Source organism: Nicotiana sylvestris, chromosome 6, assembly GCF_000393655.2.
Source record: "Nicotiana sylvestris chromosome 6, ASM39365v2, whole genome shotgun sequence".
In the NCBI taxonomy this organism is placed as follows: Eukaryota; Viridiplantae; Streptophyta; class Magnoliopsida; order Solanales; family Solanaceae; genus Nicotiana; species Nicotiana sylvestris.
Genome location: NC_091062.1, coordinates 163,705,668 through 163,849,846, shown reverse-complemented (window position 1 = coordinate 163,849,846; position 144,179 = coordinate 163,705,668). Strand labels below are relative to the sequence as shown.

General features: G+C 39.9%; 4 protein-coding genes and 1 pseudogene across 4 annotated transcripts; 3 read left to right on the top strand and 2 right to left on the bottom strand.

The window, feature by feature from the left end:
- Window positions 1-26,471: 26,471 nt before the first annotated feature.
- On the bottom strand, window positions 26,472-27,317 carry LOC138871605 (uncharacterized). Its single transcript, XM_070149490.1, has one exon. It carries the CDS (start codon window positions 27,315-27,317, stop codon window positions 26,472-26,474), a length of 846 nt encoding a protein of 281 aa, XP_070005591.1.
- A 29,070-nt stretch (window positions 27,318-56,387) lies between these two features.
- Window positions 56,388-92,804, top strand: LOC138871604 (mitogen-activated protein kinase kinase kinase 20-like; annotated as a pseudogene).
- A 25,630-nt stretch (window positions 92,805-118,434) lies between these two features.
- LOC138871603 (uncharacterized) lies at window positions 118,435-118,830 on the top strand. Its single transcript, XM_070149489.1, has one exon. It carries the CDS (start codon window positions 118,435-118,437, stop codon window positions 118,828-118,830), a length of 396 nt encoding a protein of 131 aa, XP_070005590.1.
- A 14,645-nt stretch (window positions 118,831-133,475) lies between these two features.
- LOC104233837 (expansin-like B1) lies at window positions 133,476-135,513 on the top strand. The gene is made up of 4 exons (XM_070149488.1): window positions 133,476-133,746; window positions 134,398-134,507; window positions 134,637-134,937; window positions 135,263-135,513. Exons 1-4 carry the CDS (start codon window positions 133,476-133,478, stop codon window positions 135,511-135,513), a joined length of 933 nt encoding a protein of 310 aa, XP_070005589.1.
- Window positions 135,514-137,064: 1,551 nt separating this feature from the next.
- Window positions 137,065-144,055, bottom strand: LOC104233835 (histone-lysine N-methyltransferase, H3 lysine-9 specific SUVH6-like). Its single transcript, XM_009787289.2, has 3 exons — window positions 143,793-144,055; window positions 143,611-143,677; window positions 137,065-140,483 (listed from the first exon to the last, which is right to left on the bottom strand). The coding sequence occupies exon 3, from the start codon at window positions 140,418-140,420 to the stop codon at window positions 137,166-137,168; it is 3,255 nt and encodes a 1,084-aa protein (XP_009785591.1). The 5' UTR covers window positions 140,421-140,483; window positions 143,611-143,677; window positions 143,793-144,055; the 3' UTR covers window positions 137,065-137,165.
- Between the last annotated feature and the right edge of the window lie 124 nt (window positions 144,056-144,179).

Sequence of the window (144,179 nt, the reverse complement as noted above, 5' to 3'; positions counted from 1 at the left end):
TTCGAGGACTGAATTTATCGAAGCCCTTTATATTTTGCTTTTGTCGAGGGTAGCATGATTTAACTGGTTTTTTCAAAGTGTTTGAATGCCTTTAATTTATGATGGAAGTCGGACGTATCCGAGCCGCATTATTTTGGTCGTAGGATTTTTATATGACTGTAGTCTTTAATATGGCCATAGCCTTCAGGTATGTCACTTCGATTTGTTTCCCGATAACTTTCGAACTTGTCTGAAAAATTAGTCTCCAAGTATATTGGCCTTGGCCTTTGTTTCGAGGGGATGCCTCTTTGAGGTCTTATGAGTTCGAGTTTTTGATGACTCGGATGAGCTGACTGTCGATGATAGTCACTAAGTATTTTGGGGTTGTATTTGCATTTTGTCTCTTGAACTATTTCCCGTAGGATTATAAGTGTAGAGATCGTATAATAGTAGACTTTTTTCGAGACACAAAGTGTTTTTGATATAAACAGAATGCTTCTTCAGATAATTGATACATGCATACATGTTTTGCCATCGGGGCTCGACTATTCTATATGGACACGGTTCATCTGACTGTTTGGCCCATTACAAAGTTCTCTATCGAGGCCCTCTTAGGCGTGAAGTATTTTCTTAAAAAATATAACCTCTGAGGGTGATTCCCCCCAGTATTTGAGGTTGATTGAAAAGAAACCTTGGATACTGTTGAGTTTTCCTTAGGTAGCTGTCACACCTCCTTTTTACCTACACCCCGTAAAGGGTATAAATGAGTTTTTCCAATTAAAGGACAATCGGAACGAGATTTGTTATTTCAATTAAAATTCAGAGTCGCCACCTGGGATAATTTATGGTGTCCCAAGTCACCGATTGAATCCCGAATCGAGGAAAGTTGACTCTATTTACGGCATGCGAACACAGAAATTCGGGTAAGGAATTCTGTTAATCCGGGAGAAGGTGTTAGGCCTTCCCGAGTTCCGTGGTTCTAGCACGGTCGCTTTGATCATACTTGGCTTATTAAATTGTCTAATTATTCGTTTTAGAACCTATGTGCGCTTGCCCTCTTTTAACCGCTTTTAATCATTTGATCTATTCGTAATTAAAGAACTGAGTTACGCGTACGTATACTCCTTTCCTTGGCGCGTCAAAAATCATGTCATGCGAACGTGTACACAATTAATAACGCTTGTTCATTTACTTAAGAAAAATTTGGTTGAAGTTGTGCGAACGCATACCTCGAGTCTTTTAAAAGTTTAATTTGAAATTATGTTACGCGAACGTATACATAATCGCAATACTAATCTAAATCGGGCCTAAAGCAAACTACGAGTGTTTAACTTTGAAAGGGCCATGGAAATTTACTAAATGACACACCTCGATTTCTAAAGAAATTAAAAATATTAATTAGGCGAGGGCCACGAATCTAAGTCAGCTACTTCTAAAAGCTTCTTCTTTACTAAAGTTTACACTCCAATTGTTAATAAAATTCGTGTGTTAAAAGAAAACCATCAACGTAAATATGCAAACTTGCCATCCCAAACATTTGTCAAAGTACTTTCAAACAAAATAAGGATACCAAAAGGATAATGAAACAGCTAAGGGAAAAACTACCCCAAGAACAAGTCACGGGACCGACCAAAACAAGCATTTTTAACTAGAGAAAACAATATAAACCAAAGCACCTTTTAAACCATATCTGGAGAGAAATGAACTAATATATGAAGATAACAAACAAATATTTTCATTCTCTTTGAACTTTCGGCATTGAGGAGCGTCCATACGAGTTGCAGCCAACAAGTCTTAGACAAATGATTCGTATCAGTTTATGCTTGGTCTCAACATTCACACCTCTATCTTCAGTGAGTGGGCATTTCAATAACAAACAATTTAATTCAGAACTCTTGTGAACTTACTCAGTGCTCAATTAACAGTGCGATGCCAACCATGATGATATTTAGCCACTAACATGTTGCCGATTATATTATATGGTTAAACTTGAATCATTAAGAAAACAACTCCATCACATGACTTTGTCGTCTAATTTCTAATAAGATGGAAATCCAGTAAACTAACATGTCTAATTTCTCAATCACAACATTCTTTGACAAAGACACTAATCAGGACATTTAAAGCTACATGGTGATTATAAAACTAAAAGAAGAAGAGGTAAAGTCTATCAACAACATCATATTACTACAACAGTCCATATCCAGAACAACCAGAAAGGAGTAGAAGGAAATTAAGTTGAACTAAACAATTTCGAAGGTGCAAAACACGGAATAACAACCACATTATTGTAAATCTTCATTCAAGTGAGCCAATCTTCACATTCACCCATTTTTATACATTGGAAGATGAGATGTGTACCTGGAAATCACAACAGAAATGAAAGATGAGGGGTCAGCCAAGTAAAAACAGTAGCAGCAGGTGTTTCAGCACCAGGGTCAGCTCACTAAACAACTTCAGACCCGGAATGAGTAAGAATTGATCAACTTGGAAACAGTTTCAAACCAACAAAGCATTCAACAAAGCCTAGCAATCAAAATCGAACCAGAAATAAACCAAACAACCTTGAACACCAACTGATTCAACTCCTCTCGACCTTCAGTTGCTCAGAAACTAACATAGAGGAAATATCATAGGAATTTCTAGGAATTTCTCAATTGAACAGTAAAATTTTTGTATCCTTAGTTGCCTAGGATTTTCGGATTTTTTGCTCTTCAATTCTTGCCTTTAAAGGCAAGAATGATACCTCTTATAGGCCCAGCCAATAGGGAAGCCCCCAGAACTACTTATTTACCCTTTACCCCCTTTTAGTTCTTGTTTTAGCTTAAGGGTCTTTAATGTACAATCTAGAAATTCAGAATAGCGCAACCCCAGCTTCGTAGAAGCTTCCCTAGTCAGTTACACCTAGATTCCCTATGTCTTTTACCCAAACTAACCCTTAATTGCCCTGTTTTTACCCCTGAACCCCTGTATTTTGCCTTGAAGCCCAGCCAGACTTGAACATGGGCTATGAACCCCCGAACAGGCTCAATGATTAAATATACATGGGCTCAGACTTCAAACCAAATAGAATTCCTTTAACATGAGGTCTTAGACTGACCTCAGAGCCCAAAGATGAAACCCAAACGAATTCAGAAAACTTAAAAACCAAACAAATCAACTAATTAACGATCACAAACAGGCGGGGAACTAATTAAGCTCAGTGACCAAACCAAAAATTCTAACAGGACAGTAATAAATCAGAAAACAAATTAAAAGAGAGGAAAGGAACAGAGGTAACACATAGATGATTTTGAAAACAAAGATGAACGGGACTTACCAGCTAGACTTGAAATCAGAAACTGAGGCACTGATTCGACCCAACATAGTGGCAAACATTTGTTCTTGGTGAGGAACAAACGAATGTCACTATTTTGTGTCAAAACTGACTTGAAACAACCGGAAAATTCATGAAAATGCTTGCATGCATGATTCCGACCTTAGGCTCTCATGGCTCGATTCTTTGATTTGATATTCAAGGAGTTCCGGAGATGTTTGAAGAAATCTAAGTGAGGATTTGGGATGAGGGAGCGAGGACGGTCCTGGGGTGTTAATTTGGAGTTGAACAGAGGTGGCGCCGCCAGTGGAGAGAACAAGGGCGGCGCTAGGGTTTCGATCTTTGATCTGAAATTTGAGCACTTCTGAAAGGATTTGAGAGGAGTTGTTTGGGGATTTGGAATGGGGTGATGAAGGGGAATCAAGGGTGTAAATTTGGGGTCGATCGGAGCACCGCCGCCGGCGATTCCGGCGGGGATGATGAGAGTCTGATGAAAGAGATGAGAGAGGGGTAGGGGGAACGTTTGGACACTTAAATATCAGGTGATCCAAGCTTCAGGACCGTCCGATCAACAAACCTCGACGGTCCTGATCTGTCGCCAACGAAACGGGGTCGTTTTGATTAGGGGGGGGGGAAGACCAGACCGGGTTAAGGTGATTTGGGCCGAGTGAGGGGGTTTGGACGACTTGGGCCTGGGGAATTTCAAACACAGATGGCCCAAATCAGGGTCTTCCTTTCTTTTGATTTTTTTTAAATAATTTCTTTTAAAATCAAATTTAAAAATTAAAAATTAAAAATAAGACCTAAATTAATTCCTAACCAAATTATCCTATCAAATTGAATTAACTAACTCTAAATAATGCTCACCATCCCTAATTAAATGCCAAATTAAAGAAAACTAACAAAATTTCGAAAAATTAAAATTAAAATGCGAAAAATGAACTATTTTGTGATTTTCTCATTTTTATAAAACACTAAATTGTTAATTAGTTCAAAAATACAAAAATTAAATCCTAAATGCAAATGCAGCATATTTTGTATTTTTCATTAATTAAACAAAATAAGATGCACTGACAAAATGCAAATAATTAACAGAAACTGCCACGAAATCCACAAAATTGCAAACACTTGAAAGAAATTATTTTGTTTTGAATTTTTTGGAATAATTCATATAGGGCAAATATCACGTGCTCACAGCTGCCCCTCTTTGCCCGGAAACACGAAGAGTTTTCATGCAAAGATAAAGTGAGCGGATACGAGCAATTTTTGCTCGTTTGAATACTCCGTGGGAAGCATTTTTGAAAGATTTGACCGCACCCTGTTTCCGAGGTTGCCTACATATCCTTGGCTAAAAAGGAATCAGGTCAGTGTAGTTCGGGAATTTTTGGTAGCTAGGACTACCATGAAGCTGTGATTTCGCTGTTGCTGCTACTGCTTACTGAACCCCTTATTATACCATGTCAAAAATAAAAGAAGCTAGACTAGACTATGATCTATGCTTTACAAAAATCCTATCTATATCTTCAAACTTGCTCTTGTGGTTCTTGTTGCCTTGTTATCTTGTATTCTCTTGGTAAAATTCCTTTGTTGCCGTCTTGAATTGTAAACTGAGTTGCTTACCTTTCTCCAGGCGGGCTCCTGACTGCTGCATTTGAAAGTATTTCCTACTCTCCAGGCGGGCTCCTGACTGCTACATTTAAAAGTATTCCCTGCTCTCCAGGCGGGTTCCTGACTGCTTCATTTGAAAGTATTCCCTGCTCTCCAGGCGGGCTCCTGACTTTTAACTTGAAATGTATTCCCTTGTTCTCCAGGCGGGCTCCTGACTGATGCGCTTGAAAGTATTCCCTGCTCTCCAGGCGGGCTCCTGACTTCAACACAGACAAAACAAAGAATTTGAAAGCTAAAATTTAAATTGTACTCCCTTGTTCTCCAGGCAGGCTCCTGACTGCTATGCTTGAACGTATTCCCTGTTCTCCAGGCGGGCTCCTGACTGCTGACTTTGAAATGTATTCCCTGCTCTCCAGGCGGGCTCCTGACTGTTGACTTTGAAATGTATTCCCATGCTATCCAGGCGGGCTCCTGACTTCAGCAAAATAGACAAAAACAAAGAAAATTTTCTGCCCCAGTTTGGTGGCTTGGTACAGATGTCAGTGTGAAACTAAATCATATTACCAAGTATTACTAAGAATTTGAAATCTAGGTCCCATTATCCAGGAGGGTCCTGACAACTCTTAATTAAATGACAATTTGAAATCTAATTTATATCTTCTAAAGGTGTGACTTTTGCTAAATCTTGTTATCTAAGAGGGTCTTTAAACTACTCCCCATTATCCAGGAGGGTCCTGAAAATTAAAAGTCAAGCTTTATCTTAAGGGTGACAACTTTCATGGCTGAATTATACTACCCTACAACAGAACTTACGCTAAATGTTATTATCTAATCGAAATGTTAAAGCTAAGTCCCATTATTCAGGAGGGTCCTGGAAACTCCTAATTGAATCATATCTCGAACATGCAAACTTCTTAAGCTAACTTATATTCTTTTGGGATACATTTATGCTAGATTATGCTATTTTTGAACTTTAAACTAGGTCCCATTTTCCAGGAGGGTCCTGAAAGTTTACGGTCAAACCTGTTTTGATGCTTGCTCTTTCCCCTACGGGGAGTTTCTCCGAAACAAACGAATTTTCCTGCCCCTGTTTCAATCAAAGAAAATTTTGTCAGTTTAAAATGGTGGTTAGCTGATGGCATTCTTGCTGAAGATCTTTCCACTGCATTATTTTGCTTTGATTGGCTTCCCCAAACTGGCCCTGAAGCGCTTTGACTTTCTGGCTGACTTTCAAATCCCATAACCTTTGACGAACCGAGTGTTCTATACTCATGTTGTTGTTTCACACCTCTGACCCCTTTATCTGAACCTTTGCATCTCCCATGACATTACCAAACCATTCCCCCGATGAAACTTCTGGTGATCCCCTGTATCCCACCTTACATCATGTTGTCTTTGGTACGCTGACCAAACCATGCTTTGCAATTTTGGGAGTTGGTAGTGAGCTTTGAAATTCTTTTTCACTTGCTTTGAACAAGACTGACATTAAAACATCTTAGACTAATAAACCCAAAAGAAAATGAAATGCAATGACTTTGCGGGTTAAGGATAAGAAGAATCCAAAACTAGATGACTGCTACAAGGAAAAAAAGAAAAAAGAAACTTATCTGAGTGGAACAGCTGGTACCAATGATCATGACATGCATTTCGGATTAAATCTGTCCAAACAATCAACTTTCAGTTGCCGTACTTTGTTGCCTCAGAATTTCCATGACCTGATTACTTTACCCAAACCTTGATCTTGTTCATCCTGCGGTGCCTTGAAATAGTTTTCCACCAACAGACCTTTCTCACTTGTTGACTTTTCAACTCCCTTTCGCCTCAAGGTGCCCGTGAGGGTTTTCACCAATAAGACTCTCTCATTTTAATTTCTCTCAACTCCCGTCGCCTTACGGTGCCTATGGAGGTTTTCACCAATAAGACTCTTTCATTTTATTTCTCTCAACTCTCGTCGCCTTACGGTGCCTGTGAAGGTTTTCACCAATAAGACTCTCTCATTTTATTTCTCTCAACTCCCGTCGCCTTACGGTGCCTGTGAAGGTTTTCACCAATAAGACTCTCTCATTTTTATTTTTCCTGCTTGAACCAGAGTGCTGCCCCTGACATGAATTACCTTTACATGCTTGACTTAGCATTTCTCAAAGATTGATCAGAAGGTCTTTCTTTGGACCGTAATGTGGGCTTTTGGACAGGGTTAGAAAGAAAGGGCATGAAGGGCTCAAAACAATTCAAATGGGTTAAAATTACAACTTTCGGAATCAGATTTCTCACAACAACCACGACTTCTGCGCCAGTTTCTTGCTTGGGGGCTTTTGAATGTTTATTTTGATGAGACCGAACCGTGAGGCTGCCTACATATCCTTAAAAGGAATCAGGTCGAACGTAGTTCATGTCATAGAAATTACTTTGTTGTTGTGATTTTTCCTTTTCTCTTTCTTCTCTTTTTTCTTTCTTTTGCTTTTCCCTCTTTTCTTTTATTGTTTTTCTTCTTCTTATCTCTTTTCTCTTTTTTTTTTCATTCTTTTCCTTCTCTTTCCTTTCTTTCTCTTTTTCTTTTCTTCCTTTTCTTATTTCTCACGCTTGTGTTTTTGATATTTCTATTGATTCCGAAAGGGGGTATGAAAGAAAAATAAATAAGGCTCAAAGGGGATGACGAGGGATAAAGTGTTTAGATAGAAGAACAAAATGCCTTCGTCATTTTAATCTTCAAAACATGCCAAATACAAACAAGTACAATCAAACAAAAAAATCATACATAGTATCTCTTGACTGCATCGGAATTGATAGCCATTTCTATACATTTCCCTTCTACATCTATCAAATATAACGCGCCATTGGACAACACTCTAGTTACGACAAATGGACCCTGCCAGTTTGGGGCGAACTTTCCTTTTGCTTCAGCCTGATGAGGCAAGATGCGTCTCAACACTAATTGACCCATTTCGAACTTCCGCGGACGTACCTTCTTGTTATATGCTCTCGCCATTCTCTGTTGGTTCAATTGGCCGTGACACACTACTGCCAATCTCTTTTCATCAATCAGACTTAATTGCTCCAAGCGGGTTTTGACCCATTCAACGTCATCAATTTTTGCCTCAGCGACAATTCGAAGGGATGAGATTTCAATTTCTACGGGTATTACTGCCTCCGTGCCATACACCAACGAATAAGGAGTGGCCCCTACTGAAGTACGGACAGTAGTGCGATATCCCAATAATGCAAACGTCAGCTTTTCATGCCACTGTCTAGAACCTTCCACCTTTTTTTGAAGTATCTTCTTTATATTCTTGTTGGCTGCCTCGACTGCTCCATTTGCCTTAGGGAGGTATGGGGTGGAATTGTGATGTATAATCTTAAACTGTTGACATGCCTCTGTCATCAGGTGACTGTTGAGATTAGCTCCATTGTCCGTGATGATTACCTTCGGAATCCCAAACCGACAGATGATATTTGAATGCACAAAATCGACCACTGCTTTCTTGGTCAGAAATTTAAAAGTTTTTGCTTCAAACCACTTGGTAAAATAATCAATGGCTACCAGAATAAATTTGTGTCCGTTTGATGCTGCTGGCTCGATTGGCCCAATGACATCCATGCCCCATACAACAAAGGGCCATGGTGTCGACATTGTATGCAATTCAGATGGTGGGGAATGAATCAAATCTCCGTGCACCTGACACTGATGACACTTGCGCACAAATCTGATGCAATCTCGATCCATAGTGAGCCAGTAATAACCTGCTCGGAGAATCTTCTTTGCCAGAACTTACCCACTCATATGCGGTCCACAAACTTCGGAGTGTACCTCAGTCATGATAGCTGTGGCCTGTCTAGCATCTATGTATCTTAGCAATCCCAGATCTAGAGTCCTTTTGTACAATACCCCTCCACTGAAGAAAAATCCACTTGGCAATCGTCGAACAGTTCTTTTCTGATCACCAGTGGCCTGTATCGGATATACCCCCATCCTGATGTATTCTTTGATATCATGGAACTATGGCTCCCCATCAAGTTCTTCTTCCACCATATTATAGTAAGCATGCTGATCACGGACCTGAATATGCAAAAGGGTCCACATAAGCCTTATCTGGATGATGTAACATTGATGCCAGAGTAGCCGAAGCATCGACAACTTCATTATGGATCCTTGGGATATGCCTGAATTCTATTGACTGAAACCGTTGACAAAGATCATGCAAACATCGTCTGTACGGTATTAGTTTCTAATCCCGTGTTTCCTATTCTCCCTGAATCTGGTGCACCAGAAGGTCCGAGTCACCCAAGACCAAGACTTCCTGGACACCCATATCCACAGCTAACCTCAAACCCAGAATTCATGCCTCGTACCCAGCCATATTATTAGTACAGTAAAAATGAAGCTGAGCCGTAACAGGGTAGTGCTGACCTGTTTCAGAAATAAGTACCGCTCCTATCCCCACGCCCTTCATGCTTGCAGCTCCATCAAAGAAAAGTTTCCATCCCGACTTCTCAACTTGCTCCAACTCATCAATGTACATCACCTCTTTATCGGGGAAATAAGTTTTCAAAGGTTCATAATCTTCATCAACTGGGTTCTCGGCCAAATGGTCTGCCAAGGCCTGTGCTTTCATTGCAGTTCGAGTCACGTAGACAATGTCAAACTATGTGAGCAGGATCTTCCACTTTGCAAGCCTCCATGTGGGCATAGGCTTCTGAAAGATATACTTCAATGGATCCAAGCGAGATATGAGATAGGTAGTATAAGATGACAAATAATGTTTCAGCTTCTCTGCCACCCAAGTTAGGGCGCAACATGTCCTCTCAAGATGCGTATACTTAACCTCGTATGATGTGAATTTCTTGCAAAGGTAATAGATGGCTTGCTCCTTCCTGCCAGTGATATCATGTTGACCCAATACACAGCCGAATGAATTGTTCAAAACTGTCAAATATAGGATCAAAGGTCGCCCTGGTTCTGGAGGGACCAACACGGGTGGATTTGACAAATACCCCTTTATCTTGTCAAATGCCTCTTGACATTCATCTATCCACTTGACCGCAACATCTTTCTTTAACAGTCTGAAGATTGGCTCACAGGTTGTCGTGAGCTGAGCAATAAACCGGCTGATGTAATTCAATCTTCCCAACAGACTCATCACCTCAGTCTTATTCTTCGGAGGTGGCAATTCCTGGATAGCCTTAATTTTCGATGGGTCTAGTTCAATTCCCCGGTGGCTGACTACGAACCCAACAACTTTCCAAACAGAACACCGAACGCGCATTTTGCAGGATTAAGCTTGAGATTGTACCTGTGAAGCCTTTGGAAGAACTTCCTCAGATCCCTGACATGGTCAGACTGCTTTCTAGACTTCACGATCACATCATCCACGTACACCTCGATTTCCCGGTGTATCATATCATGGAATATAGTTGTCGTTGCCCTCATATAGGCTGCCCCAACATTTTTCAAGCCAAATGGCATGACGTGATAGCAGTACGTTCCCCATGGCGTGATGAATACTGTCTTTTCTGCATCTTCCTCATCCATTAAGATCTGATGATAACCCACGTAACAATCCACAAAAGAACCAATCTCATGTTTGCCACAATTATCAATCAAGATATGGATATTTGACAATAGGAAATTGTCTTTTGGACTCGCCTTGTTGAGATCTCGATAGTCAACACATACCCTAGTCTTTCCATCCTTCTTCGGCACAGGCACAACATTGGCTAACCAGGTGGGATACCGGGTGACCCGAATGACTTTGGCATCGAACTGCTTGGTGACCACTTCTTTGATCTTTACACTCATATCCGTTTTGAACTTTCTCAGCTTCTGTTTGACAGGAGGGAATGTCGGGCTAGTGGGAAACTTGTGAACCACTAAATTAGTGCTTAGACCTGGCATGTCGTCATAGGACCATGCAAAAACATCTTTGTATTCGAACAATGCTTTAATTATCTCCTCCCTGAGTTGAGGTTCCAGATGGGCACTTATTTTAGTTTCACGGACATTATCTTCGTCCCCTAGATTAACTGCTTCTGTATCGTTCAAATTAGGTTTGGGCTTTTCCTCAAAATGACTTAGTTCCTTACTAATTTCTTCATAGGCCTCATCATCATCAAATTCCAACTCGTCATCACACTCAATTTCTTGTATTATTATTTCAGAGTTAGATTGGCTTTTAAAACTGGACCGAAGATTCCTCATGCATGTCATGTCATTGATATCAGCATAAATAGAACTGTACAAAAGAAGAAAACAAAAAACAAAAAATAAAATTAGAAGAAATGAAGGAAAAGGAATAATTGCATTTCATTGAATTTAAAGATAACAGGGTTTTAACACATCCAACCGGACGAAATATAATATCTGAATTACATACTGAATAATCCAGACAACTAAAAGAAAATCAAAACCCACTACCAAGACTCCTTCTGGGTAGGAAACGAAGTAGCTTTCCAGTTGTTGACTTTTGCACGTGGTCCCACGAATTGCACACCTGCCTTGCTGGACCCTTACCCAGCCTCAACCATGTTAACCTCAGCGAATCACCTTTCGAACCCCTTTTCCAAGTCTCCATCAGCACCAATCAATGATCTAGGAACCTTTGACAACAGTTGCTTTCTGATACCTGGCCTGACGAATGATCTAGACAGATACGGGATTGGCCTTGGCAATGCCCATGCTTTCTGTTTCATTTTGCGGGCTCGTCTCACATCTGCAACTGTAGGCCTGAACCCCAGACCAAAAGTATCTAGATTCTTTGGAAGAGAAACTGGCTGCACAATACCTTGCAGAGATGCACCCAAACCCTTGCCCGGTACGAAACCATTTTTCAACATTTCAACAGCTACCATGACTGATGCCGCAACTATCTTTGGAGTTGGAACGTACTTTCCTTCCAAAATTTTCTCTACCGATACTGTGTCGAAAACTTGATAAACCCATGGTCCCTTGTCGTCATCAACCTCTATAAACGGAACAATGGCATCATTGGGCACACACAAATTATCTTTGCCGTGTACAACAATTTCCTGTCGATCCCATTCAAACTTGACCATTTGATGCAGAGTAGATGGGACTGCTTTGGCAGCATGGATCCAGGTTTGTCCCAATAGCAGATTGTACGAAACAGCCACATCGAGCACCTGGAATTCCATAGTAAATTCAACTGGCCCTATTGTGAGCTCAAGCACTATGTCCCTGACTGAATCTTTCCCTCCACCGTCGAATCCCCGAACGCAAATACTGTTCTTGTGAATTCTTTCATCCTCCACTTTCAGCTTGTCCAATGTGGAGAGAGGACAAATGTTCGCGCTAGACCCATTTTCAACCAGTACCCGAGTAACTAGGGAATCTTTGCATTTCACCGTCAGATAGAGGGCTCTATTGTGCTCGGTACCCTCCACGGGCAACTCATCATCAGAAAAAGTAACTTTGTTTACCTCAAATATCTTGTTAGCTATCTTTTCCAAGTGGTTTACTGAGATTTTGTCAGGAATGTGGGCTTCGTTCAAGATCTTCATCAAAGCACGACGGTGTTGTCTAAATGGATCAATAATGACAAGAGCGAGATCTGAGCTGGTGTCTTTCTTAACTGTTCCACAATGGAATAGTCTTGCACTTTCATCTTTCTCAGAAATTCTTCTGCTTCTTCCTTGGTGACCGCTTTCTTCACCAACACTGGATTATCTTTTGAGGTCTTAGCTTTTCTCAACTCTTCGGGGGCAAAGCATCTCCTCGATCGAGTCAAACCATGAGTCTCACACACTTCTTCTTTAACCTTTTCCCCTTGTAAGTCACTGTCACTCGTTCATAATTCCATGGGACTGCCTTGCTGTTAACTATCGGTAATTGAGTTACCGGTTTGATAACGACAGGATCTGTGGGGGCACACTTCACAATTACCACAGGCTTGTTCGTCACTCCTGGCACAACCACTTTTTCTCTTTCATGTTTTCTTACAACGTCACTTGAGGACCCCTTCTTGACCTCCACAGATGGTTCATTATTCGCCCTGTTCAACTTGATCACAGACTTCTCACCTGTTGACTTTTCAAATGGCCTGGCTTTACTAGCCCGAATCATCATGACGATTTGCGAATGCTTCTTAGGCTCCCCTCCCTTATGCACTATCTCAATCATATTTGTTTCATGATGGGCTGGCAGGGGATTCTGATTGATATTGGGCACCTTCGGGGCTTGGACCTCAATCCGATTGGTGTCAATGAGTTCTTGAATGGATGTTTTCAATTTCCAGCATTTCTCTGTGTCATGTCCTGGGGCCCCTGAGCAATACTCACAACTCACCGAGCGGTCAAGATTTCTGGGAGGGGGATTCGGCAATTTAGCCTCGATCGGATTCAACATACCCAACTGTCTCAGTCTGTGGAATAGACTAGCATATGATTCTCCTAATGGAGTGAAAGTCTTTTGCTTCTGCAACCTCTTATTCTTAAAGGCTTGGTTGGGTCGAAAACCCGTTCCAGGAGGATTTCTGTAGGCTTTTGGGCGTGGATAGTTATTTTGTGGAGCTTGGTACGGATTTTGTGGAGCTGGCGCACGCCATTGTGAGTGAGCGGGAGGTTGGGTATAGGTTTGTGCGTGATGGACAGAAAAATGGGGATCTGGCGGTGGGTAATAATGTTGTGGTAGGTTATATGGAGTGTGTGGGTAAGTTTGGGGATAGGGTCGCGGCTGGTTGTAGTAACGGGGAAGGTTCCTAGATCCAACCCAAGCTCCTAACTCAATTGTCACAATATCCTCCTTCTTCTTCTTCTTCTTCCCGAGTACCCCTCCAGTACCGTTTTGAATGGCCTGGGTGGTCGCCTTGATTACTGAATAACTCATGATCTTGTTGGACTTGAGTCCTTATTCAACCATGACTCCCATTTTTACGACTTCATTAAAGGACTTACCTACTGCTGACACCAAGTGACCGAAATAAGCGGGTTCCAAAGCCTGCAAGAAATAATCAACCATCTCGTTTTTTTTCATCGGAGGGTCAACCCTCGTTTGCTCTCTCCAATGGAATCCATATTCCTTGAAGCTCTCACCCGGCTTCTTCTCATGCTTTGTCAACGACAGACGGTCTGGGATAATTTCGAGGTTGTACTGAAAATGGCAGGCAAAAGGCTTGGGCCAAATCGTCCCATGTGTACCACCTGTTGTGATATTGTCTTGTATACCATTCTAAGGCCGATCCCGTTAAACTTTGGCTGAAATATGCCATCAACAATTCATCTCTTCCACCTGCTCCTCTTATTTTGCTACAAAATCCTCTTAAGTGTGCTACCGGGTCACCATGCCCATCGTACAGATCAAACTTGGGCATTTTGAACCCCGTTGGCAACTGAACATCTGGGAACATACATAAATCCTTATATGCCACACTCACTTGACCTCCCAACCCCCTCATATCTCGGAACGACTATTCTAAGCTTTTGACCTTTCTGATCATCTCTTCATGCTTGGGGTTTTTGGGTGGTTTCTCGGTCTCTGCCGGGAGATCAAGATGAGAGGTGTAAGGATATGGTTCTGGAACTTTGAAGGTGGGTTCAAGGGGATAGTACTGTTGTCGTGAGTTTGGAACAGTGGTTCACTAGAAGATTGGTGTAATGTAGCAGGTGGAGGTGCCACTAAAACAGGTGTAATTGGTGGGGGAGGGTATGGGACTTGTTTGGGTGGTGGAGCTTGAGAAGTATGGGAAGTGGCACCATGACATTGTTGGTAGAGGGGAAAGGCTAGAGATGAGTTCACAGTGGGAGGCTCCGGAGGTTGGGCTGATGGTGCGACATAAGCAGGGTTGGCGGGATAAACCGGTGGTGGATGCCCCTTGGCCCAGGCTTGGTACATTTTAGCCATCTGTTGCTTTAGCTTATACATTTCTTCCCTCATCGCATTAACGTCCAATTCTTCCACTTCTTTCGATGGGTCGACAATACTTGTTTCCGGTTCCTAGTGGGCCATATTCAGCCTGTCTTTCGATCGGGTGTTGTATGAGTGAGTTGCCAGAATGCCAATCAACTAACCACCTACCTGGACTCAATGCATCAACAACAACATTGTTAGCGATTAAGTTTTAACAGATTGGTAACCGCACATTGGGCATGAATGCACCTAAACAGTTAACCGTCTCTACTATGTATTTGATTGGTTGCATGCGTCATCCTGTCCTTTTAATTGCGAACTTCCCTATTTTCTTTCTTTTTTTGTTTCCTTACTTTCACTCTTTCCTCTGTTCTCTCTTTGTTTTTATTCTCTCTTTTCTTTCTTTTTTTTCCGCTCTTTTCTTTTCTTTACTCTCTTGTTTTTCCTCTTATTTTCTTTCTCTCTTTATCATTTGGTTACGATCGAATCCTATGGAGATTGCCTACGTATCATGACCCCGCATGAATCAGACCAAGCGTAGTTCGTGGGGATAAAAATAATAAAACATTTTTTGGAATTTTCAAATTTTCCATAATAAGACTCGGAAATAAACTTAAACAGAAACTAACAGACTCTGATGAAAGACGAAATACAGACTCGAAAAATAAACAACCCACATACTCTTATAAAAAAAATACAGACTCCAAAATAGCTGGCAGACTTTAACGAAAAGAAAATACAGACTCAAGAAATCACGAATACATTAGTGCCTCAACTGCCCCCGGGACCCGCGGGGCATCATTCGGCCTTGCCGCGGGCCGACTCGCTAAATCCCCTTGGAGGTGGTAGAGATCTTCCATTACCCGGCGAACGAAAATCATCACAGTAGCGAAGAACATAGATCTAGTCATATCCTCACAGCTACTGCACTTCATCGCGATGTAGTTAGAGACCCTTTTGACTCGCACTCTTATGACGCCCTTCTCTTGCAACAAACACCCAATTTGTTCGGTTCTAGCTTCCAAAGTTCGTTCGGCTACCTGGTTCTTCTCTTGGAGTTGTTGCAAGTCTCTTTCTAGATGTGCCATTAAGGCGTAACAATGTTCTCTTTCAGCCTTAAAAGTTTTGACTTGTTTAGCCATTTCACCCTCGAGGTTGCCAATTGCCTTTTCCCAACCCGTGACCCCTTCTTCATATCTTTCTTTCATCTGTTGAACGAAAGCTGCACACCCTTCGGCGCTTTTAGCCAACCCCGCCCGTGCTTTTGCTAGTTTAGACTCAGCTTTCTGCAGGTCATCTTCATAGTTACGTACCTTTTGAGTGAGGTTGTAAATGAGCCTTTCATCTTTCCTGCTTCGGCTTGGGTTCTCGGCTTCAATTTTCAACTGTCGAACCTGAGCTCTGAGGGCTTCATTTTCTCGCACCAATCTTCTCCTTTCACCTTCGACCTCTTGTGCCTGCAAATCATTGTTGAAGGTGACATTTCTCAATTCTTCTCGTAGACCGTGGATGATGGCCTTATATTCCTTTTCCTTCTCCCCCCAAGCTAACCTCTCCTGAATTTTATCATCAAAGTCTTGAACATGAGGCCTTTTGGTGGGCCTTTCGGGCTCTAGCTCGTTGTTTACATAAGACATTTTCTCAAACCAAGCAGCATAATTTGGATCTACTTCCCCCTTGGCGATGTCTGGTACCTGGGTGCCATTGTTTAGATACCGACAGCTATTCCAATCCTGCTGAACTATAGCCTCGGGCAATGCAGCTTTTAGATGTAACTCTATGACTTGGGTGCTTAGATCTTCATCTTCAGGCACAATCTGATACCTTCCCAATTGCCTCAAGACCCTCTGCGGTGCATATGGCTGGATACTCCTTACACCCATTAACCTCAAGTAGCCTTTGGTAGCAGTCATATAGATGGCTTCTGTCCTCGGGAGCCATCCTATAGTCCACTCGACGTGACCTGCGTTAAGAACCTTCAAGTGAGAGACCCATGCTTCAAACCCTTCTGGTGCGTTATAATCTTTTATCCTCTCCTTGTAACTAGTGATGAAGTTATTCGGGCTCGAACGATAACTCATAAATCTGGGATGATGGAAAAGGTGTTTGATAAACCACATTTGCAGAAGGATGCTGCAACCTTCAAAAAATTGAGCCCCTGCTTTGCATAGAGTCAATGCTCGATAAGTATCCGCCAGCACCAACGGGGCAAGTGTATGGTCTTCCTTGGTAGTAAGGATTTGTACAATTATAGCCATACGAATATCCACCATCCCTTTCTTATTTGGAAAAACCATGATCCCCAAGAATGCCACAATAAATGCGAACCGGCGATGAATTTGCCAAAGGCCCTTGTCTTGTTTGTTGCTCAGACCTTTTTCATGCGTTTCAAAACCAGCAGAGTGCCCGAACCTGAAGTATAAGAAATGGAAAGCACAACAGTCGTTGCTCACACGTTCTTTATTTGTCTGTTTACTAATATTCAGGAGGTCAAAGAACTTATGCACTGATGGAGCCCTTGGAAATATAAGTCGTTGCTTCCTCAAATCCCGTCCGAATTCAATGTACCCGGCTATTTCCTCCAAAGTAGGGGTGATCTCAAAATCCAAGAAATGAAAGACATTATGGGCAGGATCCCAGAAAGTTACCAAAGCCTTGATCAAATCTTCCCGTGGTTTGATCCCAAAAATGTTTATAAGAGCACCCAACTGCTTTTTCACCCATTTTTGACCATATTCGTCTAGATCATTCCACCACATACGCAAGTGTAGCTGAGCTGTTCCTTGGCCACTTCTGGCGGTTCCTGGATGGTATTAATTTGTTCATGTGGAAGATTAAGGCTAGGGTTGACTCTAATGGACCCTAAATAAATCAAAGGACCATGATTTCTTCCCCTATATGCCAATTTTAGCCAAGCGACTGTTTTTGCAAATATGGCCCCTTCCCAATTTCACATGAATTTTGAGGCCGTGGAGGATTATTTTATGACACTTCACAAATTTGCCCGTTCTTTTACAAAATAGCCTTTTGACAACTGAAAAATATCTAAGGCTATCTCGGCAAGAACGGTTTAAGACATTGCCGAAGCTAGATCGTCTTATGATTAAAAATCCAGATTGCATTCACTCGACCACGACTTTCTTTTCTTGTTTTTCTTTCTCTTTTTTTTTCAAAAAATAAGGCCGAACCTTATGTAGGTTGCCTACGTATCCCACATTCGGTAAGAATTAGACCTGCGTAGTTCGGTCAGTTCTGACACATTTGAAAGAACACAGTGTTTGACTCTTTTGAAATAACTCTTTTTGAAAAATTTTGGGCAGAGTTTCAGGACGTTTTTCAAATACCGGGATTTTTAGAATCGGGCCTTATTTCCTTCCCTATATCACTCTTGGTTTTCCTTTCTCGCTTTATTTTCCTGGCCGGTCAGCATGCAAGCCAAAACAAATAAATGTTCACATAGCACGTAGAATGCATCAGGATGGTCTGTTATTTCGGGCATACCTATCCTAGACGGACCCAACCTCTATGTTGAGTCCCCTAAGTCAAATGCACATGATAAAAACAAACGTTCCTACTAGGGATCCAGCATGAGGTTGTGTTTTTATAGGTTTAAATCTTGGGGTTTTGGTCTAGACTTGGGGTACCTGAGCGGATAACTGGGGCCGAGGAGGGGGCGACGTACCGAGAGCACTGAAGTCTACCCGGCCTTGTCGCTTGCCCAGCCTCGTTCTATTTGGTATAATTTCTACAGAAAAAGCGGGCTACGCAAACGTGCACCATTTCCAGAAGACTCAGATGGGTGGCGTAAGAAGACAGTTATATACAATTCAAATAATATTAAAGCGGTAAACAGATAGCATTTAGCACAAAAGATTCACAGAATATAATAATATTAACAATAAAGCTAAACAAAATCAGATTAACAAGCTCAAATTCTTGAACCCTGAACCAGAGATTCTGGGTTCGATCCCCAGCAGACTCGCCAGAGCCGTCACACCTCCTTTATACCTACACCCCGTAAAGGGTATAAGGGAGTTTTTCCAATTAAAGGACAATCGAAACGGGATTTGTTATTTTAATTAAAATTCAGAGTCCCTACCTGGGATAATTTATGGTTTCCCAAGTCACCGATTGAATCCCGAATCGAGGAAAGTTGACTCTATTTACGGCTTGCTAACACAGAAATCCGAGTAAGGAATTCTGTTAACCCGGGAGAACGTGTTAGGCATTCCCGAGTTCCGTGGTTCTAGCATGGTCGCTTTGATCATACTTGGCTTATTAAATTGTCTAATTACTCGTTTTAGAACCTATGTGCGCTTGCCCTCTTTTAACCGCTTTTAATCATTTGATCTATTCATAATTAAAGAACTGAGTTACGCGTACGTATACTCCTTTCCTTGGCGTGTCAGAAATTATGTCACGCGAACGTGTCCACAATTAATAACGCTTGTACATTTACTTAAGAAAAATTTGGTTGAAGTTGCGCGAACGCATACCTCGAGTCTTTTAAAAGTTTAATTTGCAATTATGTTACGCGAACGTATACATAATCGCAATACTAATCTAAATCGGGCCTAAAGCAAACTACGAGTGTTTAACTTTGAAAGGGCCATGTAAATTTACTAAATGGCATGCCTCGATTTCTAAAGAAATTAAAAATATTAATTAGGCGAGGGCCACGAATCTAAGTCAGCTACTTCTAAAAGCTTCTTCTTTACTAAAGTTTACGCTCTAATTGTTAATAAAATTCGTGAGTTAAAAGAAAACTATCAACATAAATATGAAAACTCGCCATCCTAAACATTCGTCAAAGTACTTTCAAACAAAATAAATAAACCAAAAGGATAATGAAACAACTAAGGGAAAAACTACCCCAAGATTAAGTCACGGGACCGACCAAAAAAAGCATTTTTAACTAGGGAAAACAATATAAACCAAAGCACCTTTTAAACCATATTTGGAGAGAAATGAACTATTGTATGAAGATAACAAACAAATATTTTCATTCTCTTTGAACTTTCGGCATTGAGGAGCGTCCATACGAATTGCAGCCAACAAGTCTTAGACAAATGATTCGTATCAGTTTATGCTTGGTCTCAATATTCACACCTCTATCTTCAGTGAGTGGGCATTTCAATAACAAACAATTTAATTCAGAACTCTAGTGAACTTACTCAGTGCTCAATTAACAGTGCGATGCCAACCATGATGATATTTATCCCCTAACATGCTGCCGATTATATTATATGGTTAAACTTGAATCATTAAGAAAACAACTCTATTACATGACTTTGTCGTCTAATTTCTAATCAAATGGAAATCCAACAAACTAACATGTCTAATTTCTCAATCACAACCATTCTTTGACAAAGACACTTAGGACATTTAAAGCTACATGATGATTATAAAACTGAAAGAAGAAGAGGTAAAGTCCATAAACAACATCATATTACTACAGCAATCCATATCCAGAACGACCAGAAAGTTGTAGAAGCAAATTAATCTGAACTAAACAATTTCGAAGGTGAAAAACACGGAATAACAACCACATTAGTGTAAATCTTCATTCAAGTGAGCCAATCTTCACATTCACCCATTTTTATACATTGGAAGATAAGATGAGTACCTGGAAATCACAACAGAAATGAAAGATAAGGGATCAACTAAGTAAAAATAGTAGCAGCAAGTGTTTCAGCACCAGGGTCAGCTCACTAAACAACTTCAGACCAGGAATGAGTAAGAATTGATCAACTTGGAAACAGTTTCAAACCAGCAAAGCATTCAACAAAGCCCAACAATCAAAATCGAACCAGAAATGAACCAAACAACCTTGAACACCAACTGATTCAACTCCTCTCGACCTTCAGTTGCTCAGAAATTAACACATAGGAAATATCACAGGAATTTCTCAATAGAACAGTATAATTTTTGTATCCTTAGCTGCCTAGGATTTTCGGATTTTTTGCTCTTCAATTCTTGCCTTGAAAGGCAAGAATGATACCTCTTATAGGCCCAACCAATAGGGCAGCCCCCAGAACTACTTATTTACCCTTTACCCCCCCTTTTAGTTCTTGTTTTAGCTTAAGGGTCTTTAATGTACAATCTAGAAATTCATAATAGCCCCAGCCCCAGCTTCCTAGAAGCTTCCCTAGTAAGTTACACCTAGATTCCTTATGTCTTTTACCTAAACTAACCCTTAATTGCCATGTTTTTACCCCTAAACCCCTGTATTTTGCCTTGAAGCCCAGCCAGACTTGAACATGGGCTATGAACCCCCGAACAGGCTCAACGATTAAATAGACATGGGCTCAGACTTCAAACCAAATAGAATTCTTTTAATATGAGGTCTTAGACTGACCTTAGAGCCCAAAGATGAAACCCAAACGAATTCAGAAAACTTAAAAACCAAACAAATCAACTAATTAACGATCACAAACAGGAGGGAAACTAATTAAGCTAACTAATTAAGCTCAGTGACCAAACCAAAAATTCTAACAGGACAGTTAATAAATCAGAAAACAAATTAAAAGAGAGGAAAGGAACAGAGGTGACACATAAATGATTTTGAAAACAAAGATGAACGTGACTTACTAACTAGACTTGAAATCAAAAACTGAGGCACTGATTCAACCCGACACAGTGGCAAACATTTGTTCTTGGTGAGGAACAAACGAGTGTCACTATTTTGTGACAAAACTGACTTGAAACAACCGAAAAATTCCTGAAAATGCTTGCATGCATGATTCCGACCTTAGGCTCTCATGGATCGACTCTTCGATTTGATATTCTAGGAGTTCCAGAGATGTTTGAAGAAATCTGAGTGAGGATTTGGGATGAGGGAGCGAGGACGGTCCTAAGGTGTTAATTTGGGGTTGAACATAGGTGGCGCCGCCACCGGAGAGAACAAGGGCGGCGCTAGGGTTTCGATCTTTGATCTGAAATTCGAGCACTTCTGAAAGGATTTGAGAGGAGTTGTTTGGGGATTTGGAATGGGTAGATGAAGGGGAATCAAGGGTGTAAATTTGGGGTCGATCAGAGTACCGCCGCCGGCGGAGACGATTTCTGTCCGGCGGGGATGATGAGAGACTGGTGAAAGAGATGAGAGGGGGGTAGGGGGCACGTTTGGACACTTCAATATCAGGTGATCCAAGCTTTAGGACCGTCCGATCAACAAACCTCGACGGTCTTGATCTGTCGCCAACGAAATGGGGTCGTCTTGATAATTAGGGGGGGGGGAAGACCAGACCGGGTTAAGGTGATTTGGGCCGGGTGAGGGGGTTTGGACGACTTGGGCCTGGGGAATTTCAAATGCAGATGGCCAAAATCAGGGTCTTCCTTTCTTTTGATTTTTTTTTATAATTTCTTTTAAAATCAAATTTAAAAATTAAAAATTAAAATGAGACCTAAATTAATTCCTAAACAAATTATCCTATCAAATCGAATTAACTAACTCTAAATAATGCTCACCACCCCTAATTAAATGCCAAATTAAAGAAAACTAACAAAAATTCGAAAAATTAAAATTAAAATGCTAAAAATGAACTATTTTGTGATTTTCTTATTTTTGTAAAACACTAAATTGTTAATTAGTTCAAAAATACAAAATTAAATCCTAAATGCAAATGCAGCATATTTTTTTTTCATTAATTAAACAAAAACAAGATGCACAGACAAAATGCAAATAATTAATAGAAACTGCCACGAAATCCACAAAACTGCAAACACTTGAAAGAAATTATTTTGTTTTGAATTTGTTGGAATAATTCATATAGGGCAAAAATCACGTGCTCACAGTAGCACATAGTTGTTGACTCGTTAAAAACCTTGTTGGTAAAACCCATTTGGGACAAAATCCGATCTAAGGGAAAAAGAGTGCAACACATGCTTTAAAACCTAAGGCCTTCGTGTAAAAAGGGTGCCTTGGAGATCGTATGCCTCCGATAGGTTCGATAAAAAATTTGCAATGAGTTAGTTTTACACTCAAATGGACAAAAGGATAAAGTCATACCTTAGCAGTAGTATCGTTTGAGTAAGGATATGTTCCAATTGTTTGGCAGTTGTTCACCTTCCATCGTGCTAAGTTTGTAAGATCCTTTACCAACAACTCCGAGGACTCGGTACGGTCCTTCCGAATTCGGGCCTAGTTTCCCTTCATTTGGGTCTCGAGTATTGAGGGTGACCTTTCATAGAACTAAGTCCCTGATTCCAAAGTGTCTAAGGTTGGTCCTTCTATTGTAGTATCTCTCGATTCTTTTCTTTTGCGCGGCCACTGAACGAGCGCAGCTTCTTGCTTTTCATCTAGTAACTCGAGGCTAGCATTCATGGCCTCGTGGTTCAACTCCTCCGATGCATGTCAAAACCTGGCGCTGGGTTCTCCAACCTCAACAGGGATGAGGGCCTCGGAGCCATAAACCAAAGAGAATGGGGTAGCCGCCGTGCTAGACTTTGATGTGTTCGATATGCCCAAAGGACCTCGGGTAGAACTTCTCTCCATTTCCCCTTTGCATTATCCAACCTTTTCTTCAGGTTTTGAATGATAGTTTTGTTTTTCTACTCGGCCTGTCCATTTCCAGTTGGGTGGTACGGTGTCGATAAAATCCTCTTTATTTTATGTGCCTCGAGGAATTCCGTCACCTTGTTGCCGATGAATTATTTTCCATTGTCACATACAATCTCGGTGGGTATCCCGAACTGGCATATGATGTGGTCCCAAATAAAGTTAATAACTTCCTTTTCTCTGACCTTCTCGAAGGCCTATGCTTCCACCTATTTAGAAAAATAATCAGTCATAAACAAAATAAATTTAGCTTTACTGGGGCCGTTGGTAGAGGGCTGACTATATCTATTCCCCATTTCATGAAAGACCACAAGGATAGGACCGAATAGAGTTGTTCTCCGGGTTGATGAATCATTGGTGCGAATCGGTGACACTTATCACATTTTTTGACAAATTCATTAGTATCTTTTTCCATACTATCCCAGTAATACCTTGCTCTGATAATTTTGCGAACCAAAGATTCGGTGCCGGAGTGATTTCCACAAGTACCTTCGTGGATCTCTCATAACACATAATCAGTGTACCCCAGCCCTAAACATACTACCAATGGCCCATCAAACATTTTACTGTACAGTGTTCCTCCCTCGTCTAATGCAAACCTGACAACTTTGGTTCGTAAGGCCCTCGATTCTTTATGGTCTGATGGGAGTTTACCATCTTTCAAATAATCGATGTACTTATTCCTCCAGTCCCAAGTCAAACTTGTTGAATTTATCTCAGCATGACCCTCTTCAACCACAGACCTTAATAGATGGACGACAATTCCCGAGATGATGTCATCTTCATTGACCAAGAATCCCAGATTAGCAAGTGCATCGGCCTCGCTATTTTATTCTCGAGGCACATGATCCAGAATCCACTCCTTGGAGCGGTGAAAAGTTATCTGTAGCTTATCCAAGTACCATTGCATTCTATCCTCTTGATTTACCACCAATAGTGAATCGCAGTTGGCTTCAATGACCTCTGATCCAAAGCTTTTAGCTAGCTCAAGACCTGCAATCATGGCCTCATACTCGGCCTCATTATTAGTCAACCTAGAAGTTTTGATAGATTGTCTAATGGTACTGCCCGTAGGTGGTTTTAAGACAATGTGAGTCCGGACCCTTTCACATTCGAGGCACCGTCCGTGAAAAGGGTCCATACCCCCGATGATGTACCCGATCCCAGAAGAAGTTCTATTTCTACTTCGGGTATGAGGGTCGGCGTAAAATTGGCCAAGAAGTCAGATAGGATTTGAGACTTTATGGTCATACAGGGTTGATATTCAATATCGTACCCGCTAAGCTCGGCGACCCATTTGGCCAAACAGCTCGATAATTCGGGCTTATGCAAAACATTTTGAAGGGGGTATGTGGTTAACACACATATGGGATGACATTAAAAATATGGCTTTAGTTTTCTAGATGCGCTTATCAATGCAAGTGCTAATTTTTCTAAATGTGGGTATCTGGTTTCAGCATCTCCTAGAGTTCAGCTTACATAATAAATAGGAAATTGCGTACCTTGCCCTTCTCGAACTAGTACCCCACTTACCGTTATCTCGGATACTACCAAATATAGGTAAAATGTTTCATCTACCTTTGGGGTGTGAAGCCAGGGTTGGCTCGATAGATATCGCCTTAATTCCTCTAAGGCTTGATGACATTCCGGGGTCCATGCGAAGTCCTTTTTCTTTTTGAGCAAGGAAAAGAATCGGTGATCCGATCTGATGACCTCGAAATGAATCGACCCAGAGCAGCTATTCGACTTGTTAACCTTTGAATGACCTTCACACTATCCACGATCGTGATATCCTTGATGGCCTTGATCTTATCGGGGTTAATTTCGATGCTCTGATTTGAAACCATGAAGCCGAGGAACTTACCCGAGCCGACTCCGAAGGCACATTTCTCTGGGTTGAGCTTCATGTTGTATTTTCTCAAAATTGTGAATGTTTCTTGCAAATGAGTCAAATGGTCCTCTGTGCGCAAGGACTTAACCAACATGTCATCAATGTAAACTTCCATTATTTTACCTATTTGTTCTTCAAACATCTTGTTAACTAAGCATTGATATGTGGCTCCAAAAGTTTTTAGCCCGAAGGGCATTACATTGTAAAAATAAGTTCCAAACTTAGTAATAAACGAAGTCTTTTCCTGGTCCTCTGGGTTCATCTGAATTTGATTGTACCCGGAGTAGGCGTCGAGAAAGGTTAGGATCTCGTGGCCGGCTGTAGCATCGATCATACGATCAATGTTGGGCAACGTGAAAGAATCTTTCGGGCATACTTTGTTCAAGTCCTTATAGTCTACGCACGTTCTAAGCCTGTTTCCTTTTTTAGGAACTACAACTACGTTGGATAACCATTCAGGGTATTTTACCTCCCGAATAGACCCTATTTTTAGAAGTTTGGTTACCTCATTCTTTATGAATGCATGCTTCACCTCAGACTAGGGCCTTCTCTTTTGCTTCACCGATTTGAAACTGGGGTCGGTGCTTAGCCGGTGTGTTGTTATTTCCGGTGGAATTCCTGTCATATCTAAATGGGACCAAGTAAAACAATCCATGTTATTAATAAGAAATTGAATGAGTTTTTTCCTGAGTTTGGGGGTTAATCCTATTCCCAGGTATACCTTTCTTTCGGGCATATATTCGATCAGTATAACCTACTCCAGTTCCTCGATCGTTAACTTAGTTGCATCAGACTCTTCAGGAACGATGAAGGTTCGAGGAGTGAGGAAATCCTCATCTTCGTCTTCGATTACCTGTTGCTCCGATTCTGTGGAGGCTAGAGACGGTGATTGCTATTTGGCTGCCTGTTTACCTTCGATTCTCGTTTTTTCCGAGGTCGAAGGCTCTGGTATCGGTACCACTTCCTTGATTGCAAATATCTCCTTTGCAACATATTTCTCTCCGTAGACTGTTTTGACTCCTTTCTCTGTCGGGAACTTCATCATATAGTGAAGAGTTGAATACACTGCCCTCATGTTGTGTATCCATAGTCTCCCGAGGAGTGCGTTATACCTCATGTCACCTTCGATAACATGGAATTTAGTATCTTGCACGGTCCCGACTACATTTACTGGCAGGATAATCTCGCCCTTTATTGTTTTGCTTGTCGTCTTGAAGCCATTTAGGACCCGGGATGTAGGTACAATATGATCTTGCAGGCCAAGCTATTCTATGACCCTTGATCTGATTATGTTTGCTAAGATACCTAGATCCACTAAAACACGTTTAACTTGAATTTTATTTAAAAGGATAGAAATTACCATGGTGTCGTTGTGTGGATGAGATATGCCTTCTGCTTCTTCATAATAGAACGATAAGGCGTCCTCGAGCACATAGCTCCGAGTCCATTTTAATCTGGTGATTGATGCCTTGGTGTGTTTGAATATAGGTCGTTGAAGGACATTGACTCCACCAATGATCATGTGGATTACATGTTGCGGTTCTTCTTGCTCATTTTTCCTTGCATCTCTCTCCCTGAAGTGGTTTTTGGCTCGATTACTGAGGAATTCTTGAAGGTAACCCTTGTTGAAAAACTGGGATACCTCCTCCCTTAGTTGCCTGCAGTCTTCGGTTTTATGGCCATGTGTGCTATGATACTTACATATTAAGTTTAGATTCCTTTGAGAGGGATCAATTTGTATAGTCCTAGGCCACCTAGTGTCTTTGATCCTTCCAATAGCTGACACGATTCCTGATGCATCTACGCTGAAATTATACTCTAACAGTCGAGGTGCCTCTGTGGGGTCTGTATGTTTATCGAACCCGCTCTTACTCATGAGTCCTCGAGAACTTTGACCTCGATCGTTTTTCCGATCATTTTGAGGGACGTTACGACCCGAGGCATTGTTTCTCTGATCAATGTATGGTTGGTACCATTCCTTGTTCGATATCGATTCCCTGTCTACATCCCTAGGGGGATTGCCTGTGAATATGTTAGGATGAACTGAACCTGAGGGGGTTCCCAACTGGTTGTCCTCGAGCCTGATTTTTGATTGGTAACAGCTGTGCATATCCGACCATGTCACAGCTGGATACTCGATCAAGTTTTGCTTTAATTGACAAGACACAATCAAGCTCCTTTATTCAAACCGTACATAAAAGCTTGTGCTGCCTAGTCATCATAGACCGGTAATAATTCCATTCTTTCCATCTGAAACTTGGACACGAACTCCCTCATTTTCTTGTTGTTCCTTTGTTTTTATCTTCAAGACGTCCAATTTCCTTGTTGCCACCTTTATGGCCCCGGGGTGTGCTTTCACGAAGGCGTATGCTAACATAGCAAACAAATCAATAGAGTTAGGAGGCAAGTTGTGGTACCAAATCATAGCTCCTTTCGACAACGTTTCTCCAAACCTTTTCAACAAAACTGATTTGATCTCATCATCATTCAAGTCATTTCCTTTTATCCCGCAAGTGTATGAAGTAATATGCTCATTAGGGTCAGTTGTCCCATTGTATTTGGGTATATTGGGCATGCGAAACTTCTTGGGAATGGGCATCGGAGCCGCACTCGAGGGGAATAGTTTTTTTATGAACTTTTTGGCATCTAAATCTTTCAAGATCGGAGGTGCCCCTAGTATTTGATCAACATGGGAGTTATAAGTGTTCACCTTTTTGTTATTGTCTTCAATCTTCTTTTCCCCAGACTTGATCCTCTTGGTGAGCTCTTCGAGCATTCTCATAATGGTGGGGTCATTCCCCGAGTCATTTTCGTTCGACTTCTCTTGCGCTGGTTCAACACGCCGAGTGTTTTCTGGTTCAGCTATACTTGAAGTCTTATTCTGACTTTGCGCGGCCATCTGAACGAGCGCAGCTTCTCGCTTTTCATCTAGTAACTCTAGGCTAGCATTCATGGCCTTGTGGTTCGAACCTCGTGCTATCAAGCTCTTTTTATTCAAACCCTGCATAAAAGCTTATACTGCCCAGTCATCGGAGACCTGTGGTAATTCCATTCTTTCCATCTGAAATTTGGACATGAACTCCCTCAACATCTGGTTGTTCCTTTGCTTTTATCTTCAAGATGTCCGATTTCCTTGTTGCCACCTTTATGGCCCCGGGGTGTGCTTTCACGAAGGCGTCTGCTAACATAGCAAACAAATCAATAGAGTTAGGAGGCAAGTTGTGGTACCAATCATAGCTCCTTTCGACAACGTTTCTCCAAACTTTTTCAACAAAACTGATTTGATCTCATCATCATTCAAGTCATTTCCTTTTATCCCGCAAGTGTATGAAGTAATATGCTCATTAGGGTCAGTTGTCCCATTGTATTTGGGTATATCGGGCATGCGAAACTTCTTGGGAATGGGCATCGGAGCCGCATTCGAGGGAAATAGTTTTTTTATGAACTTTTTGGCATCTAAATCTTTCAAGATCGGAGGTGCCCCTAGTATTTGATCAACATGGGAGTTATAAGTGTTCACTTTTTGTTATTTTCTCTAATCTTCTTTTCCCCGGACTTGATCCTCTTGGTGAGCTCTTCGAGTATTCTCATAATGGTGGGGTCAGTCGCCGAGTCATTTTCATTCGACCTCTCTTGCGCTGGTTCAACACGCCGAGTGTTTTCTGGCTCAGCTATACTCAAAGTCTTATTCTGACTTTGAAGTTGAGCGATGACGATCTGTTGAGCTTGCAACATCTTGAATATCACTTGGAGGCTGATTCCCCATCTCCCATTCCTTTTGCTCTTTGGCCACTAGATCGAGCCTCCCTACATACATTACCTCCGGGGTCCGTGCCTAAGTCCGTGTTTATACCATTGTGTGAACTAACATCAACTGGTTCCATATTTGGCACTTCATCAGGGTTTTGTTGGTGGTACACTAACCCCTATACTGCTGTTTTCTCCAAGACCTTCGTTGTCATAAACATGTGCGTTTTGTGAGCTAGACATGTTTCATCCTGAGAATCAAAAATTTTTTACAAGAAAAAGTGTAAACATAATGTGTGTAATGAGAATCAGTAATGAAACAATCACTATTATCTTTAGCCCCACGGTAGGCGCCAAACTGTTTACCTCGAAAATACGAGTAACAATTAAATTTGATTTGTAGTTTTAAAGATATGTGATTTAGTTCAATACTAATTAATAATCAAGAAATATGAAGTAGAAATGAAAGAAATAAGTGAACCAAACCAATGTTGCTCAGCAGTGGTGACCTCGAGCTTAGTGGCCTCGAGATGAACTAAGAGTAATAAAGAAGAACAATAAATGTAAAGGACAGTTCTGATGAGCTAAGAGCAAAAAGTAGAGAGTATATTCGAGGCGGGTTTAGGGCAGTAAGAACAATTAAGCAAGAAAAGTAAAATAAGAGCAGTAGAGCTAAAGGAAAATTCTGATGAATAGTAGGCGAAAAAGTAAAAAGTATATTCTTTGCTCAATGATTAGATTGTCTTACAAATGATTGGGGTCCCCTTTATATAATAGGGGAACCTTAAATAAGGAATATTTCTATTTATAGTAAGAAATATTCTTGGTACAACTGTCTAACCGCCTAGTACGGAATCGTACAATTCTATTCCCGGATTTGCGCCATGATCTTGAGGACGTGGCGAGAATCTATCTCATTCTATCAAAAATCCATAACGGTACTATTTCGGGGTTGAGCATACTCGGCCTCGGTATCGTACTCCTATCTCCGTGCATTTCATTCTGTCTTCGAGCTCGAGTTTGGCCCATCGAGCTCGAACGCGACCCTCCCCGAACTCGGGCTTAAAACAACCCATCAAACATGGGAAATCGGGGACACCTGATTTCGACCGTATACAGGCATCAATAGAAGAAGGTAGAACTTGAAGATTATGCAAAATGGGAGGAAATGTTTGTTCTAAGAGGAATGCCCGTGTCTATTTTGATGGCTTGCATCCAGCTGAAGCTATGAACATTGTGCCTGGTAACAGTGTTTTTTGGACGAGGCGATGTGTGACGTCTAGACAGTCGTATTCTATATTTAATAATTTCCAGTGTAACTTGCATTCTAAGACTCAATAATTAATTAATGCAATATCTTTTTTTGGTAGATTACTAAAAATTCGTTATTTGAAAGAAATATCTAAAATAAAAAAATAAAAAAATGTTAGCTATTGCTAAATAAGTTTTTCAAATCTCCTAAAGTATGCTTCATACTTGTGCTTTAAGATAAACTGTTGTTATTTATGATTTATGCATTACTATTCTATATATTTTAAGTAAAAGTCAAGAGGATAGTTAATGAGCTTTTGGATATAAAAACAAAAATAAAATACTTATTTCTTATTTATACATCACAAATGATGAGTAGAAACAATGTATTTACAATATTAAACAAGAGTACGTTAATTAACAATGTCATATGGAAAAATTAGGTAATTATCTTAAGAGTAAGAATAATCATTGAACTCTGAGTTAAGAATATTTTACTTCATGTAAAATATAAAAATAGGAACTGAAAAAATATTCAGAATAGTCCTTGTGTACGGTCGAAATCAGGTATGCCCGATTTCGTAGGCTCGGGGAGTTACTTTGAGAATAAGCCCAAAACGGACCTGGCTCGAGCCGATGGCGGAATATAGAACTTTAGGATCGAAGTTCTCGATGAAAACCAAGACCGAGTATGACTGACCTCGAGACAATACTGTTATGGTTTACTAACAGAAAGAGCGAGATTCTCGCAACCGCCCGAGGATCGCTGCGTAAATTCCGGAACGGATTTGTACTAGGCGGTTAGGCAACTGTTCAATAAGATTTCCTACTATAATTAGAAGTGTACCTTATTTAGGACCCTACCCTATTATATAAATGGGAGCCCATTCATTTGTAACACACTATTCATTGACTAGAGAATACACATTCATCACTTTCTTGATTATTGTTCGTCAGAATTGCCTTATAATTTTACCGTTCTTACTAACCTACCTCGAGGCTATCACAACTCGAGGTCAAGACTGGGATTGCACTACTTGCTTTATTATTCAATATATATATATATATATATATATATATATATATATATATTATATTCCTTGTTTATCGGTCGGTATTGGACTAAATCACGTATCTTTAAAACTGCATAGAAGTTTAATTGTTACTCAGATTTTAGGGTAAACAGTTTGGCGCCCACCATAGAGCTAAAGATAGTAGTGATTGTTTCAGAATTGATTCTAATAACACACGTTATTTTCACACTTGTTCTTTTCAAAGATTTTTTGTTCTCAGGTTAAAACATGTCAAACTCGCAAAACGCACCCGTACATGGTGATGATGGTCTTGGATTTCACGGGGAAAATGATAACGTAATTGCTCCAGGAGTCAGGGTGCCACTGATTAACCCTGGGGAACTGCCTGTTGCCGACCCAATCGATGTCAATTCGCACATTGCTTTGAACGTGGACTTAGGCATGGACCCCGGAGGGAGTGTGTGCAGGGAAGGCCGATCTAGTGGCCAAGGAACACACTGCGTAGGAAACGGTGGAGTTAGTCTCCAGGTAATATTCGAGATATTGCAGGCTCAACATGCCGCTATTGCTCAGCTTCAGAGTCAACACAGAACTCCGAGTGTGGTCGAGTCAGAAATCACTTGCTGTACCGAGCCAGTGCCGGAAATGACGAATGGTAGCGGATCAGGAACCGATCCTACAATTATAAAAATGTTCGAGGAGCTCACCAAAAGAATTTAGTCAGGAGAAAAGAAAATCAAAGATAATGACAAAAAAGTGGAAACATACAACGCCCAAGTCGATCAGATACCGGGGGCACCCTCGATCTTAAAGGGTTTAGATTCAAAAAAGTTCGTGCAGAAGCCTTTTCCTCAGAGTGCGGCTCCGAAGCCCATTCCAAAGAAGCTCCGTATGCCAGATATACCAAAATACAATGGGACCACCGATACGAATGAACATATCACTACGTACATATGCGGGATAAAGGGAAATGACTTAGAAGATGATGACATCAAGTCCGTTTTGTTGAAAAAATTTGGGAAAACTCTATCAAAAGGAGCAATGATTTGGTATCACAACTTGCCACCGAATTCCATCGATTCATTTGCCATGTTAGCATATTCTTTTGTGAAGGTTCACGCCGGAGCCATAAAGGCCGCAATGTGAAAATCGGACGTTTTCAAGATAAGACTAAGGGATAACAAAATACTGAGGGAGTTCGTGTCCCGATTCAAATGGAACGTATGGAGTTACCACCAGTCACAGATGATTGAGCCGTTCAAGCTTTCACCCAGGGGTTGAAGATCGAAATTCGATAGCATCACGATAGTTGAAGCAAAATTTGGTCGAGTATCCAATTGTAACTTGGGCAGATGTGCACAATCGATATCAATCAAATATCAGGGTCGAGGACGACCAACTAGGAGCCCCTTTGGGTTCAGTTCATCCAAACAGGTTGGCAGTTAAAACCCCGAGGGACACCGACAAGGAACCTAGGTCGAACAGGGAACGATATCAACCATATGCCGTAGAATGAAGGAACAATGGCTCGGGACACAATATCTCCCAGAATGATCGAACGAATGATCGAGGACAAAATTTTCAAAGACTTATGAGCAAAAGTGATTTTGATAAGCATGCCGATCTTGTGGAGGCACCTCGATTATCGGAATATAACTTTAGCGTCGATACATCAAGCATTGTATCGGTAATCAGAAGGATCAAGGACACCAGATGGCCCAGATCCATACAAACTGATCTTTCTCAAAGAAACCGAAATTTGATGTGAAAATATCATGTCACGCACGGTCACAAGACTGAGGATTATAGACAATTAAGGGAGGAGGTAGTGATATTTTAACGTGTTTTATCCCCCTACTTACCTATGTTGTGATTATAAATTGCTAAAAAATAGTCCCAAAATGCTCAGAAATTGTGCTTGATTGCAGGTTTGAGCAACAAATTGACAAAAGGTCAAATATCGGCTCAAAAAGGAGTGAAACTTGCTCCAGTATCAAGACCAAGTGAATGGAAGAAAAATGGGCCTAGTGCGGACCGCACAAAAGCAACCGCGACCGCACTAGGAAGTTCAGAGAAGGGAACAATCAGGCTAAGAGCTACGCGGCCGCGGTACCATTTACGTGGTCCGCGTTCAGGCTTCATGACCGCGGTACCATTTACGCGGTCCGCAGAGCAGAGGTTTAGAGAAGTGCACTTTTGGTCACGTGATCATGCCTGCACAGACCGCGCCAGTTGCCATCGCAGCCGCGGTACCCTTCAACACGGTCCGCGTCCCCCAGTTCAAGTTATCAAACAGTTGAAGTCCAAGAGCCAGTGCAGCCGCGGTCTATTTTGTGCGGCCCGCAGGGATATTTTTGTCCTGTTTTTCTAGCCTAGTATAAATAGAATATTTTACTATTTTTTAGGGCTCTCTTTTATCGGGGAACTTCAGACGATAGCTGCGCTCGGTGTTGTAGCCATTTTTTGGCATATTTTGCTTTACATTAACAATAGATTATTGTAGTTTCTTCTAGTAATCAATTATTATGTTTAGTTCTTCATCTATTTCTTCAATTTTTGTATTTAGCATAAGTGGCTAAACCTATTAGCGAGGGTTGTGGCTCAACCCTAGTGTGGGTAATTGATGGGTGTTTCCATCTAGGGTTAGATTAATATTGGGTGTTTGCTATTTGGGTTGATTTTATGTTTTTATTTAAGAATTGGTGGTTGCAAACAATTATTCAAGCTTAGTGGGTTTAACTCTTTTTGAGAAAGAGAGTCTATGACCGCAAAATTTATCCAACAAGGAATTGGGATGGACCCATGAGAAATAGTAGTCCCAATTAACGGGTTGAATCTCGAGAGAGTAATCACCCTTTTTGAACCCTAGTTGCTTGGTCTCATTGGCCTACCCAATTGGTCTCTCGAGAGTCAATTGGGAAAATCACTCTCTCTACCGAGAGGTGTGAAAGTGGGTGCAATTGTGCAACGGTTATAGCATAATCCCCAAATATGTCAATCTATCCTTAGTAACATCTACCCGTCAATTAGCCACCTAGGTGATGCTACGACCCTAGTGCCCTTCTTCCCATTAATTACAACTTGGCAATATTCTCTTATCATAATTTAGCTTCAATCCTTAGTTTTATAATAGTAGTTATAAATACAAAAACTCAAAAAATGTTTGAAGTGAAATTAGGAGCACAAACACATCTCTAGGATAGACAGATGATCTAACTCCACTAATAGCTCCCTGAGGAAATCGATTCTGACTCTCATATCGGGTAAAAGCTATTGCGACCCGCTCTTCTTACCTTAGTGTAGCATCGAGTTGGCAGCAATCATTTTTTGGCGCCGTTGCCGGGGAGCTTACGGTGTTGACTATCTGTTTAGTTAGTTTTGTGTTTTGCTTCTCTTTCCTTCTTGTTTACTAATTTTGTTTGTGTCGATCAATCAGGTACAATGGCTCTTAATGCAAATGACCCTCTCGGCAATGTGATAGCGGGGGAGGAGGTAGAGGATCAAGAACAAGATGAGGTCTTACCTCAAGTTCCACGGGGAGGCCGAAATGCCAATGTAAATGCAAATGAGAACAACAATATTCCAGATCCTCCTCCGGCACCGCCGAGAGTGGCTCCTAGAGTTTTACCAAATCAAGGATACGCCAGTGCTATTGTTCCTCCCCGAATCCGGGCGGGGAACTTTCAAATCACAAATGTTATGTTGACCTTGCTCGAGCAAAGAGGGTATTTCACGGGTGCCTCTGATCAAAATGCCTACAAGCACTTGAAGGGGTTCGTGGATACATGCTGGGGTAGCAAGTAGCCAAACGTGTCCGAGGATGCATTGAGATTGAGGCTTTTCCCGTTCTCTCTTTGGGGTAAAGCATTGGATTGGTTAGAAAGGCTCCCCAATCATTCTATTACAACATGGGATGAATTGGCGGACAAATGTATTGCCAAGTTCTTTTCTCCAAGTCATATGACAGCTCTTCAGGATGAAATTCTAGCTTTCAAGCAAGAGCCAATGAAACCTTTGCACAAGATATGGGAAAGATATAGAACAATGGTGAAAGAGCGCCCTAATAATGACATGACCTATGATTCAACAAACCTTTTATCGGGGCATCAACACCACGAATCAATGCATTGTGAACCAATTGGCTGGAGGGAACTTTATAAAACTTTCTTACCAAGAGGCATGCGATGTACTTGATGAAATGGCCGACACCTCTTCGGCATGGCAAAGCCAAGCAAATGTGACCCAAGGTGACCCCACGGTCATCCATTTGCATAAGGAATTGCACGATAATGGCCAAGCCATCGCCGAGCTTACAACAACTATGAGTCAATTGGAAAAGGCGCAATTGCAACAAGTCCAAAACCTGCACCAAGTCAATGCAATGGAAGGTGTTTCTATGTTTAAAAGGAGGCAAAGAGGACAACAACCTCAAGGTAATTGTGAACAATATGACAACAACAATGATGGTGGTGGTTATTCAAATGAGTGCTATGATGATCAAAGCGAAGAGGTCCAATATGTCAATAACTACCAAGGGAATAGAGGCAACTCTTCGAATGAACAATGGCGTCCTCAAGGAAATTGGGGCAATCAACAACAAGGCGGAGGTAATTGGAATAACATCAATCAACAACAAGGCGGAGGTAATTGGAATAACAACAACCAAAACAACAATTGGGGTAATCAAAGCAACCAAGGGAATTGGAATGGTAATAACAATAATTGGGGCAACAACAACAATCAAGGAGGGTGGAACAATAGCGGGAACCAAGGCAACGGGGGGCAAGGCTTTCAAAGGCCCCCCATGTACCAACAACCGAACAATCCACCCCATTTCCTTCTCAACGTCCGAGTTCGTCCGGAAGTGATATGGGGAGAATTGAAAGCATGTTCGAGCAAATGATGAAAAAGAACCAAGATTTCGAGGCCCAATTAGCTTCGCATAACACATCTATCCGGAACTTGGAGGTGCAATTAGGCCAAATCTCTCAAGCACTGAATACTCGTCCCAAGGGTGCTCTACCAAGTGATACGGTGGTGAACCCGAATGGTGGGAATAATAATCATGTGATGGCGGTTACAACAAGAAGTGGGAGAGGCGGTGATGTGAATTCCTCAATGCAAAAGCAAGTTATGGATGAAGATGTTGAGCTGCGGGATGATGATGTACCTTTGATTGTTGATGATGTGGTTAATCAAAATGTGAACAATGATGAGCGGATTGATATTGATGATGAAGCCGAGGTAGAGACTCAAGATGTCGTGAACCCGTCTAGGGAACATGTGATTGACATGCCCGAGCCGGTTATACAAAAGGCCAAGGCACCTTTTCCTAGGCCACCTCTACCTTATCCTCAACGGTTAGCAAAGCAAAAGAGTGACAATCAATTCAAAAAATTCATTGACATGATGAAGAGCCTCACAATCAATGTCCCTTTGGTTGAGGCACTAGAGCAAATGCCGGGGTATGCGAAGTTCATGAAAGATTTGTTACAAAGAAGAGGTCGATGGAGTGTGAAACAATTAAGATGACTCATCAAGTGAGTGCCAAAGTGCATTCAATGGCATCCAAGCTTGAGGATCCCGGAGCTTTTACTATCCCTTGTACTATCGGAAGTGCGGATTTTGCCAAGGCCCTTTGTGACTTGGGGGCTAGCATTAACTTGATGCCGTACTCGGTCTTCAAGACTTTGGGAATTGGGCAACCTCGACCTACCTCAATGAGACTTCAAATGGCGGATCGATCGATGAAGCGACCTTTGGGCATAATTGATGATGTTATTGTCCGTTTTGCTAAATTCATATTGCCGGCTGACTTTTTCATATTAGATTGTGAGGTGGACTTTGAAGTGCCGATTATTCTTGGGAGACCTTTCCTAGCTACGAGGAAGGCATTGGTTGATGTTGAAGCGGGTGAGTTGAAATTCCGAGTGGGAGATGGGAAGGTGGTATTCCATGTTTGCAAATCAATGAGACAACCCAATAGCACGGAGGTGTGTTCATTTGTGGACATTGTCACAACTATGATAGTGGATGACACAAGTTCCATGATCCATGTCGAAGATCCCCTTGAGGCCGTGCTTCTTAATATGGATGTCAATGATGATGCTAGTAGAGTGGAATGCGTGAATGCATTGCATGGTATGGGTTCATATTCTTATGAGCCTAGAAGGCTATCTCTAGATCTTGAAAACCACAAAACTCCACCAATAAAGCCATCGATTGAGGAGCCACCGGTGTTGGAGTTGAAGCCACTTCCTCCACACCTTAGGTATGAATTCTTGGGTTCAAATTCTACTTTACCTGTTATTCTTTCTTCTTGCCTTACTAACATGCAGGTTGAGGCCACCTTGGCGGTTCTTCAAAAGCGAAAAAGGGCAATCAGATGGACTCTAGCTGATATTCTGGGTATAAGCCCCGCCTTTTGCATGCATAAAATCATATTGGAGGAGGATGCGAGGCCTTCACTTGAGCATCAAAGAAGACTAAATGAGGCTATGCAAGAAGTAGTAAATAAAGAGGTTATCAAGTGGCTAGATGCTGGGGTGGTTTATCCTATTTCTGACAGTTCGTGGACTTCTTCTGTGCAGTGTGTGCCGAAGAAGGGTGGTATGACCGTGGTGACCAATGAAAACAATGAGCTCATTCCCACTAGAATGGTCACCGGGTGGAGAATTTGTATGGATTACCGGAAGCTGAACAAGGTGACTAGGAAAGATCATTTCTCATTGCCATTCCTTGAACAAATGCTTGATCATCCTACGGGCCGGGCTTTCTATTGCTTTCTGGATGGTTACTCGGGGTACAATCAAATTCTAATTGCCCCGGAGGACCAAGAGAAGACCACATTTACATGTCCTTATGGCACATTCATTTTCTCTAGAATGCCATTTGGATTGTGTAATGCTCCGACAACCTTCCAACATTGCATGATGGCTATTTTCACCGACATGGTGGAGGATATCTTGGAGGTCTTCATGGATGATTTCAGCGTGGTTGGGGATTCTTTTGAGGAATGCTTGGTAAACTTGGATAGAGTGTTGGCTCGGTGTGAAGATACCAACCTTGTTCTAAACTAGAAAAAGTGCCATTTTATGGTAGAAGAAGGTATAGTGTTGGGTCACAAGATCTCGAAGTGAGGAATTGAAGTTGATAAGGCCAAGATTGAGGTTATTCTGAGGCTCTCTCCCCCTACTCCTGTCAAAAGGGTGAGGAGTTTCCTTGGGCACGCGGGTTTCTACCGGAGGTTCATAAAGGATTTTTCTAAAGTGGTATATCCATTGTGCAAGTTGCTAGATAAAGATGCAAAGTTCTTGTTCGATGAGAGTTGTATGCAAGAATTTGAGCTTCTCAAGCTCAAGTTGACTTCTATCCCTATCATTACCGCACCAAATTGGAGCTTGCCTTTTGAGCTCATGTGTGATGCTAGTGATGTTGTGGTTGGGGCTGTTCTGGGCCAAAGAGTCAACAAGATGTTTCATCCGGTGTACTACGCAAGCAAAACCATGAATGAGGCTCAAAGAAATTATACAGTCACCAAGAAAGAATTGTTGGCTATTGTGTTTGCTGTGGAAAAGTTTCAACCATACCTTATGGGGGCCAAAGTTATAGTGCACACCGATCACACCGCCCTTAGGTATTTGATGACCAAGAAAGACTCCAAGGCGAGATTGATCAGATGGGTGTTACTTCTTCAAGAGTTTGATTTAGAAATTGTTGACCGGAAGGGTAGTGAGAATCAAGTGGCGGACCACTTGTCCCGGTTGGAGGAGGAGGGGAGGCCTTGTGACGGCCTTGAGATTAATGTTCATTTCCCGACGAGCAACTCCTTGCGGTATCAATGAATGGGATGCCATGGTTTGCCGATGTTACCAATTTCCTTGTGACCGAAATAATCCCGTGTGAGCTCTCTTCTAACCAAAGGAAAAAGCTCAAGCGGGATAGTTTGGATTTCTATTGGGATGAGCCACACTTGTTCAAGATTTGCATGGATGGTGTGATTCGTAGATATGTCCCGGAGGAGGAATAATTGAGTATCCTAAAGGCTTGCCATTCTTCACCCTATGGTGGCCATCATGGTGGGCCGAGGACGGCCTCAAAGGTACTCAGTTGCGGATTATATTGGATACCTTGGTTTAAGATGCCGATGATGTGGTCAAAAGATGTGATGAATGCCAACGAGCCGGCGGCATTTCAAAAAGGGATGAGATGCCCCTCAATACGATTCTCGAGGTAGATATTTTTGATGTTTGGGGCATCGACTTCATGGGTCCTTTTGTGAGCTCTTGTGGAAACACTTACATTCTTGTGGCGGTATATTATGTCTCCAAGTAGGTTGAAGCCATGGATTTGCTCAACAATGAAGCCCAGAGTGTGGTAGCATTTTTGAAAAAGAGTATTTTCATAAGGTTTGGCACTCCTCGTGCTATCATCAGTGATGGGGGGTCTCACTTTTGCAACAAGGCTTTCGACACGTTGCTCTCGAAGTACGATGTCAATCATAAGGTTTCGACCCCCTATCATCCTCAAGATAGTGTCCAAGTGGAAGTCTCCAACAGAGAAATTAAGAGTATCTTGTCTAAAACGGTCAATACTAATAGGACTGATTGGTCGAAAAAGTTGTATGATGACCTTTGGGCTTATCGGATGGCTTACAAAACTCCGATTGGTATGTCTTCGTATCGGTTGGTGTTTGGGAAAGCTTGCCATCTTCCGGTGGAATTAGAGAACAAGGCCATGTGGGCCTTGAAGAAGTTGAACTTAGAATGGGATGTTGCTGCAAATCTGAGGGTTGAACAACTTAATGAGCTCGATGAGTTTAGATTCCATGCATACTCCAGCTTGTCCTTGTACAAGGACAAAATGAAGTACCTTCACGACAAATATGCTCGGGCAAGGAGTTCAAAGTTGGGGATATGGTTCTCTTGTTTAATTCCCGGTTACGTCTGTTTCTGGGTAAGCTCAAGTCAAAGTGGAGTGGGACATTTGAAGTTGTGTTTGTGACTCCATTTGGTGCTCTTGATCTAAGGAACAAGAATGACGAAGTGTTCAGAGTCAATGGGCATCGTGTCAAGCATTATTTGGGAAAGTTCGATGACAGCCACGTGGTGGCACTCATTCATCTGAAGTGATGTGGTGGTAGCATGCGTCGTGCCGCGACATTAAATCAGGCGCTTCTTGGGAGGCAACACATGTCTTTTTTCTCTCTTTCTCTTTGATTTTCTTTGTAGCTTAGGATTTTTGAGCTAATTATTTGTGAGATGTTGTAGGGATTGTGTTGAAGCAGTGCACACAAAGTAGAAAAATTGCAGTCTCTGAAGTTTGCCAGTGCGGCCATAGTGCACTTTGTGCGGTCCGCACTGGCATGAGCTGAATAAGATATTCTCGAAAGTTTTCCAACGCATCCGAGGTACTAGTTATACGGCCCGCGATGGACGTCCGCGGCTGCGGTGTGCTTTTGCGCGATCCGCGGAATGCTGTCTGCTAATTCTCAACTTGACGATACCCAGCGCGGTCCACGATTACTTTTGTGCGGTCGTGCTGGTAGGTGAGTATGACGGCCCCAGCCTTTTCTATAAATAGAACCCACGGGCCTCATTTTACACTTTTCGAACTTTGAATCCTCGGAGACCTAAAACTACTGTTCATACTATCCCTACTCATAATTCTTGATTGCTTGGATTAATTGAACACAATCTTCACACACCTGGTAAATATTTCATGCATTTTGATTGATTTAATTAATATTTTCATCTTATTGGCTAGCCAAGTAATTGTTAGCTTCTTATTTCTTCTCATAATTTCTTCCTTTTTATTTAATTGTTAGCGTAAAGTAGTGTTTATTGCTGGGTTTATGTTCTTGTCATGCCTAATAGATGGACAAATTAGGTGAAACATTTGAACTAAGTTTAGCAAAGAATGAAACCCTACCTGAATGCCTATAAAAAATTGACCCAGCGTGGCCCGCGGTCACCTTAGCGTGGCCCGCGGTGCCCTAACGCGGTCCGCATTACACTTCCACATGGTCCGCGATGCTTAATTGACTAAAGAAATACTTGTGCCCAGCACGGCCGCGGTAACTTTTGTGTGGTCCACGACACCCCCAACGCAGCCGCGTACCCAATTTACGCGGACCACAATGCTTAGATTCAGAGAAGTCTTTTTTAGGGGCTTTGTTCAGTGCGGCCCGCGGTGCCTCCAACGCGGCCGCACTTCTGATGGTGCGGTACGCGGTGCCTGGTTCTGCAGCAGTGTCTGCAACAATTCTTTTTTGTTGTCTGCAACTTTAATTCATTCACCTGCTTCACTGCCTATGCTTAAACTAACAATGTTAGATGCATTTGCTTGCAGACAATGGTAAAACAACGAGGAAGAAGTGCCAAAAAACCCTGCCGAGGTGACTCCTCCCTGGGAGTAAAAGGGAAACAAGTTAAACTCACTCCCCGACCTAAACCGAAAATAAGGAAACAAGTTGTTATAGATGATGACCAATCGGGGAGTGAGTACGTACCCTGTCAAACCTCTTTTCTAACTTAGGGCCAGGTCCCTCAGTCCCAGTTTCACATACTGCCCAAGCTCCACAACGTGTACCTTCTGAGTCGTCTGATGGCTCAGCAGTAGGAAGAAGTGAATACTCCACCCCCCCCACAGCTTCAGTATCTTGGGAGAGTGCAGAAGGTGGGACTAATAGTGATAATGATGTACCGGACAGTGGTGTGCCCCAGGTTAGGGGTGTTGAACGAACTAGAAAACCTGAAGTTTGGGAAGATCGATTTGTCAGCCAGTTGGCGTTCCACAAGTTTAGGGAATGGTGGCCGTTACAGAAGTTGATTCTTGAGAAGAGCTTCATTGACAAAGACCTTCTACCCCTATACCCCAATGTGCATAGACAGTTTCAGGCTCAAGTGGGTTGGGAGTACTTTAAAGACAATTGTGTGAAGGCGAATGAGCATATGGTCAAGGAGTTTTATAGTAATGTGGCCCATATCTTGAAGGGCACTAAGGTGACCAAAGTGAGAAGCAAAAATGTGGTATTCACTGGGAAGGCACTGAATGAATACTTGGGGTTCAATGATGAAGATGAGTCCCTTTACAATGAAAAGTTAGCAATGGGCGAGGAGGTTCGTCCGTGGTTAGCTTCATACCTGGCAATCCCGGGTACGGTTCCAGAATGGTTACAAGCAGGGCCAAAATACTTCGGAGAACTTTCAACTTCGAAGCTAGAGGGTGGTTGACCTTTGTGTGCAGTCTTCTCGACCCAACTACCCATGATCAGACTATTCCACTTGCCCGGGCGGTTCTTATTGCTTCTATTATGGCGGGATATCCTATCAATGTGGGCAATATGATGTCCCGCATCATTTCTGCAGTGGGAGTTGAGCATGACCGGAACTACCCTTTTCCCAGCACCCTCACTATGTATTTTCGGGACTTGGAGGTGGAGAAGAGACCGTATGATGTCAAGGTCAAACCTGTGGCTCCGTTCTCCTGGTACAGTTTGAAGGGGTTAGACAACCCCAAGGACAAAAATTACAAGCCGCCTGCTTCTACCCCAACTGGCCAGTCTGAGGAGCCAGTTGCGGTAAAGTCTTCTGTTGAGCCCTCCACAAAGCCTTCCACCATGCCTGCTGCCACCACTGTTGATGATTTGCCTCCAGGACCCTCCTCTTCTACTGTCCCCAGTACTTCAGTTGGCCCGGGAGTTCCTTCTTCCCGGACTCATCCTTTCACGGCCCATCAGTTGAGACGGACACTAGCTAGTTTGAACAACTGGATGTCAGCTGCGACATCCAAGTTGTCTATATTGTCTGCTACAGTTGAGGCCCACTCAACACCTTCCACTACTCAGATTCTTCAGTCCATTGAGGATACACTGAAGAATCTCCTGCCACAATCAGGAGAAGATTATGAGGACTCAGGACGCCTTGACTAAGGCGGTGGATTCACATGGCAAGGCTTTGATAGAGCTTATCAAGGAGCACAAGAAGATGAGGAAGTTAAGGGCTTCCAAGGAGTCGGTGAAAGTGCTAAGGAATGATGTGGACAAGCTATTGGCAGACCAGATGCCTTTAGACTTTCTATTCGGGGATCCAGCCCCAGCAATAGCACCAATGCCACAGCCACAGCAGAAGCAGGAGCAGACACCCAGGCCTCCAAGGAAGAAAAGGAAGCTCCCCAGTTCAGTTGGTGCAGTTATTGAGCTAGCAGACCCACAAGAGACCCCTTCCAGTGATGCACCTATTATCTAGCCGGTCCAGGAGCAGGCCCTAGTCCCAACATCTAAGCAGCAGGAGATTGGGAACCAGTTTGAGGTTCCCGTACATATAGGACTTGGGGACCACTGATGATCCCATGCAGACGGACTAGGCCTAGGGAGCTCCTATATCCTTTACTTTGTTTTTGATGCTTATTTTGTTAGTTGGCATTGAGGACAATGCCAGCTTTTATTCATGGGGGTGCGCCCTACTTTTATCTGGATGATTGTATATGTAGATTCTTAGTCTATGTTTTTGTTGATTTTCTATTTTGGGCTGTATATAACTTCACATTTAGCTACTTTTATCGTACTTTCTACTTTTTATTGTCTCTTTTGGTCTGTATATAAAGTTACATTTCTATATATATTCATCCCCTCTTGTATATTATACTCCCCTATTGTACATATTCATTCTATTTTCTATTTTTGCGAAAAAAAAATTTCGTTTTTAGCTTTGTAGTTAGGCTCGTATCCTCTTGTTTTGTTTTTGACGCTTCCAATAAGCCCTTGGTTTTCTTAATGCCACGGTTCTTTCCAAGGGTGAACTATTGTGCGAACCGGGTGGCTCTTCCTAATGATAGATGGCGTGACAACCTTCTTAAGGGTTTGAGTCCGTTTCTTTGATTTTTCTTTTGTTTTTGATAGTTGTAGTTAAGGGTACCTCAAGCAAAGCTTCACTTGGGCCTAGCACATTTGCCTTTGATCCCATGGTCAAAGACATAATGTTGTGTTCAGAATGGTGAAAGTCGTGGCTTTGAGACTCTTGCGTTGACCAAAGAATCATCATGTGGTCTTTTCGGACCATTGTGTGCTTGAATCGTAACTAAGGTCGTTGTGGGCCCTCGACTCGATGTCTTTAGCAATCCCCTAGCGTGTGTGGTGAGGAATCGAAATGTGAGTCCAAGTCCCGAGCCAATGGTCTAGAACTTGCCCTGAATGTTTGTTGAGGCGAAATCCTAGGTGAAATTTGACTTGAGAAGTGATTATAGGCTCTCCTTGATCCAAATGTTAAGTTGAACAATTCCATAGCCTACCAATGAGATGATCCCTAGTTAACCCTTTTGAGCCTTAAACCTTTTTCTTTCAAGAACAATGCTACAAGCCTATACCCGTTCTAAATGATTACCCTCTCTTGGCACCCAAATATTCCCTTGAGTAATGGCAAATGTCTAAGTTTGGGAGGAGAGATAAGAAAGGAAGCAAAGTGGTAAAAAATCAAAAGAAAAGGAAGGCAATGAAAAAGCAAGAAAAGAAAACGACAAAAAGAAAGTCCAATGTGAACAAGAATAAAAAGGGATTCAAGGAAAACAAAAAGTGAAAAAGGTGTGGAAAAAGTAGAAAAAGGAGAAATGTTTTGAATTGCATAAGAAAGAGTGACAATGTATCTCTCTAACCCCTTGTAAAAAAGTGAAATACTCAAAAGAGTCAAGAGAGTTGTGCCAAAATGAATCAAAAGAAGCGCTTAAGGGAAGATTGAACCCACTTGAATAAAAAATATGTCCTACCCTTACCCAAAAGCCTTCACAATGACTCCACAAAAGCCCTATTTGATCTTGAGTTGAAGGGAGCCTACATTAGTGGATACTTATATAAGGGGAAAGCATATGGTACTTAGAGCCGGACTTGTGACCTCCTTCTTGAGAGAGATGAGTGAAATTCCATTAACCTCGGTTTGTGTGTCAATACTTAAAAGGTGAGGTTCGCTTAGGGAGAGTTGAGGATGTGGGAGTTTGGGTTCTACAATAACCAAAGTAATTGAGAGAAGTTCTTTGATAAAATGTGTCAACTCTTGATGCTCTTGTGTCACACTTGATCCATAGTTTTCAAAGTTTAAATGTGTTAATGATGCATTCGTATTGAGGGCAATTGTTAGTCCCAATTAATGCTTGTTGAGGTTACTTTAGGATAGCTGGAATTAATTGGATTTTTCGTTAAGGGGTGGATCTTATTTTGTTTGCTTGAGGACAAGCAAAGGTTTAAGTTTGAGGGAGTTGATAAGTCGGGATTTTAACGTGTTTTATCCCCCCACTTACCTATGCTGTGATTATAAATTGCTACAAAATAGTCCCAAAATGCTCACAAATTGTGCTTGATTGCAGGTTTGAGCGACAAATTAAAAAAAAGGTCAAATATTGGCTCAAAAAGGAGTGAAACCTGCTCCAGTATCAAGACCAAGTGAATGGAGGAAAAATGGGCCTAGTGAGGACCGCGCAAAAGCAACCGCGACCGCACTAGGAAGTTCAGAGAAGGGAACAATCAGGCTAAGAGCTACGCGACCGCGGTACCATTTACACGGTCCGCGTTCAGGCTTCGCGACCGCGGTACCATTTACGCGGTCCGCGGAGCAGAGGTTTAGAGAAGTGCACTTTTGGTCACGCGGTCACGCCTGCGCAGACCGCGCCAGTTGCCATCGCGGCCGCGGTACCCTTCCACACGGTCTGCGTCCCCCAGTTCAAGTTATCAAACAGTTGAAGTCCAAGAGCCAGTGCGGCCGCGGTCCGTTTTGTGCGGCCCGCACTAACCCCGCAGGGGTATTTTTGTCCAGTTTTTCTAGCCTAGTATAAATAGAACATTTTACTATTTTTTAGGGCTCTCTTTTATCGGGGAACTTCAAACGATAGTTGCGCTCGGTGTTGTAGCCATTTTTTGGCATATTTTGCTTTACATTAACAATAGATTATTGTAGTTTCTTCTAGTAATCAATTATTATGTTTAGTTCTTCATCTATTTCTTCAATTTCTGTATTTAGCATAACTGGCTAAACCCATTAGCTAGGGTTATGCCTCAACCCTAGTGTGGTTAATTGATGGGTGTTGCCATCTAGGGTTAGATTGATATTGGGTGTTTGCTATTTGGGTTGATTTTATGTTTTTATTCAAGAATTGGTGGTTGCAAACACTAATTCAAGCTTAGTGGGTTTAACTCTTCTTGACAAAGAAAGTCTATGACCCCAAAATTGATCCAACAAGGAATTGGGATGGACCCATGAGAAATGGTAGTCCCAATTAACGGGTTAAATCTCGAGAGAGTAATCACCCTACTTGAACCCTAGTTTCTTGATCTCATTGGCCTACCCAACTGGTCTCGAGAGAGTCAATTGGGCAAAATCACTCTCTCTTCCGAGAGGTGTGAGAGTGGGTGCAATTGTGCAACGGTTATAGCATAATCCCCAAATATGTCAATCTATCCTTAGTAACATCTACCCGTCAATTAGCCACCTAGGTGATGCTACGACCCTAGTGCCCTTCTTCCTATTATTTACAACTTGGCAATATTCTCTTAGAATAATTTAGCTTCAATCTAATAGTAGTTATAAATACAAAAACTCAAAAAATGTTTCATGTGAAATTAGGAGCACAAACACATCTCTAGGATACACAGACAATCCAACTCCACTACTAGCTCCCTGAGGAAATCGATCCCGATCCTCATATCGGGTAAAAGCTATTGCGACCCGATCTTCCTACCTTAGTGTAGCGTCGAGTTGGCAGCGATCAGGTATCTGAGAGTTCCTTAGTGATCGAGCCAAGAATCATTTCAGAGACAAAGACACCAACATGAAAATTGAATAGGAGGAACCTCAACATGTCTTTCATATGATCGTTCACGGGGTCGATATTCCACAAGGGCCCATGTTCAAGCGCATAATGTATGAATTACCAAGGAGAAACGGACCCGGGATTATGTACCCGTGGGTTCCTTATCATTCAATGACGAATAAGCGGAAGGATCTCTCAACCACACAACGACGCTCTGGTAATTTCTATCTTATTAAATAAAGTTCAAGTTAAGCGTGTTTTAGTGGATCCAGGTAGCTCGAAAAACATCATCTGATCGAGGTTCATGGAGCAGCTCGGCCTACAAGATCAAATTGTGCCCGCAGCTCGGGTCTTAAACGGCTTCAACATGGCTAGTGAAACAACTAAAGGGGAGATTATTCTACCAGTGAACGTGGCTGGAACCATTCAAGATACCAAATTCCACGTGATTGAGGGCGACATGAGATACAATGCCCTACTCGGAAGGCCCTAGATTCACAACATAAGGGTGGTTCCTTCAACTCTCCACCAAATGATGAAATTCCCGACATCATATGATGTTAAAGTAGTGTTTGGGGAGAAACATGCGGCAAAGGAAATGTTAGCAATTGACGAGGATATACCGGTGTCGACGTCATCAACTCCGGAAAGGTCGAGCATCAAAGGTAGATAGGAAACCAAATAGCAATCATAGCCACCAGGCTTGATCGAATCGAGAAAGCAGGAGATAGAAGAAGAAGATGAGAATTTTCTGACCCCTCGAACCTTTATTGTTCCCGAAGACTCCGATGCTACCAAATCAACTGTTGATGAGCTGGAACAGGTTATATTAATCGAGCATCTGCCCGAGCAAAAGATATACCTAGGAACGGGGTTAACCCCCAAACTCAGGAGAAAGCTTATTCAATTTCTTATCGATAACATAGATTGTTTTACTTGGTCCCACTTAGACATAACAGGGATCCCACCGGAGATAACAACACATTGGCTAAGCCTCGACCCTAGGTTCAAACTGGTGAAACAAAAGAGAAGGCCCCAGTCTGAGGTAAAGCATGCATTCATAAAGGACGAGGTAACTAAACTCCTCAAAATAGGGTCCATTCGGGAGGTAAAATACCTCGAATGGTTAGACAATGTAGTCGTAGTACCTAAAAAAGGGAACAAACTTAGGATGTGCGTAGATTACAAGGATTTGAACAAGGCATGCACTAAAGACTCTTTTCCACTGCCTAACATCGATCTCATGATAGATGCCATGGCTGGCCATGGTATCCTTACCTTTCTCGACGCCTATTTCGGGTACAATCAAATTCAGATAAACTCGGAAGACCAGGAGAAGACCTCATTCATCGCCAAGTACAGAACATATTGTTATAATGTAATACCCTTTGGGCTACAAAATGCAGGGGCTACTTACTAATGCCAAATAAATAATATGTTCGAAGAACAAATAGGTAATTCAATGGAAGTTTATATTGATGACATTCTAGTTAAGTCCTTGCGCGCAGAGATTTTGAGAAAATACAACATGAAACTCAACCTCGAGAAATGTGCTTTCGGGGTCAGCTCAGGCAAGTTCCTAGGCTTCATGGTGTCAAATCAGGGGATCAAGATCAATCCCGATAAAATCAAGGCCATCGAAGACATCACTATTGTGGACAGTGTAAAAGCCGTGCAGAGGCTAACCGGGCGGATAGCTGCTTTACGCCGATTTATCTCGAGGTCATCGTATCGAAGCCACAAATTTTTCTCCTTACTCAAGAAGAAGAACTATTTCACTTGGACCCCGGAGTGTCAACAAGCATTAGAGGAATTAAAGCGATACCTATCGAGCCCGCCATTGCTTTCACACGCCGAAGGCAGACAAGAAACTTTACTTGTACTTGGTGGTGTCGGAAATCACGGTGAGTGGTGTCCTAGTTCGAGAAGATCAAGGTATGCAATTTCCCCTTTATTATGTAATTCAAAACTTAGGGGAAACAGAAACTAGATATCCACACTTAGAGAAATCAACAATTGAACTAATAAGCACCTCTAGAAAGTTAAAACCATACTTTCAATGCCACCCCATATGTGTGTTAACAACTTACTCACTTCGTAATATTTTGCACACACCCGAACTTTCGGGACGATTGGCCAAATGGACTGTCAAACTCAGTGGGTATGATATCAAGTATCAACCCCGAATGGCCATCAAATCTCAAATACTAGCGGACTTCATGGCCTATTTCATACCAACCCTCGTACCCGAAGTTGAAAAGGAACTCTTGTTAAAATCAGGCACATCATCGGGGGTATGGACCCTTTTCACAGATAGTGCTTCTAATGTGAAGGGGTTCAGGCTAGGCATCATTTTGAAGCCACCCATAGGTAGCATTATTAGGCAGTATATCAAGACTTCTAGATTGACTAACAATGAGACCGAGTACAAGGCCATAATTGCAGGTCTCGAGCTAGCTAGAAGCTTGGGGGCAGAAGTCATTGAAGCCAAGTGTGACTCTTTATTAGTGGTGAACCAAGTAAACAAAAGCTTCGAAGTTCGAGAAGATAGAATGCAAAGGTATTTGGACAAGCTACATGTAACTTTGCATCACTTTAATCAGTGGACTCTAGACCACATACCTCGAGAACAAAATAGTGAGGCCAATGCGCTTGCAAATTTGGGATCATCAGTCGAGGAAGATGATACTATCCCGGGGACTGTTGTCCAATTATCGAGATCTGTGATCGAAAAGGGTCATGCCGAGATAAACTCTACAAGCTTGACCTGGGATTGGAGGAATAAATATATTGAATATTTAAAGAACGAAAAGCTCCCGTCGGACCTTAAAGAGTTAAGGGCCCTACAAACCAAAGCCGCCTGATTCACGTTGGATGAATATGGAATGTTATACATATGGACGTTTGATGGACCACTGGTGGTATGTTTGGGGCCGCGGGACACCGCTTATGTTTTAAGAGAGGTCCATGAAGGCACTTGTGGGAACCATTCCGGCGCCGAATCTTTGATTCACAAAATCATCAGAGCAGGGTACTACTGGGATAGCATGGAAAAAGACACTAAGGAATTTGTTCGAAAATGTGATAAAGGTCAAAGGTTTCCACCGATGATCCATCATCCCGGAGAGCAACTTCATTCAGTCCTATCCCCATGGTCATTCATAAAGTGGGGGATGGATATCGTCGGCCCTCTGCCAACGGCCCCAGGTAAAGTTAAATTCATTTTGTTTATGACTGACTACTTTTCTAAATGGGTAGAAAAACACGCCTTCGAGAAGGTCAGAGAAAAAGAAGTTATAGACTTCATCTAGGAACACATCGTGTGTCGATTCGGGATACCTGCTTAAATCGTATGCGACAACGGGAAGCAATTCATTGGCAGCATGGTAACGAAGTTCCTCGAAGAACCAACAATAAAAGGATCTTATCAATTCCATATCACCCAAGCGCAAACGGATAGGCCGAATTGATGAACAAGACTATTATCCAAAACTTAAAGAAAAGGTTGAGAGACGCTAAGGGAAAATAGAGAGAAATTCTACCCAAAGTTCTTTGGGCGTATCAAACAACATCGAAGTCTAGCATAGGGGCAACCACGTTCTCCTTAGTATATGGCTCTGAGGCTTTAATCCCAGTCGAGGTCGGGGAACCTAGCGCCAGATTTCGACATGCAACGGAGGAATCAAATCACAAGGCTATGAATACTAGCCTCGAACTATTAGATAAGAAACGAGAAGCTGTGCTTGTTCGGATGGCTGCATAGAAGCAAAGAATCGAGAGATATTCCAATAGAAGATCCAACCTTCGCCACTTAGGAATCGGGGACTTAGGTATAAGGAAAGTCACCCTCAATACTCGAGACCCAAACGAAGGGACACTAGGCCCGAATTGGGAAGGACCATATCGAGTCATCAGTGTCATTGGAAAGGGATCTTACAAACTTGGCATGATGGAAGGCGGACAATTGCCAAACAATTGGAACATATCACTACTCAAACAATATTATTGCTGAGGTATGACTCTCTCCCTTTTCCATTTATATTTGGTACTAACCTACGGCAGGTGATGGATTGAGGCGTCGAGGAAACTCTTCAATATGAAAATCATAGGTTTTAAAGAACGCAATGCACTCGTTTCCCTCAGATCGGTTTTTATCCCGAATGGGTTTTTCCAGCGAGGTTTTTAACAAGGAAACAATTATGTGCTACCTGAGAAAAATTCAACAGTATCCAAGGCTTCTTTTCAATCAACCTAGAATACTAGGGGCATCACCCTTGGAGGTTATATTTTCAAGAAAAATTCATGTCAAAGGGTCATGATAGGGAAACCTTGTAATGGGCAAAACGGTCGAGTGAACCGTGCCCATATAGATTAGTCGAGCCCCAATAGAAAAACATGTACGCATGTATCAATTATTCAAAGAAGAATTCTTTCTATATCAAACACTTTGTATCTCAAAGAAAATTTGCTACTATACTCCATACTTGTGATTTTGTGAGAAACGACTCACGGGCCAAACACAAATACACCTTGAACACTCGGGGATTGCAGGCTCGAATTATCTAAATTCGAAGTCATAAGACTCAAAGAGGCACCCCTCGATAAAAAGGACAAGGCCATCATACTCGGGGGCTGACATTTCGAACAAGTTCAAGATGTTATCGGGAAATAAGTCCAAGAAGCATACACGAAGGCTACGGCCATACTAAAGGCTACGACTGAAATAAAGGCTAGTACCGAAATAACGCGGCTCGGAGACGTCCGAATCCCTCAATAAACAACAGGCCTTCAAATACTTTGAAAAAATTGGTTAAAAGGCTATCCCCGGCAAAACGACTAAAAAGGGCTTTGATAAAATCATCCCTCGAAAAACCTTAAGAGGTATCAAATTATCCTAACACAAATGTGCTAAGGAACAAAAAGAAAAAGGGTTTCAATCGACATCGGACCCTCAAAAAAACTAATGGGTAACAAATACATGCTAAGGCATAAAGAAATCTTTACTAAGTCTTTTAAGCCAAAAAGGGGGAAATAATAGCCATCTTTCAAAGGCCATATTGGCCCAACCTAAAAGAACCTAAGGGCCAAGACATTTAGAGTTCGAGACCTTGTCCTCGCTCAACCCGGACCTAAGGGTCCCACTATTCCGAATAAAATCGACTTGAATATAGCTCGAGGATTCATCATAAAACCTTAAGATGTATTCTATTATAAGTTCAAAACTTGCCCATTGTGTACTAAAAACCTAAGGGTTTGTTTTACTCTGAAGTTCGAGCTAATGCTCACTCGATTATTGAAGTTATAACATCAAAAAAATTTCGCAACGCAAAAACAAAGCAGACCTTACCACGAATCGAGATAGAGCAGAAAGAAAAGGAACTTTTTATACACAGAAGGTATTTACAATAACCACGAGGGGCTTTACACAAAAAAACAAAATCCTAAGGACTTAGTCCACTTTGGGAGACACATATTTGGGAGCCACTTCCTCGGGGGCCTCATCCTCATCTCCTCCGCTCTCGGATCCACTAGCAGAATCTTCATCATCGAAGTGTAAAGCAGTAGCCTCGTCTTCCAAAGCTTTCGCATTCTCAATATCGGCTGAGAGGCCAAAAACATGAGCATGCACTTCCTCGAGAGTCTCTCTCCAAGATTGTCTCCTGGCATGATCGACATCACAAGACAATTTGACTTCAGCAACAACAGAGATCTCCTATGCCCGAATGTTGGCAACCTCGACGTCAGCTCGATAAGAGGCCACAAGCACCTCCGCCTTAGATTTAGCCTTTGCAAGCTCAGTGGCAAACTTAGCCTCGAGCTCCTCAATCTTCCAGATCCGGGCAATGCTTTCCCCCTTTACACTTTGAAGTTGGCATTCGACCGAAGTTAGCTGGGTTCTAAGCGCATCTTTATCCGAGGCAAAACGATCCATATGTTGTTTCCATCTCAGGGTCTCGGTCTCTTTCGTCTTAACCTCTTCTCAAAGCTGCTCCACCAACTCACCCTTCTGTTGGGCCTACCAAGTCGAAATGTTAATCGCCAAGTCAAATGAGTACGTAACAAATTCCTAAAAAGTCACATTACCTATTTGATGAGCTCAGTTTGTTCTCGATGAGCCCTCATCAGTTCGGCTCGGAGGTCCCTGATCTCCTCCTCTTTTTGAACATAGAGGAGTTTGAGGCCATCCCCCTCCTCCACGAGGTTCTTGAGTTCGGCCTCGCATCGGGTCAGCTCAACTCGGGATTTGGAAAATATTTCTCGATAGAGCGTCATGGCCTTCACACAGAGGGAAAAGGTTAAACTTGGAAAAAGAGAATAAAATACAAGCATAATTATGGAGGCAGAAGCTTACTTGTTTAAGAAGCCACTGGGCCACGTCAAAAATGAACGAAGCATCCGGGTCGGGACCATCTTCGACCCCTGTGAAGCATACCTGGAAAATATCATTCCCTTCATGGGTCGTCCCCATGTTAGGAGTCTTCATAGCCCGGGCATCTCGGAACTTCCCTTCGGAGAATGTAGGGCTAGGCAGCGACTCATCTATATTAATTATCCCAAGTGAGTCACATGGGACATTCTCTTCTCTTTGAGGGGCCTCAGAATTGGACCCTTCAGGCATATCCGCCAGACATTCTTCACGGCGAGGTGCCCTTTTATCACCCGATGGCTCGGGGACTTTGCTCGAGCTCCCTTTCGAGATTTTTTCAGTTCGAGATTGAACAACATCAACCATAGCCAGTTCAGCGACCTTTGAAGCTTCAGTACTTCCCCTCTTCCGAGCTACCATCAAGCAGTCGACATCCTTTCCTTCTTCCTCATCCTCCCAAAGTTTTTGAACATCGTCAGTAGATATGGGTCGGCCCTCGGTTTCTGAGCCCTACCTTTCCTAGGCTTCGGGGTACTTGGAGGTGAGGCCCTTTTTCTCTTCTTCTCTTTGGTTGGCTTCGGGATCTCCTCTTCACCGGGCGGAGGCAGCCTCATAACAACATTGTCTTCAAGGCCTACATGAGGAGAAAGTAAGTATTTTCCAGAGAAGCATCAACATGTGAACAAAGGAACTCACCATAGTTTTTAGCTTCCCACCGACCTTTGGCCAAAAAGCTCCAGCAACACTCAACATATGAAGAAGTAGAGGCCAGTTGTCTAACCCAACCTGCGATGTCCGGAACTGCACCAGGAAACTAATGGGAAGCTACACCATCAAAAAGAAATTAGATCGAAGAAGAATAAAGAAAGCAAAGTAGTGAGCATCATCGATGGAGTTGTACTTACGTTTCATGTTCCATTCTTTGGGGAATGACATTCTTTCGGCAAAAATTAGGTCAGAGGTCTTGATTCGGACGAACCAGCCTATCCATTCTGGTTCCTTGTACTTATCAATGCTCGAGAACAGCGCCTTCGTAGATCGATGTTGGAGATTTATCAACCCACCTTGATAGAGGCGAGGGCTGTATAACCTGATCAAATGGTCAAGGGTAAAAGACATCCCCTTGACCTTGCTCTAAAAATATCTGAGCAATAAGTATACACACTTATGTACCCTTTCACATGGGTAGTGATGTCCTCATCGGGGGAAGGAATCACCACCTCCTTATTTTCCCAATTGCAATCCTCTTTCACCTACCTGAGATCGTCTTCAGATGTCGAGTACATATATTAGGACATGGGCTCACATCTACCTGGAACTGATGAAGGCCTATCGACTTTGAAATCAGAAGACAGCTCGCATGGCCCAGGAATGCACTCCTTGAAACGAGGCTCCACCGGCGTTTTACCACCGGTCGGTCGTGATGAGGAGGAGGTTTTTTCTTTCTGAGGGACAATTTTAGATGTTTTAGCCATCACTGTTGTGGAATTCAAGAAATGAGAAGAAGTTGATGTTATGAAAAGCACAAATTGAAGAGAAGTATGGACTCAAAGAAAATGGAGAAGCTTGTAAAGATTTGGGAAAACGTTTGGGAAGTAAAGATTGAGAAATTGACCTATTTATAATGGTCGCTTCAATGGTTGTAGGAAACTAATGGTTGACCATCATCCGCTGTCAATTAATGACCTTGGAAACCATGCAAATGCGACCCTTCAGTCATTTCTGTCGCTGAAGTCATGGAATTGACATCATGATCAAGGTATCGTAGAATCAAGGGTCGGATCATTTTTTATCATTTCACTCTAAAAAATGCGGGGACTATCTGTGTACGGTCGAAATCAGGTATACCGATTTCGTAGGCTCGGGGAGTTGCTTCGAGAATAAGCCCAAAACGGACTTGGCTCGAGCTTGACGGCCGAATATAGAACTTGAGGATCGAAGTGCTCGATGAAAATCAAGGCTGAGTATGACTGACCTCGAGACAGTACCATTATGGTTTAGTAACAGAAAGAGCAAGATTCTCGCAATGGCCCGAGGATCCCTGCGTAAATTCCGGAACGGATTTGTGCTAGGCAGTTAGACAATTGTCCAATAATATTCCCTGCTATAATTAGAAGTGTACCTTATTTAGGACCCCCTATTATATAAAGGGAAGCTCATTCATTTGTAACACACTATTCATTGACAAGAGAATGCACATTCATCACTTTCTTGATTATTGTTCGTCAGAGTTGCCTTATAATTTTATTGTTCTTACTAACCTACCTCGAGGTTATCACAACTCGAGGTCAAGACTGGGCTTGCACATCGGTTTGACTTGCTTTATTCTTCAATTTATATGTTATATTCCTTGTTTATCAATTGGTATTGTACCGAATCACGTATCTTTAAAACTACAATATAAGTTTAATTGTTACTCAGATTTCAAGGTAAACAGTCCTATTAACGAAAGAGAGTTGCTATATATCCTTTAATTTTTGCTCTTTTGGTCTTCCTTAAAATATAAATAATAAATTTTGTTAAATGTCTCATTTGAAATAAAGTATCTGCATTTTTATTTGTGGATATCCAGCGGTAAAAGGAGAACTTAATTAATTTATGTAGATGGATAATTTTACAAAGAAAAATGTTTACGAGTTATAATAGAGTATAAATTCCATTTTTATGTAAAATTTCTTCAAGATTTTCAACTTTAAAATAATTTATTAATTTAAACATTATTTTCTATTTTAATTTATGCAATAATAATATAAAATTGAAGTAATATATTAATATTTTGTACTACTCCATTTAGGAATAGGAGAGGAGACGGAATACGTAAATTTAGGAATGAATATAATAGGGTAAACGCAGACTAAATAGCCAAATAAGAAACAAAACTTTGAGGCAACCAAAAAAATTACTACTACAAAAACTACACCGCGCCAGCAGAGGCGAGAGAGAGGATATTCACATAACATTCTTCATAGTAACCTAGTTAGTTCTAATGGCGGAAGTAGAAGAAGAAGTAAAAGTTATGTGGAAGAGAGGGATAACGTTGGGGGAAAGGAGGGTTTGGCTTCGTTTCATTAGCTTCCACTGATGCTACTAATTTCGATGCCAGTACTGTTCATCATAGTCTAATTCCATTACTGATTGCGGTAAAGTCTTGTATGTTAAGCCGATCTGAATCGCTTCAAGTAGAGAGGGAATTTCTTTGCATATTTGAGGACTCTCCTCACGTTATTCGCTCTTTCAGTGTTAAAGTTACGCTAAAAGACGGTGTTCTCCTCTACAACTTATCGTTAGAATATGCTTCTGGTGGAAATTTGGCTAATCATTTGAATTGCTCCGGGAAAGGAATGGCAGACGTTGAAGTTAAATTACACACCAAAGACGTCGTTTTAGGGCTTAGTCGCATTCATGGCACAGGAATCATTCACTCAAGGATGTCTCAATAAAATTCGCGGCCTAAAGCCAAATTTTAATAAAGGGCCTTTTTTCCTTTTTTGTTTTCTTAATACTATAGTTATCTTACATAATGTAATACTAATATTTACTTTGGTTTTATCCTTTATTTTGTATGTAATTTAATTATCTTACAAAATATAATACGTAGTACTGATATTTATATTGGTAAGAAAATTCAAGTTACTAAGATGTTAGCCACGTATTTACAATGTGTTACCATGGATCTTATTGTAAAAAATATTATTTACCAATATGAAGATTCGACTATCTTAATTTAAAGTTCTAAAATATTTATATTGTTAAAAAATAGACAGTCTTTATTTCTATTTTTATAAAGAGTTTGTATAAACTTCAATGTTGTCTAAGCAAAAATAAGATAGAAAATTCACAATTATTTTTGGGGTCCTAAAATTTAGTGGGCCTAAAGCAAATGCTTTACTAGCCTACCCCTTGAGCCACCCCTGATTCACCGGGAGTTAAAACCTCATAACATTCTCCTTGTTACTCCTACTGATGATAATTGTAGTCATATAAATTTTATTAAAATTAAATCCATAAAAGAATTTAGATTATATTTTAAATTCAAGATATATTGGTCCAAATAAATATTATGGGCCAGTATATAAATGAATCAATTATATAAGCCCAAAATATATATGGATTAAATAAATAAATCTTAATCCATTGGGCTAGCCCATTTAATTGGGCTAAAGTGATGAGCCCACTTCATTAAGCCCAAGATATCATCTTTCTAGAGGCCCATTTTGGTGCCACGTGTCAAATGACATGGCGCACCAAGTCAAACGGAAGAGCCAATAGGATCATGCCACGTGTCAAAATGACAAGGCATGCCAAGTCACACTAAAAGGCCAATGAAATCGTGCCACGTATAGTGAATGTTCTGGCCAATCAACTGCGGTCATGTCACACTTCAATTTGATTGATAGGAAAGAGTTTGTTCTTACCACAAATCTTCCTTTACACAACTATAAATAGGGGTCTTCATAACCCAGAAAAGGCACCAGAAGTTATAACAAGAAGCAACAGAGAGATCGTGGATCAAACGCCGCAAATTTCTCTACAAGTTTCACACTTCAAGCAACTAAGTTCAAGTTCAATAAATCAAGTTCTAGTTCAAGAACGAAGAACAAATCAAATATTCAAGATCAAGAACGAAGTCAAATCAAATACAATGCGTTCAAGATCAAGGCTACTTGTTCGTGAAACAATTCGTGGCAACAATCAAAGTGTTTGCGACAGTTAAATCAAATTCAAATTCAAGATCAATCTCAAAGGCCCTTAAATTTATACTAGAAAAGTAGAATCAGAGGAATCATAGAGATTGTAACCCTCAAATATCCGAAATAAAAATACTACGATTGTTGTGATATTTTTAGTCTTGATTTTATTTTCTCGACGCAAATTTATTGTCTACAAATTCTAGCACGCCCAGTGGGACAATCTCTACCTCTCATCTCAACTTTTCAATCACCAAAGTATGAGAACATTGAAATGGCTTCGAAGAAAATCAAATCCAGACCAACATCCACCAAGGCTTCTAACTCCAAGTTCTATGCTGATGTGGAAAGCATCCTTGATGTTTCCTTTGGAAGCTTCATACCAGTTATGAGGAGCAAAGCAAGCTCTTTAGGACAACAATTACCCCAAGTGTCGTCCGTATCACCCCTATTTTTGGCTTTTCATCCTCAAAAGGAGAAAGATCTTCCACAAACGCACCTGAAGGAGGAAGTGATATTGGTGAAAAGATCAAGAAAACACTTGCTCTTCTTGACCTCTCCGGACCCAAGCACTCTGCTGTGAAGGAAGATGATGATGCTTCAAGTGATGGATCCTTCCCACTTACACCACATAACGTGAGACAATCAAGGATCAATTTGTGTGAAAATCCATGCTACTCTCCATCGTCCACGACAATCACGCAATCCATGGTGACAAACACTTCATCTATGGAGGAGCAGTTGGCAAACTTGACGGAAGCAATTGCTGGCTTGACCAAATGCATGCAAAATCAAGAGGACAGAATTGACAAGCTAACAGACAGGGTGGGAATCTTGATGGAAGAAGAATCCACCCATGCACCCGGCAATCTCCCAGAAGTTCTAGAGAATGACCCCCCCCCCAAAACAAGCAGCATCCACTAAGGCTATCCCCGTCTCATCTAAAGGGATGATTCCAATCGATCAACTGAAGGAGTTCATTGAAGGAACCATTAAGAACAAATATGAAGTTGCTGCCAAATCCTCCCTTACATATGCAAAGCCGTACACTGCAAGGGTCGATATGTTAAAGATGCATGGTGGCTATCAACCTACAAAGTTTCAACAGTTTGATGGTAAAGGTAACCCAAAGCAACATGTTGCGCACTTCGTGGAGACGTGCAACAATGCAGGGACTTATGGAGATTACCTCATCAAGCAGTTTGTCCACTCGCTAAAAGAAAATGCTTTGACCTCGAGGCTGGATCTATCGATAGCTGGGATCAACTAGAGCAAGAGTTCCTCAATCGCTTTTATAGTACGAGACGTACTGTGAGTATGATAGAACTTATGAATACTCGTCAACGAAAGGGGGAACCAGTTGTCGACTTTATCAATTGTTGGAGGAATGCATGCCTCAACTGCAAAGACAGGCTTAGTGAAGCTTCAGGCATATAGATGCGCATCCAAGGCATGCATTAGGGATTGCGCTACATCTTGCAAGGTATCAAGTCTGGCACATTTGAAGAACTTGCAACTCGTGCCCATGACATGGAATTGAGCATGTCCTCTGCTGGAATGAAAGGATGCCCATATGTGAACCTCGCAAAGGGAATGACAAGAAAGAAGTCAGGAAGTGGGGCAAGTTCGTACCCAAGTCTGAAAGCAAAGAAGCTATGAATGTCAACACGTCACCTGTGAAGTTCATGGCGAAAGTGAGCAAGAAGAAGAGTATGAAATCTACTTCTTTTCAAGATAAGACAAGTGGAAAGTTGACTTTAAAAGAAATGCAAGAGAAGGAGTACCCATTTCTGGATTCTGATGTGCCAACTATTTTCAAAGAACTCCTCGAGTTAAATCTTATTGAGCTTCTAGAGATGAAGCAGCCAAATGAAGCTAGAAAAACAAATGACCCAAATTACTACAAATATCACCGACTTGTAAGCCACCCTCTAGAGAAGTGCTTTGTCTTCAAGGACAAAATCATGGACTTGGCTCGTGAAAAAAAGATCGTGCTTGAAGATGAGAAAGCAAGCACGAACCAAGTCTCTATCACCTTTGGCTCATTCAATCTAGATGAGTTATGCAGTTTAAAAGGAATCAAAAATGAAGAATTACTGGTGAACAACAAAGTTGAAGATGATCAACCTGATGATGATGAAGGTTGGACGTTGGTGACTCGTCATAGGCGCCACAAAAGAAGCCCACGAAAAGAATCAATAGAACAACCAACAAAGAAGATGATGGTAAAAAGACCAACAAAAAAGAATCCAGTTAGGCATTTGAAGAAAGCAAAAGTGGAGATGCACCATTCTCAAAAGCCATAAAATCCAGTGACATTGGAGGAGTTTTTACCAAGTTGGTTCCGCATGAAGATTTCCCATGAGGGTATCAATGCCTCTTGTTGCCATGCTGACAAAGGGGAAGAAAAGAGTGATAACCTACCGTTGGAACCATCTCCGGAAAAGCTCATCAAGTCCACTTCTCAAGAAGTTAATGCTTGTGAGGAAAACGTCACATTCACAAATGACGATCTTCTGCTAGGTGACACTCTTCATAACCGCCCATTGTACCTGGTTGGCTATATGCGTGATGAAAGGGTAAATCGAATTTTGGTTGATGGAGGATCCTCAGTCAACATTTTGCTAATTCGCACTGTGAAAGAACTTGGTATTCCCATGAACGAACTCTCAGAAAGTTGTGTGATGATCCAAGGATTCAACCAAGGGGGGCAAAGAGCTATAGGCGCGATCAGGCTGGAAATCACCATTGAAGATATGCAATCAAGTGCATGGCTACATGTGATCGATGCAAAGACTTCTTACAACGTCTTGCTTGGAAGGCCTTGGATACATGAGAATAAAGTAGTTCCATCTACCTACCATCAATGTCTAAAATACTACGAGGGTGAAGTCGAGAAGAAGATAGTTGCTGATGATGAGCCATTCACCGAGGCAAAGTCACACTTCGCCGATGCAAAGTTATATTTGAAGAACCGCATTGTGAAGGAGATAAAAGTTGATGATGGAATGAAAAGCGAGAATCAAGAGCCCATAATTAAAAGAGCTGAGGTGACTATTAGTAAAGCCAAAGCTATTACTGAGGAGGTACACGCCAACGTGAATAAATCTTATAAAGGAGGTATTGTGTCTTATGGAAAGAAAGTGATTTCCGCGCTCCAATATGTCCCTAAAAGGAAGAAAGATAGGGCGAATCATCTAATCTCCAAACTAACACGCTAAAGGAGGTAACACTTCCGGTAAAACAAATTGAGGCAGTAAAGTTTTCCTCGAAGCCGCTTGTAGGGTTTGCAGCCCAAAATTGTATACAGAATGGGGTACTCCCTACAAAGCGAACAGATGAAGGTTTTGACCCTAAAGCTTACAAGCTATTTGCAAAAGCTAGATACAATCCCAATGAGCCGTTAAAGTTAGGGAAGCTCCCATCAGAAGCTGCAGCGAGGCAACCACGTGAAGGTTTGGGATACAAGCAACCGTCACCAGTGTGCATCTCCATAAGAAGGACGAGTAGCAATTATATCACCGTTGAAGACGAATCTGCCGCTTCCAACAAGCCTTGTGTATTTGATCGACTTGGAAAATCACCTTTGAGGACCTCCCTATTTGAAAGATTGGGTCCATTAAAGAAGGGGAACCAGTTCCAGAGAAATTTTCAAAGCATAAGAACACCCGCTTCGCCCAAAATCCAGAAAATCTCTAAGGATTTCCAAAGTTTGGTTCCTTCTAGAATGAGGCGACAAACAAAACTTGTGGTTTCATGTAAAGAAGTACTAAAGATAAAGCCATATACTGTGGTCTACACTAAGGAGCGTAACGAAGATGAAGAAAGTGTGGGTTCTTCATATCATGTTACTGTACAAGGCGATAATGGTGTTTCATCTTTAATGGAGGATAATGTAGAATTGGAGGATGTTTCACCATGTTATCACATATCCCTCAATGATGGGGACCATCAAGAAGATGAAGATGTGAAAGACGCTCCACCCGAACTTGAAGAAGGAGTGAAGACGACAATTGATGCCTTAAAAGAAGTTAACCTTGGCATTGATGAGGAACCAGGACCCACCTACCTAAGTGCTTTATTAGAAGCTGATGAAGAGAACACTTATATTGAGTTACTCAAGGAGTTCAGGGATGTCTTCGCTTGGAGTTACAAAGAGATGCTTGGATTGGACCCGAAAGTAGCAGTCTATCACCTTGTAGTAAAAAATGGTGCTCGCCCTGTTAAACAAGCTCAAAGGCGTTTTAGGCCGGACTTGGTTCCCTTGATTGAAACCGAAGTTAACAAAATCATCGAAGCTGGATTTATTCGTGAAGTTAAATACCCAACATGGGTTTCAAGTATTGTCCCTGTAAGGAAGAAAAATGGCCAGATTCGAGTGTCCGTTAACTTTAGGGATCTTAACAATGCATGTCCGAAAGATGAGTTCCCGCTTTCCATTCTAGAACTGATGATCGATGCTACTACTGGGTACGAGGCAATGTCATTTATGGATGGTTCATCAGGGTATAACCAAATTCGCATGGCGCCAAAAGATGAATAACTTACCTTATTCAGTACCCCCAAGGGTATTTATTGCTATTAGGTAATGCCTTTTGGCTTGAAAAATGCTAGTGCTACGTACCAAAGGGCTATGCAGAATATTTTTGACGATCGTCTCCACAAGAATGTCGAATACTATGTTGACGACTTGGTGGTAAAATCAAGAGAGAAGAGCGACCACTTGAAAGACTTGAGAATGGTGTTTGAGTTTCTCCGGAGGTACCAACTTAGGATGAGCCCATTGAAATGCGCCTTTGCAGTTACTTCCGGAAAGTTCCTTGGTTTCATTGTTCGACATCGAGGGATTGAAATTGATCAAGCAAAAGTAGATGCTATCTTGAAAATGCCTGAGCCACGGGACATTCACAAATTGAAAAGTTTGTAGGGAAAGTTAGCGTACCTTAGGAGATTCATCTCAAACCTAGCTGGAAGGTGCCAACCATTCAGTTACCTTATGAAGAAAGGTGTCCCGTTCAAATGGGACCAAGTGTGTAACAATGCCTTTGAGAGTAGTAAATCCTTCTTGATGAAGACTCCTATTCTGGCAGCCCCTATACTTGGAAAGCCATTGATACTATACATTTTAGCACAAGAAAGGTCTGTTGGAGCACTATTGGCCTAAGAAAATAGTGAAGGGAAAGAAAACTCCCTTTACTACTTGAGCAGGATGATGACACCAAATGAGTAGAATTATTCGCCAATTGAAAAGTTATGTTTGGCACTAGTCTTCTCAATCCGAAAATTGAAGCACTACTTTCAAGCTCATGTCGTTCGTTTGGTTTCTAGAGCAAATCCCATCAAGTTCGTAATGTCAAAACCTGTCCTCAGTGATCGACTAGGTACCTCCAGTTTCAGAAAATTTGAAATCGTGTACATCCCTCAAAAGGCTATAAAAGGATAACCGTTAACGGACTTCTTAGCAGATCACCCTATACCTGATGATTGGGAACTAACTGACGAACTACCTGATGAAGACGCCATGGTCATCGAATTTTAGCCTTCATGGAAGATGTACTTTGATGGTGCTGTACATTGCGGAGGAGCTGGTGCTGGTGTAGTATTTGTCACTTCTCAAGGTAAAGTTCTGCCCTACTATTTTATGTTAATGCAATTCTGCTGTAATAATGTTACTGAGTATCAAGCACTAATACTTGGGCTGGAAATGGCTGTCGAAATGAAGCGATTACAATTGCAAGTCTTTGGTGACTCTCAGTTAGTCAATCAGCTTTTAGGTAGTTACGAGGTCAAGAAGCCTAAACTACGCCCATATCACGATTAAGCTAAAATGTTAATGGGGTGGATCGGTGATGTGACTATTCAGCATGTGTCAAGGAAAGAAAATAAGAAGGGGATGCTTTAGCTGCCCTAGCTTCATCTTTAACCCCGCTTGATCAAGCGCAAGTTACTGTCTACCAAAAATGGGTAGTACCGCTGCCAAATAAGGCTGAATGTGAAGAAAATGAACTCAATCATCTTGTCGTTGTTTCTGAAGTCGAGAAAGAAGAATGGAGACAACCCATTATCGACTACTTGTGATATGGGATACTTCCAGAAAATCCGCGAAGAAGAACTGAAATCCTTCATCGTGCACCTCGCTTCCTTTACTACAAAGATACCCTATACAGAAGATCATTCGAGGGAGTACTCTTGCGATGCTTAGGGGAAGATGAAACACTCCAAGCTTTGCAAGAAGCGCATTTTGGGGTATATGGGTCACACCAGTCTGGACCAAAGCTCCATTTCCATATAAAAAGGATGCGATACTATTGGCCAACGTTGGTAAAAGATTTCTTGGACTATGCTCGAAGATGCAAAGCTTGTCAATTCCATGCAAATTTTATTCATCAACCTCCTGAAGTGTTGCACCCAACTATTGCATCCTGGCCGTTTGACACTTGGTGATTGGATGTTGTTGGACCACTGCCAAAGTCCTCTGGTGGGTACCTATACATCTTGGCTGCAACTGACTACTTCTCAAAATGGGCTAAAGCTGTTGCTCTTAAGGAAGTAAAGAAGGAAAATGTTGCAAGTTTCATCTGAGTAAACATTATTTATCGCTTTGGAATTCCTCGTTACATAATAATAGATAATGGAAAGCCTTTCGATAATAGGCTGATGAACAAGATTTGCGATCTCTTTGGCTTCAAGTAACATAACACTTCAATGTACAATGTTGTCGCCAATGGTCTAGTTGAGGCATTCAAGAAGACTCTATGCAACTTGTTAAAGAAAGTCATCTCCAAATCCAAACGAGATCGGAATGACCGTATGGAAGAAGCTCTATGGGCATATAGGACGACTCACCGCACGCCAACACAGGCGACTCCTTATTCACTCATTTATGGATTCGAAGCTGTCTTGCCACTTGAGTGTCAAATACCTTCGTTACGATTGGCTATTCAAGAAGGGATCACTGATGAAGAAAATGCTTGACTTCGATTAGCAGAGTTGGAGGATCTTGATGAAAAGAGGTTGGAAGCTCAACAGAGTCTTAAATGTTATCAAGCTCGATTATCTCGCGCCTTCAATAAATGAGTTCGCCCGAGATCGTTTCAAGTAGGAGATCAAGTCCTTGACGTACGAATACCCATAATTACTTCTCATAAACCTATAGGGAAGTTCACTTAAAAATGGGATGGGCCATATGTCGTATAAGAAGCTTACTCAAGTGGAGCTTACAAGCTGGTTGATGGAGATGGCATGAGAATCGGCCCTATCAATGGCAAGTTTTTGAAGAAGTATTATCCTTGAAGTTACAACGCTCCTTGACGCATGAGCCTAAACTGCATGATGCTACACTCCTGGCCCGCATGAGTCTAAACTGTGTACGACCTCTACAAAAAAAAGAGTCCGCTAGGTTGAAAACTTCGAAAAAGGTAGCCTAGGCAAAAGTTAGGACATAAAAAAAATAACCCAGTCTGAACTACGATATGACTTGATCCTCTTCATTGAGGTATGTAGGTAGCTTAGAGTTTCATTCTAAGTTCAGCCGCATAAGTTGAAAAGATACATATTGCCCTAATTGTTGTCCGAGTGAAGTATGAAGGAATGTAAAATCAAGCTGAAACGCCATCCTCCTATTGAACTTTGATCTCATTCTATATAAAGGGGGCAAACTTCCATGGTAAATTGGTGTCTTCAATAGAATTATTATAGTCTTTTAGGAGACTACCAAGTATTTGCAATGAAGCCTGGTGATTCGTTATGCCTTCAAGTTCGCAAAACCTTCAAATTTTTGGTCTTCAAGTTGAAGTCTGCAAATCCGTTAGTCTTTAAGTTGAAGTATTCAAGCCCTCCAAGTCCATCGGCCTTCAAGTTGAAGTCCTTAAGTTCACTAGAATTCAAGTTGAGTTGTTTAAGTCCTCGAAGTCTCTAAGTTGAAATCTTCAAGTCCGTCGGTCTTCAAGTTGAAGTCTTCACGTTCGCCACCCTTCAAGTTGAGATATCTAAGCCCTCCAGGTCTCCAAGTTTAAGTCTTCAAGTTGAGGTCCTCAAACTCGTCGGTCTTCAAGTGGAAGTATTTAAGCCCTCAAATTTTTCAGATTAAATCATCAAAGTCCGCCAAATCTTCAAGTTTGTCGGTTTTCAAGTTTAAGTTTGCAAAGTCCGCCGAATCTTCAAAGTTTTCCAAGTGTTCAAGTTGACGTCATCAAGTCCATGAAGACTTCAAGTTGAAGCTTTATAACTTTCCAATCTTAAGGTGGACATATGAGTCCCTTTGCACCTTAAGTTGGCCTTCTTCATGGGTTTGTCCTTAAAAGAAAATATAACTTTCCAATCTTAAGGTGGACATATGAGTCTTTTTGCACCTTAAGTTGGGCTCTTTGTGGGTTTGTCCTTAAAAGGAAATATAATTTTCCAATCTTAAGGTGATGGACATATGAGTCCCTTTGCACCTTAAGTTGGCCTCTTCGTGGGTTTGTCCTTAAAATGATCTATAATTTTCCAATCTTAAGGTGGACATATGAGTCCCTTTGCACCTTAAGTTGGCCTCTTTGTGTGTTTGTCCTTAAAAGGAACTATAACTTTCCAATCTTAAGGTGGACATATGAGTCCCTTTGCACCTTAAGTTGGACTCTCCGTAGGGTTTGTCCTTAAAAGGAACTATAACCCTCCAATCTTAAGGTGGAGATTTAAGTCCCTTTGTACCTTAAGTTGGCCTCTTTATGGATTTGCCCATCTATATAGCGATGTGGATTTGGCCATCTATATGGCGATGGGGATTTGTCCATTTATATGCTGATATGGATTTATCCGTCTATATATTGAGGTGGATGTGTCCATCTATATGTTGATGTTAATGTGTCCATCTATATGGTAATGGGGATTTGTCCGTCTATATATTGATGTAAATTTGTCCGTCTATATATTGAGGTGGATGTGTCCGTCTATATGTTGATGTTGATGTGTCCATCTATATGGTGATGGGTATTTGTCCGTCTATAAGTTGTTATGGATTTATCCGTTTATAAGTTGTTGCAAATTGATCTGTCTATAAGTTGTTGCCAGATACGCCCATCTATAAATTGTTGTGGATTTAACCGTCTATAAGTTGCTGAGGATTTATCCTTCGATGGGACGTCATGGAGTTGCCCGTCAACTTGGCACTAAACGACCTTTCTCTTCTTCACCTACAAAAAAGGACAATAGAATAAAGAAAGTACAAGAAAATAAGAAGAAGTTACCTTCGCGTCAATGCTTCCAAGTCGTCAAAAGTAGACTCTGAAGTAGCTAGCAAACGCTGCAATTGATGTTTGTAAAGGTAATGCATACGGGTTTATATAGCTATCAATATATGTGTCACACCTCTTTTTTCATCTACACCCGTAAGGGCGTAAAGGAGTTTTTCCATTTAAAGGACAATCGGAACGGGATTTAATTATTAATTATTCAGAGTCGCTACTTGAGAGATTAATGGTGTCCCAAGTCACCGGTTGAATCCCGAAACAAGGAAATTTATGACTCTGTTAACAGTCCGCGTACCAGAAATCCGAGTAAGAAATTCTGTTAACCCGGGAGAAGGTGTTAGGCATTCCCGGGCTCCGTGGTTCTAGCATGGTCGCTTAACTGTTGTATTTGATTTTATCTGATTTTAATACATGCTAGCTTATGTGCCTTTTATTTGTAAACCACTTTTTATCATTATTTATTGTAAAAGAATTGCAATGTCGTGAAAACGCGTTTCGAACCACGTCGCAATCAATGCACCCGTGGTTGTTAACACGTTTCGACTTCGCCGAGATTTGGATTTAGGTCGCATCAATGCGCACCCGAGTTTAAGAAGGTACTTAAATTAAAATCGCGCCTAAAGATTCTAACGTAATATCATTTTGGGGAAGTCCGTGGAGTTCGCTAAATGGCCATCCCAAATTCTAAACATTTCTAATAACCATTTATTGAGGGCCCCGTAATTAGTGGTTTTATTTGGGCGAGGCTAGTAGTAATCCCGAAGTAACTATGATTTCCTACTTATTATGTGTCTTTAAAAGACTAATTAATTTAGAATTGAACTACACTGAAGTAAACTAAGAACCAAATTCAAAGAAAGAAATGGGCCTGCCTCATGGCTTCGATACGGTCCAAATGGCCCAACAAATATGAATAAGATTCCAACTGCAACAATTGATATAACATCAACGAGTCACCACAATGACAATGCATACCCTCATTTTAACTGATAGCCGTGAACTCTAAAATTCCTAAACCGATTTGTCCTACCAATTACCTATCAAGACCTGCTGCTTTTAATGAACTAAATCAATTGTGAACAAGTTTTGTTTCATAATTTTTAACTGGTTTCAATACCAATCTACCAACAATAAATCAGGTTTGCCTACCAATCGATTTCAGAACCTTTAATCAAGAGCAGACATTCTATTATACTAGCATGATCAATGACAAAAGTATTAGTAACTAGGCTAAATGTCACCAGACCTGCTCCTGAATTCACATGTCATTTGTATAGATCCAATTGCTACTGATGACTATTGAATTCACACGATCCTTCAAATTAGACCAAGCCTATGCTCAATGCTATTTCAAATGCCCAATTCAATAGATCAACATTATGCAACATTCAACATGTAATCAACCTTACTGAATAATCTTAATTACACATATAACTGCCAGTTATATAACAGAAAACTACACGATTAAAATCAGTTAAAATACAGACTGCCTTCAGTTGAACAATAGACCCTTTAAACATTTCATTTCAACTTCAACGAGCATACATCAGTGAAGTTCAAAGAAGTGTACCTGGAAATTGGAATGTAAATAGAGAAAAGGAGGTTAGCAGCAGTAACAACTCAGCAGCTCAGAAACTAAGGTAATAACCCAGTCACAGTCAATGAAGGAGTATTTCAATCCACCCAGGTTCAACAATTCAGCAGGAAAGGAGTGGGAATGCAGAGCAAACTCAAATAATCAACCCAAAACACATTCGAGCATGCCAGGAACTGCTTTTGAAAACCAGAAATACAAGCAGACTCCACAGATCAATTCAACACACACTTGAAATGCACTCCTAGCCCTCACAGCTGAACCTAAATACCACTGCAATCCTGCTAGACACAAAACCCAACTGACATCCAAAACTAGTTAATGAAACTGTAAAATTGTTTTTGATTTCTTCATTTTTGATGTTTTTTTTACTTTTTGAATACTGGAATGGAAATACTAGTTGGAATTGAAAACAGGGAGGAAAGATTTTGGTGGGGATTTTTTAGCTGAAGGAAGAAGAACCCCCTTTCCCAAGGCATTTTATGCCCTTATATAGGCAACAAGAGAGAGTAGATTAGATTTTTGGCCTTCTTTTTTAGTCCCTCCCTTATTTCGATTTAGTCCCTCTATTCTTGACTTGCTAAACAAGTAAACACCCCTATTGTGCTGAAATGTGTACTAAAATCCTATTCTTGAAGGCCCTAGGGTATTCTTCTACCCGTACAATACCTATACTGCCCTTCCATATACTTTAATATTACTATTCCTATCAGAATTACCCTTTTTCATGCCCAAACTAACCCTGAAGTCTTCTCAAAGTTACTGATTATGCCCTTATCCTCAACAACTATAACCAACCCCCTAAGTTAATCCAAAACTAACTGAAACTGATTAATTAGCACTCAGAGATCAACTAATCAAACTAACCAATCCAAATTGTTCACATACACCAACTCAATCGAACTAAGACAAACCAGAAACCAGGATTGATCGAAGCAAAACTTAATCTACTGATCAATATTAAATGAAATTAAACTAATTCCTAACCAATAAACTCACAATCGTTCAAACAAATATCAAACTCAGAACTAACAGCAATTGACAGAATTATACTAATACACAAAATAAATCATAAATTTAATAGAACACTTAATGAAACCAAGACTGTAACTAAGACTTCAACCAAGTGAGTAAAAAGAAACAGGAAAGACTCACAGAAGCACGAGGAACTCCGGCCAGTCACTGACGTCCGAATCCTTTCAGATTTTTGACGTATAACATCCCTAACCATGTGTTCTTACAAGAGAACACATGGTTAAGGATACTACAGTTCGAAATCATAAAGATTTTGGTTTAGGGTTTTGGCCAGAAATTCTTAGATCTAAGATTCGAGCCGTTTCACAGAGATTTAAAGGAAGATAATCATGGGTTAGTGTTGAGGGACGACCGGGGATTGTGTGGTGTGACTTTGGGCTGGTTTGGGTAAACCTGCGATCTGACCGGAAACTTCAGTCGAAGATTCGACGAGCTCCGGCCTTATTCGAGGGGAACCAGTGGGTGGAATGGAAAGAGGGGAGTGAGGAGTACAAGTGGTGTAATTTTGGGCTTGAACGGTGCAGGTGACGTTCACCGCCGATGAGGGATTTAGGGGCGGCGCGGATTAGGGTTTGAGAGGACAGGCGGGGTGAGAAAGATGAGACAAATGGGGTAGGGGGGAAGTTTTCGGACATTTATATACCCAACATCCTAGTTAGATCTGAACCGTTGGATTGATGAGATCCAACGGTCGTGATTGGGGCTGGGGAAAAACGACGTCGTTTCAACACCTGGGAGGAGGACCGGGTAAGGATTGGGCCTGGTCTGGTTTGCAACGGGTTTAGGGCGTTTGGGCCTGAAAGTTTCCAACAAATTGGCCCAGATTTGGGTCTTCTATTAAGACCAAATTTCTACTCTTATTTTCTTTTTATTTTATTTTCTTACCTTTACAATTTTTATAATTTTTTCTAATTTTTATGGAGATGCAAAACTAACATGAAATCCTAGATATTTCAAAACGAAGACTAATTAATTCTTAAAATTGTTTGAAAACTATTTCATGACGAATTCCCAATAGAAATTATAAAAATGCAAAAATGAACTAATTTTGTGATTTTCATGTTTTGTTCTAAACAAATTAAACTTTAGTTGATACTAAATAACATAAAACTAAAACCTAAATGAAAAAATGCATATTTTTGTATTTTATAAAAATTAACATGCACAAATAGAATGCAACAATTATCAGAAAATGATACCAAAATGCAAAAAAATTGTAAAAATAAAGAAAAATTATTTTGTTTGGTATTTTGGGAATAATCATATTTAGGGCAAAAATCACGTGCTCACAGCTGCCCCTCTTTGCTTGAAAACATGAAATGTTTTCGGGCAAAGATAAGTGAGCAAATACGAGCAATTTTTGCCCGTTTGAAAATTCCGTGTGAAGCATTTTTGAAAAGTTTGACCGCATCCTGCTTCGGAGGTTGCCTACATATCCTGGGCTCAATAGGAATCAGGTCAGTGTTCGGGAATGTCTGGTAGCTGGGACTACCAGGAACTGTGATTGCACTGCGCTTGCTGTTGTTACTGCTGCTGTTACTGCTTGCTGACCTCCCTTATCACACCCCGTCAAAGATAAAAGAAGCTAAACTAACTATGCTCTATGAATTACAAAAAATCCCATCTAAATTCTTCAAACTTGCTCTTGTACTTCCTTGCTGCCTTGTTGTCTTGTGTCTCCTTGTTGCCTCATTGTCTTGTTCTTTCTCGATAAATTTCCTTGTTGCTATTCCCCTGGTGACTTGAGATGTTATTCCTTCTCTCCAAACTGCTGAACTCAAACTCGAATGTATTCCTCTATTATCTGGGCGGACTCCCAACTTCTGAAACTTGAACTGTATGTATCCCTCTGTTATCCAGGCAGACTCCTGACTTCAACTACAACTCAAAATATAACAACCTCAATTTTCCAGGCGGGCTCCTGACTTCAACTCCATTCTTCAAGCAGGCCCCTGACTTCCGAAACTTGAATTGCATGCCTCTATTCTTCAGGCGGGCTCCTGACTTCAAAATAGACAAAGAGATTGATTGAAAACTAAAATTGAATTATGTCACCTCTGTTCTCCAGGCGGGCTCTTGATTTCGACTGCTAAAAATATTTAACACCTCCATTTTCCAGGCGGGCTCCTGACTGCTGAACTTAAAATTGAAGCTACTCCTCTATTATCTAGGCGGGCTCCTGACTTCGACTGCATAAAATATTTAACACCTCCATTTTCCAGGCGGGCTCCTGACTGCTAAAATTAAACCGTATGTCTCTATTCTCCAGGCGGACTCCTGATTGCTAAAATTAAATTGTATGTCTCTATTCTCCAGGCGGACTCCTGATTGCTAAAATTAAATTGTATGTCTCTATTCTCCAGGCAGACTCCTGATTTCAAAATAAACAAAGAGATTGATGGGAATCTAAAAACATGAATTGTATCACCTCCGTTCTTCAGGCGGGCTCCTGATTGCTTAAAATCTGAATGGTATGTCTCTATTCTCCAGGCGGACTCCTGATTTCTGAATTTGAAATTGAACGTATTCCTCTGTTATCCAGGCGGGCTCCTGACTGCTCCAAACAATTATGAACCTAAGGTGTTACTTCTCACTGTACCAAGGTATCTTACCCGGGTATATGAATTACGTCCTATTATCCAGGAAGGTCCTGATAACTTGCATTTATTCTAATCATGCAAACTTTGCAACCAAATTACATTCCCCTTATGCTATTCAGGATTATCTTGTATATAATCAAACCGCACTTTGCGACCAAACCTGATTACTGCTTGTTTTTCCTTCTTGGAGAATACCTTCTCAATGACTAACTTTCTGCCCCTATTACAATCAAAGAAAATTTCGTCAGTTTAAAACGGTGGTTAGTTGATGGCCTCCTTGCTGAAAAATCCTTCCACTGCCTTGCTTTGTGTTGTCTGCCTTCCACACACTGACTCTGAACCGCTTGACTTTCTGACCAACTTTTAAATTTCCCAACATCCGGCGACTCAAATGTTTTACACTCACGCTGTTATTTCATTTTTCTGACCTTTTGTTTAAGCTTTTGCCTTTCCCCACGACATTCCCCAATCATTTCACCGATGAAACTTCCGTTAATTCCCTGTATTCCACTTGACATCAAATTATTTTTGACATTCTCTGACCACGTTGTGCTTTACAATTCTAGGAGCTGGTAGTGAGCTTTGAAGTCCTTTCTGCTTGCATTGACCAAGACTAGTACTGAAACATCTCAGCTAGAAAAAACCCTCAAAAGAAAATGAAATGCGATGATTTTTGAGTCAAGGATAAGAAGAATCCAAAACCAGATGGATGTTTTAAAAAGAGAAGGAAAAGAAACTTATCTGAGCGAGACAGCTGGTACCAATGGTTATGACATGCATTTTGGATTGATCGGCCCAATCTGTCCAAATAACCAACTTTCAATTGCCATACTTTGTTGCCCAGAACTTCCATCAATTGTTTTGAATTACCCAGACCTTAACTTTGCTTTCCTGCGGTACTTCGAAACATTTTTCCACCCACAGACCTTTTGCCATTTAAACATTTTCCAACTCACTTTCGCCTCAAGGTGCCCGCGAGGGTTTTCACCAATAAGACTCTCTCATTTATTTTCTCTCAGCTCCCGTCGCCTTACGTGCCCGTGAGGGTTTTCACCCATAAGACTCTCTCATTTTTATCTTTTGTTCTTTTTTCTTGAACCAGAGTGTTACCACTGCCACGAATTACCGTTACCTGCTTGATTTGGCGTTTCCTAAAATTGATCAGAAGGTCTTTCTTTGGACCATAATGTAGGCTTTTGGATTGGGTTAGAAATAAAGGTATGAAAGGCTAAAAACAATTCGAATGGGTTCAAATTACAACTTTCGGAATCCAATTTCCACAACAATCACCACTTCTGCCCCAGTTTCTTGCTTGGGGATTTTTGGATTTCTATTTTGGTATGACTGAACCTCGGAGTAAGGTTGCCTACGTACCCTTTCGGGATCAAGTCAAACGCAGTTCACTGTATTATAATTAACTTTTGTTGTTGTGTTTTTCTTTCTTTCCTTTTTTTCTCTTTCTTTTTCTTTTCCTTTTCCTTTGTTTTTCTCTTCTTTCTTTTCTTTTGCTTTTCTTTCTTTTCCTTTTCTTCTTCTTCCTTTTCTTTTCTTTTCTTTCTTTTCTTTTCCTTTGTTTTTCTCTTCTTTCTTTTCCTTTTGTTTTTCTCTTCTTTCTTTTATGTTCGGCACCTGTGTTCCCTGATCGTGCCTTTGATTCCGAAAGAGGGGTACGAAAGAAAATAAACACGTCTCAAAAGGGGTGACAATGGAAAAAAATGTTTGGATAGCAGAACAAAACGCCTTCCTCATTTCAATCTTTAAGATATGCCAAATACAAACAGATACATTCAGAAAATAAAGAAATCATACATAATATCTCTTGACCGCATCGGAATTGATGGCCATTTCTATACATTTTCCTTCTACATCTGTCAAATACAATGCTCCGTTAGACAACACACTGGTTATTGCAAATGGTCCCTGCCAGTTTGGGGCAAACTTTCCTTTTGCTTCAGCCCAATGAGGCAAGATCCGCCTCAGTACTAATTGTCCGACTTCGAATTTCCTTGGACGTACTTTCTTGTTGTATGCACTTGCCATTCTTCGTTGGTACAGTTGGCCATGACACACTGATGCCAATCTCTTTTCGTCAATCAAACTCAACTGCTCAAGACGGCTTTTCACCCATTCATCATCATCGATCTCAGCCTCTGCGACGATTCGCAGAGATGGGATTTCCACTTCTACGGGTATTACTGCCTCGGTACCATATACCAATGAGTAAGGAGTCACCCCCACCGAGGTACGAACGGTGGTGCGATATCCTAACAATGCAAAAGGTAATTTCTCATGCCACTGTCTGGATCATTCAACCATTTTTTGGAGTATTTTCTTTATATTCTTATTGGCTGCTTCAACCACACCATTTGCCTTGGGACGGTATGGAGTAGAATGCCTATGGGTGATCTTAAACTGCTCACATGTCTCCTTCATCAAATGGCTATTAAGATTAGCCTCATTATCAGTGATGATTACCTTTGGAATCCCAAACCGACAGATGATATTTGAATGCACGAAGTCGACTACAGCTTTCTTAGTTACAGACTTGAACGTCTTAGCTTCCACCCATTTGGTAAAATAATCTATAGCTACCAAAATAAACCTGTGCCCATTTGACGCTGCTGGATCAATTGGCCCAATAACATCCATGCCCCACGCAACAAAAGGCCATGGTGCGGACATCGTATGTAATTCTGATGGTGGAGAATGAATCAAATCTCCATGTACTTGGCATTGATGACACTTACGCACAAAACTGATACAATCCCGCTCCATCGTGAGACAATAATAACCTGCTCGGAGAATCTTTTTTGCCAGGACGTACCCACTCATATGCGGTCCACAAACTCCAAAATGTTCTCAGTCATGATAGATGTGGCTTGTCTTGCATCTATGCATCTCAGCAACCCGAGATCTGGAGTTCTTTTGTATAGCACCCCTTCACTAAAGAAAAACCCGTTTGCCAATCGCTGAATCGTTCTTTTTTTTATCACTAGTGGCCTGTGTCGGATATACTCCCGCTCTAATGTACTCTTTGATATCATGGAACCACGGCTCGCCATCAATTTCCTCTTCTATCATATTACAGTAAGCATGCTGATCACGGATCTGAATTTGTAATGGATCAACATAAGCCTTATCTGGATGATGCAACATCGACGCCAAAGTAGCCAAAGCGTCAGCAACCTCATTATGAATCCTTGTAATGTGCCTGAATTCTATGGCCTGAAAACGCTGACAAAGCTCATGCAGACACTGCCGATACGGTATAAGCTTCAAATCTCGCGTTTCCCATTCTCCTTGAATTTGGTGTACTAGTAGGTCCGAGTCACCCATGACCAAGACTTCCCGTACACCCATATCCACAGCTAATCTCAATCCCAATATACATGATTCATATTCTGCCATGTTGTTCGTACAGTAGAAACGAAGCCGAGCTGTAACAGGGTAATGCTGCCCTGTTTCATAAATAAGTACCGCTCCTATTCCTACGCCTTTCATATTTGCAGCCCCATCAAAGAAAAGTTTCCATCCTGACTTCTCAGCTTGTTCCAATTCATCAATGTGCATCACCTCTTCGTCAGGGAAATAGGTTTTCAAAGGCTCATAATCTTCATCGATGGGGTTCTCAGCCAAATGATCGGCTAATGCCTGTGCTTTCATGGCAGTCCGTGTCACATAGATAATGTCGAACTCTGTAAGCAAGATCTGCCACTTTGCAAGCCTCCCTGTGGGCATGGGTTTCTGAAAAATATACTTCAACGGGTCTAAGCGAGATATAAGGTAAGTAGTGTAAGATGACAAATAATGTTTCAACTTCTGTGCCACCCAAGTCAGGGCGCAACATGTCCTTTCCAGATGAGTATACTTAACTTCGTAAGATGTGAACTTCTTGCTGAGATAGTAGATAGCCTGCTCCTTTCTGCCCGTAACATCGTGCTGCCCCAGTACACCGCCGAATGAACTGTCCACAACTGTCAGATATAGAATCAAAGGCCTTCCTGGTTCTGGCGGGACCAACACGGGTGGGTTTGACAAATACCCCTTTATCTTATCAAAAGCCTCCTAACATTCATCAGTCCATTTGACCACGACATCTTTCTTCAACAACTTGAAAATTGGTTCACAAGTTGTCGTGAGCTGAGCAATGAACCTGCTGATATAGTTCAATCTTCCCAACAAACACATCACCTCGGTTTTGTTTCTTGGAGGTGGCAACTCCTGAATGGCTGGGTCTAATTCAATACCCCGTCGGCTGACTATAAACCCCAACAACTTCCCAGATGGCACCCCAAAAGCACACTTTGCAGGATTGAGCTTAAGATTGTACCTGCGAAGCCTTTGAAAGAACTCTCTCAAATCTCTAACATGGTCGGATTGCTGTCTAGACTTGACGATTACATCATCCACGTATACCTCGATTTCCTTATGTATCATATCATGGAAGATGGTTGTCATGGCCCTCATATAAGTTGCCCCAGCATTTTTCAAACCAAACGGCATGACCCGATAACAATATGTTCCCCACGGCGTGATGAATGCCGTCTTTTCTGCATCTCCCTCATCCATTAAAATATGATGATAACCCGCGTAACAATCCACAAAAGAGCCAATATCATGTTTGGAACAATTATCAATCAGTATATGGTTGTTGGGCAGTGGGAAATTATCTTTTGGACTTGCTTTGTTAAGGTCTCGATAATCGACGCACACCCTGGTCTTGCCATCTTTCTTCGGCACAGGCACGACATTAGCTAACCAAGTGGGGTACCATGTAACCTGAATGACCTTTGCCTCAAACTGCTTGGTAATCTCTTCTTTGATCTTCACACTTATGTCCGTTTTGAACTTTCTCAGCTTCTGCTTGACAGGGGGAAGTGCCGGATCAGTGGGTAATTTATGAACCACCAAATCGGTGCTTAGACCTGGCATATCGTCATATGACCATGCAAAAACATCTTTGTACTCATGCAATACTTTAATTATCTCCTCCTTGAGTTGTGGCTCCAGATGAACACTTACTTTAGTTTCCCGCACATTGTCTTGGTCCCCTAGATTAACTGCTTCTGTGTCATTTAGGTTAGGTTTGGGTTTTTCTTCAAAATGACTTAATTCTTTACTAATTTCCTCATAAGCTTCATCGTTGTTACAATCCACCCCATCATCACACTCGATTTCTTGTATTATTACTTCCGAGCTAGATTGGCTTTTAAAACTGGGCCGAAGATTCCTCATGCATGTCATATCATTGATATCAGCATAAAAAGAACTGTACAAAAGAGAAAAATGGAAACAAAATTAGGAACGAAGAAAATTGCATTTCATTGAATGTAAAGATAACAAGGTTTTAACTCATCCAAACGGACGGAACATAGCAACTGGATTACAAACCCTGGAATAATCCAGGTGACAAAAGGAAAACAAAACCCACTACCACGACTCCCTCCGAATTGGAAGAGGAGTAGCTTCCCAATTGTTGATGTTAGCATGTGGTCCGATGTACTGTATATCTGCTCCGCTTGACCCTTCCCCGGCCTCAACCATGTTTACTTCAGCAAATACTCTCTCGAACACCTTATCCAAATTCCCCTCTGCCCCAATCAATGAACCTGACACCTTTGCCAATGACTGCTTCTTGCTACCCGGTCTAACGAAGGACCTGGACAAGTGTGGAATTGGTTTGGGAAGAACCCAAACTTTCTTTTTCAATTTACGAGCCCTTCTAACATCTGCTGTTGTTGGTTTGAACCCCAATCCGAAGGTGTCCAGATTTTTGGGCAGGGACACAGGTTGAATAATGCCCTGAAGTTTAGCACCCAGACCTTTCCCTGGCACGAACCCGTTACTCAGCATTTCTGATACTACCATGACGGTCGCAGCTGCCACCCTGGGACATGGCATGCTTTTACCCTCGGGCACTCTGCTCACTGGGACCGTGTCAAAAACCTGATAAACCCATGGTCCCTTGTCATCTTCAGTTTTTATAAAGGGCACAATGGCATCACTTATGGCGCATGTGGGATCTTCCCCATATAACACAATTTCTTGTCTGTCCCACTCGAACTTGACCATTTGGTGTAGCGTGGAAGGCACGGCTTTGGCTGCGTGAATCCATGGTCGACCCAACAAAAGATTGTAGGATACTGCAGCATCCAACACCTGAAATTCCATAGTGAACTCGACCGGGCCAATAGTCAATTCGAGTACAATATCCCCTACTGTGTTTGTTCCCCCTCCGTCGAACCCTCGAACATAGATGCTATTTTTTCGGATTCTATCCTCATCGATCTTCAACTTGTTCAATGTGGACAATGTGCAAATATTAGCACTTGACCCGTTATCGATCAGTGCCCGAGTAACCATTGAACCTTCACACTTGACCACCAAATAGAGAGCTTTGTTGTGTTCTGTGCCTTCCACAGGCAATTCATCATCAGAAAATGCTACCCTGTTCACCTTAAAGATCTTGTTGGCAATTGTCTCCAGATGGTTCACTGAAATTTTGTCAGGCACATGAGCCTCATTCAATATCTTCATCAAAGCTCGGTAATTCTCGTCAGAGTGAATCAATAATGACAACAACGAGATTTGGGCCGATGTTTTTCTCATTTGTTCAACAATGGAATAATCTTGCACTTTCATCTTTTTCAGAAACTCTTCTGCCTCTTCTTCCGTCACAGCTTTCTTGACTGGCACTGTATTATCTTTAGCGCCCTTAGCCTTTCTCAACTCTTCGGGGGCAAAACAACGTCCCGACCGAGTTAGTCCTTGTGCTTCACAACTCTCTTCCTCAATTTCCTTTCCTTTGTATGTCACCACTACCTTGTCATATCTCCACGGTACGGCTTTGCTATCAACCATGGGTAACTGGACTACCGGTTTTATGACAACCGGTTCTACATAGGCCCCTTTCACAACCACCACGGGTGTAGATGATGACCCTGGTACCACTAACTTGACTGGCTCCGGCTTTTTTGCAGCCACAAATGGTCCCTTTCCCATTACCAGCACTGGCTTGTCTTTTATTGATTTTAACTGAACCACTGGCCTTGCACTCACTGTCTTCTCTTTGGTTTCCGTAGAACGAATCGTCATAACCACCTGCGAAGGTTTTTTAGGCTCTGCCCCCTTATGTATCAGTTCGATCATGTTGGCCTCATAATGTGCTGGTAACGGATTTTGATTGATGTTCGGGGCCTCTAGGGCCTGTACTTCAATACGGCGATTATCAATGAGCTCTTGTATCGCGTTTTTCAACTTCCAACATTTTTCAGTATCATGCCCCGGTATCCCTGGGCAATACTCGCAGTTAACAGAATGGTCCAGATTTCTGGGAAGGGGGTTTGGTGCTTTGGATTCAATCGGGGTCAACATTCCCAACTGTTTCAATCTATGGAAGAGAGCAGTATAAGATTCTCTTAGCGGAGTAAATGTTTTTCTGTTTGGGGCCTTCTCACTTCTAAAAGCTTAGTTTGGGCGAAAGTTGGTTCCTGGTTTGTTTGCCCTGGGAGGGGGATAGGTGTTTTGTGGGGGTGGATGTGTGTTTTGGGGGTTCGGTGTACGTCATTGCGAGTGCATCGGGGGCTAAGTGTAGGTCTGTGCGTGGTGGATAGAAAAGTGTGGTTCTGGTGGTGGATAGTAGTGTTGCGGTGGGCCATATGGGGTATATTGGTAGTTTGGGTGGTGATGTCTGGGTTGATTGTAGTAGAGTGGAGGGTTATTGGGCCTGGACCAAGCACTAGCTTCAACCGTAGCAACTTCTTCCTTCTTCTTCTTTCCAAGCACACCACCAGTACCGCTTTGGATGGCCTGGATGGTTGCTTTCAACGCCGAGTAGCTCAAGATCTTGTTATATTTCAATCCTTCTTCAATCATGGCCCCCATCTTTACCACCTCATTAAACGATTTTCCGACGGACGTCACCAGATGACCAAAATAGGTAGGCTCCAATGTTTGCAAGAAGTAATCTACCATCTCACTCTCCCTCATCGGAGGATCGACCCTCGCTGCTTTTTCCCTCCAGCGGAAACCAAACTCTCTAAAACTTTCCCCAGGATTCTTTTCCAGCTTCAACAATGACATACAGTCAGGGACTATCTCAAGGTTATATTGAAAATGGCCAATGAATGCTTGAGCCAAATCATCCCATGTATACCATCGGCCGGGGTCCTGTCTCGTGTACCATTCTAGCGCTGACCCGCTCAGGCTTTGACCGAAATACGCTATCAACAATTCATCATTTCCCCCAGCACCTCTCATTTTACTACAAAAGCCACGCAGATGGGCTACTGCGTCACAGTGCCCCTCATACAAGTCAAACTTTGGCATTTTAAACCCCGCAGGCAACTGAACATCAGGGAAAGGGCACAAATCTTTGTATGCGACGCTGACTTGGTTACCTAAACCATGCATGTTCCTGAAGGATTGCTCCGGGCTTTTGACTTTACGAATCACTTCCTCCTGTTCTGTATTCTTAACCGGTTTCTCAACCTCTCCCGGGATTTCAAAATGGGGCGAATAGGTATATGGCTCAGGCGCTTTGAAAGTGGGCTCGGGAGGATAATATTGGGTGTCGTGAGCCTAGAATAGCGGCTCACTGGACGATCTATGTAGTGGGGATGGGGGAGGTGCCACAAAGACTGGAACCATGGGTGGTGGAGGGTTCTGTTTGGGGGGTGGAGCTGGGGGAGCATATGAAGTGGTACCATAACCTTGGGAGTGATAAGGGAAGGCTGAAGATGCGTGGGGAGTGGTAGGCTCCTGAGCTTGAGCCAGGGGTGGGATGTAAGATGGATTAGCGGGATATAGTGGTGCCAGATGTCCCTGAGACCATGCCCGATGCATTTCAGCCATTTGTGCTTTTAATTTCCTCATCTCTTCTTTCATAGCACCCACATCTGTTACCTCAACTTCATTTGAAGGGTCTACGATGCTGATTTCTGAATCCTGCCCTGTCATTTTTACTTGATCTTTCGACTGGGTGTTGTATGGGTGAGTTGCCAGAATTTCCAATCAACTAACCACCTACCTGGACTCACACATTTAGACAACCACTTTGTTAGAGATTAGGTTTTAACAGATTTAACAACCGCACGTTGGCATGAATGCATTTATACAATTAATCATTTCTATTATGCATTTGCTCGATCGCATGCGTCATCCCGGCACTTTGTTCCTCGTTTCTTTTTACCCTTCTTTCAAATTTCATCACCTCACCCCTTTCTTGTGCTCTTCTCTTTCTTTTGTTTCTTTCTCTTTTGTGTTCCCGCTCATTTCTCTTTTGTTTTTCCGCTCTTTTCTCTCTTTTCTCTTTCCTTGGATTTTCTTCTTTTCATTTTTTTCTTACGATTACGGTCGAATCCTATGGAGATTTCCTACATATCGTGACCCCGCACGAATCAGACCAAGCGTAGTTCATGAAAATAAATGCAAAATAACGGGTGTATGTAAAAATTTTGACATTTTCAATTTTCATTACTAAAACAAACTATTTCAAACTCAACACTTTTCGGAATGAAGCTAACAGACGCAAATTAAAAGCAAATACAGACTCTAAGACTGCAGACATACTTGACCTGGGAAGATAACGGACATACGAAAGACTGACTCAAAATGGTAGAAAATTACAGACACGGACTATGCATATTCTAGTGTTTCAAACTTAGGTGTCCGTGGGGCGTCGTTCGGCCTCGCCGCGGGCCTAGGATCCAAATCCTTTTCAAGCTGCTCTAATTCATTCATGGTTCGCTTCACATAGATCATTACCGCTGAGACGAAAGTAGTATAGGTCATGTCTTCACAAACCCGGCATCCCCGAAAAATGGCATGAGCAATGGCTCTAATCCTGTCTTTTGTTTGCTTCTTTTCTATAAGCAAACGTCTTATCTGATCACTGCACGTCTTTAAAGCTCGAGAGTCCTGTAGGTGTTGGTCTTGCAGCCGCTGCACTTCTACCTCCATTTGGGCCAACAAGTCGTAACAATGTCCACTTTTAATTTCAAAATCTCTAGCCTGCCTAACCGCTTTACCCTCAAAGGCAACCACTTTTCTCTTTAAATTGGCGACAATTTTCTCATGGTCCCTTTTCAACTGAGTCAAGTACTGGCGACGCTCCTCTGTTCTTGTAGCCCACTGTGCTTTAAGTTCTGCCATGACATTCTCAGATTTTTCTAATTCATCCCGCCATTCCCTGACTTCGTTTTCCAATCTTTTTATCAATTGCTCATCGGATCGGCTCCTCGGTTGCTTATCGACGGTTATCTTCAATTGCTGGATTTGGGCCCTAAGTGCTTCATTTTCTCGAGCCAGTCTATTTTTTTCCCCTTGATCCGCGGCGACCTGTACACTGTTCTCGAATTTCAGACTCTCAACTTGCTGCTTCAGTTTACCGATCTCAACTCGATAGCCTTCTTCCTTTGCTAACCAATCCCACTGCTCTTGGGACGACTTGGCAAAATCTTCGAGATGAGGTCTTTTAGCCGGTCTCCCACATGCTACGTCACCTCTGAACCAATCATGATACCCTGGGGAAACTTCCCATTTAACCCTATCAGACCCACAAGTGTTCGCCAACAAATGTTGACACTCACTCCAAATTTGGCGAACTTCTTCCTCGGGGAATCGACCGTCAGGACTGATTTCGACCACTTGGGTACTCAGATCTTCATCTCTCGGTACTACTTGATATCTCCCGAGTTGCCTCAGAACCTGATATGGTGCATAGGGCTGGATGCTTTTGAGTCCCATCAAAAAAAAATGCGGGCGGGCTGCTGGCATATATACGACCTCTTCGACAGGCAACCATCCAAGCACCCACTGTATCTGGCTGGCATTGAGGTTCCAAAATAATGTTGTCCAGGCCGTGACTCCTTCAGGTAGACTAGCCCCTTTGATTCTTGTGAAAAATTCACATATACAAGTTTTCTCAACCGAACCATAACTCAATAGCTGAGAGCGTGGGCACAAATGCTCAGTCATCCACATTTGTAGCAACAAGTTGCATCCCTCAAAAAATTTGCGCCCAGCTTTGCACGCAGTGAGTGCTCGGAAGATATCAGCCATGATCATAGGTGCTAAAGTGCTTTTCCCCATGGTTTGCAAGGTACTGACGACCCCTGCTACTTTCAAATCAATATTACCATCTTTCCTTGGGAATATTACGAGGCCCAAGAAGGCCATCATAAAAGCCACCCGTCTGTGTTCCTTCCATTTTTGTCGGCTATTTCTACTGCATAGCTTAAAAGCTGGATTGTTGAACCCGCCCACATTGCCATATCTATCATATATGAAGCGGAAACTGCAGAAACCCTTTGCAAAATCTGGATGATGAACTGTTCGGGGTATTTTCAAGGAATACAAAAAACGGTGTACGGTAATGGCCCTAGGAGCAATCAAGTATTTAAACCTCAATGGAGCTTGATCACTTCCAATATACCTCGCTATGTCTTTCAATGTCGGGGTGAGCTCAAATTCTGAGAAATGAAATACATTATGTGCTGAATCCCAATGGGCGACCAATGCCCTGATAATATCCCCCCGAGGCTGAATGTTTAATAAAACCGGAAGGTGTTTCAAATATTTTTTCACTTCGTCTTGCCCTTCTTTGCCTAAATTATTCCACCATAATTGCAGCTCAAAAGGGATTTTGGTCATTATTGAAAAGGGCTCATTTATCATCGTGCTCATCCTGCACATTTATTAAAGCGTTTAAGCAAAAAGAAAACTTTTATTTGACTAAAAAAAACTATCTATATTTTGACTCAAAGTTACCGATATATTTTCAAGCGAAGCACTGGACTCTCAAACATGGCCCTTCAGCATTTTGGGAATAAAGATTTTAAGGCTATTTATGATAAGACGGCTCTACTTAGCTTATTCACAATTCTTACTTCTCTTTTTTTTTAGTTTAAGATAAAAATACCCAGTATTGCAACACGGCCTTTCAACGCCTCGAGGACGAAAACTTAAGGTTGTGTGGACTGGGAAAAAAAAATCATGACCACAGGTGGCTATCTATGCAAGGTCAGCCTTTCGGCGTCCCGTTTGGGAACATTTGGCCATTTTTTTGACAAAACTGCATCACCTGGTTTATTTATGACAAAATTAAAATTTTGATATTTTCTGGTTATTTTTGCAAAAGGGAGGTTGGACCCGATGAGGGTTGCCTACGTATCTCACGCCCTGAGAGAATCAAACCTGCATAGTTCGGGCAAATTAACCGAACTATTTTAAAACATGACTCTTTTCTATTTTCAATTTTCAAACAATAAACAACCCATTTTCCAAACTAAGAATAAAAGACTTTTTCTTTTCAACAAACACTTTCCAAAAAAAAAGACTTTTTTTTTCTATTTTTCTTTTGCTTTTAGTAAAACAGACTAAAATAAAGCATTTTCCTTTTTAATTTTCTCAAAATTTTGGCAGAGTTTCGACAGTGTTTGGGCATTGGGTTCTTACTTCTAAAATAATCAATTAACTCCCTAACTGAAATATATTATTTCTCCTTTCTTTTTTTTTCAATTTTCCAACATTCCCGAGATCCAGAAACCGGTCAACATGCAGGTTCGAAACAAATATATGTACAGAGCAAGTAGGATGCATCAGGATGGTCTTTCATTTCAGGTTGCTAGCCCTAGACAGACCCAACCCCTGTGTCAAGTCCCCTAAGTCAAATGCAACGTGATGCAAATAAGCGTTCCTACTAGGGATCCGGCATGAATTCACGTTATTCCATGTTCAAAACCTGGGTCAGTGTTCTAGACTGTGTACCCGAGCGGACAACTCAAGTCGAGGAGGGGGCAACTTACCGGGAACCAAAAGGCCATCCGGCTTCGTAACTTGTCCGGCCTCTTTCTTATTTCAAGGTATGACACTAACAGAATAGGGAGTCTCAACCAGTAAGCACATCCCCGGAGGTGAAGAGAGAAGGGTGTCGGTTTAGTTTATATACAGTTCAGATAATATCAAAGCAGTAACATTTAGCACATTCAGCACAAAACATGTAGGAAAATCAGATACAACCAAATACAACAATTTATCTAAGCTCGAATTCTGAACCCTAAACCAGAGATTCTGGGTTCGAGTCCCCAGCAGAGTCGCCAGAGCTATCACACCTCCTTTTTCATCTACACCTGTAAGGGCTTAAAGGAGTTTTTCCATTTAAAGGACAATCGGAACAGGATTTAATTATTAATTATTCAGAGTCGCCACTTGAGAGATTAATGGTGTCCCAAGTCACCGGTTGAATCCCGAAACGAGGAAATTTATGACTCTATTAACAGTCTGCGTATCAGAAATCCGAGTAAGGAATTCTGTTAACCCGGGAGAAGCTGTTAGGCATTCCCGGGCTTCGTGGTTCTAGCACGGTCGCTTAACTATTGTATTTGATTTTATCTGATTTTAATACATGCTAGCTTATGTGCCTTTTATTTGTAAACCGCTTTTTATCATTATTTATTTTAAAAGAATTGCAACGCCGTGAAAACGCGTTTCGAACCACGTCGCAATCAATGCACCCGTGGTTGTTAACACGTTTCGACTTCGCCGAGATTTAGATTTGGGTCGCATCAATGCGCACCCGAGTTTAAGAAGGTACTTAAATTAAAATCGCGCCTAAAGATTCTAACGTAATATCATTTTGGGGAAGTCCGTGGAGTTCGTTAAATGGCCATCCCAAATTCTAAACATTTCTAATAACCATTTATTGAGGGCCCCGTAATTAGTGGTTTTATTTGGGCGAGGCTAGTAGTAATCCCGAAGTAACTATGATTTCCTACTTATTATGTGTCTCTAAAAGACTAATTAATTTAGAATTGAACTACACTGAAGTAAACTAAGAACCAAATTCAAAGAAAGAAATGGGCCTGCCTCATGGCTTCGATGCGGTCCAAATGGCCCAACAAATATGAATAAGATTCCAACTGCAACAATTGATATAACATCAACGAGTCACCACAATGACAATGCATACCCTCATTTTAACTGATAGCCGTGAACTCCAAAATTCCTAAACCGATTTGTCCAACCAATTACCTATCAAGACCTGCTGCTTTTAATGAACTAAATCAATTGTGAACAAGTTTTGTTTCATAATTTTTAATTGGTTTCAATACCAATCTACCAACAATAAATCAGGTTTGCCTACCAATCGATTTCAGAACCTTTAATCAAGAGCAGACATTCTATTATACTAGCATGATCAATGACAAAAGTATTAGTAACTAGGCTAAATGTCACCATACCTGCTCCTGAATTCACATGTCATTTGTATAGATCCAATTGCTACTGATGACTATTGAATTCACACGATCCTTCAAATTAGACCAAGCCTATGCTCAATGCTATTTCAAATGCCCAATTCAACAGTTCAACATTATGCAACATTCAACGTGTAATCAACCTTACTAAACAATCTTAATTACACATATAACTGCCAGTTATATAACAGAAAACTACACGATTAAAATCAGTTAAAATACAGACTGCCTTCAGTTGAACAATAGACCCTTTAAACATTTCATTTCAACTTCAACGAGCATACATCAGTGAAGTTCAAAGAAGTGTACCTGGAAATTGGAATGTAAATAGAGAAAAGGAGGTTAGCACCAGTAACAACTCAGCAGCTCAGAAACTAAGGTAATAACCCAGTCACAGTCAATGAAGGAGTATTTCAATCCACCCAGGTTCAACAATTCAGCAGGAAAGGAGTGGGAATGCAGAGCAAACTCAAATAATCAACCCAAAACACATTCGAGCATGCCAGGAACTGCTTTTGAAAACCAGAAATACAAGCAGACTCCACAGATCAATTCAACACACACTTGAAATGCACTCCTAGCCCTTACAGCTGAACCTAAATACCATTGCAATCCTGCTAGAATCAAAACCCAACTGACATCCAAAACTAGTTAATGAAACTGTAAAATTGTTTTTGATTTCTTCATTTTTGATGTTTTTTTTTATTTTTTGAATACTGGAATGGAAATACTAGCTGGAATTGAAAACAGGGAGGAAAGCTTTTGGTGGGGATTTTTTAGCTGAAGGAAGAAGAACCCTCTTTCCCAAGGCATTTTATGCCCTTATATAGGCAACAAGAGAGAGTAGATCAGATTTTTGGCCTTCTTTTTTAGTCCCTCCCTTATTTCGATTTAGTCCCTCTATTCTTGACTTGCTAAACAAGTAAACACCCCTATTGTTCTAAAATGTGAACTAAAATCCTATTCTAGAAGGCCCTAGGGTATTCTTCTACCCATACAATACCTATACTGCCCTTCCATATACTTTGATATTACTATTCCTATCAGAATTACCCTTTTTCATGCCCAAACTAACCCTGAAGGCTTCTCAAAGTTACTGATTATGCCCTTATCCTCAACAACTATAACCAACCCCCTAAGTTAATCCAAAACTAACTGAAACTGATTAATTAGCACTCAGAGATCAACTAATCAAACTAACCAATCCAAATTGTTCACATACACCAACTCAATCGAACTAAGACAAACCAGAAACCAGGATTGATCGAAGCAAAACTTAAGCTACTGATCAATATTAAATGAAATTAAACTAATTCCTAACCAATAAACTCACAATCGTTCAAACAAATATCAAACTCAGAACTAACAGCAATTGACAGAATTATACTAATACACAAAATAAATCATAAGTTTAACAGAACACTTAATGAAACCAAGACTGTAACTAAGACTTCAACCAAGCGAGAAAAAAGAAACAGGAAAGACTCACAGAAGCACGAGGAACTCCGGCCAGTCACTGACGTCCGAATCCTTTCAGATTTTTAACGCGTAACATCCCTAACCATGTGTTCTTACAAGAGAACACATGGTTAAGGATACCACGGTTCAAAATCATAAAGATTTTGGTTTAGGGTTTTGGCCAGAAATTCTTAGATCTAATATTCGAGCCGTTTCACAGAGATTTGAAGGAAGATAATCATGGATTAGTGTTGAGGGACGACCGGGGATTGTGTGGTGTGACTTTGGGCTGGTTTGGGTAAACCTGCGATCTGACCGGAAACTTCAGTCGAAGATTCGACGAGCTCCAGCCTTATTCGAGGGGAACCAGTGGGTGGAATGGAAAGAGGGGAGTGAGGAGTACAAGTGGTGTAATTTTGGGCTTGAACGGTGCAGGTGACGTTCACCGCCGACGAGGGATTTAGGGGCGGCGCGGATTAGGGTTTGAGAGGATAGGCGGGGTGAGGAAGACGAGACAAATGGGGTGGGGGGAAGTTTTCGGACATTTATATACCCAACATCTTAGTTAGATCCGGACCGTTGGATTGATGAGATCCAACGGTCGTGATTGGGGCTGGGGAAAAACGACGCCGTTTCAACACCTGGGAGGAGGACCGAGTAAGGATTGGGCCTGGTCTGGTTTGCAACGGGTTTAGGGCGTTTGGGCCTGAAAGTTTCCAACAAATTGGCCCAGATTTGGGTCTTCTATTAAGACCAAATTTCTACTCTTATTTTCTTTTTATTTTCTTTTCTTACCTTTACAATTTTTATAAGTTTTTCTAATTTTTATGGAGATGCAAAACTAACATGAAATTCTAGTTATTTCAAAACGAAGACTAATTAATTCTTAAAATTATTTGAAAACTATTTCATGACGAATTCCCAATAGAAATTATAAAAATGCAAAAATGAACTAATTTTGTGATTTTCATGTTTTGTTCTAAACAAATTAAACTTTAGTTGTTACTAAAAAACATAAAACTAAAACCTAAATGCAAAAAATGCATATTTTTGTATTTTATAAAAATTAACATGCACAAATAGAATGCAATAATTATCAGAAAATGATACCAAAATGCACAAAAATTGTAAAAATAAAGAAAAATTATTTTGTTTGGGATTTTGGGAATAATCATATTTAGGGCAAAAATCGCGTGCTCACAATATGGCGTTAAAATTTGTTGGGCTATGCGGGATTAGCTGTTAAGGCGGCAACATGATTTCGTTCCCAACATGAAATAGGATTCAAGGAATTGTAGTTGCCTCCTAAATATCTAGTAATCACAGCAAACTTATTAGAGACAGAAAAAGGGATTTTTTTGCCAAGAATAAAGGTTGCAAACCAAGTTCCATATAGATTACAAAGGCCACGCAGATATAGTAAGATAACTACACATAAAAAGCAAGTGCAATCATTGTTGTTTAGCCTTATTCTTATTCATAATATCTATTTATAAACTATAAATTGATTGCTGGAACATCGATGCTAATATTTGATTCTCTACTGGTACTTCAAGGATTTACCGCTTCTAAGTCAAAGTTTATGTCCGATAAATCTTGAAGTAGGGGGCATTTGTAGGCATATAAATTTTATTAAAATTAAATCCATAAAAGAATTTGTATTATATTTTAAATTCAAGATATATTGGTCCAAATAAATATTATGGGCCAATATATAAACGAATGAGAGAACATCATTTATAGCCCATCGGGCAAAACAAATTTCATCTGGTAGCCCACAAATTAACCCATACAAGTCATAGCCTAAAAATAAAACAAATGCTAGCCGGAAACACTAATAATTCCCTCGCCGGAAATCCAGCCAGCCAACTATGACCATGACTGCTCCTCTCGCTTTCCTCTTCTTCCTTACTAGTCACATCAATTTCCCAACCAATGATTTAATCCTTGAAACAAATTTCACCAACAGATGCAAAAGTCACAAGCTCAAAGTAAGTGGATTTTGAATTTTACTCGTCAATTCGCTTCGCCCAATTTATCAAATCACTATTAATAGTATTTCAATTCAACGGAACAATTTCAAATTTTAATTTTGCAGTAACAAACAAACATTAACAGAAGTTCCAAACCCAGACATGAGTTTCTTTTCACGATTCAAAGTGCAGAATCAATGACACCAATAAGAGCAGTAGCGATTTTTTTTTTAATAGTCTGATTTTGAGTTTTGTGGCGACGGGTAAAAGTCCAGATCTTCTTATTTCGGCAGTGGTATAGCATAAGGCTCAACCTTGTCTTCTTCTCTGATTTTCTCTTATAGTTTCTGTGAATATGTAGATAATATTTTGAAGATCTTTGGCTAAAAGTTTAAAACTCCGGCGATCTTGTTACCATTTTCGGCGACTGTGAGGCCTTGGACGCTGGTGGCTGGTTTCTCAATGAGAGGAAGAACAGAGGAGATGATTATGCATAAAGTTGAAATATCTACAAAAACATACTGTTATTATACAAAAATTATACAAAATAGACTATCACTATACAATTTATATACAAATAGACTGTCACTATACAATTTATATACAAATAGAGTGTCACTATACAAAATATATACAAAAATAGAATGTCATTATACAAAAAATATACTAAATAGACTGTCATTATACAAAATATGTACAAAATAGACTATCACTATATAAAAATATACTAAATAGACTGTCACTATATAATTTATATACAATTAGCTCTCACTATACAAAATATATACAAAATAGACTATCACTATACAAAATAGACTGTTACTATACAAAAAATATACAAAATTGACTGTCACTATACAAAATAGACTGTTACTATACAAAAAATATACAAAATAGACTGTCACTATACAAATAGACTATTACTATACAAAATATATACAAAATACACTATCATTATGCAAAAAATATACAAATATAGTCTGTTATTATACAAAAAATATACAAAAATACTTATAAGATCCAGAAGTACATTTAAAAAGGTAAAAAAAGGGTTGCTCTATCGTGCTAGATGAGGGTCGAACCTGCGACCTTTGGCTTAGGAAAAAAGCGCTCTAACCACTGAGCTACAGGCACTTATGTTGTCATGCTTATTCCTTTCGGCTACTATATGCAATACGTTTGGGCCGAAGGGCCATTTGTTGTAAGTAGGACAAAACATGGGCTATTAAAAGTTTGAGGGGCTATAAAGGGTAGTTTTCTCTAAACGAATCAATTATATAAGCCCAATATATATATGGATTAAATAAATAAATCTTAATTCATTAGACTAACCCATTTAATTGGGCTAAAGTGATGAGCCCACTTCATTCTTAATATGTCATCTTCCTAGAGGCCCAGTTTGGTGCCACGTGTCAAATGACGTGGCGCGCCAAGTCAAACAGAAGAGCCAATAGGATCATGCAATATGTCAAAATGACAAGGCATGACACGTCACACTAAAAGGCCAATGAAATCGTGCCACGTGTGTAAGTGACATGTTCTGGCCAATCAAATGCGGCCATGTCAACACTTTAATTTGATTGGTTGGAAAGAGTTTATTCTTGCCACAACTCCTCCTTTCCACAACTATAAATAGGGGTCTTCATAACCCAGAAAAGGAACCAGAAGTTATAATAAGAAACAAGAGAGAGCTCACAGATCAAACGCCGCAAATTTCTCTACAAGTTTAAGACTTCAAACAACCAAGTTCAAGTTCAAGAAATCGAGTTCAAGTTCAAGAACGAAGAACAAATCAAGTATTCAAGATCAAGAACGAAGTCAAATCAAATACAAGGAGCTCAAGATCAAGGCTACTTGTTCGTGCTACAATAACAATCAAAGTGTTCGCGATGGTTAAATCAAATTCAAATTCAAGATCAAGCTCAAAGGCCCTTGAATTTATACTAGAAAAGTAGAGTTAGAGGAATCATAGATATTGTAACACTCAAATATTCGAAATAAAAATACTACGATTGTTGCGATATTTTCGGTCTTGATTTTATTTTCTCGACGCAAATTTATTGTCTACAATGATACAACAGAGATTGCCAAGATCCCAGATTTCGGACTCGCTATGACTTTGGAACAGAGCTGGACATAAAATCAGGGACTCAAGGGGACCTAAAAGGTACATGGCACCTGAATTCGTGCTTAAGTAAGAGTACGGTCCAGAGGCGGATATCTAAGCTCTTGGTTGTACTGTCTACGAGTTGATCGGAAACCCCTCTAGGAATCATCCAATTCTGATGCAAAGGTTGATGATGGGGTATGAGAAACCAAGTTTTGAAAATGCGAAACTGTCAGCAGAGGAAAAAGATTTTGTGAGAAATTGTCAGGTCAAGAATCCGAGTTCGCGTTGGACTGATGACATGCTCTTGAATCATTCTTTTCTGAAATAAGCCAATAATGTCCAGCCTAAAACAAAGACAAGGAAGAAGCAAAGTGGTTACATGTCCCTTTTGTGCAGACCCCATCGAAAGACAATATTCAAGACACACCCACACATTCGCAATTTGGTTATAGAACATTGATGCAATAATCAGAATGCACATGTTGAATCTGAAGAAAGTAGAGAACGGAATTCGTGAAAGGCTTCTAGCTGCGGACAATAGATAGCTGATTCATAATAGAAAATTGATTTATTGTATATGTAAAAGAACTACGTGCGGGCTTGATCCTCTTTAGGATTTGTTTGGGGTATGTAGGCAGTCTGCGACCAAGATGATCAGATGCAGTCCCTTCTTAGTTAAAAAACAATACAATTGAATTATGAATACTATATATGTAATGAACTACGCGTGGATTTGGTCCCTCTTTAGGATTTTTTGGGGTACGTAGGCAGCTTGAGATCAAGATGATCTCAGGTGCAGCCCTTTTTAGTCTAAGAATACAAATTGTATCTATGCTTATAGTTGATCAACAATATTCTTTACAAAGTAAAGGTTTTTTGTTGTATGTTATTTTTGGCCATGGCTTAGTGGCACCAGTTTCGTAGTACATGCCTCAGTATTGGTATTTGTGTTGCTGACTGTGTTTGAAGCCAAAAATGGCTAATTCCTCCGAAGTCATGATCTTGTAGTCTTATTGCTTTGGATTTAATTATACCCCTACCCTCTTTAATTGAGTCATTTCCTTGAAAGATTTACTGTCTTGTTAATTTTTTTTTAAATCAATTGTTCCCATGACTGAGTTGTATTCATCAGAGAAGTCAAACCAACAATAAAAGAGAGGTGGATGTACACATCCTTACCTCAACTGCCAAAAAAAGGAGACCTATATCTACTTTACTAGTAGCAAAATTACAGGTTACAGTCTTGCTTACAAAAACAATAACAAAAATACTTGCATAGAATCACAAAAAACTGAATTTTCTGTGTTTATGTCTGAAGGAGGCCATTTGAATCATATCAAGTCTATACAAACCCATAGCCTTTTGTGGCATCTTATTGCTGGAATGGAAGATTTGGTCCACATTGTCAATACTCCACCCGGCCAAAGCATCAGCCACCTGATTGGCCTCTCTATAACAATGTTGTACTGTGCAGTTAGCCAAATTAAGAAGTTCTTGAGTCCTCAAAATAATCTCCATCATATGCCATGGTGGTTTAATGCATCCTTTTAACATGTTAATGATCAACAGAGAGTCACCTTCAATAATGATGTTGGTAAAACCATTCATTCCCTATGCACCATTCCAAACCAATACGGATTGCCCTTGCTTCTGCCATATTACTACTGCATATACCAAGAGGAGAGCTAAAAGCCATAATCATAAATCCATTCTCGTACCTGCATATACCTCCAGCACCAGCTAAGCCCTCCTTAATTCGGCATCCGCATTCAGTTTGATCCATGAAGGTCGAGGCTTACCCCATATCACCAAAGTACTTTCAATTCTAGGGGAAAGGTGCGTTATTTGGTCACAGATAGTGTACCAGTTAGCTGCCCAATCTTGTTAACTTTTGTCTTGGATAAACTCCATTTATGGTGATTAAGAACTTGATACATTGTTCTCCTTATTGAGAATCTGTAATCTCCAAATTTCCCAGCAAATAACCATAGGTGTAATATGAAGTAGCATACTGTCTTGTTAATCAGTAGACTGACCTGCTTCTTTGTGTTTCTTTCTTGTTTTTTTTCTTTGGCATTATAAATTGTTGACTTGTTCAGCTACTATGAATTGTATAGAGTTGTATTACTTTTTTGTCAGCTATTGTGTATCAGCATTCAGCACTTGTTATCATTGTTGCATCTATTTGATATTTTGGTAACACAACTTGTGATGAGTGATGACTTGAAACAGTGGTAAGTAGTTTAAGAAAAGCCACAGTTGTCCCTCTTGTGAATTGGCCATTGTATATGTTAGGTGACATGCAGCATTTACTGCTACTGGTTATCTCCCTTCTTGAAAATTTGCTCTTTTTGTATGTTCTCAATAATTTTTGCTTTAAACAACTGCATTTAAGTGCTGCCGCATTCTTTTATGTACTTGTATATGAAATATGAGTATTTGCTTCTTCTGCCATGAAAATTTGTATAGCCCTGTTAAGATAATGTCTCGTAGGAATTGTTGCAGTGTATTTGTATAGAGTTAGTGTAATTGTTATCTCATTAGGAGTCCTAAGCAGTGACTATTCACTTCCAAGATACTCGTGCATATATTTATGTATTTGCATGCATACAAGAATAGAGTGCTTGAGCAGCGTTTTCTGATCTATCACAGTGCACATTTCCACTCTGTGCATGACACTCCATATAACAATTGATTCCGACGTGCTTATAATTAATTTTGCTTAATATAGGAGTGAGAATTAACGCGCGCAGTTTTAATTCTTGAGTAGCTAATTACAGCTACTTCTGCACTCGCTACATCCAAGTGAAATGTTATTGGAAATTTTTCGTTTGTTGGTATTTTTCTCAGTTATTATTCTTTTTGTTTTTTACCTTTGTGATTTATTTTTCTCAGTTATTAAACAACATGGTAGCGCGTCTGACTCCAAATCAGAAGGTTGCGTGTTCGATTCAATCCTCCCGATCCATACCAGATCCTCAATCCTCCTTTTTGGTAAGCATATCCTATCGTCAAAGTTATATTCTCTACAGTAGAGAATGTAACATAGTTTGTTATTGGCAAGTTGGAAGTGGGACGTTTCTTTCTTGTACCGTGCCTGTTAGCCTCGGAACTGATCATTATGAAATAGCGCATAACAGGCACGAGATTGACTCAACAGGCACGAGATTGACTCGACAGGCACGAAATTGACTCAACAGGCACGAGTTTGACTCAATAGGCACGAGACTGACTCAACAGGCACGAAATTGACTCAACAGGCACGAGATCCTAAAGTTAATTATTTTTAACAGAAAAATCAAATTTATTTGAATTTTAAATTCAAAATTCGAATAAATAGTCGTGTCTGTTTGTGAAACAAGACATCTTTTCTGAAAGGGTCTGTTGGTTGCCTATAAATACACAAGAATTCCAACGAAATGGAATAGAAAATCACAAGTGTTATTGCAGGCTTTGTTGTATCCTGAAGAGAATCGTTTTGTATTTTCCCTAAATTAGTATACAGGCGATAACTCTTTAAGGACAGTCGATTTCACGCCTCAAAGCTAATTTTGTTTATTATTTATTTAACAATCTTAAAGAGTTATTCTGCTATGGAGAAATTGATGTCTGTTGTTGAGAATCCGAAGGAGTTCATCAAACTTGATCGCTTTGATGGAACGAACTTTACCCGTTGGAGAGACAAGATGATATTCTTGTTGTCCGCTCTCAATATCTACTATATTCTTGATTCTGCCTTGCCTCCGATGCCTGAGCCCACAACAGAAGATTCTGACGTAGTCAAGGAAGAAAGGAAGAAACGAGAACATGATGAACTGTTGTGTCGCGGCCATATTCTGAATACTTTGATAGATCGACTCTATGATCTTAACTGCAATCTGAAGTCGCCAAGAAAGATTTGGACTGCTCTACAAACTGTATACCAGAATGAAAAACGAGGTATTGACAAATTCCTGGCTCTGCAATACTTTGAATTTAAAATATTTGATACTAGGCCTATAATGGATCAGATTCATGAACTGCAAATCTTAGTATCAAAACTAAGTGATCTTGAAGTTAAAATTCCTGATGCACTTCAAATAGGTGTTATTCTTTCGAAATTGCCTTCCTCTTGGAATGACTATAGAAAGAAAATACTACATTCTATGGATAAAATGACTGTGGAACAATTTCGTACTCACATTCAAATTGAAAGTGAGACTCGTGCTCGTGATGCTATTAGCCAGCCTTCAAATTCCGCAGTCAATTTTGTCAGTCATAATGATTCAGGAAGTGGGAACAAACATCTGAAAGTTTCCAAAAAGTCTTCTTTTAAAAAGAGAAAGAACTTTAGTTGTCATCATTGTGGAAAGAAAGGCCATATGATTCGGGACTGTAGATATAGAAAGACAGGAATAAATTTCAATGCAGGCAATACCGAAAAGTCTGGAAAGATTAAAAAATCTGGAAATTCTGAAAAGGCAAACGTAGTGGAAAATTCTGCCCAAGGACTGGTTGCCATGGTTTCCGCAATGCAAATTGGTATGGTCACAGAGTTGAATGTGGCTACCGCTGCTACAAATACTCAAGACTGGTGGCTAGATTCGGGTGCTACTATTCATGTCTGTTATGACAAGAAGATGTTCAAGACATATGCAGAAGTGCAGGATTCTGAACAAGTCTTGATGGGAAACCATGTTGCGGCAGATGTTGCTGGAAAAGGAAGTATTGAGATTAACTTCACATCTGGCCAGAAGTTGACGTTACTGAATGTGTATCATGTTCCTGATATGAAGAAAAACTTAATGTCCGCTGCTTTGCTGTCAAAGAAAGGCTTCAAGATAGTTATTGAGTCTGATCATGTAATAGTGTCTAAGAATGGAGTTTTTGTTGGAAAAGGCTATAACTGTAACGGCATGTTCAAATTGAGTATTAATGAAATAAATTATGTTTCTGCTTATATTGTTGAGTCTGATTTTTGTTTATGGCATGTTAGACTAGGACATTTAAATTTTGGCTCCTTGAATTATATGTACAAAAATGGTTATATCTCATGTAAAACTCAACATATAAAATGTGAAATTTGCATACAAGTAAAGATGACTAAGAAACCATTTCGTAAAGTTGAAAGATCCACAGAACTATTAGATTTAATACATTCAGACTTGTGTGAATTAAATGGAGAATTAACTAGAGGAGGCAAAAGATATTTTATTACTTTTATAGATGACTTCTCTAGATTTACATATGTTTACATACTTAGAACTAAGGACAAAGCTTTTCAAAAGTTTAAAGAATACAAGTCTGTTGTGGAAAATCAAAGGAGTAGGAAAATTAAACATCAAATGAGTGTCCCTTATACTCCTCAACAAAATGGGTTAGCGGAAAGAAAAAATAGAACTTTGGTGGATATGGTTAATGTTATGTTACTTAATGCACATCTGCCACATAATTTATGGGGTGAAGCACTACTAACTGCATGTTATATTTTAAATAGAGTACCTTCAAAAAGTATGCATATTTCGCCTTATGAGCTTTGGAATGGTAGAAAACCAAATTTAAATTATTTTAAAGTGTGGGGGTGTATATCCTATTATAGAGTACCTGACCATCAAAGAACAAAATTGGGTCCTAGAGGAATTAAAAGTGTTTTTGTAGGATATGCACAACACTCCAAAGCTTATAGACTGCTAGATCTAGAATCTAATGTCATTATAGAATCTATACATGTTGAATTTATTGAAAATAGATTTATAAATGACAATGTTGATGAAATGACTGAAATAAATGGAAAACGTATTGATGCTAATAAATTGTCGCTTCCTGAAATTATTAAAACTAAGGAAAGAAGTGATGATATGCAGATAGAACCAAGGAAAAGCCAAAGAATAAGAAAGGAAAAACATCTTGGTTCTGATTTTATTTCTTCACAATCTATAGTATTTCTTGTTGAAGGAGATAGGACAAACGTTTGTAATCAAATTCCAATTGTATTAAATGTTGAAGAAGACCCAAAGACGTTTCAAGAAGCAATGTCTTCTAGAGACGCTGCTTTTTGGAAAGAGGCCATTAATGATGAAATGGACTCAATTATATCCAACAACACTTGGGTTTTGGTTGATCTTCCTCTTGGATCAAAACCTATAGGTTGTAAGTGGGTCTTTAGGAGAAAGTACAATACAGATGGTTCTGTCCAAACCTTCAAAGCAAGATTAGTTGCAAAAGGTTTCACTCAAAAGGAAGGCATAGACTATTTTGATACATATGCTCCTGTTGCAAGAATAACATCCATTAGAGTCCTTTTATCCTTGGCCTCTATCTATGATCTTTACGTACATCAAATGGATGTTAAAACAGCCTTTTTAAATGGGAACCTTAGTGAAGAAATATATATGCAACAACCTGAAGGTTTTGTTCTTCCGGGAAACGAGAAGAAAGTTTGTAAATTGATAAAGTCTCTTTATGGTCTTAAACAAGCGCCTAAACAGTGGCATGAAAGATTTGATAGTGTAATACTATCAACCGGATTCGTACATAATAATGCAGACAAGTGCATTTACTCTAAATTTACAAAAGAATATGGAGTAATAATTTGTTTATATGTCGATGACATGCTGATTTTTGGTACGAATCTACAAGGAATTACCGAGACCAAGAAGTATCTAACCTCAGTTTTTAAAATGAAGGATTTAAATGAAGTTGATACTATTTTGGGAATCAAGGTCAAAAGAGATAACAAGCAAGTGACTTTGTCACAAGCACATTATATAGATAAAATCCTTACTAAATTCAGTCATTTAGGAATAAAGGGGTATAATACTCCTTATGATTCTAGTGTTAAGCTAACTGCAAATACTGGAAGAGCAGTAGCACAGTTGGAGTATGCAAGTGCGATAGGTAGTATGATGTATGCAATGCATTGCACTAGACCCGACATTGCATTTGCTGTTTGTAAACTTTCAAGGTTTACCAGTAATCCAGGTAATGATCATTGGAAAGCAATAAGTAGAGTACTTGGATATTTAAAATATACAAAGCACTTAGGCATTTGCTATAATGGTTTTCCTAATGTATTAGAGGGATATTCTGATGCAAGTTGGATTACAAGTGTTAATGATAATAAATCCACATCAGGATGGATATTTACTCTAGGCGGTGGAGCCATTAGTTGGGCATCCAAGAAACAAACATGTATTTCCCATTCTACTATGGAATCTGAATTTATTGCATTAGCAGCTGCTGGAAAAGAAGCAGAATGGCTGAGGAATATGTTACTTGATATAAAGTTGTGGCCACAACCTATGCCAGCCATTTTCATATTTTGTGATAGTGAGACTACAATGTGTGTTGCTCACAATAAAATATATAATGGGAAATCGAGACATATAAGCTTGAGACATGCTTATATAAGAGAATTAATTACAAATGGAGCTATAGCTATAATATATGTGAGATCAAATAAGAATTTGGCTGATCCACTTACGAAGCCATTAGGTAGAGATGTAGTACAACAAACTTGTGGAGGGATGGGGCTGAGACCCTTAAATTAAATACAAGGAATAGGAACCCCACTTTGAGTTAGTATACACTCTAACAATATAAGTTCAATGGGTAATAACAAGTTACTTGTATTGTTTAAGCACTGATCTTCTCTTTAGGAGCCCTAATTCTATTGTACTACTTACTGTTATATGAGGAGTTAAGGAGTTGTTAAATACTTGTTATAACAGGGGCATAAAAACAAACTCCAAAGTGCATACTGTTACATGAAGAGGTTGATTAATCTTAATGGAATTATTAATGTCTGGAGTAACACGGACATAGTAACTAATTCCACCTATATGAATATTGAAGTGGTGCCACTTCTAGCAAGATTTAAAGGGTTGATCTTGTAAATATTCATGAATTCAGGATGAGCACATGGCCGTAAACATGCTAAAGCGAATACTGGATTTTCTAAGCTACTAGATAACACTGTGTGTGTGGTACTTTCGGTTTTGGCACAAGGATTTGTGGTTCAAATCTTAAGATACCATTAACTTCGTCAAAACTTTAATATACTTACACTAAAGGAAAGTTCAAATCTGTAAAAGATACTTTCAATTATTCACAAGTGTTATGAAGTGAAATAACAAACTAGTGGGGGATTGTAAGATAGTTTGTTATTGGCAAGTTGGAAGTGCGACGTTTCTTTCTCGTACCGTACCTGTTAGCCTCGGAACTGATCATTATGAAATAGCGCATAACAGGCACGAGATTGACTCAACAGGCACGAGATTGACTCAACAGGCACGAAATTGACTCAACAGGCACGAGATTGACTCAATAGGCACGAGTTTGACTCAATAGGCACGAGACTGACTCAACAGGCACGAAATTGACTCAACAGGCACGAGATCCTAAAGTTAATTATTTTTAACAGAAAAATCAAATTTATTTGAATTTTAAATTCAAAATTCGAATAAATAGTCGTGTCTGTTTGTGAAATAAGACATCTTTTCAAAAAGGGTCTGTTGGTTGCCTATAAATACACAAGAATTCCAACGAAATGGAATAGAAAATCACAAGTGTTATTGCAGGCTTTGTTGTATCCTGAAGAGAATCGTTTTGTATTTTCTCTAAATTAGTATACAGGCGATAACTCTTTAAGGACAGTCAATTTTCACGCCTCAAAGCCAATTTTGTTTATTATTTATTTAACAGAGAATCATTTGTTTTCTTGTGATCCAACGCAAATCGTTCTTAAGCTCGTACGAAGAGCAAGAAACTATATATCTCCCACCCACGTTTTCTATGCTAGTATAGAAGCACTTCAATTCATTTCTAGCAGCAATCATATACTACTAAACACACGAGTTATCATCCTTTCTCTCCTTGTCCAGCGGTCATCGATCGGAACCACGAACGCATAAGAAAACATTAATAACCAAATTGAATAAAGAGCTAATGACTAATGACTAGTCAGACGAGAAGACTTATTGGAAACAATAGACGACAAGACTTATTGGAAATGGCTCAGGAAAGGAAAGAAGCCCACAAACTTCCATAAATACTGGAATACTTGTATTGGGAAATATTGAGTTTACATATTAAAGTGGTGTAAATATGACATGTTATGACACATAGACTGGTCAAAGAGTTACAACTGGTAAAGAGGCACGAGTTACAATAGATACGAGCAGAGGCAAAGGAAGAGGCACAAGCGGTTATGTAAAAGACTCAGCGCTCGTACTTATTTAAGTCCAAGAATTAAGGGAAATGAATCTGACACTACATGGGAGTATAAATACAGTATTTATTGAGCCTTAAATACTAAAAACGTTAGAGAATCTGTATTAAATGCAATGATTATGTAACGTAGCATTTAATATCTTTAATTGTCCATAATGGCCTTATGATGCCAAAGGCAAAACGCATATCCCAAAAATAGCTATAAAAGGGGGAGAGTGGGTCAATTGTAAGATACACGAAAAACTATCTGAATATACTGGTTTACTTGTTTTCTTCTGATTATATCATTGCTAGTAAAATTACTCTCTTTCATATATACTTTTGATTATCAGTAACCCGAGTTCTTCTAAAATTAAAGCTTTGCCGAAATCTCATGTTTTGGTTAAACAAATTGGTTCTGTTGCCGGAAATATGATAATCTACCCTCTTTTAGCTTAATTTTCCTTGTTGCATCAACCATGTCGAACAACAATGATATCATTCAAGAAAACCAAGGAAACCAACAACTTCAGAGAAATCCACAAGGTAATCAAACCCCGGTCCCTTCTCCATGAGGCTCTCCTCGGTGGTCTCGTGAAGGTTCTCCTGATGGATCTCATACAAATAGAAACGCTCAATTTGAAAATGTTGAAGCTATCGATGAAGCTTTGCAGAAACTAAGTGCTGCACAGGTCAGTAAAGCTTTTGAGGATTTTGCTAGCCAGTTACCTACTGCACCACCCATACCCACTCCAAACAACAACACTTTGGAGAACCCTCGTTCCGAGCTTGTCAACTCAGGTACCGATGGAACCCCCAGCGAATCACAGGAGGGAGAACCAGGTAACTTAGTCAATTCTGATTTACAAAATTTAGTACTAACATTGCAGAAACAGCTCAAGGAGCAAAGTGACCGCATAGAGAAAATATCTGGGGTGTCGCCCGTAATTAAAAGGGATAGATATGGATAAATACTCGCAACAACCCTGGAAGTCAAGTGTTGCTCCCCTCCCGATTCCAAAGAAATTCAAAATGCCTGATATTCCAAAATACGATGGAACAACAGACCCACGAGACCACGTGACTGCATTCACAATGGGCATAAAAGGCAACGACTTGACCAAGCAGGATATTGAATCAGTATTAGTCAAAAAATTCGGTGAAACACTCACCAAGGGTGCATTAACATGGTATTCCCTTTTACTCGAAAATTCTATAAATTCTTTTGCTGAGGTTGCAAATTCTTTCATCAAAGCACACTCGGGAGCTCAAAAAGTCGAAAAAAGAATGGAAGATATTTTCAAGATCAAGCAAGGGGACTCAGAATTGCTTAGGGAGTTCGTGGACAGATTCCAACGTGAAAGAATGGCATTACCACGTGTACCTGATAATTGGGCAGTTATAGCTTTCACAAGTAATTTGAATGAAAAGAGTTCAGAAGCTACGAGGCAACTCAAGGAAAGTCTTCGTGAATTCCCAGCTACAACATGGAATGACGTTTACAATAGGTATAGCACGAAGCTAAGGATAGAAGAAGATACTGTTCCACAATTCCAAAAAGCAGAAAAAGTAAGTTCTAGATGGGCGGAAACCAAAAAAAGGTCCGGTAAAAATAGGTATGAGCCATACATGGGACCTGCGGGAAAAGATTCACGGTCAAAATAGGATAATCAAAGGTATGATCACAAATCAAGGAGTAGAGAGTCAGGCTCTTCATCAAGATTTAGGAATGACGGAAACATCCATGAGTCACGACATGATGATAGAAATTTGAAGGCGAGATTTGGTGGTTACAATTTCAATGTAAACACTTCCGAGCTCGTAGCTGTTTTGAGAAGCATGGGTGACAAGGTATGGTGGCCAAAAGAGATTAGATCGAATCCAAACAGGCGCAACCCTGATCATTTGTATGAGTTTCATAATGATCACGGGCATAAAACAGCAGACTATAGATTTCTACAAAGTGAAGTTGATCATTTATTAAAACAAGGGTATCTCGCCGAGTTATTCAGTGAGAAAGGTAAGAAAGCTTACATGAAGAATAGGCAAGAACCCCTTAAACCACCTTTTCCAAAAAGGACCGTCAACGTTATAAGCGGGGGTGAAGACATCAATGGCGTAACATACACTACAGCTAATAAAATTTCCAAAGTCACAATTACCCAAGGGAAACGGGTGCGACATGTATTATAGGAAGACATCATTACATTTGGTGATACTAATGCAGATGGCGTATTATCTCCTCATAACGATGCCTTGGTAATATCTTTAATTGTACATGATACTAATGTGAAATGAGTTTTGATTGATCCAGGTAGTTCCATGAACATTATTTTCCTAAGAGTATTACGTGAGATGCAAGCTGAGGATAAATTAATACCAAAGGCACATACTTTATCTGGATTTGATAATTCTAGTATTGTGACAAAAGGAGAAGTAACACTCACCACATTCGCAGCAGGAGTTGTCAAAGATACAAAGTTTCAAGTAGTAAATATGGAGATGACTTACAATATGATCCTTGGGAGACCATAGATCCATGAAATGGATGTCGTTCCTTCAACCTTACATCAAGTTATTAAATTTTCATCACCATGGGGAATATGTCAAATCCGCGGGGATCAACTTACATCCAGGAGCATCAATTCTGTAACAGATTCAAGTACGAAAAAAGAAGAAAAATAACAATCATAGAAGATAGTGGAGGGCACCACAGCACAAACCTCAACTGAACAAGGGCGGACAGATATGGATTCAAGGCCTGATACCATTCAAGAACCAGAAGAAAACGAAAATATCAAAACAACAATTGAAGAACTGGAGGCTGTGATGTTATTTGAACAATGGCCTGATAAGAAAGCCTACGTAGAGGCTACTCTAAGCCAAGGCATGAGAGGTAAGTTAATTGAATTTTTGAAAACTAACGTGGACTGTTTTGCTTGGTCCCACTCTGACATGACAGGAATACCACCGGAGGTAATGACTCACAAATTGAATGAAGACCCAACGTACCCTCCTGTCAAACAAAAGAAAAGAAAGCAAGGAACTTTCAAGAATCAGGTGATTCAAGAAGAGGTTCAAAAATTGCTAAAGATTGGATCCATCCACGAGGTAAAGTATCCTAATTGGTTAGCCAATACTGTCGTAGTTCCAAAGAAGAATGGTAAGTGGCGGGTTTGTGTAGATTACACAGACTTTAATAAAGCTTGTCCTAAAGATTCTTTTCCACTACCACATATAGATCAGCTAATTGATATTACTACAAGGCATGAACTATTAAGTTTTTTAGATGCATATTCAGGGTACAATCAGATCAAAATGGATCCGGTAGATGAAGAAAAATCTTCATTCATAACAGACAGGGGGACTTACTGTTATAAAGTAATGCCTTTTGGTCTCAAAAATGTTGGTGCAACATATCAAAGGCTGGTTACTAAAATGTTTCAAGAACATCTGGGAAAAACCATGGAGGTTTATATAGACGATATGCTCGTTAAAACTCAGCATTCGAAAGATCATATATCACACTTGTCTGATACATTTCAGATTTTATGCAAATTTAATATGAAATTAAATCTGGAGATATGTGCATTTGGTGTTGAGTCAGGTAAGTTTTTGGGTTTTCTTGTTTCTAACCGTGGTATTGAAGTGAATCCCGCACAGATTAAGGCCATTGAAGAAATTCCTGATATGCTTTCAAGCAAAAAAAAGTGCAGAGGTTGACAGGAAGAATTGCAGCCTTGGGAAGATTCATTTCTAAATCATTAGAAAAGTGCTTTAAATTCTTTTCAGCTCCTAAAAAGTAAGATCACTTTGAATGGAACAAGAAATGTCAGCAGGCACTCAAAAATTTGAAGACATATTTATCAAATCCACCATTGCTCGCAAAACCAAAGGCTGGGGAAAGGCTGCTCATCTACCTTGTTGTTTCAGAAGCAGCGGTAACTGTTGTTTTAGTCCGTGAGGACCAAGGTAAACAATCTCCGATCTATTATGTTAGCAAATCTTTGTTAGATGCGAAGATACGGTACCCTCAGTTGAAAAAGCTTGCACTTGCATTAATCATGACATCTAGAAAATTAAGGCCTTATTTTCAATGTCATCCTATTGTTGTAGTAACTGTTTATCCATTACGCAATATATTACATAAGCATGAATTGTCAGGTAGGTTAGCTAAGTACGCTATAGAATTAAGTGAATATGATATCACCTACCAACCTAGAACTGCTATAAAATCTCAAGTGTTAGCTAATTTCGACGCTGATTTTAGCCAAGGGATGCAATTAGAAGCAGAAAAAGAGTTGCAGGTGTTCAACGGAGCTAACCCAGGAACTTGGACCTTGTTTACTGCTAGTTCATCTAACATAAAGGGTGCTGGTTTAGGGATTGTTTTGGTACCACCTACGGGTGAAACCATTCAACAAGCCCTAAAATTTCACTCTATAACTAACAATGAGGCAGAGTATGAAGCTGTGATTGCAGATTTAGACTGGCACGAGAACTCAGCATAAATAAGATTATAATCAAAAGCGATTCACAGCTCGTAGTTAATCAAATGTTGGGGACTTATACGGCCAGGGAATAAAGGATGCAACAATACTTAGCAAAGGTACGAGATTTGATAAAGCAATTTCATACCTGGAAAGTAACACCAATACTAAGGGATGAAAAAGTTGAAGCCGACGCTTTAGCTAATCTTGCTTCTGCGGCAGACGTGGCAAGCAATGAAAATGCTTCAGTTGTTCATTTGTTTCATTCACTTCTCGACCTCGATAAGAATGAGGTAAATTTTAATAACTTAACTTGGGATTGGAGGAACGAGATTATTGCTTTTTGCAGTATGGTCCTGAAGATAAGAAAAAAGCTCATGCGTCTTCAAAAAAGGTTGCTCGGTATTGCTTAAAGCAAGACAATCTTTACCGAAAAATGTTCAGTGGTCCCTTAGCAATATGCCTCGAACCTTCTCAGACGGAATATGTAATGAGAGAAATACACGAGGGGCATTGTGGGAATCACACAGGAGGAAGGTTATTGGTAAGAACCTTAATTAGGGCAAGTTATTATTGGCCCAAAATGGAAGAAGAAGCGGAAAGTTTCTTGGCTAAATGTGATAAATGCCAAAGGTACAGTAATAATATGCATAGGCCTTCAGAGTTACTACATCCAGTCATTGCACCGTGGCCATTTATGAAGTGAGAGATGGATATCGTGGGTCCACTACCACAAGCAAAAGGTCAGGTAAATTTTTTTGCTCGTACTCACTGATTATTTTACTAAATGGGTGGAGGCAGGAGCATTCAAACAAGTACGAGAAAAGGAAGTTAGATATTTCATTTGGCGGAATATCATATGTCGATTCGGTGTGCTAAAGAAAATCGTGTGTGATAATGACCCTCAGGTTATAGGCGCTCAAATCACAAAGTTCTTTCAAAGTTGGCAAATCAAAAGGATTACATCCACACCTTATCATCCGGTGGGTAATGGGCAAGCTGAGTCAACAAACAAAGTCATTATCAACAATTTAAAGAAATGTTTAGAGTAATCCAAAGGTAATTGGCCATAAGTGTTACCTGGTGTTTTATGGGCATATCGCACAACAGCAAAAACAAATACAGAAGAAACACCATTTTCATTGGTTTATGGAGCTAAAGCTTTAATTCTAGTTGAGATAGGAGAACCGAGTACACGATTCACACAGGCGACAGAAGAATCTAATGACGAGGAAATGCGTGTAAATCTTGATTTACTTGAAGGAAGAAGAGAAGTTGCACTAATAAGAATGGCAGCACAGAAGCAGGTCATAGAACGATACTACAACCGAAAAGCACGCCTCAGATTCTTCAAAATTGGGGACTTCGTGCTCAAAAAGGTTTTTCAATCTACGAAGGTAGCTAACTCGGGGAAATTAAGTCCAACATGGGAAGGACCCTATAGAATTCATGATATTGCATGTAAAGGAGCATACGAGCTGGAAACAATGGATGGCAAGATACTTCTGTCACATTGGAATGTTGTTCATCTAAAGAGATATTATTTCTGAAGAATACCCACGGTCAGGTATCCATATTTTAAAATTTAATTTTTAAATTGTTAAAATTTTACTAACGATTTTAGATGATATGCAAAATGCTAACCCGTACTAAATGATGAGTCACGACCTGCAAGGCACGTGGAATAAATTAAACTTCCTGGCCTAGGGTTACAATTATTCTGATAGAAATTCAAACGGGTTAAGCAGTCTTCATCTATAATCGCACCTCCGAGTCCCGTATGTTTTTCCTTTACAGGGAAAGGACCAAATAAAAGGAATAATCAAGTGCTCGAGGCTTCATACTTCAACGCTCAAACACTTGGGGGACTACATAATATACACGGGCATGTGTATAGGGAAGGCAAAGGAGATCAAGCCCTGAAAAGTTTACTCATTGAATGAAGTACAGAGTAAAGTCACGAGCTAAGGCCAAAGAAAAACCTTACCATAGTTAGGGTAAAGGCTATGTACTGAAACGGGTTATAGATAAAAACCTCGTGTTTATTACCTTACCATAGTTAGGGTAAAGGCTATGTACTGAAATGGATTATAGATAAAAACCTCGTGTTTATTTTTTTTAAATCTGTTACAAGAAAAACAGTTATGAGAAAGTTATAGATGTAATTTAATTACGTGTAAAGTGTTATTCAAAACTAGACAAAGTTCAAATAAAAACTTGTCAAAGTTATTTCAAAGAAACATGTGTATTCCTTTCTTTTATCGTATGTTAACACCATTATAATGTTGAGACGTCTTCTTCATTAAGTGTCGAATATAAAAGGGCCTTTTTTATAAATTCATGATTAATGCAAATATTCATCAAGTTAATAGAAGCATTTTTAAAGAATAAAAGTGCAAATTATTTTATAAGTCCTTAGAAATAAAGGCAAGAATAAACTAAACGGAAGTTCAAGATAGTAATGAGAAAACTTCTTACTATTAAAAAACTTAAGACTAAGTACGAACTTAGTCATAAACTGCGAATTGTTTATACAAATTGCCCCATGAAAGGTCTGGGGACTTGAATTTCCAAACAAACCCTTAAATGAGACCAAGGGTTTTACCACAATGTTTCCAAAAAAAACAACAAAAAGAAATTCAAATGACTTAAACTTATCACTAAGAAGATGTAGGAACTGAAGTAGGTGCATCAACTTCAGCACGGAGTTGGGATACCCGTATCAACTTCAACATTCACGGAAGCTTCGGCCATGAGAGAAGGAAAATCTTGAGTTTGCTGAGCCTTCTCAATAGTTTCATTAATTTTAGCTAACTCAGATTCCAAATTAAAAGTCTCTTGGCTAGATTTAACTAGGGTATCACGACAAGAATTCAAAAATGCCCAACTCACTTCAATGGAAGATTTATCCTCAAGGATTTCATAATCCCTTTCCCAGTCAGCAATTTCATTCTTTAATTTCTCATTTTCAGCCAAGGCAGAAGTGTAAGAAGCTTGAAGAGAGGCATGAGAACTTTCCAAGGCACAAACCTTATTAGAAGAAGCTCGGAGGTCTTCTTGTGCTTGAGTCAAATTCTGCACGAGCTCTCCAGCATAAGACTATTTCTCATCCAAAAGAGCCTTCAACTCTCTAATCTCTTCACTTGCCTTGGACAGCTGCTCGGAGAAAGAGGTTTCAAGACGAGCCTTTTCTTTATCCGCTTTACTTGAGGAAGCCTTTTCAACTTCCAACTTTGAAGTCAAGGCCCGTACTTGCTACTCCAAGGTACTCTTACTTTCTTCTAAGTACTCCACATCAATTTGAAGGCTTTCATACTGTTCCTTCCAATTGCACGCCTCTAATTGAGAATCACACACTAATTGCTCTGAGAGGGCAACCCTTTTCATCATCTCCATGTCGATGAGATTGGCCTTAAAAAAAAGAAAAAGGAAGGGAAATGAGAATCTCAAAGATAGGAAAATTTTAAAGCACAGCAAAGGAAAAAAGAGAAGGGGAATACCTTTAAAGAAGCGTGCACAATATCATTCATCAAAGTCAAGGAGCTATGGCTCTCTAGCTTGGCTCTTTCAATTGGTCCAATTAAGGGCTTTAGCCATACATCTGCTTGACCCGATTTCCTTAAGAGATTACCCTCAGCAGGGACTTCAATGATCACTTGACTCATAGCATCACTCCTACTTGAGGAGCCAACTTCAGCACGGTGAATGATTGGAGGAGGAATTGTTGAAAGAGGGATAGTGGAAGTAGTAAAGAGAGTCTGGGGAGGAACGGAAACAGCCGAGATCGGCAAAGAAGGAGTCATAGATACAGGTGTAGAAAAAGAAGCCAGAGGTGCTTCATCCAAAACTAGGCCTAAGCCTTTACCACCAAACTTGCTGATAAAAAACTGCTCAACAGAGTCATGAGCAGCAACGGGAGCAACATCATCATCAAGAATCACTACCGGGGCTTCAATAGACTCGGTAAGGGGAATGGAACGGCGGGGGTATGCTTCTTCTTCATCATCAGAAATGATGCGTCTTCGAGCCCGTGGCCTTATTATCAAATAGCCCCCGTCTTTCTTTTCTTCAGAGCCTTGGTCATTAACGGCTTTTCTTTTCGATGAATAACCCAAGATTATTTCTTGGGCCCTTTCCAAAGAGATATGAGAAGTCGTGACCGCCTCAGCAGTAACTCCTCGAATAGCAAATCCTGATAGAAAGAGGGATTGAAATTAGTTCAGAGAAATAAAAAAATATATGTAAGATAAAAGCTCTTACCATGAGTTTTTACTTTCCAACCAAAGCATTGGGAAATGGTCTTCCAAGATCTACCATCCATTGGTGCAATTTTCAATAGCTTGTCTACCCAATCACGAAAATTGGGAACATCTTCTACAACTCTCATGGTTGCTGAAAAAGAAAGGCAAAAATTAGAAAAATCAACAAAATTGAAGAAAAAGGCACGAGAAAGTTAGAAGACTCACGTGCAAAATTCCACTTCTCAGGGAAGGGAACGTTCTCATCACCCATTAAACCAACAGTAGGGGCAGCAACAAACCTGGCATACCAGCCACGGTCTTTGTCATCTTCAGGGCTAACTAGAACTCTTTTGCTCCTGGCTACTAGTGTAAAACACCATTGCGAAAGATTCTAGGGGAGTAAAGGTGAATCAGATGCGGGAAAGTAAAAGGCACACTGGTTGTGTTGGTCAAATGCCTCAAACAGGCGACAGCCCTCCATATTATTGTGCTAATTTGACCTAAGCAAACATCAAAGAAACGACAGAACTCGAGAATAACAAGATCAATAGCAGGTTTGAATCCTAAAGTGAGGGTACGTATAGACAAATGAAAATCCGGTTAAGTAAGAGGTAATTCTTTGATTCGGATTAGGAATAATGATAGGAAAGTCATGATCCCAATGGTAGTCTTTGCGAACTAAAGAAATCAACCCTTCAGTGATTTGAGTGGGATAGATATCGACGTGATCTAAAGAAGATACTTGATCTCTAAGAGATTCTCTATCGTTATAGAAAGATAGTTCCACGGGAACTATCTCCTCTACTAGAGGTTCACGAAGAGGTTCAGAAGATTCCTTACCTCTAGAAGAAGATATGTGTGAAAGGGAACCTCTAGTTCTAGAAGAAAGGCTAGAATTAGGCGAAGGAAGGGAAGAATCACGCAAGGATGAAGATCTTACAAAGCCTACCTTCTCTTCTGCTCCTACTGGGGATATCAGGGAAGTTATCAACTATGGGGACCCTTCTAGGGTTAGGGTTTGATGAAGACATGATGATACGATGAAGAAGCAAAAAGAGATTTGAGAAAATTGGATGTTTAGAAAACTTTATGTGGTAAAGACAAAGAGGGAAGTTATATTTATACTGATAAGCAACCGCCAAAGGAAAAGGTATAATGATGGAAGGACCATAATAATGATAACTGACGCTTCGTGAATAGTAGAGCCGTGAAAAAGCCTTAAAAAGAGTTGCAAAACTGCAGAACTAATAAAAAGATGACACGTGTGAAGAGTATTAAATGGAATTGATAATTAAAGCATCGATTCTGTCATAGCATTAATGGTGACAAAAATCCTCATTTTTAATGAAATTCACTTCCCAAATATTCAATCGATGAATAAATGGCAAGTGGGGGGACTATCTGTATTGGGAAAAATTGAGTTTACATATTAAAGTGATGTAAAGATGACGTGTCATGACACCTAGACTGGTCAAAGAGTTACAACTAGCAAAAGGCACGAGTTGCAACAGATACGAGCAGAGACAAAGGAAGAGGCACGAGCGGTTATGTAAAAGACTCAGCGCTCGTACTTATTTAAGTACAAGAATTAAGGGAATGAATCTGACACTACATGGGAGTATAAATACAGTATTTATTGAGCCTTAAATACTAAAAACATTAGAGAATCTGTATTAAATGCAATGATTATGTAACATAGCATTTAATATCTTTAATTGTCCATAATGGCCTTATTATGCCAAAGGCAAAATGCATATCCCAAAATAGCTATAAAAGAGGGAGAGTGGGTCAATTGTAAGACACGGAAAACTATCTGAATATACTGGTTTATTTGTTTTCTTCTGATTATATTATTGCTAGTAAAATTACTCTCTTTCATATATACTTTTGATTATCAGTAACCCGAGTTCTTCTAAAATTAAAGTTTTGACCGAAATCTCATTTTTTGATTAAACAATACCTCCAGCCAAAGAAAAGAAAAAGGAAATGAAAACGAAATTGTGAAACCAAAAGGTAGAGAATCTTGTATGAATCGGGAAGGATTGAACCCTACGTGAATCGAGCACGCAACCTTCTGATCTGGAGTCAGACACGCTACCATTGCTCCACGGATCCTGTTGAAGATGAAACAATAATTTCTTTTAAACACATGTAAATGACCACATGATAAAGGATCACTTAAGATGATGTCAGGATTTATTTTTTACGTGAATATATTGAATTATAACTTATTATGACTTATAGTATTTGTTTAAAGTAATTTTTAAATATGTAAATATTATTTCAAATAATAATTTAAAAATTTTATATCCGAATTCACGATCAAAGATTTAGCTCTCGAGATTTGAATGGTGCCGCATAAATTGAGATAGAGTGAGTAATTGATAGTAATAGAAACATTGAATAATACCACACTTGCGGAAAGCATAGTTGGAACTAATGTAACAATAACTGGTAATATTTTCTGTGAAAGGTATATATTAGTAATCAGCAGTATTATATTCTTGGAAACACTTCCATTAATAACAATGTCAAAAAAATAATGTGCAAGCATTGATAAATTTCATATCTTATTTTTGGTTAGTTGTCTTTTGATAATTAGTTAAGGTTGTCTTTTGTGTCTTAGTCCTAGCATTTTTAGCTCTTTAGATAACACACTCCTATCATGCATGTTCAAGTTGCTTCAATATATGACACAACTAGTTTGATCCTTCAGTTTAAGCACCATATTAGAGCTGGCCAATATAAACAACTTAAGTGGCCTTGTCATGAGTCCTTGTAAATAGCGGACCCAGGATTTTCATCAAACGGGCTTATCATATAAAGATCCGATGACCGACACTCGCATATGAACCAAACCAACGTGATAGTATATTATTATTTCTCTGCAATAAGCGTTTAATTGGTAACTTGAAGAAATATTAATGACTTGTTAAAGTCGGTTAAATTATACTATATCAACATTGCCCGTGCATATACAGTAAATAAAGGAAAAACCAAGCACTTGCCATGTGGATTGTCGGTATGGCTTCCGGTTGTCCTAATTACTGAAGGTAATCTTTAGGCGGAATACATAGGTGAGCCCTTAAACTTGTTTTTTTTGTCACTTGGACACCTAAACATAGAATTGTTTCTATCAGGCACTTCAACTAAATCCTTTATGTGCCAATTAAATCACAATGTGGTTTAATTGGCACATAAAGGATTTAGTTGAAGTGTCTGATAGAAACAACTTTATGTTTAGGGGTTCAAGTGACAAAAAAGACCAAATTGAAGGGCCCACTTATGTATTATGCCTAATCTTTATATCAAGAGTACGATGACATCAAACATTCAATTGATGAACCTTGGTCAGACTATGTTGTTTAAATATTAGACTAATTAAACATGTTAATTAATAAAACCATTATTGGGTTTGAGTGCCATTTGCTGCTTTCAATAAGCGGCACTTCGAAAAGCTGATATGCATGTCCTTGTATCTTCACAAATTTAAATTTTTCATTTCAAAATACAGTATATATAGGGTGTGTTTGGTACGAAGGAAATTGTTTTTCAATTTTCTCATGTTTGGTTGGCTTAAATGTTTTGGAAAATATTTTTCTTATCAAGAGAAGGGAAAACATTTTCCAAAACTCCTTCTCAACTTTCCCCATCCTCACCAACCCACCCCACCCCCTCTCCAAAAAAGATTTTTTTTTTTTTAAATTTCAGTTTTTACGTTACCGCCCACCCTACTACCCCTCCACCCCAAATTATTTTTTACCTTAATTTTATTTTTTTGCAATTTTAAATTTCTATTTTTTCGTTTTTCTGCACCACCCACCCCAACCCCCCCAACCCCCAACCTCCCCCACCCGCACAAAAAAAAATTTGTAATTTAAATTTCTATTTTTTCGTTTTACTCCCCCACCCCACCCCCCGGAAAAAAAAAATTTAAATATATTTTTCAGTTTTAATTTTATTATTTATCGGTTTAAAGGCTCAAAATTTTACAAGTTCCAAAATTATGAGTTTGGAGGTTTATATGTTTGGAAGTTTACGGGTTTAGAAATTATAAAGTTTACGGGCTCGAAATTCTGCGATTTGAAAGTTTAACGGTTCAAAAGTTTATGAAATTTGTGGGTTCGGAAGGTTGTTTGTTTGAAAGTTTATGACTTCATGTTTATTATATCTAAATTATTTATGAATACTCTTGAGAAATCATTTTCCATAATTTGCGTACCAAACACCGGAAAATGAATAAGATTACTACTTGTTTTCCAAAAAAATATTTTCCACTGAAAATATTTTTCGTTATACCAAACACACCCATAATGGGACTTCTAATTGATTATAATGCGGTTAGTTCAATTAAATCAAATCACGGGGACCCGGCATATTCAGCCAAATTTGGCTACACAGAGATAAGAATTCGGTATTACATTCAGCCCAGATGCATGATATCATGTCATTTAATCTGCTTTTTTTAATTTGGAAGTTGATAATAGGCTAGATTCACGTAATTTGGCGACTGTTTATGCCCCAGCTTGACTATGTTTCACTGTTCTAGGATAGTTAAATGACGATAAATAGGCTCTAATTGTGAATTTCATATTTTGCAGGAGCGAGTTGCGCGTATGAGGACTTAGGACAGTGTTTTGAGCTAAATCGAAGCATAAGAAGCCCCTCGGAGCTGAGTGCGTGTGAAAGAAGAGAGAAAAGATGAGCTAAAATGATGACCAGCTTAGCACGACCATTAGCGCGATCGCGCTAGTCCAGAACCTCAAGACAGAATACTATGCTATATGCGCGGCCATTAGCGCGGGTACGAGCGCGGCCGCGCTAGTCCAGTTCGGATTGTATAGTTTCAGGGGTAAACTTGGAAGTTCGAGGGTGATTCCACTTAACCTATAAGAGGTCCAACTCACCCAAAGGGATATTATCAAGGTTTTTAGACTGAATTGGAGGCAAGAACAAGTGTGAGAAGAGCAATCAACCATTAGAGTTTTCAATCTTCTCTTTATTATCTTTATTTGCACATTATGAATACTTTTGTTGTTTTATCTTGCTTTGCTATGAGTAGCTAAATATTTAGTCTAGGGTTTTGATGGAACCTGTTGAAGGATGAACTTCGTGTTATGTTAATATAGTTTGTCCGGCTTAATCTCTATTTGTTCAACTACGTTCTTGTTGTAGTTAATTTATAGGATCCTCAATTAGTTGTGCCTATTTAGTATGTATTACTCGGGAGAGAGTACATATTTAGGTAATTGTTGAACAACACCACTCCCAAAGTATATGAGGGATCAATAACCGAGGGTTTAAAGGCGGGATTATGGATAACGAAGTCTTGGGTGCAATCTTAAGTGAGCTGTAATAAAAGTAGCTAGCATAACTCGGGAGAGTGAGTCTAGTAAATTATTGTAATTACTCGGGAGAGATTTATGGTAGTAAGAGTGCTCATGATCGATAGAGGCGATTAGGCAATTCTAGGGCTGTCAAATTTGGCCCAAGCCCAAATGACCCGCCCAACCCGTCCAAGGTTGGGTTGGTTATTGACCCGCCCATTTATTGAACTTAGCCCATCTTGACCCAACTCATCTCAATCCAATTAAAGTTGGGCTAATTTTTAGCCCAAATTGATCCATGAGTAAGTTTGTCAAAATATCTGAGAAATAATTTTATTTTTTGTTTAATATTTTAAATATGACCATAACAAAAGCAAAAAATCCTTATTTAGTAATTATACAATTTATAAGAAAATAACATATATTAATTAAAGTTTAATAAGAGTTGGGCGGGTTGGGTTATGACCCGAATTTTAACCCATTTTGACCCAACCCATCTTAGCCCAAGTAATTTTTGGGCGGGTCAAATCAACCCATTTTGACCCGCCCAAAATTGACCCAACCCGCCCATTTGACACCCCTAGGCAATTCTATGCAAAACATAACAGGAAGGGATTCCATCAATAGGGAAAATCATAACCTTAGATCCTTTTCTTACTTACATACAACCCAGTCATAGTTAGCTCTTAGCTTACTTGCTTTCATTCAGTTATAGTTAGTAAAAACATCTCCAATTGTTATTCAAAATATCTAGGAAGTTGATTACGAAGAATTTAGTGAGTCTAACAAGAGTAATTGGTAGGTTAATTCCTGTGGATTCGACTCTGGGCTAAATACTCGGATTATATTTGCAGCGACCGCTTTGTCCTTTTTATAAGGCATAGTTGGGTGTGATCAAATTTTGGCGCCGTTGCTGGGGAATTAACGGTGTTATCAATTATAATTGAAAGAAATACAAAAATTCTTAGTGTAGTCAGTTTTCTTTATTTTTAATCTATACATTGAAATTTTAACGTTTGTTGATTTGGTTGTATAAGTGCATGCCAAGATACTCATCGAAAACTAGTGAAGTATTTGAAGCATTACCAGATCCCGAGAAAGTTTTCAAGGCCTTAAATAAGGCCAACCGGAAAAACAAACAACAACAATCAACTGAACAACTCGAACCAAACATGGGGGATAATGTGTTAGACCCAGCTGCGCCATTGGCGCCAGTGGTACCTCTTGTGCCAGAGGTTGCTCTATATGACTGGGCACAACCCACAACAGAGAATTTTACCACATCAATATTAGTCCCGCAGATACAGCCAAGTCATTTCAAATCATGAACAACATGCTGCACTTGTTGCAAAATAAAGGACTATTTTCGGGGTCATACATTGAAGATCCTCAACAACACTTGAAGAATTTCCTGTCAATCTGCAAAACTCAAAAACAACCCAACGTAACTTAGGAAGCAATAAAGTTGTTGTTATTTCCATTCTCAGTGACAGGAGTTGCCCAGACTTGGCTAAACTCACTCCTCATTAATTCCATAACGACTTAGGAGGAGTTAGTCAATCAATTTGTGAATAAGTTTCATCCACCCAACAATATTGCTCAACAAATTGATGAAATTTTGAGCTTCAAACATAAATCAATGGAGACACTGCAAGAAACATGGGAACGATTCAAAGGGATATTGGTTATATGTCTGCACCATGGTATTCTAGATCAGATGTTGGGGCAGCGGTTTTACATGGGTTTGACAGATAGCGTGAAGTCTAATGTTGATGCTTCAGCTGGTGGAGCATTCTTGAGCAAAACATGGAGAGAAAGTCAAAGCCTGCTTGACAAGATGACACAGAATTTGGAGTGGACAACCAGGAATGCACCTATCAATCCAGTAGTTCACTCAGTGATCTTAGATCTATCCAAGACTCTTGCTGAAAATATGGCCACATTAATGACATAGATGAGTATACTCACCAAAAAGGTGGAAGAGTCAGGGCAGAAGCAGCAGGTACACATCGTAGATACTACCAATAGGGGCTTATGCACATCCTGCATTAGTCAGCCAATTGTTAACCAATGGAATGCAGAAAGTGATCATCATCACTACCCCGAGGACATGAATTATGTGTCTAATTATGGAGGCCAGAGACAGGGTGGTCAAAATTGGGGCCAACAAAATCAGCCATACAGGCCAGTCCAGCCACAACTCAATAATAGAAATATGGGAGGTATGTGACCTCACAATAATATGGCACCTTACCAAAGGCCACAGGGATACAACAATCAAAATCAGCAGCAGAGTTATCATCCTCCTCAGCAGTAGCATGGTGGAAGACAGGAAGATGGGTTTGCTAGACTCGAGGCAATGATGCAGTAGGTTATTGGGTCAAATGCAAAAATGAGTGAAAGGGTAGATGCACATGAGTCATCTATAAAGAATATTGAAGTGCAGATGGGCCAGATATCGATATGAATAAGTATCCTCATGGGACATTGCCTGCAGACACTCAGATAAATCCAAAAGATCAAGGCCCGAAGCAACTAATGGCAGTGTTGACTTGGAGCAAGGGAGGGCTCGAGAAAGCAGACAGGCTGAGACACTTGTACCAGTGCCCATTAAGCTAGATAATTCAACGAAACTGACAGAGGTGACAGTACAACCTACCCAGGAAGAAACAAACACACAGATTGAGGTTGAGAAAGAAGCTGAGATAGCCCAGGAACCGCTAGTTGAGGTGGTGTCTGACAAAGAGAATACCCAAATCATTGGAAAGAATAGACCTCCAACACCATTCCCACAGAGGCTGGCTAAGTACTAAAAAGAGGAACAATACAAGAAATTCTTGGAGATGCTGAAACCGATCCAGGTAAATATTCCATTAATTGATGATTTGAAGGAGATGCCTGGTTATGCAAAAATGATGAAGGACTTGATGTCCCAAAAATTCAATTTCCAAAACTTGGCCACAGTGACTCTAATTCAGACCTGCAGTGTTGTGGTGACTAGACCAGTTGCTGAGAAGTTGTCTGATCCAGGGAGTTTCACAATTCCCTACACTATTGGTAACTTTGCCTTTGCCAAGGCACTTTGTGATTTGGGGTCTAGCATAAATCTTATGCCCCTGGCGATCTGTAAGAGGTTGGGGATTGGAAAAGCAAAACCCACTTATATGTTATTACAGCTGGCTGACAGAACCGTGAAAAGACCCTCTGGTATCCTGGATGATGTGTTGATTCAGAGGTAGGGAAATTTGTGTTCCCTGCAGATTTTGTGATTCTAGATTGCAAGGTGGATGAGGAAATTCCCATAATTTTGGGAAGGTCATTCCTGGTCATAGGGAAAGCTCTCATTGATTGAGAAACTGGGGAGCTCAAGATGATATTGAACGATGAGGAAATAAAGTTCAATGTGCAGAAATCAATGAAACGACTAAGTGAATTCGCCAATTGCTCTCTTATTGATGACGTGTATGTAATCGTAGAAGCAGATGATGAAACATTGACTATTGAGGACCCTCTTGCTACATGTATGGTAAATATAGATGAGGTGAATGGGGAAGAATTGGCAGAATGGGTGCTGGCTTTAGAGGGCAGAGGGTTCTGAGATAGAACAATTGAATTCGAGCCCCTGCACTTAGAAAACAGAGAAACTCCTCCAACCAAGCCATCCATAGAAGAACCACCAAAGCTGGAGTTGAAGCCACTACCCGCCCATCTCAAGTATGAGTTCCTAGGACCTAACTCCACATTACCTGTTATTATCTCATCTAGTTTGTTAGATGTGCAGGCACAACAACTTTTGCAGGTACTCAAGGAGTGCAAGACTGCCATTTGGTGGACCATGGCAAACATTAAGGGGATCATCCCGGTATATTGTATGCATTAAATTCTGCTGGAAGAGGGGCTCTAGCCTTCCAGGGAACACCAAAGAAGGATGAATCCCAACATGAAGGAAGTGGTGAAGAAAGAGGTGATTAAGTGGTTGGATGCGGGAATCATTTTCCCCATCTCTGACAGCAACTGGGTTAGCCCGGTGCAATGTGTTCCTAAGAAGGGTGGTATGGTGATGGTCAAAAAGATAACAATGAGACGATCTCTACAAGAACCATCACAGGCTGGAGAATTTGCATGGACTATAGTAAATTGAATTTGTCCACCCGGAAAGACCACTTCCCACTTTCCTTCATTGGTCAGATGCTTGACAGACTGATAGGGAGGTCCCACTTTTGTTTTTTGGATGAGTACTCAAGGTACAATCAAATCTCCATTGCACCAAAGGACAGAAAGAAGACCTCCTTCACATGCCCACATGTCATTTATGCTTTTCGGAGGACGCCCTTTGGCCTATGCAATGCACCCGCCATATTCCAAAGGTGTATGATAGACATATTCACTAACATGGTCAAAGACATAATGAAGGTGTTCATGGATGATTTCTCAGTGGTGGGAAACCCATTCGACGAGTGCCTTATAAATCTGACCCGAGTATTGAAAAGAAGTATTGAGACTAACTTGGTACTTAATTGGAAGAAGTGTCATTTCATGGTACAAGAGGGCATAGTCTTAGGACACCGGGTATCAAGTAAGAGAATTGAGGTGGATCGTGCTAAAGTTGACGTGATAGCAAAGCTACCACCCCCCACTTCAATCAAGGCAATCAGGAGCTTCCTCGGGTATGCCGGTTTCTATCGTAGATTCATAAGAGACTTCTTAAAAATTGTCAACCCTCTCTGTAAGTTGTTAGAAAAAGATCACCCTTTCTTGTTTTCTAATGATTGCAGGGTAGCATTCGAGGAGATGAAAAAGAGGCTAGTCATAGCACCCATCATTGTTGCCCCCGACTAGGAGCAACCATTCAAACTCATGTGTAATGCCAGTGATTATGCATTGGGGGAAGTGTTGGGACAGCGGAAAGACAAGCTAATGCACCCAATCTACTATGCCAGTAGAACGTTGAGTGGAGTCTAGTTGAACTACACTGTGACTGAAAAGGAGATGCTGGTTGTGGTGTTTGCATTCGACAAGTTCAGATCATACCTCATTGGCTCTAAGGTAATTGTATATATTGATCATGCAGCTCTCAGGTACTTGATTGAGAAGAAGGAGTTCAAACCGCGCCTGATTCGTTGGGTGCTGTTACTGAAAGAGTTTGACCTTGAGATTCGTGATCGTAAGGGCATAAAAAACCAAGTCGATGATCATATATCATGACTTAAAGGAGCTGAAAACTCAGTTGAGGTTGAGGATATTCTAGAAACCTTTCTAGAAGAGCAGCTACTCGCTACAAACCTTGAGGAAGTACCATGGTATGCAGACTTTACAAATTACCTGGCAAGTGGTATAGTTCCCTATGACCTTTCCTATGTGCAAAAGAAAATTTTTTATCGTAACTGCTGCATGTATTACTAGGATGAACCTTATATGTTTCGAATATGTGTTGACAATATGATCCGGAGGTGTGTCCCCGAGATAGAAAAATCTTCTATTTTGCAGGCATGTCACACATTGGCGTATGGCGGACATTTTGAAGGAGTCAGGACGGCAGCAAAAGTACTAGAAGCCGGGTTCTACTTCCCAATAGTGTTTAAAAATGCACATCAATAGGTGAAGGGCTGTAATGAATGTCAGCGAACCGGGAACATTTCCTGTCGCCATGAGATGCCAATGAACCAATTTAAGAGGTTGAAGTTTTCGATGTCTGGGGGATAGACTTTATGGGCCCTTTCGTCAGCTCTTTTGGCAATAAGTACATACTTATTGCTGTAGATTACGTAGGGTGGAAGCTACAACACTTCCCACCAATGATGCAAGAGTGGTGGTGGGGTTTTTGAAGAAGAATATATTCACCCATTTTGGGACCCCGAGAGCTATTATCAGTGATGGAGGCACTCACTTCTGCAATCGAACCTTTGAGAAATTGCTAGCTAAGTATGATGTGCGCCACAAGGTGGAAACACCATATCATCCTCAAACTAGTGGACAGGTTGAAGCGTCTAATAGAGAGATAAAGAGTGTACTGACCAAGATTGTGAATGCCACAAGAACTAATTGGGCAAAAAAACTAGATGATGCACTCTGGGCCTATGGAACTGCTTTTAAAACACCAATTGGTATGTCACCTACAAGTTGGTATTCGGGAAGGCTAGTCACTTGCCAGTGGAATTAGAACATAGAGCTTGGTGGGCAATGAAACAGCTGAGCTGGACATTGAGGCCGCGGGGGCAACTAGAGTCACAAAATTGCATGAGCTCTACGAGTTCCGATATCTTGCTTTTGAGAGCACAAGGTTGTACAAGGAAAGAATGAAGAGGTTGCACGACAAGAACATTGTTGAGCGAAATTTCAATCCCAAAGACATAGTATTGCTTTATAACTCAAGATTAAGGCTATTTCTAGGAACACTCAAGTCACGATGGTCTGGACCATTTCGAGTGGTCGAAGTATTCCCCTCAGGTGCCATAGAGATTGCCTCAAAGAAAGACTCTCATACATTTAGAGTCAATGGGCAAAGATTGAAACTATATGTGGGCATGAATGAACCAAAGGAAGTGTCAGAGATCTATCTAACTGAACCTTAGAGGTCGAGCGAGCCTTAAATGTACTTATCTGCGTCGTGTCGCGACGTTAAATCAGGTGTTGCATAAGAGGCAACCCATTGATTTGTTGTAACTGTCATGCCACGACATTAACTAATGCACTGGTTGGGAGGCAACCTAATGATCGTTAGTAGTTGTTAATTTTTATTTTGGGAAGTACTAACCAATGCAGGTGAGCTTGGGCAGGTGATAAGTCCATTGGACGTGAAAACAACAGGTGATAAAATGGAAAATTTTCGTGCCCAGGAGCGAGCCCGCGCTACAGGCCGCGCATATGGGCAAACATTCTACCTCAGCTTCTCCATCACTAGCGCGACCGTGCTATGACCGCGCTACTGCCCATGCTAGAAGCACGACCGCACATATGGCCAAGTACACTGTTTTGACTAGCACGGCCGCGCTCGTATCGCGCTAGTTCCGCTTGCTAACTTAACATTTTGTTTTTTTTATTTTTTATTTTGTATAATTGTTAAATGTTATTTTCCCTATCTATTCCCCCCCCCCCATCTAATTACTCCATTCTTCTTCACTCTCAAAAAAGATCCCCAACGCTCAACTTCCCCAACCCTAACTCCCTTCTTCTTCAAATTCCATCTTCTTCAAACTTCTTCTTCTCTAAATTCCCAACCCAAATTCCACAAGGTTCAAGCCCAACCCCCCTACTCTTCTTCACTTCTCACCATCTTCTCTCACTACAGGTAAGGTTTCTTTTTTTGCCAATTTCTTTTTTTTTCAGATTTTCGTTTTTTTTTATGTAGTAGTTTTTTTTCCTTTTCTTTTCTTAAGTAGAAATTTGTAGTGTATGTTGTAGTGATTGTGGCTGATAATGTTGGTGGAGTTGTATCTTAACTTATTAGGTGAAATTGAGGAAATTATGGTGGTATTGGGGTTACAACATGTTTGGATTGGGGTATTGGTATATAATGCCCACAAGGTGTTTGCTTAAATGCCACAGTGAGTTGAATAAGTAATTATGACCAATTATGCACGTGAAGTCTGAGTAACCGCATTGAGTCACATCTATTTTTGGGCTATGCTAATGTTATCCCTGTTACAGGTACTATGGCTCCATCTAGGAAATGTCGCACTACAGGTGCTTCATCCAGCAGTCAAGCTGGATCATCCAGGGCACGCGGGTCAGCTCCTGCTCGTCCCTTTGATAGTAGCAGGTTCGTCTCTGCCAAGGCTAAGGACCTTTTTGCGGATAAGGCTCCTAAGAAACCGATACCAGAAAAGGGATGGATATAGGGTCGCTCCAGCTGGGCTGCCCTAACTTGTATAACGAGCTGGAAATGCGGGGAGTCTAAATATTCTTTGAAGAGTCGGACGAGGGAAATGTGATGGTTGTCTGTGAGTTCTATGCCAATGTAAAGGAACATGTGAATGGCATAGTAACAGTGCGCAGAAAGGCGGTGGATGCCTCTGTTGAGGCTATACAGAGCATATACCAGCTGCCCGCTCCCGTGGATCTGTATGAAGATGGCTATGAAATGTATGGCAGATCATACACGCAGTGGGAGACGTTCTTTCCAACAATTTGTGCACCCGACAAGGAAATTACATGGATGAAGTATGGTCAGAAGTTTCACATGCACTTAGTTTAAGACTAAGGACGTGACAATTTTCTATAAAAGTGTCTAGAAATATTTGGGATCGTTTATGGGATGTAATTTTTAATAGACTATGAAGTGCATTTATTTTTATTTACCTTAAATAATGGGTTATCTCACATTCTTATCAATTGTTATTGAAAGGCGTCAATCATCTCTTTGTTCTTCCATATTCATATGTCAAGATTTCTTATATCTTTTTCGAATTTGAAATGATATTTTGATAATTTAAAATTAAATAAAACATATCATTATTCAAGTATCATAGTGATTTTTATGTTTAATTATTAAATTCGATTAAACTTGAAAGCGTACATCAATGAAAAATTACTGCTAGATGACTAAGAAAATAACTATCATGTATTACAAAATAATTTTAACATAAGAATATTTTAATAGATCATATGTTTGTCGATTTTTTTTAATGTTTACTAAACATTCATTGACTAATTACCAAAATTTCACTACTAGAAATCCGGTAAATGCCGACCAAAAAAACCGACCAACTTTGGTCGGTTATGGCCAATTACCGACCAAAATGAGACCAAATACCCTTGGACGGTATTTTGATGGTCATTTTAATATACCGACCAACGTTGGTTGGTCAATTAAATTCAAAAAACAATATTGCAAAAAAAATCGACCAAAGTTGGTCGGTATTTTAATTATGTAATCAAAAGATTCACCATCTGGGAATCGGACCGGGGTGTGTACTGTGACAGGATACTATTCTACCACTAGACCATTGGTGCATTTTGTTTTAAGATTGTCTTATTTTTTATTTATACTCTTTAATTGTATTTTCGCACAAAAATAACCGACCAAAGTTGGTGGATTTTATTAAAAAATAAAATTACCGACCAAAGTTGATCGCTTTTTTAAAATGACCAGCCGAATTTACCGACCAAAGTTGGTCGATTTGTTTAATATTAATTTTTATTTATTTTAATTGCAAAAACCGACCAAAGCTGGGCGGTTTCTTGAAAAATAAATTTTGCGAAACTCAAAAATAGTTTCCTGCATTGTTGCGCCAAAGAAAACTGACCAAAGTTGGTCGGTTTGGGTATCAAAAATAAATAAAATATTTTGAAAAACCGACCAACTTTGGTCGATTTTTTGACCGACCAAAGTTGGTTGGTTTTTGCCGAATTTCTAGTAGTGTTTTATCTATAACTTTAACAAGTAATATTGAAGTAATATTCAATGTAACAAAAAAACCGAAAAACCCCGACAAAGAGGAATATGGGTGGGAGTAGTTGGGGCTCTTTTCCAGATCACCTCACTGTTACAATTACTCATGAGTAGTTGGAGTAATTCACCTACTACTATTAAGAGCTATTAGTATCTTTGGTGTAGTTAATTTAGGTCATTCAGGTCAAATCAAGCTTTGTAACTCAAGAAAGTTACCGCTCCTCAATTTTTACCCCCTTCTACTCCTCCAAATATTTTGCTATTCAACAAATTATATATGACTGAAAAAATATTAATTCTGGACGTTTCTGGTACAATATGACATTTCGCACAATGGAAATAAATTCAAGAACTTCTACAGGAAAAAGTTACGCCAACACCCAGTGGCAGAGGCAGAATTTTCACGAAGGGGGTTCAAAAAACTTTTTTTGTAGCTAGTGGGAATTGAACCCATGACCTTATGTAGATTTTGAACCCCCTTGACCATTAAACTACACTTTTGGATTGTGTTAAAGGGGTTCAAAACTTAATATATAGAGGTAAAAAATAGATTTTGCCTTATATATACAGTGTAATTTTTCGGCGAAGGTGAACCCCCTTGCGCCCCCCTAAATCCGCCCCTGCCAACACCATATTATCGTACGTGGACACGCCAACACCACAGCTTTTCACCCAACAAGTTATGCAAATACTAGTGCATTATAAGCTTGGCAAGAAGTTGGATAGAAAATGCGAAAAGAGGTTATTTTCATGGCTCTATCTGTATAGGTCCAAATTTGGACGACCACGATCACTACTGAGTACGGCGAAGAATGAGGTCCTTACGGGTGTAATGTCCTTTGGTCGTTATAAAGGGTGACGACCGACAATGGTTAGCGAACGTACGATGTCTGCAGTAGTGTAAGCGTACTAGGAGACAGTAGGAATATGCTTTTCGAATATTCTTTATGTTATACCTGTTTAGGATTTAAAAGGGATTGTCCCTTATAAATAGAGGCAAAACACTTTGTAAAGGGGGATCAGAAAGTGAATACGAAAAAGACAATTTTGCTTACTACAGATCTGAAATCAATACATCATCTTTTATCTTGGCCAATCACATCATTGCAATATTTTTGTACATTTGAAGTTATCACATTTATGAACAATCATTTGGTTCCAACAGACGAGGAAGCATCATTCAACTTGTTCCTCTTGTTGTGGAAGCCAAATGTATATAATGTGAATGAGTCACAACTACTATACCAAAAATTATGACAGCCACCAAATAATAAATAAGACAATAAAGCAACAATAAAAGGAACACCAGAATTTACGAGGTTCAGCCAATTTTGCCTACTTCCTCGGATACAACCAATATTTTATTCCACTCCAAAAATACAAGTGAAATAATACTAAAGAGAGAAGATACAAATGTCTTAAGAAGATAAAAAGGCAAATGAGAGGTGTGTTTAAATCCTAAACATTAGGCCTTTTATAGGGTGAAATTCTCCACCAAATTAAGTCCCCCGCCGATGTGGGATAGTTTTCCATATTCAACAAATCTCCACCTTGGCAGAATTCCATATCTTCAATTTTTTCTCGGTAACAAATTTTGGTTGTGTCTTCATCTTCAATCTTCAGTATTCAACAATGTTGATCAAATCCAAACAATGTTGAAACTTGACCGCAGTCACCACTTTTGTCAGCATATCAGCAGGATTCTCTGTAGTATGAATTTTCTTCACCGTGACTCCACCTTCTTCTATGATTTCTCGTACGAAATGATACCAAACATCAATGTTCTTCGTCCTTGCATGATAAACTTGGTTCTTTGCTAATTGAATAGCACGTTGACTATCACAAAAAATTGTGATACTCTTTTGTCCAATACCAAGCTCCTTTAGCAATCCCTAAAGCCAAACTGCCTCCTTCATAGCCTCTATAATAGCCATGTACTCTGCCTCTGTTGTAGACAAAGCAACTGTTGACTGCAAAGTAGACTTCCAACTAACTAGTGCCCTTGCAAAAGTAAACACATAACCAGTAGTTGATCTTCGTTTGTCCAGACCACCCGCAAAATCTGAGTCACAATATCCAACTACAGATTGATTGCCTTCCTGCTCAAAAACTAACCCAACATCTACAGTATTATGAATATACCGTAGAATCCACTTCACGGCTTGCCAATGCTCCTTTCCTGGATTATGCATATATCTGCTAATAACTCCAATAGCTTGTGAAATGTCAGGTCTCGTACAGACCATTGCATACATCAAGCTACCAACAACATTTGTGTATGGTACCTTTGACATATACTCTCGTTCAGCTTTATCTTTTGGCGACATAGTAGTACTTAGCTTAAAATGGGGAGTAAGTGGAGTACTAACTGGCTTAGTCTTTTCATCTATGACAAAACCTTGTAGTACTCTTTTCAAATATTCTTTCTGAGATAAATAGAGTTTCTTTGAACGTCTATCTCTTATTATCTCCATGCCAAGAATTTTCTTTGCCTCACCTAGATCCTTCATCTCGAACTCCTTCTTCAATTGAATCTTCAACTTATCAATTTCTTCCGAATTCTTGGAAGCTATCAACATATCATCAACATATAGGAGAAGATATATAAAGGAACGATCTTTAAGCTTGCGCAAATATACACAATGATCGTACTTGCTTCTCGTGTACCCTTGCCGCAACATAAACTTGTCAAATCATTTGTACTATTGTCTAGAAGATTGTTTCGAACCGTACAATGATTTTTCAAGTTTGCACACCATATTTTCATTTCCAGCAACTTTAAATCCTTCTGGCTGAGTCATGTAGATTTCCTCCTCCAAGTTTCGATGTAAAAACGCAGTTTTTACATCTATCTGAACTAGTTCCAAATCTAACTGTGCTACCAAAGCCAACACAATTCTAATGGAGGAATATTTTACAACTGGAGAAAACACTTCATTGTAATCAATTCCCTCCTTTTGAGCATATCCTTTGGCCACCAATCTTGCTGTGTGGCGAACATCTTCTTGGTTAGGAAATCCTTCTTTCTTTGCAAATACCCATTTGCACCCAATTGTTTTCTTTCCCTTCGGGAGATTGGCCAATCTCCATGTATGATTCTGATGAAGGGACTATATTTCATCATTCATGGAAATCCTCCACTTATCTTCTTTTGAACTTTGGACTGCATCTTTATAAGTGGTCGGAACATCATCAGTTATAATTGAGGCGGCACAAGCAACCATTTCTATAAGCTGAACAGGTTTTGTTATTGTCTTTTTTGGCCTGCTGGTTGCTATTGATTCAAGTTGTTGAGGTTCCTGAGTTGGAATCTCCCTATCTACTGGCTCTTCTTCCAGAGGATAAGCTTCATTTGTTTCCTCATCTGCTTCTTGTGTAGGAAAAATAAATTTTCCCTCAAACTCCACCTACTTAGAAGCACCCTCATTTTGTTTGGTATCTTCTGTTTACCATAGTAGATTCATCAAAGGTAACATCCCTGCTGAATATTACTTTCTTTGTCATAGGACACCATAAGCGATATCCTTTGACTCCAGAAGTAATCCCCATAAAATAGCCTTCTTTTCCCTTGGATCCAATTTTGACTCTGTCATATGATAATATGCAGTTGAGCCAAATACGTGCAAAGAGTCATAATCTACAGCAGGCTTTCCATACAATTTTTCAAATGGTGTCTTGCCATCAATAGCAGCAGATGGTAAGCGATTAATGAGGCGACATGCATATGTAATTGCCTCAGCCCAAAATTCTTTGTCCAAGCCAGCATTAGACAACATACATCGTACCTTCTCCAGCAAGGTCCAGTTCATACGTTCTGCCACTCCATTCTGTTGTGGTGTATGTCTGACAGTGAAGTGTCGGACGATGCCATCATTTTCACAGACCTTATTACAATGATCATTTTTGTATTCACCTCCATTGTCTGTGCGAATACACTTGATCCTCCTGCCTATTTGATTCCCCACCATCATTTTTCATTTGAGAAAAATTCCCAACACTTCATCTTTGCTCTTCATTGTATACATCCATACTCTTCGGGAAAAATCATTACCAAAGGTTACAAAATAGTACTTCCCATCCAATGAAGGTGTTTTGGAAGGACCCCAAACATCAGAGTGTACATAATCGAAAATGCCTTTAGTATTATGGATCGATGTACCATATTTAACCCTTGTCTGTTTCCCTTTGACACAATGCTCGCAAAACTCCAAGTTGCAAACCTTTACTCCCTTTAATAATCCTTGATCTGATAAGGTTTTCAAGGATTTACCTCCAGCATGTCCCAAGCGCATGTGCCATAGCCTGGTTGCTTCTGCCTCTTTTTCGTCACTGGATGTTACTGTCGCTGTCCCAATAACTGTACTACCACGATAACGGTACATATTATTGTTCTTCCGATTGGCCTTCATTACCACTAGTGCACCGGAGCATACTCTCATCCCTCCATTTTCTGCAATGATTTTGAACCTTTTTGATTCTAGGGCTCCCACAGAAATGAGATTTTTCTTCAAACACGGTACATATCGAACATCTGTTAATGTTCTGATCATTCCATCATGGTTCCTTAATCGTATTGAACCAATGTCATATGAGGTAAGAGGGTTGTTATCCGCGGTGTGGACGACTCCATATTCTCCTTCTTGAAAATCCACGAACTGTCCCTGTTGGGACACATATGATAGCTACAAGCCGAGTCCATCAACCATATGTCTGATGATGTTGATGACTCTGTTGTAACTAATGAGAAGTCTGAATCATCACAATCAGCTACATTTGAATCCATAATGGCCTTTCCATTGTTATGTTTGGCCTTATTCTTCAACTTCGGACAGTCTTTCTTCCAGTGCCCCTTTTCTCGACAAAAGGCACATTCATCTTTGCTGGGTCTGGATCTTGACTTGGATCTTCCCTTCTTTGTCCTCATTTGATTTTGAGGACGACCCCTCACAACTAGTGTTTCTCCTTCTCCGCCCTTCTGTTTTTCTCCCTTTCTTTGTTCATAGATGTACAAAGCCGAACAAACTTCTCTGAGAGAAATTTCGCCATTCCCATGGAGTAGAGTAGTTTCAAGGTGCTCGTACTCATCAGGAAGTGACCCCAACAACATCAAGGCCAAGTCACCATCATCAAAAGTTGCATCCATATTTTGCAAATCTGTGATCAACTTATTGAAACTGGTGATATGTTCATTCATCGTGGTACCAGGAACATAGGTGAAGCGAAATAGTCTCTTCTTCATGTACAATTTATTTTGACTGTTTTTTTTCAAAAATTTATCCTCCAGTGCTTTCCATAATTTACTTGCAGAAGTTTCCTTTGTGTATGGATATTTTTGCTCTCAAGAAAGGTAGGATCGAATAGCAACACGGTTGATAATTCTCCAATCTTCTTCTCCAATAACATCTGGTCTTTTTTCTTCAATGGCAAGATCTAGGCCTTGTTGAAAAGGATATCTAGAACCTTGCCTTGCCACATCCCAAAATGTCCTGACCCGTCAAAAATTTACCGCAAATTTCGCATTTGACACAATTCTTGTCATAAGCGAAGACGCCAATAATGACGATTATTGACACTTGATGTAGATTCTTCTTGTTTATTGTCTCCCATCTTTGACACAAATATTATTTAATAGTTGACGACATAAATCAAGATTATTTCCTTTCTAGTGTGGAAGATCAGACTAAGCTGCAACCACAGAGCATACTCAGACAGAACCTTGACTCAGTTACCAAGATAAATCTTTTCTGATGTAGAAGATCAGACTATGGTGCAACCACAGAGCATACTTAGACAGTACATTGGCTCTGATACCAATTGTTGCTGAAGCCAAATGTATATAGTGTGAATGAGTCACAACTACTATACCAAAAATTATGACAGCCACCAAATAATAAATAAGACAATAAAGCAACAATAAAAGGAACACCAAAATTTACGAGGTTCGGCCAATTTTGCCTACTTCCTCGGACACAACTAATATTTTATTCCACTCCAAAAATACAAGTGAAATAATACTAAAGAGAGAAGATACAAATGCCTTAAGAAGATAAAAGGCAAATGAGAGGTGTGTTTAAATCCTAAACATTAGGTCTTCTTTTATAGGGTGAAATTCTCCCCCAAATTAAGTCCCCCCACCGATGTGGGATAGTTTGCCATATTCAACACCTCTCTTGCATCATTTAATCTTGATTTTATTATACTTGGCTAAGATTTATATCTTCGTCTTCATTAATTGATTTAATCAAAAAGGTTTCAATATCTGTTGGTCAAACACTATCTAGTTCTTAATTAGATGCTTAATTATGAGAGGAGACCGAATAATAAATGTGAAATCGTGTATCATCGAGTAAAGACTAAGAAAAATTACTCAACATCAAAGATCTTCGGCTATTGTATGATTTACGACTTTTTGTTTCACAAATTGCTATTAGTAAGTGTTTTTCAAATTAATTTGCTAAACACAAACTGTTTTTCTCCCAAAGTACTCTTTGAAAAAATACTTTTCAAATGAGCTGATTTTAGAAGCTTGACCGAACAGGGCTATTGCTTATGCTCGGACAAAATTAAAAAGCCATCGACTTTGCTGTCTTAATCTATAAAGAGGGCATGAGGATTATTTATTCCTAAAAAATGTAATGCACCAGTACTAGCAGGAAAATATAAATATAAACTGTTTTCATTCTTCTTTCTCATGGAAAATGTTTTCATTCTTCATTAAGTTTACAGGAGATATAATATTGTCTTATTATGTTATAAAGAAAATAAAACTAAACCGCAGCTTATGAAAGAAGCTATGCTTCGTTCTTTGAAGAGTCCGATCAAACAAGAACATGTTGCCAAGTCTTATTGATCATCCATTAGTCAGTTTGAAGATGAAGATGTTGTAGATTTGAAATAAAGATGATTTGTTACTCCATATCAATGAATACAGTATCTTGAAATATCATTATAAAAAGTTGTGATATTTACCTAAAAATCATCAAATATTGCCTAATAAATCATCATTATTTTGTTTACTATATATTTCACCGGTAGAAATGAAGTTTTGATATTAACCTGTATCGTATGAACATATACTTATTTGCAGATGACATAGTGTTGATCGGCGAGACGCGCAACGGGGTTAACGATAGGCTGGATGTGACAAACCCTGCGGTCTAAAAGTTTCAAATTAAGTAGGACGAAAATAGAATACTTGGAGTGCAAGTTTAGTGTGGAGACGCAGGAAACAGAAGCGGGGGTGAAGCTTGATACACAAATCATCCCAAGAAAGATAGTTTTAAATATCTTATGTGTGGTATTGAGAGGAACGGGGAGATTGACGTACGAGTATGTTACACATCGTGTTGGAGTGGGGTGGATGAAATGGAGGCTCGCGTTTGGTGTTTTGTGTGATAGGAATGTGCCGTCAAGACTTAAGGGCAAGTTCACAAAATGGTAGTTAGGCCGACTATGTTGTATGAAGCCGAGTGTTAGCTAGTCAAGAAATCTCATATCCAGAATATGAAAGTAGCAAAGATGAGGATATTGAGATGGATGTGTGAGCATACTAGGAAAGATAAGATTAGGAATGAAATTATTAATTAGGGACAAGGTCGGTGTGGCTCCTGTGGAAGACAAGTTGCGGGAATCGAAGTTGAGATGGTTCGGGCATGTGAAGATGAGAGACACTGATGCTCCGGTTAGGATATGTGAGAGGTTGACCATGGCGGGTTAGAGGATAGGTATATGGAGGACTAAGAAGTACTGGGGAGAGGTGATTAGGCAAGATATTGCACTACTTCAGTTTACCGAGGACATGACCCTTGATATGAAGGTGTGGAGGTTGAGCATTAGGGTCAGTGGCAAAGCCAGAAATGTTTCCAAGGGTGTTCAAACTTAAAAGAACTAAAAAAAATTCCCGACAAAGGGCGTTCAATATATATTTTACACATCTAAAATCAATATTTTACTTATATACACAGTGTAATTTTTCGTAATATTCTAGTGGAGGGTGGTCAATTGATCACCCTTATACAAAGGTGACTTCGCCCCTGATTAGGGTTGTGGGTTGACAGGTAGTCGAAAGTCTCTTCTAGTCGTACTAGTAGTATCGGCCTCTCCAGATCTCACGTGTGTAATTTCACTGGTTTGTTGTTGTCGTATGAACCTATACACCTGTACAAATTTTAGAGCACTTCCCTTTTGTTAGACTGAAATGTTTAATAGAATTAAAATTAAAATGCAGCATAAATGGGGAAGTGAACACTGACAAATTTGAGATCTTTTCAATTGTCTTCAAAACTATTACCAAAGCATGTACTCAGAGTGAATTGTTTAATTAAGTCTGTTCCTTTTTCTATTTCTTGGTAGAAAATCTGGAGGGAAATGGAGTATGTGGTTCTTTCCAGGTTTACAGTGTTGAATGATTAAGCAATTAGTGAAATTGTGTGTCATCAAGTATATTTTAGGACAGAGTTTTCTTTAGTTTCCATCTGTTTTCCACTGTCTATAATGGAAAGAGAAATGTGGCAGCAATCGTCGACCCCGGACCCTGTAAACCTCAGCTATAGGATTTCCTCACTCGAATATCCCATTCACAACTCTTCTAACTACACTTCTTCTGCCTTTTCTACCTCTTTCTTAAGGCAAAATGATCTCTATCAACAACAATATAATTGCATTTTTCTCTGCATGGTTTTGCTATTGCCTACGCTTTGCTACAGCAATAATTATGTTTCCAGAACTGCCTATTACACTACCCCTGATGGCATGGGGATACCAAGTATGCCCTTTTCACCTTAGCTTCCAAAATAATTGTCAATTTTATCATAATTTCCTAATTTTATTACTACGTTTTATGGTGATAATTCTCTTCTTGAAACTAAAATTCATTATCTAATTGTGTAGGTACATAAACATTTTAGTTGACCTCATGTCAAGACTTTATTTCTAAATATTACTCCCTCTGTTTTAATTTAAATGACACACTTTTCTTATTAGGAAAATAATTTAACTTTAAATTTTTTATTTTACCCACTCTATTCTTACTGAGAAACTTTTATAGCCACAAAAATATTATGGCCTCACAAAGTTTGTGCCCCTTAAGCTTTCAGGGTCACATATTTCAAAAGACTTTTTTCTTCCTTAAATTTTGTATCAAGTAAAACTACATCATCTACATTGAAATGGAAGGAGTGAAGTACTTATCAAATTAATGTCAATTTTTTGACAAACAATGATTAATTTGACTTTCAAAATGAGATGAAAATGTAACTAAATTTAAGAGCTCCCTATACTACTTCGTAGGATCATCATCTAATTATAAATACATAATCTTAATCCCTCCCACTAACACACACAAAAATAATCAAGTAAACTTGTGCATGCACTAGCTATTTTAAACATTTAATTGTTGTACGTACATTTTGATCAGCCGGAGCGTGTGGCTATGGAGAAAATGGCAAAGATGTCAACAATGGGGAGGTTTGTGCAGCCTCCAAACGGCTTTACAAAAATGGAGCTGCCTGTGGAGCTTGCTACCAGGTACTGTAATTATTAATCTCTACGTTTTTTACATTATCAGGTCAGTTAAAATATTAACTATAAGTAATCATTGATAAACAAAAAGAAGTTGGATTATTCAATAGCATTGATAACAAAGAAAATTTATAGGTAAGGTGCAAGGACAAGGGGTTGTGCAGTGACGAGGGAACAAAAGTAGTGGTGACGGACACTGGAGAAGGACATGGAACAGACTTCATTCTCAGCTACCGCGCCTATGCTAAATTGGCTAAGCAACCTAATATGGCTCAGCAATTGTTTGCTAAAGGCGTAGTTGAAGTAGAATATCGTAGAGTTTCTTGCAAATATGGAAATCTCATGCTTAAAATCCACGAACATAGCAAGTACCCTCACTATCTTGCTATAGTTGTTATGAATCAAGGTGGTGCTACTGACATTCTTGCTGTCCAAGTCTCATTTTATCATATTAACAAAGTCTTTTTTAGGCTATCAACTTTTTGGTTTTTCCAATAGACAGGTGTATGCACCTTGTTGCATGTGGTGTCATGTGACACAATTTCGTCGATTTTTTTATTAGATATATAAGAAAAATAAAAATATTTAATAGTGATTTATTCATTACTCCACTCCTTCAAATTGTAATACCGTTTATGAAATATCTTGCGTACGGCACTGGTCTCATAGACAAATAAAGGATGTCAATATTGGACGAGTTTACAACCTTTCATGTTAATGTGAGCCTACCTTGGCATATATTTAATTATTATTATATATGTTGATGCAGGAGGAAACAAAAGAATGGATATCAATGAGGAGGGTTTATGGAGCAGTGTTCGACCTATCGAGCCCACCAAGTGGAGAACTTAACGTGAGGTTCCTAACAAGTGCTGGTGCTGAAACCAAATGGGTGCAGTCAGACAAGGCTGTAATTCCTGCTGAATGGAAAGCTGGGCTATTATATATACATTCAGCTCTCTTAGACATGAAAATACAAGTGTTATCACATATTAGTGGCGCTACTTGGTGATGTCTCAGCTGTCAGAATTTACAGAATAAAATTATATATAGATTAGTTGCGTATTAGGGATCACCCTCCGTGAACAAGGTGCTTTTAATTAAATATAGTCTCGAGTTATCGTGGCTTAAGTCATTGTACTTCGTTCACGAATATATATATATATATATATATATATATATATATATATATATATATATATATATATCAATAAATCTCTTCACTATTCTATCTTGTTGACTGTTGAGTTATTGTTATGGTCCATTGCAAGGTATAGGACTTGAGTCCCATAGAGATATTGCAATGTCCTCATGTGGGGTTTATACTTGGTCTCTCCCATCTTAATAACTAGCTTTTGGATTGTGGCTCTCCCTAGGTTGTATCAATGGTATCAGAGCCACCCACCGCCCTCTGTGCCTGACGCCGGTTTGTTATGGTCCAATGCAAGTTATGGGACTTGAGTCCCATATCGGTATTGCAATGTGCCAATGTGGCGTTTATAAATAGCCTTGGGTTTTCCCACCTTAATAGCTAACTTTTGGGGTACGGTTCTCCCTATGTTATATAAGTTATCAAGGCGTGAGTTCTTGTTCTCGGTTCTCTAGTGGAACTAAAACATAATTATGTAAAATGTTATACCTTAAAATCTATGTTATTGTTCTCGATTCTCTAGTAGAACTAAAACATAATTATGTAAAATGTTATACCTTAAAATTTATGTTAGCTAATTGCTAGTTTTCCAAAAGTATGAAAAGTTAAGTAGGAAGGGCCTCTCAAAATGTGAACTTTTTCCGTCCATGACCCAAACAAGCTTCTCTGTCCATGCAAAATCAACAATAACAATGATCCAATAAAATCCGACAAGTAGAGTCTATGGAGGGTAGCGTGTACACAGACTTTACCTTTACCCCGCAGGGATAGAAAAGTTGTTTCCGATATACCCTCGACTTGAGAAGACAAAAAGAGACTGTCCATGCAAAATCATTATGCATATATCAACAATGTAGCGAATGTTGTGTGTTTTATACGACAGAAGTCATTCTTCATGAAAAACAAAATTTCGTGAAAACGTTGTCTATGAAAGATATGTTTTTTAAAATGTTCTATATGAAAAGTATTTTTATATTAAATGTTTTCTGATGTTTTGTTGTGAGTAAAAAGAAATTCGGAAAAGAATATTAAAGGTTAGTAATAGTATTAGCAAATTAGATAGTGTTTTGATGAAATCTTTGAGTATTAAAGATTAGACTAATGATGTCTAAGATCAATTTGGAGCAAATGATATGAAATTAGAAGACATTTTAAAGGAAGTGACTTCCGCATGTAAGTTAGGGAAGTCATTTTCCAAATATTAATAGAAAAGTTTTTCCTTGGAAAATATTTTCTCGTACCAGACATCAAAATTTGACTACCTCCTGGAAAACATATTTCCTCGAATATGACTTTTCTCGTACCAAATACACTACATTGCCATTTGCAATAGGGAAAGAAGAGGTAGATACTGAAACTATGCAGCATGATTCTTGGATGGAGAAAGGAAAGCAACATTCGTGCAAATGCAGCTAAAAGCAAAACATAAGGAGGACAAATGTATTGCAGTGAAACATCTTAAATCAAATATGAGGAATTATTCACCTCAACTTGAAATAAAGCTTTACAAACCCCTAGTACATCCGACCGCTACACTCTGAAGATCCACAATAGCATTTCTTCACCTTGATATTGCCATTGGAGTCACGTACCTGATCCACGGAATAATTATAATGGTAACTCAGCTCCGCCAAAGGAGGAATGTTATCTGCTGCAAAGAACATGATATGAGGCATTTTCTTATCTTCGTGATCATAAAGAACGTTTTGTGCATACAAGTTAGGTGAACAACTGTGATTGATAAATCGCCCGACATTTCCACACTGAGCTGCATCAATTGTATAACCACCCTCTTCTACTACCTCACTTAATTCTGCTTGTGTGGAAGAGTTCACAGAACAATCGCTATAGTTCTGCCCAATATCAAAAAGGTATTCGTCACTACCAATTCTTCGTTCAGCTTCCTTGTCTTCAAGAAGCTCTCCTGCATACTCACAGATAAAGGTTCCTGAAGGAATAGATGTTAAAGCTCTCACACCCCATCCCCTTGAATTTGTCTTAAAGATCTCAAGTGGAATTTTAATACCGTGTTGGCCGACTCTATTGTAGCAAGAGGGGGGACATTTACAAGAAGGACCACATTCATAGACAAGAGGCTTCACTTCAACAATAGCTCCATTACGGTTGTATGGGATCTCGCCTCCATTTTTAACTGCACATGAGCACCTCTTGGAATCAGAACATCTACCGATACAATCACAACCTTTAGGAGGAGATCGCTGGAACCAGTCAGGATATATCATCTTCTTGATATAAGTGAATGGTGGAGGTTTCTCACCATCAATTGTGTTCACAGCACTTATCGGGAGTGTATCCTTTCCTTCTGTAATGTCATGGACACAAACACCATGCCGCACTTTGGACTTTTTTGATGACTTCACTTCTTTCCAAGCAAGCTCTGGTTGACCAGGAATTCTCACCAACTTAAACATAAAAACCATCTTACCCTTTGGCCCTTGTTCTGTCCAAAAATTATCAACCTTGTACAACCCATCATAAATATATGTTGTCACTACCTTACCTTTACCATCCACAGATTCAGACGTTTTCGTCTCCTTGGATCCACGAATCACCCGAACAGGATTCTGAACTGATATACTATTCTTCAAAGCTAAATTACCTCTTTCAAGCTTCTGATCCTCAGGAGTTTTGACCTTACCTACCACATTTCCGCCTTGCCCAGAATAAATCAATACATCAGCATCTTCCACAGCATCATCATAGACCCCTGAAGAAACAATACTAATCGCGATCAGCATACCTCCCTGCTTCATGTAATCTATACCAGCCTGATATAGGCGATGAACCCCCACAATAGCAAGTTCCACCCTGTATTGGAACTCATCTCCAACTTCAACTCCAGGAACTTCTCCCAGTATGTGCTGACCTGTGTTAACTTCTTTTCCTTTTGCCTTGATGATTTTTGCCGCTTGAAGATCAATTCTGTTTGACCCTTGCCTCGGTTTTGCTTCTTCAGGTCTTGACTTTGACTCTTCTTCTTGCAAGAGCTTTCTACAGATAGCCTGAAACATACGAAGAGTCTCTCTAACTTTAGTTCGGGCATCACCATGACTAGAACTGTTTGGACCAAAAGGTGGTAGGGTCACGTCAAATTCACGTCGTCCTTGTCCAACGGGACGATCTTCATGTAGTGCTTCCCTATTCAAACTGTGAGCTCCATCGTTGCTGACAGCATGTAAAGCAGATCCTTCGTCATCGAACACAACTAGTGCCCTTGAAAATTCATTGGTAGCTTCGCCACCAGAAGCTGATTTTTTCTTACCCCTAGGATTACTTTTTCTGGCGACAGCTTTAGCCTTCTTGCGCCAAGACAGAGGAGACTTCTCATCTTGGTTTCCACTCACCGCACAATCTACACTAGTTTGCTTTCCCTGCCTCCATGGACAGTGTGGCTCGGCCATCAGACCTTGCACAATTGGCTTAACTATTTCATGCCCAGAACCACAAGCACTGACTGCAGTCTTTGTCAGATTGTCTTTGACCTGTGAGACAACAATTTCATTTCCACTCACAGGGCCATCTAAACTCTTTTTTTTCCTTTGCTCCCATGCACAATACGTCTCAGCACCCTGCGTAATCGGCCCAACCATTTCATTTCCACAACCAAGAGCACTAGTTGCACTAGTTGTCTTTTCACTTTCATCCTCTGAATGTACAACAATCTCCTTTCCCACAACTCCTGCATCATTCTCCTTTTTCGTCATTGTCTCGGGCATAACCACAGTTCTTTCCATCTGACTTCTTCCATCAAAATCATTTTGGATACCTTCCTGTTCTTCACTGTGAACCATTGTTATTTGCTCCAACACCCTATCTTTGGGACTAGCAATGTCCCTCTCTCTCAGAGAATCAGCCTCCTCACTTTCAACCAACCTCTCTTGCAATGCCCCAGTGTCCGTAACATCTCTCAGTGTCTCAATCACTTCATTATTTATAACTGCCTTATTGAACCCAGCCACATCCTTGCTTTCTTCAGTAACACCATAGAAATTCTGTTCAGTTGGCTTAGGAACATTTGTTCCACAAAATGGAGGGAAGTCACGAACAGCAGATACTCTTCTTTTGCGGTACTTATTCTTTGGCGGGGGGGAAGCATTTTCCATAACACTAATTAGCTGCTGAGGTGGCAAAACCACTTTGACTTGACTAACAGGACTTGGTTCATCAGTGGCACCGCCAATTTCCCGCACAGATGTCTTGTGTCCACCACAAACATTTTCGACCAAAGGTAAACTTCTCTCTTCATTAACTCCCTTCACTAAAGTGTCAGTCTGGATGTCTTCCGTTTCCTTGGAAAGCTCCATTTCACTAATTTCAAGATCTTTAGGCAACTCAAATCCAAGAGATTTGTCGTCACTTATTTTTTCTCCCAACTCATTTGCTATTGCACCCATGTTTTTCGATACCACTTCCCCTATTAACCTATCCAACTTTTCATGCTCCTCCATGTTAACTAGACAGTCCACAGCTTCAACTGACCGTGATTCGATCTCACTGTTAGAATCTTTAACAACATCAACCAACACAATGTTAGCCATATCTTCATTAGTGGACACAACGGCATCTTGTTCATGATTCAAATCAACTTTTGGAGAGATATTACCACATCCTGGAGGAAAATCTCGTACTGCTGAGACTTTCCGAACTTTATATTTTGGTATAATGCCCAAATACGAGTGGTAACCATTTTCTGACAGCCGCTTCTTCACGCTCTCATTGGATAACCCATCATTTGACACTGACGCCATCCTTGACCAACTACGGAGAAATCCCTTTTTTTTTGATAAGGTAAGACAAATGAAGGAGCAATCCTGAAACAGAAAAGAAGACTTTTGCTTTAGTAGAGATGAATCACGAAGGAGGTGAAACACTTTCAACTCTATCTATTTCCTCTTTTGTCCAAAAGCTATCTGTTTAGTATAACAGAAAATATTTTCCAGAAGAAGTCATTTTCTAGCGGTTGCAACAGCAACAGTTAGGCCTCAATCCCAAGTAAGTTGGGATCGACTATGAGAATCCTCACTATCTGTACTGCTCAAACTATGTCCATCTCAGTCCAATATTACAAAAAAATTAGTCCCTAACACTAGAGGTCTCTGCATTTCCTGCTGTCGCATAAATCACTAACAAGAGTAAAAACTCCTTGCAAATATTGGACCTAAAATAAACATAGTAACATGACCAAAACTTAATCTTAGCTAATTGGTATCACCTATACAGTTCTTTTTCTTCCGCTGTGCTGTATTTTTTGCCTAATTTGCATGGAATCCAGAGATTGTAGGTCTTAGTCTTGCAAGATAACTTTCTTCAATGTGATTTTAGGTCTACCTCTTCTTTTTTCAGTCCTTTAATTCCTTGCAAATATTGGACATAAAAGAAACATCCTAACACGACTAAAACTTACTCAACTAATTGGTAACACCTATACATTTCTTTTTTAATATTATGCCATATTTTTTGCTTAATTTTGCATGGAATCCAGGGATTATAGGTCTTGCAAGAAAACTTCCTTTGATGTGATTTTTGGTCTACCTCATCTTCTTCGATCCTTTATTCACCATGGTTTTATACCTATAATTAATGGTGGCAAAATAGTTAAAAGAAACTAGTTAACCACCCATATTATCCACTAAAAATGGGTTGGATAATGAACTTTTTAAAAACGGGTCAAATATGGATAAGAACCATATTATCCATTTAGAAAATGGTTAACCAATGGATAACCAATGAGTTTACCTTTTACATTTGTAAAGCCTCAAATTGGGGGTTTATCAAGTTTGGGACACTAGGAATTCTCCCAAAAGTGATTATATTCAAAAAGTCATGGCTAATATGGTTACCCATATTATCCACTGGTTAAGCCGTTTTTATTCGTATTAAATATGGGTTGGATCGGATAATTTTATCCGTTTTTTCATTACCCGTTTTCGACCCAAACCATATCCGACCAGACCCACCCGTTTTCCACTCCTACCTATAACAGGTGCATCGGCAGGACGATGTAAGACATGTCCAAATCATTTCAAGTTCCCTCTTTCATTTTATCCTCTTTTTGTGCTACTTGCACCTTCTGCTGAATTTGATAATTTTTAATCTTGTCTAATCTTATATGACTGATCCATCTTAGCATCTGCATTTCTGCAACATTTATCGTGTGGATAGGTTGGACTTTAGAGGTCTAACTCACTCACATACAATGTGGTTGGTCTTACAACCATTCATTGTGGTGTTTGGTCATTGGGAATTCTTTTGCAATTAAAATATTTCCTCTCAAAAGGGGAAAATGACTTCCTTCACATATATACAAAAAATTAGTTTCCTTTACGATTATCCAAACTCTTACTTCATATCAATTGCTCCAACCAATATTTAGACATTATTATAAGATTTTGATACTGCAAATGTCATGAATACTATCCATTTTATTGATATTATTATCAATCTTAGGTAAATATTCTTCGCTGACCAACAAAATCCTGAAAAATAAGTGAGAAAACCACTTATTTCATCAGAAACATTTTTCAAAATATAACATTTTTCTTCATAGTGAACACATTTGTTACAAACAATTAAAATTATCACAGATTAAGCAGCATGAAGTAGTTAAACTCCACTACAAGACTGATAAGGAACCACGAATAGGAAGCAGTCACTGTCGGCTCTATGGTAAAGCAAGTAAGGCACTTGCTTTAGGCCCCAAAATTTGGGGGGGCTCATTTTTTTAGCAATAACAGACTTATATTTTTTTTTAATAGAGTACTTTTAGTAGAAAAGTAAAAAAGTTTCATATAAAGAGAAAGATAATTTTATTAAATTTGCGAATAAATCTTCAATATCAGAATAATTATTATGGCAGGTGACAATACTTATAAATTTTTACTTTCTCTTTCTTATTTTTTCCAAGTCACAATATTTCTTTCCCTTCTCTCACAAGATTATATACTTTCTCTTATAGTGTTTTCTCCAAGAGTATAAAGATTCAACAGCTCAAAAGTTTCAGTGGTAAAAATTTGAGGTCATTAGATGACGAGAACTTCAGAAAATATTGTCTTAACCTTGAATGTTCCTTAAAATATAAAAGTCACTCGGATATTGATGGTTTAGACTTATTTTTTAAATTAAAAATATTAAAGAAAATAGTACAAATATAAAATAATACTCTAATCGACACATTCAATCAAATAAAAAGACTTGCTTCTTTTTCAAATAAATTTATTTTTTATAAAATAATATTTAACAGTTCATGTAACCGTTGTCTCAGTAGAAATAAGTTTTTTAAAATTAATAAAATCTTACTCCCTCCGGTCCAAAATAAGTGATTTTTTGGCATTTATTTTGTGGTCCAAAATAAGTGATTTTTCCAGATTTCAAGAATGAATTAATTATTTGTTTCCTACATTGCCCTTGGAGTAAATAGTGTTGGAGCATGTGTTAGAAGTGTTTATGTGAAGAGATAGTAAAGGTTAATATGGTCAATTTCATTGCTAATTAATGTTAAAAGGCGAATTTCTTAATCTGTGTGAAAACAGCTAAAAAATCACTTATTTTGGACCGGAGGGAGTACCTAGGATCAACAGTTCTCAAGAAAGATTAACTGGATTGACTATATTGTCATTCGAAAAAGAACTATTAGAAGAAATCGATAATCAAAATTATTTTCACAACTTTTTATCTCAAAAAGGTAGAACAATAGTTTTTTGGGGAAAAAATATGTTTTACTTTTTAAATTTAAGGCCTCCAAATAAATTTTGGCTTTAGGCCGCTAAAATGCTTGAGCCGCCCCTGGAAGCAACAAATTCATATGCATTGACAAGGGTAAAAAGGGAAATGAAAGCAAATCATTCTCTCAAATGAAAATAAAGCTACAGTTAGTACAGTAAAATTGCACATAAGGCTTTGCATGGTTGAGACAAAGAGATAATAAGAACAAAAACATACCAATTTTAAGGATGAACTTCAAAATTGCTGTTCAGATGATAGATAATAACTTGACGTGCTAATTGTTCTGACAAAAAAAAACAGAGAAAAATGAATATGAATCTCAAGTTGAAAAAATACAAATTTACATAAACAACTCGATTCCATAATTGAATTAAAAAACAGAGAAAAAGGAAGCTTACAGTAATGAGTTTCAGGATCCAAAAATGAATTCAAATTTGAAGGGCGTCTAATTAACAATGGATCTAAAAGTGGGTTTGTGAGATTTGCATGGTAAGAGCAAGAAATTAGGGATTGATTGAAGGGAGTGGTATCTGCTTACTTGGTCTGTAACCGTTTGCTTTGTTTTCCTAAAATTGTCTGGGAGGAAGACAGTGAAATCGAGAAAAGTTAGGGGTAACTTGACATTTGCAATTGAGCCCTCCGGCTTTTGTTGTAATTCACTGTTTTCCAAAAGAGCCCATTAAATTGCACTAAATACTCCTCATGAGTTAATGACTGCGAAGAATATGCTTTCTTTTGTCTAAAACCTAGCACTTAAACTCTTTGTAACGGCATCCCTATATAAT

Excerpts from the sequence above, each read along its gene's own strand:
- LOC104233837 (XM_070149488.1), top strand. The coding sequence starts at position 133,476 with ATGGAAAGAGAAATGTGGCAGCAATCGTCGACCCCGGACCCTGTAAAC. Across the intron at positions 133,747-134,397 it reads TGATGGCATGGGGATACCAA|CCGGAGCGTGTGGCTATGGA; the intron begins GTATGCCCTTTT and ends CATTTTGATCAG. Across the intron at positions 134,938-135,262 it reads TGACATTCTTGCTGTCCAAG|TGATGCAGGAGGAAACAAAA; the intron begins TCTCATTTTATC and ends TATTATATATGT.
- LOC138871605 (XM_070149490.1), bottom strand. The coding sequence starts at position 27,317 with ATGCACAGCTGTTACCAATCAAAAATCAGGCTCGAGGACAACCAGTTG.
- LOC138871603 (XM_070149489.1), top strand. The coding sequence starts at position 118,435 with ATGCTGAAACCGATCCAGGTAAATATTCCATTAATTGATGATTTGAAG.
- LOC104233835 (XM_009787289.2), bottom strand. The coding sequence starts at position 140,420 with ATGGCGTCAGTGTCAAATGATGGGTTATCCAATGAGAGCGTGAAGAAG.